At 39.9% G+C, this 144,179-nt stretch overlaps 1 protein-coding gene across 1 annotated transcript; it reads left to right on the top strand.

The window, feature by feature from the left end:
- The first annotated feature begins 44,457 nt into the window (after positions 1 to 44,457).
- Positions 44,458 to 140,447, top strand: ANKRD55 (ankyrin repeat domain 55). The gene is made up of 11 exons (XM_049649482.1): positions 44,458 to 44,695; positions 72,054 to 72,176; positions 84,028 to 84,158; positions 88,308 to 88,417; positions 98,184 to 98,244; positions 109,473 to 109,601; positions 121,670 to 121,854; positions 125,938 to 126,105; positions 129,184 to 129,845; positions 137,833 to 137,925; positions 139,871 to 140,447. The coding sequence occupies exons 1-11, from the start codon at positions 44,638 to 44,640 to the stop codon at positions 139,990 to 139,992; spliced, it is 1,842 nt and encodes a 613-aa protein (XP_049505439.1). The 5' UTR covers positions 44,458 to 44,637; the 3' UTR covers positions 139,993 to 140,447.
- Positions 140,448 to 144,179: the final 3,732 nt, after the last annotated feature.

The raw sequence follows: 144,179 nt of genomic DNA, 5'->3' as shown, positions 1-144,179 counted from the left end.
TAGTTTTCACCAACTGGATGCATGTGGACAAAATCTGAACAACAGGGGTGAGACAGAAGCTATCTCTCTGCTGCTGATGCTGCCAGGAAGCAGGTTGTGGCGATGCGTCAGAATAGTTGAGGCAGCTGGATTCAGCATTCTGTGATTTTGTCACCAGCTTCTAAGTACTCAGAGGCAGTTGTGGCTGTCATGCTAGGACCCAGAATCCAAGATCAGGAAATTGCTACTGGCCCTGGAGCAGAGAGATCTCAGCAGATAGCCACATCAGTGCCAAAAATGTAGGCTGGGAATATACCAGATGGGAGCTCCAGGATTCAAGAAAAGAAGTCACCAGAGGCAAATGACCAGTTTGCAGGACCATAAATAGGTCTTCTTTCATAAGTATATTTTCTGGCCATAAGGCAGATTTTATTCTGATTTTATATGCAAGAATATGTACACAAAATCATTTGTTTCTGACAAAGTTCTGACTATACGCCTCACCCTCAGTTTATTATTTTGTCTCACAACTGTATAGGTCTGGGGATGTCATATCACACCTTTGGGCCTCAGTTTCTTAATCTGTCAAATGACAGTATTTTAACTTCCTAAAGGCCTATCCTATTCTAAAATCCTGTATGCTATTTGTGTTTTTAAATCTTGTGAACTACATCCTTTTTTCTTTTTCTTCCCTATAGCTCTCAGCCAGCCACAGATTTGTCTTAGTGCTATTGGTGACTGTTGTGGGCTGAATTGTGTCCCTAACCCCCAAATTTATATGTGGAAGCCCTAGTATCCAATACCTTGGAATGTCGCTGTATTTGGAGATAGGACCTTTGGAGATGTGAGTAAGGTAAAGTAAGGTCATATGGGTGGCCGCAATTCCCTATAGTAGGTTTCCTTAGAGGAGGAGAAGAGATAGGAAACACACAAATACATAGACTGGAAGGATAAGGATGTATGGACACATTGAGAAGATGGCCATCTGCAAGCCAAGGTCAGAGGCCTCAGAAGAAACCAGTGTGTTTTTTTGTAATTTTTTAATGTTTATTTATTTTTTACAGAGACAGAGACAGAGCAAGATCAGGGGAGAGGCAGAGAGAGAGGGAGACACAGAATCCAAAGCAGGTCCAGGCTCCAAGCTGTCAGCACAGAGCCTGACGTGGGACTCAAACACACAAACCGCGAGATCATGACCTGAGCCAAAGTCAGACTCTTAACTGACTGAGCCACCCAGGTACCCCTTGGTCACAGAGGTCTAGCCTACAGAATCATAAGAAAATAAATGAATAAATAAATGTCTGTTGTTTAAGCCACACTATGTATGATACTTTGTTATGGCAGCCTTAGCAAACCAATATAGTTATATTTCCAGAAAGCTTTTGAGAACAAGATAGGAAAGCACTGAGTAATTTCATAAGCCACCCACATTGTAACCCAACAGGCCTTGGCCTCTGCCTTTGCAGCCAGCAAGGCCACAGCTGGAACCACTTGGCTTCCACCTGTAGACTCAGCAGTGCCCTCACTCAAGGGTGCAGCTTATTTTTGGCCTAGGTGCCCTGGTCTGACTATCAACTCCATATGTTGAAACCCAACACACCTATTTGTTGAAACCTAATGCCCAATCTGATGTTATTAGGAGGTGGGGCCTTTGGAAGGTGATTAAGTCATGAGGGTGGCGCCTTCATGAATGAGATTAGTGCTCTTCTAAAAAGACCCCACAGATCTCCCTAATTCCCTTCCCCTTTATGAGGTTACAGTGAAAAAAATCACTGTCTTTAAACCAAGAGCAAGAACCCAGGTCTGCCAGAAACCTTGATCTTGGTCTTCCAAGCCTCCAGAACTGTGAGAAGCAAGCTTTTGTTGTTTATAAGCCACTCATTTTATGGGTTTTTTTTTTTTAAGTTTATTTATTTATTTGAGAGAGAGAGAGAGTGAGCAGGGGAGGTTAAGAGAGAGGGGGAGAAAGAGAATCCCAAGCAGGCCCTGCACTGTCAACACATAATCTATTGCAGGACTTGATCCCTTGAACCGTGAGATAATGACCTGAACTGAAATCAAGTGTTGGGCACTTAACTGACCAAGCTACCCAGACACCCCTGGTATTTTTGTTACAATAGCCTGAACAGACTAAGACACCAATGAAATGTAAGGAACCTTATTAGTTTAGCATCGAGTAAACTTTGGTCCACCTGTCTCAGATATTGGGCTACCAAGAGAGGTTAGTGGGTAGTGGATACTGACCTGCCCAAGGCTGCTCACATGGCCTGGTGCTGTTAGTACGCATTTATCTAAATCTTAACTTGATTCCATGCAAACAAAGCATCCTTCTCATTTTAATTTTGTCTTCCATGTAAGTGTTTTTTAGGGGGTGGTGGGAAATGAACTTATTTTAGGGACTTCCCAATGTTGTGGTCCCTGAGATAGGGATGTCTTCTGATAAATCAGTGAGAGAACTTCTGATTATGACTTGGGTTCCCAGGAAGCTTCTTACAGGGAGAACTTTCTTTGGACCAAACCAGGGAGAGCTTTCTTGTCCATATGATGACTACATATTAATGTAAATTTATTTTTTTGACATCTTTGAATCTCCTGCAAAATAGTGTTTATTTTTATTGGCATGGATAACTTTTAAAAGCCTGATCACCAGGCACTGCCAATAATGAGATTCTGAGTCTTCGAGGAAACAGATGGACCCCTACATGAAGTGACCTAACTGAAGGCTGTACCATGAGGAAGTATCTAACTCCAGTGGGCCCTTCCTTAGACCATACCACTAGCTCTGTTATATCTCTCAATTTCTGTGTAACTCATGTTTCTTTTTGAAATAAGATACAATCTTGGGGCATCTGGCTGGCTCAGTCAGTGGAGCATGTGACCCTTGATCATGAGTTAGAGGCTCACGTTGGGTGTAAAGATTACTGAAAAATATATATATAATCTTGAAAGTGAGTTGTGCTGAATAGTTCTGATCTTCATTTTCAGATGACTTTAAAAGAATTATATTTATTTACTCAATAAATCTGGTCTACCCCAACTCTGTACTGCCAGATAAAAAGACAATATGAGAAATTTTCCTTGTAACATTGTGCCTTGCTAACTATTCATCTGATAGGAGAAGACTGAGCTTTTTATAACTCTAGCAATTCTGTCCTCTGGAGTGATGTGTTTCACACCTGAATGTATGTATGAATCACTTGGAGATCTTTGTTAAAATTAAGATTCTGACTGAGTAGGTTTGAGTCAGGGCATAATATTTTGCACTTTTCCAAGTCTTCAAGTGATACCAGTACTGTTGGTAGACCACATTTTGAGTTGCAAGCCTCTAAGAATAGCATAGGTAGACCAGGTGGCCACTTACACCCTGGGCTTGAAGAAGTAGAAATCAACACCACCAGTCCTCTGCAAAGTATTAATCCCACAACGTGTCATTCCACCATTGTGGTTTTTGCCTTTGTCTCAGGAAATTTTTCTCATCTCAGGAATTTTTTGTTAAAATGAAAATATCCTTTAATTAAATCATGCCTTAACTCCCACTAATACCATGATCTGCTGGAATACCTTAGCAGTGATCCCTTAGAAGCCATTTGGAAAAAAAAAGATGGCAGTTGGGCTATAAGGAAGGTTGCAGTATGACCCTTCCGAAAGGAATGCTGTTCAGAAGGAAGGAATATCAAATATGAATGTTTTCAGTTGCAAGTAGCAGAAAGCCCAATTAAGAGTGACTTAAGCAATAAAAACATTTATTCATATCACCTAATAAGAAGTTTACCAGTTCAAGACTCTATCGTATCATCGAGAACCCAGGTTTTTTTCTGTCCTCTATCCCCCAGACTCTCCATCTTTGGTTATTGGCATTTTATTCTTGTGCTTATTTCCTCATGGCCCCAAACTGGCTGCTGCAATTTCAGATATCATTTCCACGTTGAAAATTGAAGGAAAAGGAAGGAGCTTCACAAGCCTCATCTGTGTCTTTTACTAAGAAAGTGACATTCTTAGCAGTAGCTTCAAGAAGACCTCTCCTTGCATCTTATTGTTGGAACTTGTTAACTTGGCTTCCCCTAAACCAATCACTAGCAAAGGGGAGTGGGGTTACCCTAGGTTTAGAGTAACCATGACTCACTCTTCTGAGGTTAAGCGAGAGGTCTACCCTTCCCAATAACAAGGCAAATCCACCTACTAGAAAAGCCAGGGAGTGAAATTTGGGGCAAATGGCATTGAGTAGACTATTAACACCTTCCCTGGGAAGAAACAAGTTCATACTTGTAAGAGAGCCGGCAGAATGCCAAAGACCAGTTCCAGTTGTGCCTCAGTTTGAGTCAGGTACAGCCCTATTACCCATCTTCTGATAGCTTCCCATGACTTCTTCACTTTAGAACAGAAACACTGATTTGTTTGCCTTGAGTTCAGGAAGGCTGGGGGAAAGACTGTATGGTGGGTGCTTGGTCAATATTTACTGATTGATCAAAAAGGGAATGTTAGAAGAGTGATTTGAGGTGTTGAGAGAGATATGGAGAAAGATGTTCAGAAGTAATGGGTCTAATTCTTTGAATAAAGCAAAGATTCTAATAAAAACATTATTTTATTTGTATCTCAAAACAATCCTATAAAGTAAGGATTATTTTCCATATTTTACAGATCAGAATGAGAGAGACTAAGAATCTTGCCCAAATCCACATGGTTTGTCTTTGGAAGATTTGGGATTCTTGTGGGCTTTCTGATACCAAAGCTCTGGACTCTCTCACCACAACTTATACATTCAGGTGAGGGTCTCACTCAGGTGGCTTTTATACTCTTGTTCAAGAGCTCTGCTTTGCTGAAAAAGTCTTTACACCTGTGCTACATGTACAAACACACATTGGCCATGTATACAAACACTCATGGAGAAGAAACTGTGTTACTTTAACACAGTTACATCTCAAAACTATGAAGTTCCAGATCTACATTATTAAATGTACAGCTTTACCCTCTCAACCTCTGTCTCTGCTCCACCAGTCATTGTTATTGTTTTCCTGTTTCAGAATTATTACAGGTTTATTGAAGAAAACACAGAATTTTGGAACAGAAACAAAAATATTCACTCTCAGACTGCATTAAAATTTTCAGCATTTTATTTGCCTTCCTCAGTTTTCTAGTAATTTTCCTACATTGGAACCCTATTCACTCCAGATATAAAAAGCTTTCCACTCTCTTATTGGGTATCTTGTCTGATGGAAATCCAACTCAGGCAATTAAAGAATTCTGGTGGAGGGTGTCTCATTTGGGCCAGCTTGTCTACTGATTTGTTTCTGCCTCCATTGATTAAATTTCTTTTGAGTTGCCTCCAGCAATTAGGCATTCAGACCCTGAAGGCAAAGATCAGCACTGTGAACTCCAAGAGAAACAGATGTCTAGGAAACATACCCTGCTCTTTTAACTCAGGGCTGCTTGGTTCTGCCTGATGAGGAACTTATGTGGCTTCTGTTAGTGTCTTTGGTCTTCCTTGGACTGCATATACCTGAGTCTGGCTGTGTGTCTCCTTTTCTGAGCTGCAAGTGTTTGGATAGGAAGAGGCTGTCCTATTCCTTGGTACAGTTCTCATGAGCGTTTATCTCCTAAGCATTATCAAATTGAGATGCTAAATTTGCACAGCCTGTCTAGGAGAAATAAAAAGCAGATAATGTTTTTTTTTTGTTTGTTTGTTTGTTTGTTTTTTACAGTGCTAATATGAGCTATAGCAAAAGGGAAAAAAGAAGGAATGAGTATGAGGGGGGTAGAGAGAGGGGAAGGAAACCAACTCTCACCCTGTGCTAGGAACAAGCCTGGGCTTTGGCATACATTATATAATTTCATCCTCATGAGCCTGGGAAGGAGGCATTATTTTTCACATTTTACAAGATAAGGATGTCGAGACTCAGAGAGGCTGTGAGATTTGGCCAAGGTCAGATTGTAAATGGAAAATATGGGATTTGAATAGTCTTTCTGAGTCCTGAGCCTCTTGCCATAACAATTTGATATTTTGTTCACATAGGACACTGTTTTGGAAGAGGCATGGAAAATGGAGACTCCATCCTGTTATTTATGCTGTAGATTTCAAATTGTCCCAGTGTCTCTCCAGCAATAACATGTAGGTGATGATCACTGGGATAAAACCACTGCCCAAACATGCTGTAGAAAGCTAAGACATGGCATTTTAATCCTTTGGCTGCAAAAATTAGCACATAGGAATATAGTGTCCAGGAAGACACGGGCCTAAGATAAATGAAGATAGCCCTGGAGATACCTTTCATATACTAAAGTCTATCTAAATTAACTTCCCAGGCTCCAAAGCTCCAAACTCTAAGAATCCCTTTCCCTTAGCAGTTGAGAGGGGCAGTCTTTACTCTGGACAGACCTCTGGCTCAGCTTCAGGCTCCCTCCTCCCACATACAGGCCAAAAGCTGGAGCTCTGCTGAGCTGAGAGTCACAAAGCTGGGAACAGAGGCAGGCCTTTCTCTTCCAGTTGCCTCTTGCATACTTGGGAGCACCCTTCTCTTTTCTTATGTTACCTCCCTCTCAATTCCATCTTCTGACTCTATGTGGGTATAACCTGGAAATCACCAATAGCTGAAGCTATTCAGTAGACCTGGCTCTAAAAATGAGTTATTGGAGAAAAGCATTAGTGCTAGGAACAATTTTTACTGTGTTTCACCTTTTCTACCCTCATTCTATCATCTAGATTCATTAATATAAGATTTGTACCTATATTACATACCCATACCCACACACATTACATGCAAAGGTTTGTCTCATTTACTGAGCCCTCACCATGTGTTAAGCACTCTCCTGAATTTATACACACACACACACACACACACACACACACACACACACACATTGATTCCACCACACACACACCCACACACACACATACACATACACGTACACACACACACTCCCATTTAATATGAAGATATATATTTCTTTATATCTGTATCAACAGTGCTAGACCGAGTGAGTGCTCTGTTCTCTGAAGAAGCCCTTTGGCTGTAAAGTCTTACTTAATATAATTAGGTTGGAGGTAGTAAAGAGGTCAGCTACAGAAATTATAGAAAACTCGTTATGACCTTGAAGTCAGCAGAGCAAAGCTCCTTGAGGAAGTAATAGGGAGCAGTGATAGAAGCAGCTCCTTCCTCTTTTTTTAAATACTGCCAAATTGTTGGGTTTTTTAAAATTTTTTAAATTTATTCTTTGTTTTTAGAGAGAGAGCATGAGTTGGGGAGAGGGGCAGAAGCAGAGAGAGAGAGCAAGAGAGAATATTAATAAGCAGGTTCCATGCTCAGTGTGGAGCCCGATGCAGGGCTCAATCCCACCCTCCTGGGATCATGACTTGAGCCAAAATCCAGAGTCAGATGCTCAACCAACTGGGCCACCCAGGTGCCCCTGAAGCAGCTCCTTCTAAACTGAAGAAAACTTGGTCACATTCCTACCCCATCCTGACCATCTGAATCACTGTGGACAAGCTCCTTAACCTCTTTGAGCTTTAGTGCTGTCACATTCTTTATGAGAACTGCAGTCTTTACTTGACATTGTGTTGGGAGAACTTATTAGAATAACCCGCTATAATCATTATAATGATGAATATTTCATGCCAGGTCACTAGGGGTAGCAGGTCGCTATTGTCCTGCACCTATTGTTCTTTTCCATTTCCCCTATAAAACTCTGAAAAACATAAACAGTACAGATTTGCCTTTGGGCCCCATGGCAGGTATCCAGTTTTCTTTTCTGGGGAACAAAGCCCTACCTGCATAGCTGTCTGTCAAAGTCTGGCATGGGATGATAACTTGAGCGAGAGTGGATGGGAAGGTGGGATCTCCTAAGAATTCAAAACTGTTCAACTTTGATGCTACCAGAGGGCATTTTTTCCTATCCCAACCTCCCCCTTCCCATATTACTCCACTAAATGGCCTGAAAGGTGAGGTACAGTTCTGTGGACAAGAAACAAAGGGACTTGTAGTAGGTACTGAGCTTGAGGCACCATCTGCACTCTTCCAACCCAGCACCAGCAGTCTCCTTGGTGATGGGGACAGAGGGATCCGACAGCATCCACATCCATGGTAAAGAAAGGAAAGAGTCTGCTGTCATGGACACAGAGGCCCATGTGGAGATGACAGACCTTACCAGGCAGGGTGTGCCATGCTGCCCATCACTAATGCTGTTTTAGGGACTCCTAATTCACTATCTGCTGAGCAGCTCTAGGACATCTGGCCAGAAAATAACAGCAAGCTCCTCCATGGTTCATGCACACAAGCCATATGTAACTACCAGGGACCAGCACAAGCCAGTTTCCTTGGCTAGGGCAAGGTTTACACCAGACACCAGAGGACATGTGCAGAAATAGACAGCACTGCTGGCTGGAAGTCCATGCAGAATCGATGTGCCTTCTGTCCTCACATCGTGGGAAGTATGGAAAGCTCCAGGTTTCCAGGTGGGAGAGGCTAGGCTATGTTTCAAGGAGAGACAGTAACGTCTGGTGCCTACCTCCTGTCCTTTCTACACTGCAGTTAGGACACATTTCTGCTGTTCTGTGAATTGAAAAAAGAGAGAATCTCAAGAGGAAGACAAAAAATAAATGCTTCAGATACATCCTTAAGATCACGCAGAAGCCCCTAAAAATAAATTCCAGTCTTAATCCACTTAAGGACATGAAAATTACAAGACCTAAATGCTACTCTGAGGACAAACATTTCCCAAATCAAATAGTGAGTAGGGAATGCAAAATAGTAAGAGAACGAACAAAACTCAGCCTCAACATGTGAAAATTTTGCTCTAAATTAGAATGAAGTATGCTAGTTGTAGAGTTGTTTCATCAGTTCTTTTAAGAATTGAAAATAGGAACAATCAGGCAAGCCAAACTAAGAATCATTTTTCCCAATAATTAGCCAAAATGCCTAAAAATGTTAACATCATGAAAGACAGCTGAAGAGTACACTAGATTAAAGGAACCAAAGGGACATGACAACTAAATGCAATGCTTGATTCTGTACTCACTCCTAGATTTAAAAAAATAATAATAAGCTCCAATATTACTAGGGCAGTATTAGTACAGTATTAGGACAGGTGGAGAAATCTGAATATAGAATGAATAATAGATAATATTGTGTGGTGTTAAATTTCCTCCATGTGATATTTATAATGTAACTGTGTAGGAGAATGCCTTTGTTCTTAGGGGAAATGCATTGAAATATTTAAGGGTAAAATGTCATGATGTGTGCAACTAATTCTCTAATGGTTCAGCAAAAAAAAATTAACGATGATGCTAAGACACACAGAGAGAATTAAGCAAATGTATAAAACATGAAGGTAAATAAGTGCTCATTGTTTTTGTTTGCAACTTTTCTTTGTTTCAAATATTTCCAAATAGAATAAGCAGGGAGAGGAAAGGGGAATTGTTATAGATTAAACATACTTAAGAAACATAAACAAATGTAATGTCTGGCCTATATCTGAATCTTAATTAGAACAGACCAAATTTAAAAAAGGATATTTTAAAAATAATCTTGGCAAATTGAACATGGATTAGGCATCAGATAATATTAAGGAATTGTTAATTCTCTAGGAGTTGATAATGGTATGCTGTGGTAATGAGGGAAACAAAGCCTTTATCCGTTAACGAAAGTAAACCTATCATCTTTTACAAGTAAGATGATATGTTCTCTGGGATTTTCTCTCACATAGTCCAGAAAAGAAAAAAAAGAGAGAGAGAGATAAGTGAGATAAAACAACAATGACAGAATGTGGATAATGGTTGAGGCTGGGTAATGTATATATGAACGTTCTTTTACACTATTGGCATCTCAGCTTTGTGTCCCAAAATCTTCATAATAAAAAGTTGTTTTAAAAAATGAAAATACATGCAAAGTGGTCCTATAAAATAAAATAATTATTTCTAAAAGATAGGGACAAATGGTTTGTATAGATTGGTAAATTGTAGCTTTTATATCTTAGCTTTAAGAATTTGAGGGTTGGCATGCACATGCATGCACACACACACACACACACACACACATGCTTTTTTTAAATATCCAAGACACTGTTGCCCACATCCCAGCCCCAGAGATGATGCTGTGATATGTAGACACTTCCCATTTGCCAAGTTAGCTTTCCAAGTTCTTAAATTTACTTTATGTTAGAATCTCTCTCTCTCCCTCATTCCCAAATCTTCTATCTCACCCACTCCTAAAAACAAAATATAGACTATGACTCCCCACAGGACTCCAGCAAAGGTATTTTTCCTTTCTGCTTAGTTAAGGCAGGATTGTAGCACAGGGAGTGAGTTAGACAGGCTCACAGTAAGTCTGTGGTTGGGCTAAGACTAGGACCTTGGACCTTAGACCTCTGCTCTAACCATTAGTCAACATATCCTCTCTTGACCATCCATAATTAAGGTGGCTCTAGTCTCTATAGTAACCAATCTGCCTAAAATAGGAATTATGTGAGGAACAAAACATTTAAAGCCAGTTGGATCCATTCATACTCAAACAATGTCTATTTAGGGCTGTTACCCAAGTTTGTTGGCTTTTTTGAATGTTCTCCCACCATGGGCTCAACCAAAGGAGGTGGAGGGGGGCTCTGTATGGTCCATTCCATACAGAATCTCACATGCTGTTGTCCCCTTTCCTTCTTTAAACATTTCTTTATGTCCCCAAGTCATAAGCCCTTAAAACAAACTTTTTGTCAAGGCAGTTTTATGACCACAAGACTGAAACAAAAGTGGAAGTCTGAGAATCCTTTATGGGCAAAGAAAGCTTCCCAAAGAAGAAATGGGACTGAGTCCAAATCCCTCACAGAAACCTGGCAACTTCACACATTATTTTCCGTTTACAAGGTGGGGCTTTGAACACTTCTCCTACTGTGTCAGCTCCCCTGGGGGTCTTTGGGAAGGAAGCGGAATAGTGTTTGGAACCAGAGCTAACAGGGCACAAAACTGGAGAATCAAAGAGTCCAGCCCCTTGCAGTGAGCACCTGCCTCATAGGGTTTGTGAGGATTCAGTGGGAATGCCCTGAGAGTGTACTGGTGTGTGTTCCATATAACTAATATTGTTTCATCATCATCATCATCATCATCATCATCGTCATCATTATTACTACTACTTCTGTATGTATGTTAGGTACATCTTTTGGCTTTCACACTAGAAAGTATCTCTCCATCTTGTCCCTACTCATGCCTCATTTTGGAACAGGTTTTGACTTCGGAAACACTGCTAGGTACAGAAAGCACTATGACCTGTAGTAATTAAGTCACCCAAAGGTTTGTTATTGTTGTTAATGCTGTTGTTATTTTCTTAGTTTTCCCAAGTGGAAAAAGACAAGCAATGACGTTTCTTTTTTTTTTTTTTTACCTTTCTTCTTCTTATTTATTCAAGAAGCATTTATCGAATGGGAGTTTGATGCCAGGCCTGGAGTCTAGCTGCTCACTTAGATACAAGTGCCTTCAAAAAGCTCACAGGGCAAAGTAAGGAATAGACTTTTACACAGTTGAATTACAGTACAGCTAGTCTTCCCAGACTTTGCAAACCAACATCAGGATGCTCCATTGACTTTGAAATTGTGATAAGTAACAAATAATTGTTATGGAATATTGTATTGAACCTACATATAATAAAAATTATTCATTATTTATCTGAAATTCAAATGTAACTGGGCATCCTGTCATGTATCTGATAATCCCAGTATACACAACACAACAGTTGTTGTCAATGAATACAATCAGAAAAGGCTATGGGAACAAAAAGGCCTGTCCCCTTCATAAAAGAGGTGACGTAAAGGAGACTTTAAAATAAGGAAAAAATTTTTCAGGTACCAAAACCAGGGAGGACCTGAATCTACCAATGGCCTGAAGGATAAGGCAGGTCAAATGTATAGGAAAATATGAGAAGTTTATAAAAACTGGATCACAGGGGTCCATGTGGATAAGTGGCTTGAGGTCTGCTAGGTAGGCCATGGAGGCCCTCAGAAAATTTTGTGGTGGGGAGTGACAGGGTCAAACTTGATTTTAGGGTGGGAAAGGATGAACCGTAGGAAAAGAAAAAGGTTAAAATGAGCAGTAAGACGGCTGTTACAGTCATTCAAGGAGAGTTCCCAGTAAGGACTGAAACTAAGCCAGTGCTTCTGCACATAAGAGAAGAAGGCAAATTGGAGAGATGATTAATCAGTGAAGCTTGTCAGAATCTGTTGATGGGCAAGGCAGTTGGACGTGACAAGCATGCCTCTGTGGGGTCTAGCTTGGGAGGTGGGGAGAATAACAATGCTGTATTTGGCTACAGATTGATGTAAAAATGCAAGTTAATTCCAGTCTAGCAATTTAGTAGCAGTTGGTTAACATTCAAAGTATCTAATGAGAACTATGCCCTTCAGAGGTAGTTAACACATTTGAGAACACCAATCAGGAATCAATACCATCCAGAACTGATACCTAGCAGTTCCTGCAGTTTGTCTTAATCTACCCCAGTGGATTTGTTACTTAGCATAAGGGAGAGGAGATCAGTTAGGAGTAAGAATCTGGCATGCTCAGTGTCAGATATCAAGCCCTACTATCTTTTAACTTCGTGAAGAGCATGACCCTATTACAAGGCTGGCCCATTCTGCCTTTGAAATATCTCTGTATTTGTTTTTCATGCTTATGAATAAATATTAATATATCTGCCAAAATTTGATCCAAGACTTGCTATCATTTTAACATACTGTACTCTCTGGTAGTGTGGCTGTCAATAAGGGATTATATAATTTTCCCTATACCTACCTCTTGTTACTAGATGATATAATAGTATTAATGTATATCAAAAGAACATTAGATAATTTGCTGATGGCCAAACTGGCTTAAGTCCATTCAAAATAGATGCCATTGGAAATTGACTTTATGTAGAAGTGAGGAGTTTCCTTTAAAAATCATGGATCTACACTTGCACCCCACACTGCAGGTTTTAGACTCATCCAGAGCATACTGTTTACTTCACACCTTGTGTGAGGATGCCCCTTATCCAACTCTCATGGAGTCAGATTTAATTGATGAACTTCAGCTAAAGAAACATGATCACACATGATGACTTTCACAAAAGTCTGGAAAGACTTAAAAAATAGAATAAAATATACTCAGGCATCCCATCACAAATGTGGGCTCCAAATAGAAGATTTTATTGTAAACCTTCCAGACGTTCAGACTCCACTGTTATTTTTGAAAAAGCATTCCAATAACGTATGCCCCTTCAATTGGGGCATGGTTTGATACAAAGCAGCAGGCATTATTTAAAAGAAAAAAAATAGGTCTCTAGAGACGTCAAAACAAATTAGCTGTTATGCTAAAATTATTTCCTGTTGGGTTTAATAAAGTTAACAAGATAAGTAAAATGAAAAACAGCATTAGGAAGCAGGGAATAATTTCCTGCCAAGGATGGAGCTCTTGCAGACGTTGATAACAATAGATAAGAGACTTCATTTGTCTATTTTTATTTACCACAATGCCCTCATTCCATTTCTATTTTTCAAAATTTCCTTTAAGATTTCTTTTGAGATGAAGTTATTTGTGATGCCATGGCTATTTTTAAACCTAGTTAGAAACCCATGGTTCAAGAATATTGCTGGTTTTTTCATGTTCTGTTTCTACAATGAATGTAGTACTTCCAAAAAAACTGATAGACAATAATTGAGGAAAAGGTTGAAGCTGTTATTTAAATGGCCTTTGGGCATTATGTGTGCCTTTCCTTTAGCCAAGTCTCCTTGGTCCCAATTAGCATAAATAATTAAGATTTGACAGCAAGCTAAAGAGGGTGCCTTCCCCCAGTAATGATCTAAAAATAGGTTCCTCCAAAGACAGTTTTCTTACTGTTTCTAACCATTATTCCCTTTGACTTATGTGTAAAAGCCTTAAAATTTAGGAAGACACAAGGGTCTTGAAGTCATCAGACTGGTTTCTAGTCAACACTTTCACTATTATTTCATCACTTTATGTCTCTGGTCCTTAGCATTACCATCTGAGAAATTAACTGGTGGAATCCTTGATAATGTTTAGCATTCACTGAGCATTTAATAAGTGCTAAGCCCTTGACTAAGAACATTACACACATCATTTAATTGTTGCTGACAGTAACTTTTAAAAGTATTACCTCTATTTTATACATGTGAAACTAAGGCACAAAAAAGTTAAATAACTTCCCAAAGGTCACTCAGCAAGCAAGAGACTAAGCCAGTATTCACATCCAGTTCCACTCAAGTCCAAAGACCATATGCCTGTTCTTAGCCACAATGCCTCCAATTATGAGATACCACCTCTAGATCCATTCCTGATCAAATGCCCAAGGTCCTATGATTCTTTTAGTAAGGAAGAGAAAATACCTTTAGCAACATTGGGTATGATGGTCAAGTTGACAGAAATACAGAACATGATGGCATAAAAAGGAAAATTTTGCATTCTATATTGATGTGAATTTGATATGTTGGCAGATATGTCCAACAGGCCTTTGGAAATTTAGACTAGGGCAAAGGACAAAAGTCAGGGCTGAAGATAAAGAACTAAATCCCCTGCAAGAAGGTACTGATAGAAACTATGCAAAAGAAGGAGAGTACCAAGGGAGAAAGTGTGCAAAGAGAAAGGGAGGACTGCTAAGAGCAGATCCTTGGGGTTAACCACATGTGTGTGAAAAAGAAAGAGGGGGAGCCAGAGAAGGAAATATAGAGAAAGAGTAGGGGAACCTCAAAAGTAGTGTTTCTGAAGGCTAAGTCTGGAAGGGATGGCCCACCATACTGGGTGCCATCTTCCTGAAGTCAAGAAGGTTAAGAACAGGGGCATCTGGGTGGCTCAGTCATTTAAGCATCCAACTGCTGATCACAGCTCAGGCTTTGATCTCAGGGTTATGAGTTCAAGCCCATTTTGGGCTCTGTGCTGGGCAAGAAGCCTACTTAAAAAAAAAAAAAGAATAGATAAGAAGCCACTCAATTGGGCTGTTTAGTGATTCATTTGGTGGTGGAGAATCTAGAGTCAAGAAATACATGATTACATTAATTCTGGGCCCATACTTTTTTTCTACCACACTCAGTGCATATGAGTAAAACCTCTTTTCAACTTTTTTTCAAATAATTAACCCATTAGGGTTTGTGATAGGTATGGAGGAAGGGAGGACTTGTATTCGTCTGACTTTGTGAAACGAATATTTCCATTTTCCTCATACACATGCTGCTCATCATAATTTGCTTCATTATCACCTTGATAAGGCCTTAAAGCCACAGGTAAGAAGCTGATTCAGGAAACATCTTGCTAAAATAATACAAGATGAGCTGGATCACTGGTCTTACAATCCCTGGATCTCCTTAAGTTAAAGAAGGTCTACTGACCTTCAGCTGCAACACTGAGCAACACTATGGGCTTAGTCATAACCTAGAGCTTCCCTCCTGCACCTTTGACCTTGCTCACTCATATCCTTATCCTGCCATACTTGCTCTTCCGCTTCATGGGGACCACAAATCCTTCATCTTCTGTCTTTTTTCCCATCCATCAGCCTGCTCCAGTCTGAACTCTTTTTGCATAGGTTCCTAAGCTATCTTTCTCTGTAGTCCTTCCACTGCACTTGCCCACCAAAACCCAAGAGCTGACCAGAAACACAACAGCCTGCCTTGGCTGTTCTTTTTACCCTGACTACTAATGCCACTGCAGTATCATGGTCTCCAATGTTGCTCTATCCATCAGTCCTTGAATTTGTCTGGCATAAACTCCTTCACCATCTCTAAGCCCCAGCTCAGTCTTCAAATGCCTTCCCTCTCCTTCCCTGACATCCTACCTGGCCTCTTGCTGGACACAGAGAAATCAAGGTAATTAGGAAGGATCTCCTTTAACTTCCTGCCCCCTTCACTATGAATATATTCATATCCACACACATCCTTTTTCCCTTTTCCCAAGTTTGTAAGGCCAAGATCTCCCTCTTCTTATTCAGAGTTTGACCTCTACCATGAACCACATACTGTTCTTTCCACCTCATTCTGCTATACCCTCAACTGCCTCCTCTCTCTGGGCTACTTCCCCTGAGCTTCTAACTATGGGATCACTTCTCCAGTCCTGAAAGACCCACCCCTGCAGCAGAGGCTCCTCTAGCTTCTGTCGAATCTCTTTCTTCCCCTTTTCACCTGAACTTCTAAAAAATGTAGCCGACCCCCTTCTTCATGGCCAGTTATTCAGCCATTGAAATACGCCTTTTGTCCTCCTTCCACAACTGAAACAGGTCTCCCAGACCACGAATGACCTCCTTCCTGCCAACCCAATGGATACTTGCCCCTCTCTACCCCACCAAACCCTCTGCTTTGGCTACATGGATGATTACTCACTCCTCAAAACTCTTTTGTGATTCTACACTTTCGTGATTCTCTTCCTAAATTTCACTCAGCCGTTCATTCATTCCAGAAAGCATTTATTTGACACCTGCCATAGGAGGATTAATCCAGGGGATTTCAAGGATCTAGAAGTAAGGAAAACATGATATCTACATTAATGGAGTGTACTGTCTGGTGAGAGAGACAATACAAACAGGCAAAAAAAGCAAACATGGAGTCAGTTCTCATGATTCATGGTCATCGTGTTCTATAAAATCACTGTAAACACTGAACTAGCAACTATTAAGCCATTGCTCCTAGGGGAAATGCAGGGTCAGATTCCTATAAGCCTCTGGTCACATGTTTGCCAGCTGATCAATACATAGTCTTGTTTTATGTGTGTTTCTTTTTAAAGATGCCTTATTCAATAATTCAATGTATGTTTCTTACTAATAATAAATTCTATACTGTATTTCTTTAGACTAAAACACAAATTGAGAAGACTTTAAGGCTTTCTTGAGTTTAAGGCTTTCTTAATTCTGGGTATTCCCTCCAGGCCATAGTCTCTGTTCATTAAAATCATTTCCTAAGCTGCTCTCTCATTGTGCTCCAGCATTGAGGACACTGATGCTTTTATTAATGTGCTGAATTTGTTTATTTCTCTCTCTCTCTCTCTCTTTCTCTCTCTCTCTCTCTGTCTCATTCACACACACAAACACACACACACAGACTTAACATCTTTCAACTCAGGTCAAATTATCAGAGTTTATGTCTCATCCTACAAATCATCTTGACACATTTATTTCTGCTTCTCTAACTATAATTTATAGGATGTTGTGATTAAATTTGAACCTGACACATCAGATTTCCCTGAGCATCAAGATGACATTGCATCAGCCAGAGATGGTGGTGAAGATTACTCTGGAGTCAGTGAAGTGCTGAAGTGTGGAAACAAGAGAGAGCTCCAGACTCAGACAGACCTAGAGTAGGTTATGACTGTCATTTGCCAACTGAGACTTCAGCTTAGGTACTTAACTCCTCTGAGCCTCCGTTTGCTCATCCATAAAATAGGAGTAAAAGTATCTCAGGAGAAAACTGTGAGGGCTAAATATACATTACATGTAAGTATCCTGGCCCATACTCAGGGCTCAATTTATGCCATTTTTTATTTCTTGAGATTTGTTCAGTTTTCAGAACCATCTTGATGTCCACTCACCTGGGGTGATTCCCCGGGCTCACTGGAGTACAATCTGGTGTTAAGAACATCCTATGGCACTGCAGAGGAGGAAATACTCATGGCTTAACCATAGAGGAAGGCTTAGAAGAGGAGCCAATGATCTTGGGAAAGGATGATACAGGTGTAGAGGTGCAACAAAACTGTCTTTAGCATCTTAGAAAGGGCAAAAGGAGATGATGAAAAGCACAGTGATTGGGAAGAAGGGGCTGGGAAAAAAAGGAGTAGGCCTAGTAAGGCAATCAGCTACAGTGGAGTAAATAAATGGACTGTCAGCATGGGAATAACCATCCTTTGGCACCAGGAGAAGCCAAGTGCCCCTGAGATTCAACACCCAAGAAGATGAACACGGAGGGGGAAGGCCCAAGCAGGCCTTATCAGGAGGCCCCCGTCTATGTGGTTTATTACCATGGCTGGGCTGCTGAATCCCAAGTGTGGAGAGAGATGAGGCAAAAGAGAGTATCTGGAGAAATGGGGACTCCAGCTATCAGGCCTGGCTGCAGGGGTTCTGAATCCAAATAATTTGAATACAAGGACCCAGATATAAGTCAAATGGACATCTCTTCCAGGAAAGCACTTGAACTTATAGTTATTTGGTACACAAATAGTGCTTGGTTCAAATGTAGATTTTGAGGGCCCCTTTCAATGATGTCAGCAGTGTACCCAAGGATTTAGAGCCCCTGGTTCAGCATAAGGTGCAACTCCAAGAAAACCCCACACATCTTTTATAGCCCTCTCTTCTTCAGTTTTCCAGAGGGGGAATTGGGATCACATCAGCTCTTCTAAGGGTAAAGACCATCTCCTCCCCTCTTCCTCTGTGCCCCAAAATGGTGGAATCTGACCCTCATAATTACATTCTGGCATCACCCAGTTTCATCTCATTCATTCTCCACCCCCATTCTCCCTTTTGCCAAATTCCTCTTCCTGATGAGTCAGGGATTAAAAATGCTTGGCATCCTTGCTGAGTAAATAGTATTTGTCTACAGTGATACTGGTCAGTGGCAAACTGCCTTTGCTCTATGATAAGGAGGTATAAGCACGCAATTAGCAAGCTGGCTCTTTAGGACATGGCCAGGACAAGGAGCGGGATTGTGGTCTTCTATGAGCATCACACTCATTATGTCCTCGGCCTTGCTTGTACTCTGCTCTAACTAACTGGGCTGACTGGTACAGAAGAGAAGAAGGAAGGAAGGAGGACAGGGTACAAGGGGAAACAAATATACTGGTTTCATAAATCTTCTACCATTTGATCATACCTGCAACTTTGTTCTTATTATTCCCATTTTATAGGTCCAGAGAAATCAAGTCATTTGTTAAATTTGCAAGTGTCAGAAAAGCTAGAATTTGAACTCTTGTATTCTTAGTGGGAGCCTATTGTCCTTTCTACCACATCAGGCCACTGATGGAAGTGAGCAGGCAATTGACTGAAATTGATTCTGCCTGCCTCGGGGCCTTTCGGAGATGGTCTGCCCTAGATATAATGGAAGTTGCAGTGGACATCAGACAGCATTTGCCTCTTACCCCCTGGCCTGGCGTCAGGCTGCCCCAGAGTGGATTGTTTGTGTTTGGGGGCATCTGCTTTGTTTTAGGCAGCTGTGGAAGAGGCACTTCCCCTGGAGTGATGGACACAACAGCCCCCTGCTGCCCCAAGAGATCCCCCTGGGGTGGGGATGGGGTGGGAGGGGTAGCCATGGCAGGAATTATTTACTTCGTTCCTTTAGCAGGTTCTGAACATCTCAGGTGGTTAGCTCAGTGTTCTCTGCCAAATAGGTTTTTTGTATTTTTCTTCTTTTTACATCTTCAGGCACCTCTTTGAATGTTCCTTAAGACTTAGGAGCTAATGGGTCATTCACTCCTGAAGATTCCATTTGTATTCATGCCTAACAGTTAATGCACAAGGTGACCAAAGTTCAAAGAAGGAAGTTTCTCAGGGTCGCACAGCCAGTGAATGACAGAACCAGGGCCAGAACCAAGAAAACTGACTATGATTTAGTGACTCATTCAACAGAAATTCCTTCAGTGCTGATTATCCACTAGTATTAGGCACTGAGCTGGGTGCTGGGTACCCAGGGTTTTAGCACATGCTGTGCTACTGTCACTGGTGCTTCCCTGCTCCTCCCTTTGAGATGTTTTCCATTCCCAGCCCCAGTCTAACCCCAAGACTCCCAGGGCCACTCACCACAGGCATTCCTAAAGACTTAGAAAAGGTGCCTTTGTGTGCAGATTTTCCTCCAAGTCCCTGGAATGCACGTTACAGGACTTGCTGATTTATAGCCATGTTGCCTTTCAAAGAATTCCCTGGCCTGCGTTAAGTCAACAGATATGAGAAAAGGCTTGTTAAAAGTTCTGTCACGGGAGCCAGTTGCTCCTTGTATTAGCAGGATGCTTTCTTTAACCCTGGGCCCCTCGGGCCTGCAACAGCACACCCTGGTCCTACAATAAACTGCTCACAATCTAAGTGGAAGACTTGGAATCTCCTTGAAATATAAATGTACTCAATGCCATATCCAACCTTGCCACTGTTTCCAAAAGCCCCATGCCTCTCTTCTCTCATTTGCTGCTTTTTGATATTCGACTATCTTAAAGTTTCTCTGTTCACATTGACCTATTTTCTATTTTTACACTCTTGTCAATTTGCTTGTCAACTGAGACTCGTGGCCACATCCTGTCTGTGTGCATGCTGACCTTTTGGAAAAGGAATTCATTCATTCATTTGCTCATTCATTCATGTGCCCACACATCCAGTCAATAATTCTGACCCTCTTCTGGGAGCTGGGGACATATCAATAGACAAAGATCCTGCTCTAGTGGCTGCTGCTGGGGTGCACCACCCAGATCCCCCATTCAGGATCACTCTGCCCATTCCCCAGCTGCCAGGAGTGTTGCTGGCTGCTGACCCATGACTGACTCCTCCTGGGATCTGCCCTTGGCCACAAGGAGCTGTGTTACCCAAGGTAATGCCTCTTCCCTGGTGCACCCTGTGTCCAATGACTGGCTGCTGTGGGGATACAAAGGCCCAGCCCCTTTTGTCTCAATTCAGGACAGGCCGAGGCACTACCCTATCTTCAGAGCTCCCCTTGGGATCAGCTGAGACCTGTGTTCAGCTGCACTACACACTCTGCCCAGTCCTGTTTCCTCAGTCCCTTATGGCTGCTGTTCCTGGGAGCATTACCCACCCCAATAAGCATCCTGTGCACAAATCTCCACCTCAGAGTTTTTTCCCAGGGAACTTTTCCCACAACACCTGCCATTGTGAAGTTTATATACTGGATAAGGGAGGTAGAAAATAAACATGATAGTAACACAGTATGTGAAAAGTGACATTGCTATGGGAGAAAATAGAGTGGGGTCAGGGGATCAGGAATATGGAATAGAGCAATAATTAATTTTCATCTTTTAATGTTTATTTATTTACCTTGAGAAAGAGAGAGAGAGAGAACACAAGCAGGGAAGGGGTAGAGAGGGAGAGAGAGAATCCAAAGCAAGCTCCACACTGAGCACAGAGCCCAATGTGGGGCTTGAACCCACAAACTATGAGATCACGACCTGAGCCAAAACCAACAGTTGGACACTTAACCAACTGAGCAACCCACATGCCTCTAATTTTCATTTTTAATATGGTGATCAGAATAGGCCTCCTGAGAATGTGATATTTGAGCAAAGACTTAAAATTAGCAACCTGAATTATCAAAAGCTTCTGAATCCAAAATTGTTACTGTTATCAGACAGGATTTTCCAGAGAAACAGAACCAATAGAGTGTGTGTGTGTGTGTGTGTGTGTGTGTGTGTGTGTGCGCTCATGCTCCTGCATGCACAAATACCCTTTGAGGAGATTTGTTTCAAGGAAATGGCTCAATTTGGATTTGTTTTCTGCTTCCTCATGATTAAATTAAAGTGAGATTATGCATTTGGGGCAGGAATATCACAAATGTGATGATGTATTTTCATGGCATCCCATAATATGACACATGATCTTGGTTTATCCTATTAGTGGTGAAGTAAACTTTGAGCTCTTGAGTAGCATGGTGTCTACCAAGGTTCTCTACTATAAGATTACTCTTTTTTTCCTTTGCAATTAATAAGGGTTTTGTGGGAAATATTTTAAGGCTATGTAAATGCTCCATTCTTCACCCAACTTTTACCCAATAGTTTTAGAATCTTTCTGATAATTTTTGCCTAAAATAATGATCACTATGGGTCTCAAACTGTGCTTTTATAATTCCATAGTTTCTTGAACATTATTAGTTGGTATTGTACTACAGGGAAGATTATTCTTTTCCCCTTACATGTTCATTTACATATTAATATTAGGAAAAACTAATGGATGCCCATTTTAGTTAATGGGACTTAATCTGATGCTATGATTTCATTTATATCAAATCATCCCAAATTGGACCATTTGGCACCCCTTCTGTCTTCTGTGTCCCTTGGACATGTCTCCATTACTCTTTGATTATTTTCTGGAATTATGAGATGTTCTAAACATGTCATATTTTTCCTGTTCCAGCCCTGGCATCAAAGCTGTTCCCTTTTAGTGGAGGCTGGTGTTTAGAAACCAGGATCTGGGCTCTAGGTAGACTCTTCATTATTGGGGTTTTCCTACCCCCAAGCTCTCAGGGATAGAGCTAGGAAGTATATGTATTTATGTATGTGGTATACATGTGTATGCATATGCATACATATGGAGATATAGAGGTGTTTGCATACATACATAGAATGTACATCACTATTTCTTTCTACATCTAATTCTACATATTGAGAACTCTAAGTTTGCCCTGAACTTCCAATTCTAACTCTATGCAACGTGACTCATTCCAGCTTTCTCCCTTTCTATATTTATTACTCCCTTCTCTAGTGAGAAACTTCGTTTTCATCACTTTATTACATTCACTTATTTTCTAAAATCCTCGTTATCCCCTACTTTTAATTTATCTCCCAAACCCAGTGAGCTGCCACCCCTGTTAGGCCATCTTCATTAAGTTGCCAGGACCCTATCAGGCCAATACTCTCATTTAGACATTTGATTACAATGATAAAAATACAGACTATGAACTAATAGCCTGGACATATGTCTTTTGTAGAAAATGCTACAAAAATTATGGCACAACAGACGTTTTGAATGTGTTTCTTCAGGCAGTTTTGATGATCAGCAAAGGTGAAAGTTAGTCCATGCCTGTGAAAGAGTGTTTTCTCTAAGAAAAGCTGACTACTCTGTGGGTTTAAATTTTGTATTGTACAAATTAAGTTGTACAATACATGTATAACATGAGCCATTGTTCTATGGCTCCTCGTATGCCACAAAAGAGAAAGGTGACCCCTGTTTTCTTCCAGATTGAAACCATAAAATGTATGTTATAGACTTTCTAAGGAGGCTTACATTTTCCCCAAGGCCCAAAGTTAGAAAGGGAAGAAGCATACATGGGGTCATGGGTGGGCCTCTTAGTATTGCAATTCAACAGTTAAAAATTATTTAGGAATATGTTATTTAATTTCTTGCTAGTCCTCGAAAGGAATTCTTTATGGAATTGTTGACTGTAGTTTCAGGAATGGTTCAGACTGGAAGATCTTCTAGGCTAATCAGATATCGTTCCTTTTGCTCTTTACTAGATGCTTTCTGGTCTGTGCGTGATAGATGATAGTGCTAAATGATTTACTCTTAAACCTCCCCTGGAATCATTGGTGTGCTTACATGTTTAATAAAGTCAGCTTTCTAGGAGAAAGAGCCCTGATTTGCAGCATTTGCTCATTTCTGTAAATACTCTCACCATGACCAATGTTAAGCTACCAACACACACCACTCACCTAGGTGGTAGAGAGATGTACACAATTGGCTCTCCTGAGGTTGCATAAGCACCTCCATCATGGATGCCTGTGCAACCTACAAACCAGTTAGACCTACCCATCCACTTAAGCATTGTCTTCAAACTGCCACTGACTTCCAAGGAAAAGTTATTAGAAGGGAAGTCCTGTGCTCTGAAGAGATAGGGTGAGGGATGTAGAATAGAGTCCTTGCTTCAGTGTGTTTACATGCTTGACTCTGAGAACAATGACCACCCTGCATCTACTAAGCAGCAGGAGGGTTATTGCTGCAAGAAAATGTAAAATAAGCAAATTGCTTTGAAGTCAGAATTAATCTTTATGGTAAAGCATCTGAGATCAGCTGCCTCCTATGTTTTCATGGTCCTGCTCTTCCTGAAGAGAAGTGTGGCCTCACAGGGACTTCCTGCTGAGTTCCTATTAGCAGGATTTGTCCATCTTGAGGTTAAAGGTGCCAAGCAGTAGACAGACTCAGCCTGGGGCTCTCTCTCTTTCTCAGACATAGAGTACCTCTGACCCCCACTGGCTGCTGGCATGTGTTGCATCTTGGGGATGGCCAAGGCTCTTCCAAACACTGCCCTGTCCCTAAATGCACATGACTCTTCAGGGGTGGCCTGACCGATTTATTTTCTGCCGTGTTGTCAGTATTTCCTATATGGTGACATCTATCTCTCATTGGTTTTCTTTAAATTGTTCAAACTCTTCATCTATTTCTCCTCGGGAGTGGTAGATATGTCTACTATCATTATCCTGTATATGGATTTTATTTCATTTGATCAGAAAATGAGCTAAGAGAAGGTTTGAGGTTGTCACATTTGTGGTTGGTTTTGGTTTCTCTTGCTCTGGCCCTTTGGGTGACAAACACCAGGTGTTGCTTCTTTGTTTATGAGAAGCCCTTCAGCTGGGTTGGCACCTGGGCCCATGTTCTCCTATGGTGCCTGTGGTAGAGCAAAAGCACTGGCCACAGCAACAAAACAGGCACAGGCCAGGCTGTAAATCTCTGTAGGGAGCCAGGGCAAGGGCTGTTAATGAAAGCTTGGGCCAGTGGGCCACAAAGCCCATTCTGTAATCAGAAAGCCCTGCCTATTGAACGTATTTGAGTGTCTGATTCCGTCCATTCGTTTTGGTATTTCTATGGCATCTGTCACCATGATACCTTGGTAATCTGGTGCATGAGTTAAAATAAGCCCAGGGAAAAGCGTGTGTTACTGGGTAAGGAACATGCTTTCCAGTGGGTTTGCTCAAGCCAATTTAGCAATCTCTACTAATTACTGACCCTGCACTGAAAACAAAACATTTGTACATTACAGGTATTCCCTGTAGGAGATATTTTTTAGCACTGTGTATTAAATTAATTTCAACTTTTGAACTAAGACCCGAATCCAGTTGTTAATCCTCTTTTTAGAAGGAGATTCGTATTGCTATTTCTAGCTTACTCTTCTCCCACCATTTTATTTTCATAACCCAAGTTGTGATGGCCCTGATGAACAGGAAAATTCTTGGCTCTCTCTGTATTACTTTCAATACAAAATTCAGGGTTCCTTGTCCTAAAGAATTGCTGTTTGCTCTTGTTTATCATGGCCAGCAGAGGGCCCCAGGGTAAGGCTCACACCCAATGTGAGATTAGGCTTCTCTAAAGTGGTGAAAGATCCCCTAACTCTCCAGAGATGTGACATTTCACCCGAGGGTTTCCCAGCACACATACAAAAGGCTTGAGAAATAGAGCTAAATCTCCTGGGACCACAGGTAAAATAATCTTTATTTGGGACTGAGAAGAGCTTTGCAACTACATCCACCCCTGGCAAGGAAAGAGAAAGCAGGTTAGCCCTTCTTTTGAGAATCATAAAAACGAAAGGAGAAAGCAGCAGAATCCTGGACCTGGGCCATTACTCATCATCATCATCATCATCAAACAACACAGAGTTGGGGTGTGGAGCAGAGATATTTGGGAGATCAGAGACTGGCTCAAGCTCATTATAGTTGATAAACTTTATAAATGTCCTATCCTTTATGGGTATTATTTTGTCACCTGTCACGTTTCTCTGTTCTGTTTCTTCCTATCCTGTAGATAATCCCCAAACTGTATAAAAAGTAATCTTGGGGCGCCTGGGTGGCTTAGTTGGTTAAGAATCCCACTCTTGATTTTGGTTCAGGTCATGATCTCATGGTCATGGGATCAAGCCCACGTCAGGCTCCATACTGCATATGGAGTCTGCCTAAGATTCTCTTGGGGCAGCTGGGTGGCTCAGTCAGTTAAGCATCTGACTTTGGCTTGGTCATGATCTTGTGGTTTGTGGGTTCAAGCCCCGCATTGGGCTCTGTGCTGATAAGCCCAGAGCCTGCTTCAGATTCTGTGTCTTCCTCTCTCTCTGCCTCTCCCCTGCTCACCCTCTGTTTCTCTCTTTCAAAAATAAATGTTAAAAAAAATTATGAAAAAAAAAGATTCTCTCTCTCCCTCTGCCTCTGCTCATTCCCTGCATGCATGTGCACACATTGACTATCTTTCTCTTTCTCTCTCAAAAAAGTAATCTCTTTGACTTAATAAAATGTATGTTATAGTCATACATACTACTCTCTGAATTTTGAATGGCCAATGTCTAATGATCAGAAAACTTTGTAAAGATTCCTGGCATGTTTCAATGGCATCTTCAACCAGTGTCTATGTGGCTTTGCTAAAACTTAACTTGAGGGTAAGTTTTATTGCTTAATACTAGGGAAAACTGACCAATAAAAAGCTGTGGCATATTTATCATGTTCAGGGAGTTCACAAGGCAATGCAAGGGTTACAAATAAACACAAAATATGGTCCTTGAATAGAGGAGGCTGACTGACCTACTATGAAGAGGTGACATGATCCAAAAATGCAATAAGGAATATCAAGTAATCTATTTAATGGTAATAGTGGTAATAATAATAAAATACTATGTATTGAATGCTTACACTTTTCCAATCACTGCACTAAATGCTTTGTATACATTTTCTCATTAAATCCCCAAAACATCTTTATGAGGTAGATATTATTATTATTTTCATTTTGAGAATAAAGAAACTGAGGCACACAAAGTTTAAATAACTTGCCCGGATTTGATTGCAGGCTGTGTGACAACCAAGACTATGTCCTCCAATATCCAGTGATCTGTACTGTCTCATGAGAACATTCAGGGTTTTAAGGTAGGAGATCAGTGTGGGCTAGAGGAAACCTTCTTGGAAGAAGGGTCGAGGGATGAGTGTGGTTCAGGGGATAATGTGGAGAAGAAGAGGGAGTGAGAGCATTCACACAGGCAGAGAACTGAAGATGCTCAAGGTAGGGTGGGCTTCCAGGAATGAACTTGTTGCCTGCTGTGGACGCATTGTGCATGTACATGAATGAGTGGAAAATGGTCGCTTGGGAAAAGCAGATGGAAGGCAGGTCACGGAAGGACCTCCTTGAATAACACCTTTAGAAACTAGTGTTGGAAAAGGTAGAATTGGAATCAAGACAGACAATAAGTAAAGCACTTCAGTGATTCTCCATGTGAGGTGACAAAGGTGATACTGGAGCTGTGGGCAGGAAATGACAACTGGAGATAAGATGTCCCCAGTGGGATCTGTCTAAATTCTGGCCCTGGGCATTTTATATTCTAACCCCTATCAGGGAGTGACAACCACTAGTATATTGTGCAACTTTGGCACATTCACCTAAAAGCCAAAAACTATCTCTGTCAGGTACTTTATTAAGTCCTTTTCATAAACCTGTCACTGTCATACCAAGTGGGCTTAGGAATTATCATCATCACCACCAATATCATTGTCATCAACATCATCACCGTCTGTTACCAATGGGAAAACTGAGACTCAGAGAGCACATGACTTACTAAGGACATCCCAAATAACTCAAACCCAGATCACCCCACTCCAAGACATTCACAAACACTCTGCTAATGTTGACTGAGTAGTCACTATACACCTGTGTATCTGATGTTGGGTGTCCAAAGACAAGGAACTCTACCCACCACTTTAGGGAGCTCACAGCATTTAAGTGAATAAAACAATACAGTCGATAACGATAGGCGAAAAATCTGTTCTAAGCTTTTTCTAAGATTCTTCTAAGAAAAATCTGTTGGAAGTGGGATGAATGTGCATATAAAAATGAGAGCACTTTTTCAAAGTAAAAAGGTTGATTCCCATGCAGTTTATTTCATCTCTTGCTTCATGCCCAAGAGTAGCTGACAAGAGCCAGCTGTCCTTCCTAGGGAGTGGGACCAAAAAGTGATGAGTCTGATTTTTACAGTTTGCCAAGAAAGTCATTCTCACTTCAGTTGCTTGTGTAGAAGTAGAGGAGGCAAGTGTTGACTGATACCAACCTGCCACCTGCTGGAACCAAACAGAATTACCCGAAGCTCCAGGGGAGGGGCTGGTGTGGGATCTAACAAGACTGTGTTCTCTTCTTTGTACCTTAGAGTGTGAGTTGACAACCTGCAGTTAGTTGCTCCCAGCCACCCTTTTTTAATGGGTTAAACTTGGAGAAATGGGACCCTGAGGAGGCTTTCAGGAAAGGAAGTCATAAAGGATCTGCAAGCTGTGGAGTGAGACCTAAGCACGTATCTAACTTGGCCACTCGCTTGCTAGGTCACTTTAAAGATATTAGTCAGCCTCTCTAAACCTGTTTCATTGTCTGTAAAGTGAGATTACTGGCAATCAAATATATGTTGAATGAATGAAAAGAATGTATGAATACATTTTTGGTGGTTGGCATACATACACACACACACACACACACACACACATACATATGGCACCTATTGTAGCATATGACATCAAGATCAAAATAGGGGTGCCTGGGTGGCTCAGTCAGTTAAGCATCCAACTCTTGGTTTCAGCCCCCGTCATGATCTCATGGTTCATGGGATTGAGCCCCACATTGGGCTCTGTGCTGACAGTGAGAAGCCTGCTTGGGATTTTCTCTCCCTCTATCTCTGCCCTTCCCCTGCTCTCTCTGTCTCTGTCTCTGTCTCTCTCTCTCTCTCAAAAATAAATAAATAAAAACAGGGACACCTGGGTGGCTCAGTCAGTTAAGCATCCAGCTTCAGCTCAGGACGTGATCTCATAGCACATGGGTTTGGGCCCCATGTCAGACTCTGTGCTAACAGCTATATATATATTTTTTTATTTTATTTATAAATGAATTTATAATAAATTTATTTTATTTATTTCTTATTTATAAATAAATAAAAATGTTTTTTGAAAAAGACAAAAATAAATGGTAGCTGTGAGGAGTTATCAATAGAAGCGTAACCAAACCCAAGTTAGTATGCCTGACATGCAGCTAAGCCAATCACTGAGGCATGTATGCAGCAAGGAAAGGGTTTATCTGAGAGGCAGCTGAATGAGGAGATGGAAGGGCAGGCCTCAAATCCACCTCCCCTAAGATTAGAACAAGTTTTATAGTCATAGGGTTTGGGATTATATACAAAGGGTGTGGAAATTTAAGACTATTCATGAGGAAAGATAGAGCATCTGCGATGAGCAAACATATGTAACATACATCCCATGTTCACTTTGGGTTGGAGACTTAACATTAAAATGGGGCAAAATTTGGCCCCTAACATCAGGAGGTGATCTGTTAGGAGAAGACTATGTACATGTTAAAAAAAAAAAAAAAAAGTTGTTATAAACTGGATGGGGTCTGGGACTCCTTATCTTTGGGAAGGAATGCAGAGCCTAGCTTATTCATAGGCTAGAATCATATCAATGACCTTCATGTGTGTCAGTCCAGGTCTCTTTGGAGACAGCTAGTGGATTTGTTAGTGGGCTCCAAAAAGAAACAATAACTGATTAAGGAGAAACAAGTCTCTGAAAAACCATCTTTAAATTTTCTGTTAGTCTCAATCTTTAACCCTATGGCGCAGGGTTTCAGAAGTTATATGGGAATACAAGCCTAACAGGAATTTTTGGAGGAATAACCCATGGGTTTTTGCATTTAATCCTTTATAACAATCTTATAAGCCAAATACTATTGTTTCTTCATGTTGCAGATAAAGAAAATAAGGCTCAGCAAATTCAAGTGTAGTAGATATCAGTGGTTATCTACCTAATAACCTTCTTCCTTGTGGGCAGAATTCACTTTTATTCAAATGCTCATCTCTCCCCAGGTGGCTCTGGCTTATATACAGATTGAGGAGTTGGTCACAGGAATTCCACTTTCCTTACTGGAGATTGGCTTAGGCAGGAACAAGAGACCTAGTTATGTTCAATAAATCATGAGATGAGGTTTCTTCCTTCAGGTATTGTGTCTGGATATGACTCAGGGAACCAAAAGGCTAAAGACAATACCAGTACATAAGATGGCAGAGTGGCAATATGGAAATAACCTAGATTCTTGGTGATGTTATCAAGCTATTGAATCTACCAATCCTAAAGAAGTTCTACCTCAGACTCTAAGGTAGATTTGAGATAATGAATTCTTCTGAAGCCTTTGAGGCTTAGTTTCTATTACTTGGAATCAAAAGCTCTTTAACAGATGGATTAAGTAACTTGGTAAAATTCATACATCCAGCAAATAGCAGATCTACCTCTTAATTTCCTCACCCCCAGTTGAGGTCCTCTGGACACACATAGGAGTGCAGGGGCAGCCTCAGGACTCTGGTGCCTCTGAAGAGTCACTGACTAGAAGGGGAGGTGACAGAGAAAGCTGGACTGGATCATCCCTGGGATGACTCTTGTAGCCATTCCTGTTCCTTATACCAGTGCTCTTCCAGATCTGAGAAACCCACCTCCTTAGGAATATCCTATTTAGTCTTTTCCTCTCTGCTTCACCCTTCCTACATTGCTTTTAAAACTTCTTGCCATGAGGCACTTGGGTGGCTCAGTAGGTTAAGCGTCTGACTTCGGCTTAGGTCATGATCTCACCATTCCCCAGTTTGAGCCCTGTGTCAGGCTCTGTGCTAACAGCTCAGAGCCTGGAGCCTGTTCCGGATTCTGTGTCTCCCTCTGTCTCTGCCCCTCCCCCGTTCATGCTCTGTCTCTCTATGTCTCAAAAATAAATAAACGTTAAAAAATAAATAAATAAATAAATAAACATTAAAAAAACTTTGTTGCCATAAATTCTTAAGAGTTGGCTACTCTAAATTACTTTCATCACAAAGTTCTAGGACAATTATGGTTACAAATGCTTTTACTTTTGACCAGTGTTAAACACTGCAGATATGCCCAACTAAAAACATGACGAACTTATTTTTAAAAACAATTTTCAGAGGAAAGTTACAGAGCCATATATGGTTTCATCTTTTTTCCTTTGAAAATGAGTATGAAGCAGTATGAGTTTTGATTCATTAAGTTATCAAGGTTAATCTTTTAAATATAATTTTCACCATGTTTTCAAAAGTTAGGTAGTCATTTATGCATTGTCTAAGCCTCATTTTCCAGCACGGTTCATCCTGCATGAATAATGATTGATCTTTTCTTATTTCTCCTTACATCCCACCCTGACCTCCAATCTTAGATGAGTTGATGCTATCTGAGAAACGTAGTACAAGTTTTGTTTTATTTTACCACAAAAATAGTTCTGCCTGACCCAGACACCATGGAATATTGACATCATACTAACACCGTCTTTGAAAACAACCTAAACATTGCACAAAATACTTAAAGCAATTGTTTGAAGGCACAAAAACAGACCATACTTGAAGAAAAGCCCATGACATGAGTTCCACATTCTTCCCAGATACTTTTCTGAAGACATTTACAACTTGCAGAACAAGAATATACAACAGTAGTCTTATTGGGCTAAAGAGGCAGAAGTCAGAGTTTGGAGTAGCTTGAAGCTTGCTACTTGGGGAGCAAAGTCCTAGAGGAGGAAGGCCAGCAGAGAAGGAGACTGAAATTCTGCATACACATTTCCCTAAAGCTGGGTAGCTAAAGTGCTGATCAGAGAATTCAATACTATTGGGGAGGCAGAAGTCATAATTAAAGCCTTACTAAGATGGAAAAAGCTTGGTACAAATCCCAGGCTTCGAATTGAAACCTTAGGGTCATGCCTTAAGAATAAGAGCCATACCATAGGAATAAGGACCAATCCATAGGAATAGGAAAAAAACAAACTAGACTAGCCCCCCAAAAAGCATAAAATCAAGTTTTCTCAAGATCTTGACTACCAACCTGCAGAAGAAAACTTAAGCTTAGAAGAAGATAACATCATTTCAAGTCTTTATAATTGATGACATCTGGCATTTAACCAAAAATTATGGTGTTGGTGAAAATATAATAAAAATTAAAAGGATCAAAGTACTGAAATCCAAGTGAAAAATATGGGTAATAGGAAAAGATTTATAGGTGATTCAAATACTGACATTAACCCACAGGTAGTTTAAAATAATCATGATAAATATATTCAAGAAAATGTAGGAAGTGGTAGCCAGCATAGAAGATAAGCCAGAGAATTTCAACAAAGAAATAAATCTATTTTTAAAAAGAAGCAAACGATTAGAGAGTAAAATTTTAAAAGCACCAAAAACTTCAATTATGCAGAATAGATCTAATGAAAGATACACAGTACTTCTACACTTAAAACCACAGATATGGGGACGTCTGGGTGGCTCAGTCGGTTGACCATCCAACTTCAGCTCAGGTCATGATCTCATTGTGTGTAAGTTTGAGCCCCGTGTCAGGCTCTGTGCTGACAGCTCAGAGCCTGGAGCCTGCTTCGGATTCTGTGTCTCCATCTCTCTCTGCCCCTCCCCTGCTGGTGCTCTGTCTCTCTCTTTCTCAAAGATAAATGTTAAAAAGAAATTAAAAAAATATATACACTGAGAAAAGTAAAAGAAGACCTAAATAAATGAAAGACTATACTATGAACATGGGATTCAAGGATGTAACATTGTTAAGATATGAGTTCTCTCCATGTTCAACCCTAGACTCAGTGTAATCCCAATGAAAATCTTAGCATCATTTTTAATTGGTGGAAATTGACCAGCTATTTGTAATATGTACACAGAAATACAAAGGATCTAGAATAATCAAGGCAATCTTGAAGGAGAAAAATAAAACCAGATATCAAAGCTAGCGTAATTAAAAGTGTGGTATTAATATAAGAATAGACAGTAGATGATGGAATAGACTAGTAGAATAGAGTTTAACAGATCCACACCCATATGATGAATCAATTCATTCATGACAATGACACCACAGCAATTCAGTGGAAGAAGGATGGACAGTCTTTTCAATAAATAGTGCTGGCTCAAATGGAAAAAAAATACCTCAAACAATACACAAAAATTAATGCAAGATGGATCATATACCCAAAGGTGCAAAGTAAAACAACAAAACATGTAGGAGAAAACACAGGAAATATCTTCAGGACCTCAGGGGAGGTCACACTTTTTTAAACAGGACAAAGGCAATACTGATAATTTGGATTTAGTTAAATTCAGATATTTAAATTCAGAAATTTAATTTTAATTTAATTCAGATAGTTAAATTCAGAAATTCCATTTAATAAATGACACTATTAAGACAATGGAAAAGCAAACCTTAGACTGGCATGCACAGACATACAGACACACACACACACACACACACACACACACACACATCTAGAAAGGATTTATATCAAGAATATCTTTTTAAAAATTCTCTAAGTCTATGGAGCGCCTGGGTGGCTCAGTCGGTTAAGCGTCCGACTTCAGCTTAGGTCACGATCTCACAGACCATGAGTTCAAGCCCCGCATCAGGCTCTGGGCTGATGGCTCAGAGTCTGGAGCCTGCTTCTGGTTCTGTGTCTCCCTGTCTGTCTGCCCCTCCCCCGTTCATGCTCTGTCTCTCTCTGTCTCAAAAATAAACGTAAAAAAAAAAAAAATTAAAAAAAAAATTCTCTAAGTCTATAAGAAAACAATAGCGCAACTTTTAAAATTGGACAAGAATCCTGTGCAGGCACTTCGCAAAAGAGGTTATCAAAATGGTCAAATAGCAAATGAAAAGTGCTTGGCATCATTACTCATGGGAAAAATGCAAATTTAAACCACATCTTGATAACATATGTTGCTCATAGTCCAGAAACACCACTGTTTCTCCTTGAAAAGACAATTGCAAAACCACAGTTCTGAATACCATAAAGTGAATTAAAATAGGTGTCAATAATTATAAACAGCCTAGTTTAATTCAGAGTGAGGTTTCTGCTAAAAGTAAGTTGCAGTGAAATGAATTTTAATTCCCCATTGTAATTACATAATAAACTCTTGTCACCCTAGTACAAAAAGCACAAAAGCTGTAACAGAAACTTCACTCTTGGAATTAAATGTGACTGTTTGCAATTATTGAAATCTATCCAAATTCATTTCTTGATATTTAAAACTGTGGTTTTAAAATTGCTTTCTAAGGAAGAAATGTCAGAGAAATGTGGCTGCACTACCTTTTAAAATCCCTAAGGGGGGACCTGAGTGGCTCAGTTGGTTTAGCGTCCAACTTTGGCTCAGGTCATGATCTCATGGTTCATGGGTTCAAACCCTGCATTGAACTCAATGCTGACAGCTGGGGGCCTGGAGCCTGCTTCAGATTCTGTGTCACCACTCTCTGCCCCTCCCCCACTCATGCTATGTCTCTCTCTGTGTCTTAAAAATAAATAAATGTTAAAAAAATTTTTTTTAAATCCCTCTCTGAGATGCGGGAGTTTAGTGTCAATAGATGTGATAGCAGTGCAGGAATGTATCTATTCAGAGAGCTGTGAGCAAACCAATTTATTATGGAACAATGAGAAAAACCAGTACATGGAAATGCACAGCACGATGAAAATACATATACAGTTTACACTCTCTAGGAATGAAGCATGGGCTTGGGTGAGCTGGGAAGATATGAGAAGCAGTTTGAGCTCCACATCCACTTGGTTTCCCATCCCTCTGGCCCCTCAGTCCCCACTGCTTTTCCTCTCCATGTCACTGGTTCTCAAAATGGTGATGTTTATGATGTGTTAATATAAAAGCTTATATACCACTATATTACAACATTTAGAAACTTTTTTTAGTATGTTGCTATGTAATTGGCTTCCTTTGCAATTCCATGCTTTTTATTTTATGCACTTATCCTGATAAGGAGTCCATAGGTTTTATCACACTCCCAAAGAAGTCCCTGACACACACAAAAAGATTAAGCTCCCACCCTAGCCCATTATTAACTTATTATTTACCATGTGTTATTCCATAATGTGTTTCTAAACATGTCTTTGGATGTCCAGACACCTCATCTAGGCTAGAAGCCTTGCTGAATGGCTTGCATATGGTCAGTGCTCAGTGTTTTTGTTGGTTTATTGATAATATGAGTCAGTGCTTAGGACTGAAGTTAGACTACCTCTGTTAGAAAACCTAGCTCAGGGACCCTGGGCAAGTGACTTAACCTCTCCAAACCTTAATTTTCTTATCTGTAAGTAGAGCTATTAATACTGCCTATCTCATAGGGCTCCTGTGAGAATTAAATGAAAAAATATATACATAAAGAGCCTGGCAGAGATTGGCCCCATAATAAACTCTTAATGCACACATCTCTTAATTAGAGCATATTATTATCCATGAAAGTTCTGAGTGAAATACTGTTGCCAGATAGCAACTAGGGATCCTGGGAGTTAATGGGAATTGAAAAGATGGGGGAAGAGACAAGAATTCAGGTTAGCTCCTTCAGAGTGAATTCAGACTTAGCCATCCAATGGGGCAATCAAGGCTAATAGAGCTGACTCACAGCTAGTAGTAGACATATCTCTGTGTTGAAAAGTGTGATAAATTATTCCTACCCCTCACTTTGCCCAGTTCTCAAAGTTGCAGGTCCTGGACTAGGAGATCATCCCCAGAAGGCAATAGTAAAGATACTAAACCAATGTTAATTTCCGCTCACAGAGCAAGAGTCAGCATGGAACAGTGGAGAAAGTGCTGGCCTAGGTCAACACACATCTGTGGCCTTGGTTTTCTCCTTTGTAAAATCAGGGTGCTGGACTGGATGTCCTCCTGATGTCAGGATGTCTGAAGGAATCTGCTTATTTGAGAGGGTGATTATGTTGTAACCAAAGAGCTGGGTCTTAGAATAGCTCACCATTGGCACCTGACTCACAGACACTAGCCTTGAAGAGTAAGTGTAACTGACCAATGGGGAGGAAAGGTTCTCAACACAAAGGACTTGCTCTGGAAAGTGGGCTAGAGGGGTCATAATGTAAGAGTCATGAACCAGCAGAAGGGACAAGATGTATACTTAGTTTATACCTATCTGTGCAGAGAAAATTGGACTAAAACACACTTCTCCTTTCTGATTACTGGGGGAACAGTAGGTCTGAGAATAGGCAGCTGATTTATGAAGCATGTTGGGATAGTGAATAAGGGCACCAAATATTAGTCCAGTCATTCAATGAGTATGTTATACATACTTCTTCATCAGTAGTCAATAGTGATCTCCTCTAATACATCATTCTAACTCAACTATTTGGTTTTTCGCTCAGAAAAATTTAAGAATTCTGATTTGGATCTCTATTTGTGCATGGTAAGCATAGAATTTAATACACAGGAGTATGTTCCATGCAAACAGAATTACACGAATAGTATTTCAACAGGCTGATTTCGTCTTGTGGAGTCTATCATTGCCAGAAGGGGATTCAGAGATCACCATCTTTTTCCATCAATTATTAATTGCCTGATAATGAAAATCACTTCTCTCATATCTCAGTCTATCAAGCAAATAGCTAAAGCCTCTCCCTGTATGTTCTTTGTATCTTAAATTATAACAAAGAGAATATTAAAATAAAACGACAACTATATTCCTCTGCCCATAGAATTTCAGTTTGTTTGTTTAGCTGGATGAAGGAAAGCTTAAGCTTGTTATTGGAGATACAGAGATTAATTTAGGTTTTTGTTTCTTTAAACCTTATCATGCCTAAAGTCCCACGCTGCAAATTAATATCTCTTTTCCTCCTCTATTTCACAATTTGGATTGCAATAGAATTTCTTTCCCTGAGGGAAAGAAAGGGAAATGTCAGAATACATGCTTTGGAAGCTTAAATCCTGCAAATAGATGAAATGTTCCATCAAGCAAAAGTTGCCTAAAGGCTGGTATGTTGCTGCATGTATAACTTCTTCAGTACATCTCTTATTAACACATAGGATAAATTGGTCCAAAGAAGGACTCAGGCATTGTTTTACCCAGAAACATGCACCCTAGGTCTATATGATACCAAAAAGATGGTTACTTTAGGGACTCAAAGCCTACCATACCAGTTTAGTGTAATTTAGAGCTAACAAGATACATGACAGTTTGGTTAAAATTTTAATTTTCCACTTTGTAAGCTTAATATAAATCTGTTTGCTCCAACACCACTTTCAGTGGAGAAGAAAATAGAGATGTTTTAAATTGTGTCTTACAAAAAGATTGGGAAATCAAACAAGGGATTGCTGGATGTCACTCAGCATTTCAAAACCCTTATCTGGCACAAGCTCATATGAAAACATCCTTTTGGATGATGTGTAAAGGAAACCCTCAAACCCTTGATGTCATTAAATTGTTGATGCTGTATTCATGCAATGGGAGTGTCGCCTCAACCGGGTGAGCAATAATCCAAACTTCCTTATTTTTCTTCCTACAAATGAAAGAAAATTATTTTCTCTGATGATTATTGGTTTAGTTATCAACTCTCTGGGTCTGGTTGTAAGATGAAGGTAGGTAAGATAATTTTTTGTTCTAATATGTTTTATGATTCTCTTAACATTGGGAAGTTTTTTCAACACATATGACAGGAGGACTTGAGGGGTTAAGATTCTCTTGAGAGGAAAAAGAGATTAGAGGCAGAACTAGAAAGAGACACTATATATTATAGATGATACCAGAGAAAAACCAGACTGACTTCAAGCAGGAGAGGATTTCATCTGAGCCCCGTTTAAAGGGTCAGGTCTGAGTCCTGTGACCAATTTCATCTTCCTGCCTTCATCTTCCTCCAGAGAGAAAAATCCTTTCAAAGCCCTTGGGTTATTCAGTCTTGTGCCTAAGGGCCTGAGTTACAGGCTCAAACAAGTAACCTCCACTCAGACTCTGCCTTAGTCAGACTCAACCGGGATTACTGATACATTAGCATAAAAATAAGAAGGCAAGGGTCTTGAGTGATTTGCTGGGAAATAATTCACTGCAGTTAAACAAGTATTGGTGAAGCATCTACAATGATCTACAATGTGTAGAACAGAATGAGAACTTGAGCCCAGGTCTTGTGGTAACAAAGTTCACCATTTTTTTCCACCATACCACATTGCCTAGGCTCAACTGCCAAGGGTCTGCCTCTACCCCCCCCAAATAATACTGGATGCCCAAGTGGTAGAAGCCCTGAGATGTGTGGAAAATACTATTTGAGCCTGTATGTTTTTCAAAGCAGGCATTACCAATCAGTTCCACCAGCCAAATGTGCAGTGAATCCTAACATTTCCATCAGAACAGGTGTCCATTAGAGTATCTGCACAATAGTGCCCATACTGAGCTGAACTGAAATTGTAATGGACCAGGGAAAGATTGGGTGGTCAGGAAAGAAAGAGAAAATGTAGACTTTTTTCTCCCCCAAAAGCATGCTGGGAAAGAAAAGGCAAACCTGTCTGAAGAAACATCACAGTTTTGTCTTATATTATTTTGGTTTGTTTTTTAAGGATTGAAAGATGAGAGCATGCATGTAGGCTAAGGAAAAGGATCTTGAAGGAATAGGATGAAGTTGCAAAAGAGATAAAATAATTGATGGCATTAATAGTAAACGTATAGAAGAATTACTCTGTATAAGGCATTGCTTTTAAGAGCTTGACATATTTAAATCAATTTGATGCACTGAAAAACCTTATGGGAAGTCATTAATATGATTCTGACTTTACAGATGAGGGAAATAAGGCATAGCTTAAACAGCATCAAGTTGCAAGACTGGGGTTTGAACCTAGCTAGTCAGGCTTAGTCATTGCTCTTAATGGTTGTGCAAATCTGCCTCTCTGGGCAGATTTTGTGTAGAATGAGATGCACTAATGGTGGCCTAGCATTCTCAAGGAGAAAAGACACTTCTTTCTTTGCAGCAGAAGAGATCGGGGCTAGGGGAAGGAACAGAAAAATTTAGAAGAAAAGGAGAAGAGAGTTGAGGGCGTTCACATTAGATGGCTATACTCATTCTTAGATCTAGTTGTCAGCATAAGTACACAGAGGGACATTACCTCCCTACCTGCTGTGTCAGGTGCCATTTCCAAATTAATCTACCAACTACAGTTATTTTGACAAATGTGTGAAAGCTTATGACTGGGACACAGACCTATCTTATAGCACTTGTATATATTCTCTTTCTCCCTGTTCCAATGTTCACATTATCATTGAAAAAATTTTGGAGAGGCATTATTATCTTGGAATCTGTCCTGAGATTATTCAGGTTGGACTCTGATTCTTCCTGTGAAAGGAATCAAGGGCTTTTGGAGTAATGGACCCCAAAGATTTTGAAATTATGCTCAGTAGTCTCCTTGGAGAGTCAAAAAATAAGGCATGATCAATCATGGTATATGGCAGAATATGTAATACCTCCGCAGCCTCCAGTTTCAAGAGACCCACTCTTGAGAAGAACCCTATTATAGAATTTATTGAAAAGGAAGCTGCTATAAAATGTCTAGTGCTAAATGATGTGTTTCAAACCACAAGTGCTGGAATAATTCAGATAAGGTAGCTAAGGTAGTATTCACAAGGTCTTTAGTCACTAAGTACTTTATTTTTTTTTAATTTTTTTTTTAACATTTATTTTTGAGACAGAGAGAGAGCATTAACAAGGGAGGGTCAGAGAAAGAGGGAGACACAGAATCTGAAACAGGCTCCAGACTCTGAGCTGTCAGCACAGAGCCCGACGCGGGGCTCAAACCCACGGACTGCGAGATCATGACCTGAGCCAAAGTCGGACGCTTAACCGACTGAGCCACCCAGGCGCCCCGTGGCACTAAGTACTTTATAAAAACTGGTATGCTGGTAAAACAGCTCTCAGAAAAACAAGAAAGAGCCCTTACCAGTAGCATTTGCTGTTTTCCATAGGGTAAATATATTCCCACCATTGCTAATTTCAAACTACCAAGCACCTCACAAAATTCCTCAATATTTAACAGCTTCAGAGGGCCAGTAGGTGCTGGCTTCAGCACACCGCTGTTTTGTTATCCTTTTTCATCCTTACAGCTGCCTTTTAAGGCGGTTAATAGCACACCATTATCTCCAGTGTGCTAATTAGGAGAAAAAGAATTTGCCCAAATGCACAGAAGTAGAATGGGGGCAGAGCTTGAGGGAAGCTCAGGGTATATGACCCTAATAACATCCAACTATAGGCCTGTACTCCTTCTTTAACCTAAAAACAGCCACAGATATTCAAGGTGGTAATGTTGTCAATAACTATTCCCCACCTCTGGCTCACTTCTGTTACAAATACATTTTCTGTGGCCCCTTGGGGACTTAGTTAATATTTCTAGATCTTTACTATTCCATAGAGAACCTTGGGTGTAAAAGCCCAGTAAGTGTATATTTTACTTAGTATTTGAAAAATATTCTGTCTCCTTGCTACATAAAGAATGGACCAACTATCAGCATCATCTGAGAATGTGGTAGAAATCTAGAATCTTTCTTACCCAGAACTACTAAATCAGAATCTTCCCCATAAGATGATCCCAAGGTGATATGTATGTCCATTAAAATTTAAGAAGCATTGCTTTAGGGGCGCCTGGGTGGCTCAGTCGGTTAAGTGTCCAACTTCGGCTCAGGGCATGATCTCATGGTTTGTGAGTTCGAGCCCCACATTGGGCTCTGTGCTAACAGCTCAGAGCCTGGAGCCTGCTTCAGATTCTGTGTCTCCCTCTCTGTCTCTGCCCCTCCCCTGCTCATGCTCTGTCTCTCTCTGTCTCTCAATATAAATAAACGTTAAAAAAAATTTTTTTTTAAAGAAGCATTGCTTTAGCCTACAACAATCATATTGGGGCTTTCATGTGTCACGCTGTATGTTGTTTTTGCAGTTGGCAGTGACTGGCACTGATACAATATAGTCTATCATATCCCATCCTCTTTGTAGCTGATAGTGGTACAGTCTGTGGTCACAAAACACAGCAGCTTTACAGAGTGAGACTTGGCCTCGTTAGCAACTATTCTGAGCAAAGAACCACAGGCTTCTCTTCCATTAACCTGCTTCATAACCTCAAATTTTGTTTTTCTAATTCTACAAGAAACTTTGGAGAGCCAAGTCCAACTAGATTCCTCACAAGGATTTCCTCTCAGAAAAATTAATGCAAAGAAAAGTAAGTTTTAAACATTTGAGAGTCTGTCAGGAAGTGGTGGGGAGGAGTGAGCTTGCTGGAGCCAGACCTCTCTGACATGCTAACTTAATTCAAACCACAGGACTTCATTTGAACTTGGCCAATCATTCCTGAGTTGAAAATAGAAAGAAAGGATCTGTGGCCAAAGTTAGAACTTTTAAAAAGAGTTTTGAGGTGTTCAGTAAATTTACCATCCACACAGACATTTAAAAAGCATCGTGGATTGAGTTTCTATTATGTTTTGTTTTCTGTGTTTTCCCAAACCATCAGATTACTGAGGAAATGGCCACAACCCAGATGCATTTAAAGGTAAATCCCCACAGTTTCCAGTTGATATGGAAGTCTAGAAATGAAACAAATACAATTCGGAGAAAGAACATTTCAAAAAATATCTATTTGGGATTTTAAAATAAAGGCAAAAATTATTCTAATCTGTGGATATCTATTGTAATATTAGTGCTCATGGTGAGAGGCAGGGTGAAAAACCCTTAGCATTTTTCATCTGGCCAAAGTAGGGTAGCAAACCTGCCTATTAGAGAGCCGAAGAGCAGCATTATTCATCAGCATAGGATAGAAGGAAGAACATTCTGTCTGCCCAGATATGGGGAGGGTTACTGTGTTCTTACAGAAGGTGGTCATTCAGAGATATTTCTTCAGGCTTCTAGTGATCCAAGGACTCTGAGGTGCCGGGAGACCACCAAAGGTAGTCTCCTAAATCATCCCTAAACTGAAAGCTTCTTATGAATGGGGACCACATACCTAGTTTGGTCAGCACCATGCCCCCAGCACCAACACTATTGCCTGGAACATAAATAGTATTCATTAAATATGTATCATGTGATGGATGGATGGATGAATGAATAAAGCCATTGCTCCAGATTAAAGTCAGCATGTTAGAAATGCCTGATAAATACTCACCAAGTTGCTATCATGATATGCATGAAGGTAAAAGTTTACAGTAGCCTGGAAAACTAAGATAAAAGGAAAACATAGGGCAAAGTCAGAAATGGGGATGTCTGCACTAAGTAGGAATGGGACTATGCAGACTGGGAAGGGGACAGGAGGAGCACCCACTGTTGGAAGTCTCCATTGTCTAATTCACCATTTTACCAAAGGTTGGATTTGTCCATTTGGGCGTTTAACATTTAACATTTAACAAAAATCAGTATCTGTTACTGGCAGCTCTGAGTGTAGCACTCTTTTGGCACTGCGGGAGACAAAAGACCTATCCTTCAGCTCAAACCTTCTGGGAACTTAGAATTGAGTTGTGAATGTAAGTCTAACATGATCATATAACAAATTTTTAAAAACACATTGCAAAATATCAGTAATTTATGATTAAGTTCCAGATAAGGTAATGAATGTTAAATGGTCAGACATCTTTGTGAAAGGAGATCTATTTCAAGTTCAAAGAGTCCCTGGTACACACTAATCACTAAATGTTTATGTAAGTGAATGAGTGTTAAAACGTACCAGTTATAAGATCAAAGCAACATGAAAACTGTTTTAAGAATAATGTGTATGGGGGTGTCTGGGTGGCTCAGTCGGTTAGGTGTCCAACTTTGGCTCAGGTCATGATCTTACAGTCTGTGGGTTCGAGCCCCACATTGGGCTCTGTGCTGACAGCTCTGAACCTGGAGCCTGCTTTGGATTCTGTGTCCCCCTCTCTTTCTGCCCCTTCCCCACTCATTCTCTGTCTCAAAAATAAATAAACATTAAAAAAATTGTTTTTAAGAATAATGTGTATATATATACAAAGTATATACCATATTTTATATGGAGAAAGTTCATATTGCTGCTTCATGAAATGAGTGGATACAATATAATGCACCCAAGAGTGTTAAGTTGTTTGAGTGTGGAGACCTTGCTCATGCCTGCATCATCAGAACCTACAGAGATGACCGGAGTGCGCTAATCCTTCCATAGGAATTGATGAATCAATGAGCAAATGAATGAAAAGGAAGTTAATCTAAATTCGAGGTAGGTCATTTAGGCAAGCTTGAGCCAGCTTTCCTTAGCTAGTATGAGTCACTTTCTTCACCAGTCCACTGAGCCTTCTCACTTTGGCTTTCATGGCTAATGCAAAAAAAAAAAAACAAACAAACAAAAAACAACCAACAAAAACAAACAAAAAAAAACCCCACAGCATTGGGAAATTTGAGAGACTTATCTATAGAGCACATTTTGCATAATGATTTATAAGAAGTAGTTCCTGCCTGTGTTTTAAATAAAAAGAACATAGGGCATCTTGGGGAGAGGGACTGACATAGGAAAGGTAAATGAGTAGCAATATTGTCACAGGGAATTGAGACCAGACAATGTGTTTAATGGAAAATGAATGATGAGGCAGTGAGAAAATATAAGAAGGAAGAGATAAGAAAGAACCTTTTCTATCGGGGCACTTGGGTGGCTCAGTCAGTTAAGCATCCAACTCTTGATTTTAGCTCAGGTCATGATCTCACAGTTCGCGGGATCGAGCCTTGTGTAACGGCCCCTTGCCTGCTTGGGATTCTCACTCCCTCTCTCTGCCTCTCCCCCATCCCCTTGCTCTCTCTCAAAAACAAACAAACAAACAAACAAACAAACAAAATTTTTAAAAACAAAGTAGTTTTTCTATGAAAGAACACATATCATAAATTATATGTCCTTATCAAAACAAGTTGTGGTCATATATGAAGAAAAATGGCTTCTATTTTCATTTCCACATTCACACAAAGTTAAAAAGAAAACAGTTATTACCATTTTCAACAGCCTTGATGACAGCATTTGCTATATGGCTGGTTAACTTGAGTGTAGAGCTTTGTTAGTTTGCTTTGAATTATATCCAATTTATAATGACAAATATAAAATAATAGACATTAATTATAATATGACTAAAAATACAAAGATAGATGGAGTTAGAAACCTACTACTTTAATTGCAATCCCCTGAGGTAACCAGTATTAATAGTTTGTTGTGTATCTTTCTACATCTTCCTTGATGTTTCCTAGAATATATATATATATATATTTACATACACAATGGGTAGTTATTGTATTTATAAAAATGTAAACAAATGAAATATATAAGCTTTTTCTTCATTTAACAATAGATTAGAGACCTCCTACCAGATGAATATATAGAGAGATTTTCTCACGTTTTTAAATGTAGCGTATGAATTTACTACCATTTGTTCAACTATTCCTCAATGGTGTACATTCTGGTATTTTCAGGGTTTTTTCAACCACATATAATACTGCACTGAACGCCCTTGTGATTGCAGACTGTTTTAATTTCATTGTCATGGGTGTCTGAGCCTTGAAATCTCACCTTTCAAACGCCACTTGCTTCCCCTCATCCTCCCTGTCATTTGGAGCATGAAGCCGAAGAGAGACTGCAGATGAGCTATGAAAGCCGATAACCACTCCATACAGCACATGGCCAGCAGCTTCCTGCTACACTGTTTACGTCCTATTCCATTGAGATGGCACTCTCCGCTCACATGACCCAAATGCAGCTCTCACTCCACCAAGAACACAGCTGAATCCAACTGCATTGGCAGCTCTGCACATGCTCCGTCTGGCCCTGTGAATCCTCACTCACCCATTGAGATTTCTTTTGGTTTAAAGCAACATTCCAGCTGCTGAAGCTCCGTTGACCTCCAGTGTTTTCCTGGCTCAGATCCAAGGCAGGTAGCCCCCTGCAAATTGTATTTTTTTTAGAGTTTGAGCTTTTTCGTTTTTTTTGTTGGGGGTTGGAAGGTGTATAATAATTACCCACAAGCATAGCTGATGAATGAAGCCACAAGAAGTAACTCTTTTCCTGGCAGGTATCACAGGAATAACATTTGCCTATTGCCATCATTTGCTTCGACAACAACCTGCAGCTCTAATGCACGTTTAATTCTCAAACAGGAGTTTTGGCAAGTGATGCTGTATCTGACTGATGTGTTGACTGTAACATGTGAGATGGTGGTTTTTTTTTTTTTTCTCTCTCTAGAAACCTGGATGCTTTTTGCCATTCTGTTGGTAAATGATGAGACAGGCAACCATGGATTTCAGCACTCCATCTGTGTTTGACCAGCAAAAAGGTAAAAATGCTGCTTTAATACCTCCTTTGGTTCTTCATATCTTTAGTTCACTGGTAGAGATTCTGCAATTCTGAGGGGGAAAAGAGTAGTGTGTGTGTGTGTGTGTGTGTGTGTGTGTAATATGAAAGAGGATTTCACATAGAAAACAAATCTGTTTTACATGTTCACTTCTTATTTGATAAGCATTTGGAAAAGAAAAATAAGCTTATGGTCTGTTTGTCTTGTTAAAGTATTCCTATGTACAAATTTTAAAAATTGGGTTTCAAACACAACCAGCTATTTCAGATACGATCATCTTTATTCTCATTAGTTTATTTTCAAATCTTTAAAAACTATACTATAGTAACTAATATAAAAAGAACAAATCACATGTCTCTTTTCATTCTATTAACTCAATATCTCATTGCCACAGTTCCATAGATACTTCTTGATTTCCTTTTAGGAATAGATGTTACCTAGATTTGTACTATAGTTGATAGAATATCTCATCCGTGGTTGTGGTGTGATTTAACACTATGTTATTTGTAATGACAGGATATATCTTTCCTACTCATAATTTGCCGAGTGGAGGTCATTTTCCACATGAAAAGATTGCTATGGAATCAGCCCCATCCTCATAAAAAGCATGTATTCAGCAGTACAGTTTATGTGTATACATTTTGCATATGAACTGTGTACATATACATAATACCTTTGTGTAATTATGCATCTTTTCTATATATGCATAGGAAATTTCCACTCTGTAAATGTAATAAATATTTTTTAGAATATTTTTTAAAAAAATCTGACATCTAAACCATTTTTTGTAGCCTGTGAATATTCTTCAGAACCCTAAAGTTCTTTGGTCATTTGCTCCTAGTTTTGGCTCCAACATGAAAAAGATGATTTGTAAAAGCTCATTAAGAAAATCCATTGCTTCTTTCTTTTTCCCTTGTCCTGCTCTAGGCCATAGTGTGTTTATTACCCTTCAAGCTGTATCTGTTTCATGGGTGAATTATTTTAGCTCAGTGCTTTCTCAAATATTAGATTTACTTTTAGATCTCTGAGTGACTATATGTACAGATGTATATATAAAGAGAGATAGTTCTCTACTTCTTAACTCATTTTGAATTGCATGTGTGTGTCCCTTCAGAATATGCTGGTTCACATGGTGTTTGATGATGAACACCATAGGGAAAATGATTGTTAAAGCTGTGCCTACCACCATCCCCTCCCCTTGGTACATTTTGTATCACTGAAGACAATCAGCAAAAATGAAAGTCTGCCTAAATCCAAAGACCTCATACTAGCTAAATAATGACATTGTTGAACTATGCAATCCAAAGAGGAACACAACGAGTTTATTTTTTTTGAGACTAATCTGAGGAAGCTGGAATTGACTGTGAAGAGGTGGCCCTTCATAATGAATTCATCTGTTCCAGTGTTGTGTTCCCTTACAGGCTTGAGCCCAAAATGTAGTTAACTAGTTAACATATTAATTTGTCATATTTATTTTCTTACAGCACCTTTCATTTGAGCAATTCATAGCATTTCGTCCACCCCACACCTGACTCCCTCATGAAAGTTCACCTTCTCCCTGCCATCTCTATTTCTATTTCTCAATCCTTTCTAGAGGTGCTGAAGTATGGTTGAAATAGCGTAGGTTGGAACAGCAGATCTACTTCTTAGCTGTGTGACCTTAGAAAGTTACCTAACCTCTCTGGCCCTTACTTTCCTCAGCAATAAAATGGAGGAAATAATGTTTGCCTCGCAAGGCTGTTGTGAGAATATAAAATAATACATAAAAAGCACCAATCACATTGCCTAATCTGCCATAAGTACTTTAAAATTGTGGCTGCCTTTGTTATTCCTGTTTTAATTGCTACCTTGGACTATGAGTTCCTCAAATGTGAAAGGCTCTTCCCTTCTCTACCTCCAGCTTGAATTTAGCAGTCCTCAGAACAAACAAGAGCTTAGTTAATACTAGTCGACTAGAAAACATTAATTTTTTTTTCAGTATTCCAGGGTACTATTTAGAGCAATCCCCTAAAATAAAAATTAATTAGATGATACCTGAGTAGTTCTATTATCACATTAACCCTTCCATCCTCTTAAAAGCATGAAAGGCCATAATGGTTTAGACCATTACATAGCTTTTAAATGCCATTATGGTATATTGTTGGGCAAACCACAGCAGAGTGATTTTCTCCCCAAATGTGGGCTTTATTCAAGGGCTTTCCATGAATTCTGAATATTTGGGGAATCAAAATTCTAGTAGCCCTGGATTTCTATGGAAATTTTGAGAAAAGAAATGATCTGGAAGGATCTCAGAAGTCATGTAATCTATTGGTTCTCACACTCAACCACACATAAGAATCACATGGACAGGTTTGGAAAATGCTGATGCCTAGTTCTCCAGTATAATTAGTGTTGGGGGGAGGCCTGGAAGCTCCCCAGGAAGATCTCACGTACAACAAGGCTTGAGAATCATTCATCCAACCCATTGGCCTAACATCTCAGATGGGAAGAGGGAAGCACAGAGAGGTGAAAAGGTGGGGCCTGTTTGTACTAATAACACCCAGCTAGTGAGTCATAGAAGGGCCTGAGACCCAGGTATTCTCTATCCAGACATCAGAACATTGAGAAACTTCTTTTCATGGGTAGTCTGTGGCCCCAGTAGCTGCTATGGAATGGTTGTAGGGCTCAGACAGCTCTGGTTTATGGTTTCATAGGGAATGGTTAGCATTATGCACTTGAAAAAAATATGACACAGAATGACCTTCAGGGGTCAAATGATGTGGATGTGTTAAGTCTGAATCCCTTCAGTGGCATTTTTCTAGATTTCTCTTTAGTAGAGGTAACAAGGCATCCTTATGCTAAGGGCTCGGGGACATATATATGGCCCTTACTCATGTTATGTCTCAGTTTTCTTCTCATTTGCATGAACCTGGGCAAATCAATCTCCTAGTCTGTGAAATGTGCAGGGTTGCTGGGAGGCTTAAACACCCAGTTATCTGGCTACGGGAACGAGAGTCGTTTCTGGCTTGCTTTCTGAAATTGTGACGCAGGAAGCCTGGGTCTTCAGAGCTCTCCACTCCTGCTTTGTGCTTTTTGCTTTCACCATAGCAACAGTGTTTCTGGTCCCACGTGTTCCTCCTGGCTGTCTTCCCTGTCAGAGCCCACATGCAGGAAAGGACCTGTAGTAAAATCATTTACTACGGAACACAAAGCTTCCTATTACAGTGGAGATGTTATATAACAGAAGATATTTGCATTTTAAGCTTTGTCTCTAATTGTGGAAAGAAAAGGTTTGCTATGCCCAAAGGAGGAACCTAAGGCCTCAGAGAGGATGGGAGCTGGATGAGTGGTCCCAAGGGTCTCTCCACACCCTGCCCTGCCCAGGGTCCAGACGAAATTGTGTTTCATGAGCATTGTGTTTGTGGGCACCTGAGGGGGCATGGCCCACCCTGCAGGCTCTTTACTGATAGAGTTGCTGAGAGAACAAGAGGAGGGCCAAACTCTCCAGTGCAGATTGAATCACTGCAGTAGTGTCCTAGGGCTGCATGACAAAGCACCACAAGCTGGGTGGCTTAAAACAACACAAGTGTATTGTCTCACAGTTCTGGAGGCCAGTGTATGAGATCAAAATGTCAGCACCTGCTCCTTCTGGACTCTCCAGGGAAGAATCCTTCCTCGCCTCTTCCAGCTTCTGGCTGCTTGTGGCCTCCACTCCAGTCTACACCCCTGTCTTCACATCACCTTGTCCTCTGTGTGTGTCTGTCTCAGAAATGCCTCTGCCTCTCTCTCATAGTTACAATGCATGGATTACCCACATAATCTAGGATAAATCTCTACTCTCAACGTCTTTTAACTTGATCACATCTTTTGACATACGAGGTGATATCCACCCTTTTGTCATACACGGTAAAATTCACAGGTTTCAGGGATTTACGATATGGATGTATCTTCAGGGCCACCATTCAGCCTGTTACATGGCATGAACAGATATAAAATCTCAAGTCCCTTGTCAGAAAGTATTATGACTAGGGTTTTGGGAAAACCCATTCTTATTGAAACTAGAGAGAAATTTGACATTTGGAAGGGAAGATAGAAAGGGCATCTATTTGGAGCAGACTCTGTGCAGGCATTTTACATGGATTACATTTGATGAGAACAAATGTCAATTGAGCACTTAGCAAAGCCAGGCTCTGTGCCATGGATTGTACATAGACTAGCTTGTTTAATCCTCACATCTATCCCACTCTTATGTTCCCGCCTTTTACCAATGAGGGAATTTTAAAAGGTTATGACTGACCCAAGGTTACCACATATAAAATGGCAATGCTGAGATTCAAGCTGCTTGACTTCAAAACCCATGTTCTATCTACAACTGTAATCTTCCTTCATCAACCACAAATTTTAATGAAGAAGTAAGAGATTAATGAAAATTCAAATTAATGAGGCACCTAGGTGGCTCAGTCAGTTGAGCATCTGGCTCTTAACTTCGGCTCAAGCCATGATCTTGCAGTTTGTGGGTTCCAGCCCCACATCGGGGTCTGCGCTGACAGTGTAGATCCTACTTAGGATTCTTTCTCTCTCCCACTCTCTCTGCCCCTCCCTGGCTCACGTGCTCTATCTCCCTCTCTCAAAATAAATAAATAAACTTTAAAAAATTAAAATTAATGAAGCGTGTATTTTCACAATCAAGCTGTTCTTCCATTGTGTTGTGGATTTTTAAAGCTCCCACACACAGATGTGAGGGTTTTAATTTCCAACATTTCATCCAAAATGGAAGCAGTAAACAAAAAGAATTTAGAGTGTAACAAATTTGCACTTTGCTGAAAAAGCAAAAGTGAAAATTCTGCATGACAACCAGATGCCTCCAAAGGAAGAATAAGCACATTTTTAAAGAGGTTTGGGAAGAGAGCAGAGAGAGGCAGGCAAAGGAGACAAGACAGAGAGGGAATGATTTCGGCCCAATTGATGATTTTAGGGTAAAAAACCTAAATGCGTACCTAGAATGAAACCCAGGAACACTGAGGGGGAATTCTGTGATTAATTTTCAGATTAATTGTCCAGATAAAGTAAGATTAGCTGGCAACTCACCAATCCACAGGCTTAGAAGCAGACTGCTGTTGCCTCTGGGAAATGTTTAGCCTTCTCCCTCATTTGGTGAAGAAAGAGGAGCAGAGGGAAACAGAGATGAAAGACTTTTTTCTGCTCTTGTGGCCCACTCAAGACCAAGGTTTCTGGAAGCCTGTCCCTCACCCTTCTCTGCTTCACTGCTGTCAATTTGGCACAGGAACCTCCCTCCCATCAACCAACTCCTGGGAAAGATTGAGACAAACCCATCCACTCCTGGCTCCTGTTGTGAACCTAGCTAGAGGAAAGCCCTTGACTAATCTTACCCAAACAATTACCATTCACAGCCTTTGACAGCCATGAAAATGCAAGTGATTCAGTGGGTTGGGGATTAGGAGAGTGGTGTCCTCAGTATTCTCCACCACAGGACAGCCCTACTGTCCTAGGGAATGGGGCCTTTTTCCCTAGTATGCATCCCAAGAGGGAGCATCCAGGAGTGGTAGCCACAGAGAATGAAGGTACACTGGTCCCTTAGGTCTCCTGCATCAACCCTAATGTTATGTCCACAGCTTAGCCAGATCAACTTCAGGAGGCAAACCCTCTTTTCATCCCCTTGTCCAAAAGTCAGCTGGGTCACTACAGTGAGCTTTTCCTACCATCTCTATCCATTAACTCATTTCCTTAGCAACTATTAAGCAATTGTGTTGGGTAATGATATTCATGTATTTTCTCTTTGATGCAATTATTTGGATGCAAAGATATTTTAATGGAATCTGAAAGAAAATTTACTAAGCATGTAGCTATTTTTATTACCAAACAAGTATGAAACAAACATCTTACCCATCCCCAAATATGAGACAAGGTGAGAAGAAGAGGGTCTAGAGGCACTTACATACAAGATTGGTGTAAAAGATGTGTAGAGATATATACCATCTTGCAGAAAGACCCCATCCTACCAGAAGTCATGTTTAGCACTTGTAACTATCAGGAAGGAAGCCTGTCAGTCAGTGCAAAATGCTTGCTGATTCTGAGAATCCACTTATATCAAGAATGATCTACATCTCAGCTTTTCTGATTTATCTCTGAAAATCATGGTGGTTTTAACGAACACTAACTTTGAACTAATATATAGATTTGTGTGCTTAATAAGGGTCTTTAGTTTGTTTTCTCTTTGTAAAATTTTAAAAATGTAATTTGTGCATTGATAATCTAGTTTTATTGGCTCTATTGGGGAGGAAGAAAAGGGAAGATTCCTTTCACACAGGAAGTATTTCTATCTCTAAATGTTCCTCAGAATTTTAAAATACACATGTAAAATATTTAATAGCATGCTAATCCTTTTTAAACTTTTTGTTTGAAAATAATTTCAAACTTAAATCTTGTAAAAATGGCATAAAAGAACACTTGACTATCTTTTACTCAGATTCATCTGACATTAATATTTTGCCCCTTTTGCCTTTTTGTTGGCTTTCTTCTGTCTGTGTCTCTATGTCCCACATCGCTCTCTCTGCCTCTCTCTATGTATATGTTTATATATGCATGTGTGTGTGTGTATGTACTTTTATCTAATCTGTCTGCATTCCAATTTTGTCTAGTGAACTAGTAACATCTTTCATAGCATTTCTTCCAGTACTTGATCCAGTCTAGGATGACGTATTATATTTAGTTGTCATGTGTCTTTATTCACTTTTCTTTTGGAACATTTCTGCACAGTTTTTTTGTCTTTTATGGCATCAACACTTTGAAATTATAGCCTCTCTCTGTCTCTTTTAATACTGAGTTCCTCCTTTGGGGTTTGTCTGTTGCTCCCTCATGACTAGATTTAGATATATACATTCCCAGACAGAGTACCACATGGGTGATGTCTTCATCTCAGGTTATCACAATATCATTTAAATCTTTTCAAATTCATTTCAAATCTTTCAAATCATTTCAAATCTTTTCAAATTTGAGATGAATGGTGTTGACTTATTAGTTATCAACCTGTCCTTACAATGTTTTTTTTAACGTACTGTTTTCTTTCTTATTGTGAAATCAATACCACCTTTTTCAAAATAGTCAAACAATACAAAAAGGATTTGAGCATAAAAAATGTATTCTAGCAATACGCATGTTGTATAACTAGCAAATGGCTCTGTTCTTCAGTCTATGAGCCCAGCCTGTCTCCAGCTTCTCAGCCACCAAGATGGACTCATTGTAACTCACCCCCCATGCCAGGGCTGGGAAGTAGATTTCAAAGGGAAATAGAGGAGATCAGGCAAGAATATTAACCAGTATCATTAACTGGTCACAAGAAGAGCAGTAACTGGTTTATTAAGCAGCTCCCACATGCCAGGCACTGTGCTAAACTCTTCACTCCTATTATGTCACTTGATCCTCAACACAGCCTATGAGATATGTTCCATCTCTAGACTGTCTGAGGTTACATGACTTGCCCAAGGCCACATAGAGCAAGGGCAAAACTGTCATTTTAACTCCAGCTTCTGACACCCAAGCCCCCTCACACTCCTTTTTACCAAAAGTTATACTTTGCAGGTTCTGATAGCCCACCCACCTACCCCTTCATGACTCCTAGCACGAGAAGGAAAAGAAAGGCAATGGCACCTCAAGCAGGACTGGTGGGAGCTGACAGCCACTGAGGTGGTTCCCCAGGCTGAACTTCCAGTTGCAGTGAACTGTGCCCAGTGGGCTCTACTCACTGTGACAGCCTGACCTCTTCCAAGGTAGTGATGGATTCAGTCTCCATGGCAGACTTCCTTTGTAGGAGAGAAGAGCACCAGCATCCTAGAAGGAGGGGTCAGTGGCTAAAAGGTTTGGGTTACACTGGAATGTGACCTGTGAAGCTGATGTGATAGAAGCTGAGCATTTGCAAAGTCAGGGCTTGGGTTCCATCACAGAAGCTTTAGAAGCCAGATTCTTTATCATATTCCTATTCAGCACGTTTGTTCTGGGCAGCAACCTGATGTTTCTCCAAAAGACAGTTCAGGGAGGCCAGCCCTATAAACAAGGTCACACATAAACAGCATTTGATAAAAAGAAAAAAAAATTATTTTAACATTGATATCCTATGCTGTGATAATAACCTTGACACCATTTCTTTGTTCTCTAACTCACCACAGTAAATCAAAACACAGTCTGCGGTTTTATTTTTTTACGTTTATTATTTATTTTGAGAGAGAGTGCAAGCAGGGGAGGGGGAGCAAGAGAGGTAGAGATAGAGAGACTCCCAAGCAGGCTCAATACCATCAGTGCAGAGCTCAGATCTCAGGAACCATGAGATCATGACCTGAGCCAAAATCAATAATCGGATGCTTAACTGACTGAGCTACCCAGGTACCCCAAGTCTGCTGTTAAAAAAAAAAAAATCTTATTTTTAAGAACTGTGAGAGGGACACCTGAAATTCATCTGAATTGACACTTTTATCCTTCTGATTACTTAGTGCCATCCAAAAATGGTGTTCTAGAGTTTTGGCCATAACTTGGCTGACTCAGCATGACCACTGAATATAGAGAGGAGCAGAGATAGGCTCACAGGCATCTGGTTTCAGGAAGTCAGAGCAGAAACCAATTTCAGGATGGATCCTGGAGTGTTATGACTGAGAATAGTAGTACTTTTTGGAATTGGAAGGAACGTCAGTGAGTGTTTAATCCAACTCCCTTTTTATATGTGAAAACTGAGACATCGAGGTATTGATGGGGATACAGTATGATGTTGTAATGGCCACTGGAGCCAAACTGAATGGTTCAAGGCCAGTGCCACCACTTAGTGTGTGACCCAGCTAACATCTCTACAGCTCGCTTTCCTTGTAAAGCCTTGTAAACTAAGATGAGGCTACTACAAAGGATTGCTTATATAGATTGACTTAATACATACAAAGCACCTGCAACCATGCCTGGCTCATAGTAATCATTCAGTGAGCGCTAGTGTTGGTTATAGGACTGTTTTAAAGATGATTGCAACAAGGATTGTTATAAATATTTAACGAAGTAATACATACAAAGCAGTTGGAACTACTAATGGCCCAGAGTAATCACTCAGTGAGTGCTAATGGTTCTTACAAATGACTCACCTAAGGTTACACGGACAACTGGTCTTCCCAGGTCAAGAGAACCTCTTACCCTTCAAGTTGACTCCTCCTTGGTAATGAATATGTGGCAGAGCACCACTGTTTTTTGTGGAAATTGAAATGGACAAGATTTTCTTGGGCAGGAAAACCAAGAAGGAAATGAATTCTCCAGGAAAGCTCACATAGCTTGGAATACTTCTACTTTACCTGTCCTCTGTTTCTGGTGTTCTATCCTCTAAGACTTGCCTTCCAGATAAAACTCTTCTCTTTGCTCAAAAGCCACTCTGTCAGATTCACTCTCTATGCTGGTGCCAGGCAGGTTTCTGGGCTCTCTACCCGGTTCTAGAAAATCTATCTGGGTTTGAGGCAGAGCCTCATTTGTTTAATAGTTTCATAATGTTTTACTCTTTGATAGAGCAAAACTCCCTCAGTACTCTTCTTTTTTTTCAGTTTTATTGGATAATCTTACTCATTTTTGTTGACTTTTTAAAAAAAAATGTTTATTTGTTGAGAGAGTGAGAGAGAGTGGGGGAGCAGAGACAGAGAGAGAGGGATAGAGAGAATCCCAAGCAGGCTCCATGTTGTCAGCACACAGCCAGATGCAGGGCTGGATTCATGAACTGTGCAATCATGACATGAGCCAAAATCAAGAGTCAGACACTTAACTGACTGAGCCACCTTTTTTTTGTTTGTTTTTGCTTTTGGAAGATATTACACTCATACATGTTCAAGGTATAAAACAATATCCAATGAAAAATCTCCCACCCCTGCCAAACTCTCTAGCCATCCAATTCCCCTTGCTGGAAGCAAATCAATTTAAGCAGTTTCTTAAGTATTTTTCCAGAGAGATTCTATGTATAGGTAAGCAAATAGTTAAATATATTCTCTTTTTCTTCTTTAAAGCATAAACTTATCCATTTGTTTTCACAAATGAAAAGTAGTAGTATTTCCCTGAACCCCATCCCCTAAAAACCTATTGAAACTTAAAAAAAAATTTTTTTAAGGGGTGCCTGGGCAACTCAGTTGGTTGAGTGTCCGACTTGGGCTCAGGTCATGTTCTCATGGTTCATGGGTTCAAGCCCTGCGATGGGCTCTGTGCTGACAGCTCAGAGCCTGGAGCCTGCTTCAGATTCTGTGTCTCCCTCTCTCTCTGCCCCTCCCCTGCTTGTGTGCTCTCTCTCTCTGTCTCTCAAAAACAAATAAATGTAAAAAAAAATTTTTTTTTAATTTTTTTAAGTTTATTTATTTATTTTGAGAGAGATAAAGACAGTACAAATGGAGGAGGGGCTGATAGAGAGAGGGAGAGAGACAGAATCCCGAGCAGGTTGCCATACTGCCAGCACAGAGCCTGATGCGGTGCTCGAACCCACAAAGCCCTAATATCATGACCTGAACCAAAACTAAGAGTCAGATGCTTAACTGACTGAGACACCCAGTGCCCCAAAAAACTATTGAAACTTTTACTGAAATGACTTTAAATTTACAAATGAATCTGTGTAATAATTAAAATTTATTATACTATTTAGTTGTCCTATCTGAGAATATGGCATGTATCTCTATCAATTCAATTCTTCTGTTACATCATTCAGAAAAATTCTGTAAGTTCTCCTCAACTGGATTCTGAATATTTACTCCTGGGAATTTTTTTGTTTTCAGTGTAAGGAGGAGTCATTTCCTGCTTATATTATTTTATTATAAATTTTTATTTGTAAAATATTTGTAAATTATTATAAATTATTTTATTATAAATTTATTACAAATTTATATTTATTTTTAAACCTCACTAACTTAATCAAATCTTATTACTTCTGTTGTTTTGTCACTAATTTTCTTGTGCCATCCTTGTGCAGAGGTTGAAACTAGATGGACTGTTTTCAAATCCTGCTCTGCCACTTAACAGCTTTGCAACTGTGGGGAAATTATTAACCTCTTCTCTATGCTTCAATTTCTTCATCTGTAAATTGGGATAAATATACTGTGTACTTCATGGAATTGTTGAAGCAAATAAATAGCTGAATTCAAATGAAACTCTTAGGACAGTAAGGGTGGCTGTGTGGTTCAGTCGGTTAAGCTCTGACTTCAGCTCAGGTCATGATGTCACAGTTCATGGGTTCAAGCACCGCGTGGCACTCTGTGCTGACAGCTCAGAGCCTGGAGCCTGCTTCGGATTCCGTGTCTCTCTCTCTCTCCCTGGCCTTTCTCCACTCGTGCTATCTCTCTCTCTCTCTCTCAAAATTAAATAAACATTAAAAAATTTAAAAAAAAAAGAAAGTCTTAGAACAGTATATGGAACATTAGTCATCTGTAAAAGTTAGCTGTTATTAAAATTATGATAATTTTGCTCTCCCTTTGTGATTATTGTATCTTTTTTTTTTGTTTCATACTTACTGCATTAGGTAAAATTTGTCTTCTTTCTTTCTCTATTGTTTTGCTATTATATATGATGTTTGGAGTTGATTAGAAATAAATGTACTTAATTTAGAATGTAAACTTTTACTCTTAGATATTAAGCATTTTTTAAGTAACAGATATATCAAATTTTATTAAATGCCTGTCTATTCTTTACTTGCATTATCATGTATTTCCCCTTTGTTCTAGTGGTGTGATATATTTTACTAATTGAAAACAAAAATCAAAACATCTTTATAAATGATAAACTGCTTGATTATGGTGTATTATTCTTTAAATATCCAATTGAATTTGATTTGGTAGAATTTAAAACCTAGAATTTTATACTCACAAATTAAATTATTCTGTAGGTGCTTCTCTGTGTGTGTGTGTGTGTGTGTGTGTCTGTGTGTCTGTGTGTTTTACCAGTTTATGCTGGCCTTAAAAAATAAATTAGGGGGGTGCCTGACTGATCCAGTCGATAGAGCATCCAACTCTTGATCTTGGGTTTGTAAGTTCGAGCCCCACGTTGAGTGTAGAGACTACCTAAAAAATAAATGCTGCTAAAAAAGAAAAGCGATTAGAAAACTTTCAATTACTTTTCTGTGCATCAGTATGAGAATTACTTGTTCCTTTGTCATATTTATCTTAATATATTAAAAGAATTCAGTCAACCTCACTTTAGAATCTTTATACTATTACCGCTAACTTTAATTGTCTCCCTGGTGTACAAACAGCTCTTCATAGATAACATTTCCAATTTTCAGCAAATGTGTAAATTGTACTTTTGCTACAAATGAGTATAAACTGCAGAATGGTGGCATCTGTCAGGCACAATGCTGAGGCACACAGCTTGTGCAGCAGAGTGGAGAGCCAGGCACAGGCTCTGTTAGAAAGAATGGAATGTGGAATGACCATCCAGCACCAGAGAAAGGTCACAAGTTCACTGGAATATGTGAGAGCTCTGCCTCCTGAGTGAAAGGGCAGTTATATATAATAGTCATAATAGTCCACATGGGTCACAGGGTGGAATCTGAGGCCTGATAGCCTGCAGCCTTTTCTGAGTTTCACCAGCTACCTAGGTGCCTTTGGGTAAGTCACTTTCCTGCCCTAAGCCTCGGTTTCCCCATCTGTAAATGGGAATAATTTTTAGTATCTAGTTCATAAGGTGAAAATTAAATGAGTTGATTTACAGAAAGGGTTTAGTGCAGTGCCTCGTGCATAATAAGCATAATGTTACTGTTAACCATCATTATGATTGTTCTTCAGAGGGTGACAGAGATATGAAGAGCACAATAACAGTGGATAGTATCATAGTGACTGGAGACATTGTTATGCTGTAGAAGTGGTCGTATAATAGTTTTCACTAACTCTAGGGGTGTTCTGAGTTTTTCAGTTCCTCCGAATAAGCTACCAAAATTTCTAGAATTCAAAACTCTGCTAGAAACATAAAAAAGCTAAGAACTTTGACTGCAGACTGACCACAGGACTCTTTGGAATGTGCCTGAGGTGCACCTTGGCTATCTCCCCAAGTTCATGTGTGCACCACTGCAGAGAGGGCAGTTCTAGGGTTCTGCTTTCCAAGCCACAGTTGCAGTGAACGGAAGGTAGGAAGAGCCTCCTGTAAGGAGTTAATAATGATTTAGTATATGATAAGGTTGCCATTACAAATTAGGAAGGAAACGGAAAATTATCCAATAATTGACTCTTTGGGAAAACATTGTAGTATACAAAAATAAAGTTTAGAAATTCCATATTAATTATAGTTAAGTGTTAACTGTTAACATACATATAAGTCTAAGGTCCCACAACTTCTGACCTCTCTAATCATAAAAGCAATGAAATAAATTTTTAAAATGCAATATCCATGAATTTTGAAGATGTATTTTTCAAGAACCAACAAAGCACCTGAGAACTTAAGTGGCAAACAGGGAAAATAACTGAAGCATAGGTAACAGGTGAAAAGCTAGTGTACTTACTGTATATAAAAGTATTGCAAATTAATTAGATAAAGATAAATGCCTTGAAATAATAAGATATAAGGACACCATTAAATGATAAAATGGCCATAAACATATGAAAAAACTTCCTCTCAGGAAGAGTAAATAAATGGCCATTGAAAATTATATATTATTTTCCATCTTTCACATCAACATTCATTTTTTTTAAATAATAATGTACACTATCATTAAGAAAGATGAAGTGGGGCGCCTGGCTGGCTCAGTTGGTTAAGCATCTGACTTCAACTCAGGTCACCATCTCGCAGTCCGTGAGTTCGAGCCCCGCGTCGGGCTCTGGGCTGATGGCTCAGAGCCTGGAGCCTGCTTCCGATTCTGTGTCTCCCTCTCTCTCTGCCCCTCCCTCGTTCATGCTCTGTCTCTCTCTGTCTCAAAAAATAAATAAACGTTAAAAGAAAATTTTTTAAAAAGAAAGATGAAGTGGTGTGCTGTCAAAGCCTGCTTGGGGAGGCCAATTTAACAAAGAGTCAATGAATTGACTCCCACGTTCACTTCTAGGAATATGTCCACAGCAAATAATCAAAGACGTGGAAAAAGATATATAAGCAAGAATATCATGGCATTATTTGGAATAGCTACAGAACCTTTGATTCTCCAAAAAGAAAAAATTTAAATGTCCTATGATAATAAAAGGATCAAATCAATTATGGCTAAGTTGAGTCAATGGGATTTATGCCACATTTTATAAATAACATTTTAAAATCTTGCCTTAGGACATGGGAAAACATTTATGATCAAATATTAAATGAAAAGGGGCAAAAATAAAAATTACATGTATAGCATAATCTCATTTAATAATGAATAAATAGATATGTGTAAGTGCAGGACTATGCTCAGGACTGTTAGTCATTGATTTTGTTACAATATTAAAATACCTCTGTGCCCTCTGATCAATAGGGACCATCCATCCTTCTGTACCAATCATTCCCTAGGAACACAAACACATTACCCACAATTTAGCAGCTAAAAAGTTATAGATCCCACTCCAGCTGTTAGGCTTGCTTCCATTCTGATGGAGGCTCTGATAAACCAGTTGTTAGATATTCTTAATACAGACCTCTTAAAATAGACCCTTGACCTGGTGTCTTATTGCGGAAGGGGAATTGGGGTGGGGAAGGGGAGACAGAGATTCACTTAGTAAATAAGTAACAAAATGCCCTTATTGTTAGCCAAACTCACACTGTCTTAGAAAATCTTTTAGTCATTTTTTTTCAGGTTCTATCATTGTATTCCAACCATGGAAAGATCACAGTGTGAGAGATTAAAGAGTTGTATGGCTAGCTTGGCCAGCTAGTCCTGTCCCACCAGCAGCCACAGGCATGAAAGTCACTGTCCTTATCCCTGAGGCTTAGTACCTCAGGGTGCTATAGCACCTTCTAGGACTTTGTCCCTCCTGGTTTTTTTGCCTCCTGGCCTCACAATTTTTGGATCTTTTATCCCCTTTGCTTGCTCCTCAGGAGTCTGCCCTCTCATTTATATAGCCTGTGAGTTGGGTTACCACTCATTTTCAGTCATACCCATTTTGAGTGCAGAATGGGGAGCAAGAGACGGTTGAGATTTTGAAGGAGAAGATGGAAAGGGCAGAGGCTCTCACAATTTCTCATTCTGAAGCAACCAGATCCTTCAGGCTCACAGGCTTCTGCTCTTGCTAGCATTTCTCCATACCCCCTCATTACATTATACAGGCAGGTAGAGGAACAGAGGTTCCAGGAAGGAAGAGGTGGGAAGGAAGCCCATTGTGTCGCATAAATTAACTACATACAACACATCAACATCTTAATGGTGATTATCTTTGAGGATGTATTTTCTTCTTTTCATCTGTATTTTGTAGTTTTTACAAAGCAAGAGAATATTATAAATAAAATAACATAAAATGATAGATCAATTGAATCAAAATATCTGGGGATAGCATTTGAACATCAGTTTTTTTTTTAAGCTCCCGAGGTGACTCTAATGTTTAGCCAGTGTTGAGATCCAAGGATATAGTCAACCTCTAATTTCACAAAATAGGCAGCTGAACCCAAATAGGTTCACAGTAACACACTTGGATAATATGCTCATTGTTCAAAAAGAGGATTCTTTATGAGATTCAGATTTAAGTGAGAATTCACATCTCTTAGTTACTGAGAGGTCATTTCTGTTGCCACTGTTTTAGATCTCATAATATTAAATGTATAAAGTTCTGATAATACAGTATAAACCAGCCTTACTTTAACCATACATCTATAATATTTGATAGTTGACAGAAGCTGTTCATTTAACTCCACTTAAAATCCTAGTGATAAGCCTTACAAAATTATTTAAAGGAGAAGACTCCTTCTTTCACTACTTTTCATAACTCTCTTCCCAAGGATTATGAAAAATGAGACTTCAGTTCTTATATGCACTCTGTTCAACTTGCCAAATGGAAAAGAATATGCTGATGCAATCATATAAACACATAATTATCAAGTATCTACAATACATCCAACACTACTCTAGCTTCTACTATCTAATGTTAGAGATTTTTTTCTCCTGTAATAAAGGTAAAACTATACTACCAAAATTCTAGTACAGACATATAAAGAGTGATTATTCACTAGGTTTGGTTTTATGCTCTGCCTTTTATTACACAACAACGAAACCATGGCAGGAACAGACATCTTTAAAAACACATGAGACAGCCATTCAGGAACTTATTGTCAATTTGTGACTGTGGACAGAAAGCAAGTGTAGAAATTTTCAGGGTCAGTTCAAATTTAAAGAAAATTTAAATAAGTAAGAGATCATGTCCAATCTGAATTAACTATTGATAAAGAGGGAGAAAGAGAAGTCAGGACAACAAGGACATCCATGGAAGACCAGCTGACAGAATGTGTCTGCAACAAGGCTTCAGGAACAATGCAAAGCAAAGGGACTACAGAGTGACAGACTTGTTCAATCTCTGACGCTGGAACAGACAAACTAAATTTGTTTTCTTAAACTGTTTTCAGGAAATCAAGGCACTAGGAGCATTTTTTAAGTGGCTACAGTAGAGGGCCACTTGAAAAATGTCTTTTAGAGGACCCAAGGAAGACCTCCTTCTCCAAACCCCTTCCAGCCCAATAGTCATTATTCATCAACAGTAGGTGATTTGTTATTTGGTTCTCCACAGAAGTGAGAAAGACATGTAGAACCTCAATCATGAAAGGAACCTTAGCGGCCAACATTCTATTCAGCACAGGTATCTAATTAACAGCATCCCAAGCTTTGTTGGTCAGAACCCACTTAAACTTGGGTAGTGATGAGAAGCACACTAGCTCACAAGATAAGCTCTTCTAGTTTTGAATAGCTCTAATTATTTGAAGTCTCAATTAGGTCAATTTCTACTCACCAGAAACTACCCACCACTAGTTCTCCCTGCGCATCCACAGAAAACAAATCGAAATCCTCTTCCAGTTTTCCAGTATTTGAAAATGGTGCTCATGTCTTCCCTCAGCTAACACACTCTGACTTTTCACCAATTCCTCACCTCCCAGAGTCCCCAGGTAAAATGACAAATACTTGATGTATACACCTCCCATTTTTGGAAAGTGAAAAAGATAGGTTGAGGGATGTATTTGATCTACAAAAGAGTTAGGGGTATTGAAGGAAGGGTGGTTGAATAACAACACTTGGCTTCCTTTGCAATTTCCAAAGGCCAACTAAGCTAGCACAGTCCTTCATAAAATTCATTTAAAATTTATACCTGCCTAATTGCCAGAGAACTTACTGGCACAGTATTTTAACATCAAGATGTCCACAAGACTCCAGTGGCTGAGAAACCCCATTGAAAATGCATGCTAAATCACTCAATCAATCCATTCATTAAATGGATACTCAAAGCCCTATGCATTGAAAATTCAGTTCTTCTTAAGAATTAGTATTATTAAAATGAAAGTTCATTCTACGAAAATACATTCTAGAGAGGCATCACTATTGAAGTTCAACACAGACATGCTCCTTAAAATAGCAAATTCCATTTTCCAGTGCCCCCAGACCCCACCTCACCACCACCCCAGGTTCAATAGAGATGCCAACTGTGGAATGACATTCACAGGTCAGAAGAAGCACCCCGAGGAACACAGTGCAGCTGAGATTCAAAGAAACACAACATGTGCTACATCACAAATCTAGTTATTAAGAAAGGTCTGATGGTGGCCAGATATTTACCCTAGAGATAATATTGTTGCAAGACTTCCTCCCCACAGAATGAAATCTCCTTTTCTACTCCCAGGGCATGAAAGTTGCTTTGAGTACTTGTTCTCTCAGCTGGCATATGCAGAAAATTTGGAGCTATTTTTCTCTTTAAAATGTTAGAAAGAGGGGCGCCTGGGTGGCTCAGTCAGTTGGGCGGCCGACTTCGGCTCAGGTCATGATCTCGCGGATGGTGAGTTTGAGCCCCGTGTCAGGCTCTGTGCTGGCAGCCTGGAGCCTGTTTTGGATTCTGTGTCTCCCTCTCTCTGACCCTCCCCTGTTCATGCTCTGTCTCTCCCTGTCTCAAAAATAAATAAACGTTAAAAAAAAAATTAAAAAAAAATAAATAAAATGTTAGAAAGAAACTTTTTCCTCCTTTCATATGACTGGTACTTTATAAAACACTCTTAAAGCTTCAGCCAATACACCCTGAGGGACTGGAGGAAAAAACAGGAGAAATACCAAAATGTTTCAGCTCACAAGATCTCTGTACCCTGCCCAGCAATGCAAAGGGTGTCATTAAGGACATAGAAGACAGAGAGTACTAGCTACACTAAAGAATTAATATTAATAATTGACATGGTTTCAGTGCTTACTCTGTGCAGGCATTACTATAAGCACCTTACATGGATTAAATTATTTAGCTCTCCAGACAGCCTTACCAGGTAATTACTTTCTCACCCATTTGACAAGTGAAGAATATGAATAGAGAGGTTTAGCACTGCACCCAAGGTCACACAGCCAGCAGGTAAGTGGCAGTGCTAGGGTTCAAACTCTGGAGGTTGGGTCTATGACCTTATGGTTTTTCTATGTTGCCTCCAAGTAAATATGCAGTGTGTCACATGACATATATAATGAGTTGTATGAAACTACTTCTGTTTCAATTCCATGTATCAATGATTTTAAACTTGTTTCTGTACTTCCAAAGACTTCCAGACTGACTTTTAATTCTGTCCAGCAGGACTGACACCATTCTAGTTCAGGGACCAGGTCAAGGCCCACAGAGGCTCTTCATCACCAGTGGGTGGCAACATTGTCACATGGAGCCATCAGGGTACAGTGTAGGCCTGGCATCCTTCCTAAAATTAGAAAGGCCTCACCACTTTATGGATAAGTCATTCCAGGCAGCTCCCAAAATGCAATTTCTCTACTATCCCTAAAACACCCAGGATAATCCTGCAGGAGGAGAGAGGGATCTGAATTAGGAGAATGCCCAAGAAACTATTCATTTAAGTGATTCTTCATCCTGCCATAGCACTGGTATATTTCTGTTGTCAATTGCACATTTGTATTCCCACTAGGGTGTGTGTTTCTTAAACACAGAGACTCTACAGCCTTTGTCCCAGCAATTTCACTAGCCTAAGGGTAGATGTTGAGTAAATGGATGAGTGATTACACTTCAATTCCTCACAGGCAATCGATTCCACTGCAAGGAACAGTTTAAGAAAGATCTACAAAGTCCTCTGTTGGATCTAGACTTCATGGTGATTCTAGAGTGGGTGATCCACCCAAGCATCCTCAGGATAGAATGAAGTGAAGAAAACCTCTCAAGACCATTCTTTAGACTCTTGAAACTGCAATAGCTAATCTATTTTCACATTGACCTGACTCTTCCACAAAACGGTCACAGCTTAAGCAGATCAAGTGTCAAACTGACCTCTAGGTAAATTTCAATAAAATAAGCCAGTAACTGATGCAGGCAATGGCTTTCCCAAGAAACTCCTCCATAATAACTCAAGGACAGAACTAGAAAAGGGGCCTACATTTGTGTAAATCTGAGAAATTCTGAGGAAGTTCCTCTAATCCCAAACATTTCTAGTAGCCTGTCATATGTCTGAGATTCAAAGAAACACAACAAGTGCCACTATTAAAAAGGTAGGCACTTAAGATTAGGTAGACAATTTGTGATACCTCCAGAAAACTTTCAGCGTTTTTAACCATGAAAAATAAGGGAAATAGATGATTATAAGAATGCCTATCCTTCCAGTTTTTAGGTAAAAATTGATACAATTTTAAAATATGTATCTGGTTTCATTTATTTATTTATTTATTTATTTATTTATTTATTTATTTATTTTGAGAGAGAGAGAGATTGAGCACAGGCAGGGGAGGGACCGAGAAAGAGGAGAGAGCAAGAATCCCAAGCATGCTCCGCACTGCCAGTGCGGAGTCCCATGTGGGGCTCAAACTCACAAACTATGAGATCATGACCTGAGCCGAATTCAGATGCTTAACCAACTGCACCCAGGTGCCCCTGTACCTGTTTTTTAAATCTAGGGTATTTGTAAAGGGCAGAATTAGAAAAAGACATATATATTTTTTTCTTTTTCAGTACTTTGTCGAATATCCAGGACTTGTTTTCTCAGTTATATACATAACTAGACTCTGTTTACCCATTTAGTAATATCATGTTATTAAAGTATTTTTTTAATGTTTGTTTATATTTGAGAGAGAGAGAACACATGAGCAAGTGAGTGGGGAGAGGCAGAGATACAGAATCCAAAGCGGGCTCAGAGCTGCAAGCTGTAAGCACAGAGCCCAACACGGAGCTCGAACTCATGAGCAGTGAGATCCTGACCTAAGCCAAAGTCAGATGCTTAATTGACTGAGCCACCCAGGTGCCCCAGTAGTAGCACGTGTAAAGCTTATAAGACATACCCCTCAGCAGTTAAGGAAAAGACTTGACTTACTTCAATAATTTTTAAAAACATAAACTCATCTAGAGAATTTGGAAAATATAGAAATTACTAAAGAACATCCAAGACATGATCTCTGTTGTCTTTTTGATGCATATTCTTCCAATCTTCCGTATTTCATGTTTATACATATACAACAATATCCTTTTTATAAAACATAATCTACATCTATTCACACGCTTCTTTCTTCCTATTTGTCTCTTTTCCATTTTATCTACTTTCAGTCTCTCCCCCTCTGTGTGAATTCTGGAATTTCTCTTTATGCACCCATACATAAGTCTGTCTGTTTTACTTTCACACAATTAGAGATGCAAGACCCATTCAAACCATGTGCTGGATGTAGTTAGATGATACTAGGTAGAAAAATAGGTAGATGATAGATACATCGATAAACAGGTAAGCCAAGAAGGAAGGAAAGAAGAAAGAGTTCATGTATTGCTGGTTTATTTAGATCTTCTGCATATAAATGGTTTTGTGGCCTTCAGTAGAAAAAAAATTTCTTCTCTTTTAGATTCATTAAGGACCATCATTCATCCTTCTCCTTATACTTACTATTTCTACATCACCCTTTCTCATTTTCACAGGATTTCTTTGTATAGTCTTAAGTTTACAGCTAATTATTTTCATTGACCACAACTTAAATTGGCTATTTCTACACATCCTCTGCATAAACCCCTTCATTTCCTGTTTCTTAATGGCTCAGTGGTTGAGTATGACAACTCAAGGCTAGAAGGAACTCTGAAGTAGGTTTTCTTCTGCCTCATACATCTTCCTGTTCCCTTGTGCTATGCCTCATGCTGCTGAATTCCTTCTACAGTACACTTCTTTGGTGGCTATCCAGCCAGCATTGGCCATCTTCAGTGTCAGGAAACTCACTACCTCTTGAGGTGGCCCATAATATTTTTACGGTGCTTTAACATTTAAAATACCCTTTTCTCTGTCATTGTCACTCACTGCTATTTCTAACTGCTGGGGTTCCATGAAACAATTTAACCATAAAATTCTTTGCTTAAAAACTTGTTTGATGGGAATGCAAGCTGGTGCAGCCACTCTGGAAAACAGTATGGAGGTTCCTCAAAAAATTAAAAATAGAACTACCCTACGACCTAGCAATTGCACTATGAGATATTTATCCAGGGGATACGGGTGTGCTGTTTTGAAGGGGCAAATGCACCCCAATGTTTATAGCAGCACTATCAACCATAGCCAAAGTATGGAAAGAGCCCAAATGTCCATCGATGGATGAATGGATAAAGAAGATGTGGTATATATATATGTGTGTGTATATATATATATATATATATATATATATATATATATAGAATGGAGTGTTAGTCGGCAATCAAAAAGAATGAAATCTCACCATTTGCAACTATGTGGATGGAACTGGAGGGTATTATGCTAAGTGAAATTAGTCAGAGAAAGATAAATATCATATGACTTCACTCATATGAGGACTTTAAGAGACAAAACAGATGAACATAAGGGAAGGGAAACAAAAATAATATAAGAACAGGGAGGGGGACAAATCATAAGAGACTCATAAATATGGAGAACAAACAGAGGGTTACTGGAGGGGTTGTGGGAGGGGGGAAGGGCTAAATGGATAAGGGGCATTAAGGAATCTACTCCTGAAATCATTGCTGCACTATATGCTAACTAATTTGGATGCAAATTAAAAAAAAAAAAACAACTTGTTTGAAAAACAACTCTATTTACAACAGCATCAAAAAATAAAATAAAATATTTAGGAATACACTTAACCAAGGATGCTAAAGACTTACACACTGAAAACTACAAAACATTGCTGAAAGGAATTAAAGAAGACACTAATAAATGGGAAGACATCCTGCATTTCATGGATTAGAAGATAATATTGTTGAGATGTCAGTGCTACCCAAAGAAATCCACAGATTCAATGCAATCTTGATCAAAATTCCAATTATACTAGATAGAAAAATATTAGATAAGGAAAGAAGAGAAAGAAGAATTTATTGTTTACGTAGATCTTCTGCATATAAATGGTTTTGTGACCTTCAGTCAAAAATTTTTTTCTATTTTTGTAGAAACAGAAAAATCAATCCTAAAAAGCCATGTGGAATCTCAAGGAGTCCCAAACAGCCAAAATAATCTTACAAAAGAAAAATAAAGTTGGAGGTTTCAACACTTCCAGATTTCAAAATATACTACAAAGCTACAGTAATCAAAACTTTGTAGTACTAACATAAAGTCAGGCATATAGATCCATGTAACAGAACTGTGAGCCTAAAAATAATCCCAGACATATAAATCAACTGATTTTCAACAAGGGTGCCATGACCATTCAATGGGGAAGAATAGTGCTGGAATAATTGGATAGTCATATGTAAAAGAAGAAAAATCAGACCCTTACCTTAACACCATATACAAAAATTAACTCAAAATCGATGAAAGATACAAACATAAGACCTAAAACTATAAAAATCTTAGAAAAAATTATAGGGGAAAAGCTCTGTGACATTAAATTTGACAGTGATTTCTTGGATATGATGACAAATGTATAGACAACAAAAGAAAAAGTAGACAAGTTGAACTACATCAGAGTTAAAAGCTTTTGCGTATCAAGGGACATGATCGGCAGAATGAAAAGGCAATCCACAGAATGAGAGAAGATATATGTAAATCATAAATTGATAAGGGGTTAATATCCAGAATGTATAAAGAATTTTTATAACTTAACGCCAAAACACAAACAACCTGATTAAAAAATGGACAAAGGACTTAAGGAGATATTTCTCCAAGGAAGATATACAGATAGCCAATAAGTACATGAAAACATATTCAAAGTGACTAATAATTGGGACATGCAAATCAAAATCATGAGATATCACCTCACAACCATTAGACTATGTACTATTAAAACAAACACATCAAACGATAACAGGAAATAACAAGTGTCAGTAAGATCATAGGAATATTAGAAACCTTCTGTGGTGCTGGCAGGAATATAAAATGGTGCAGCCACTGTGGGAAACATTATGACGGTTCTTAAAAATTGTTTAATAAAATTATCATATGATCCAGCAACTCCACTTTTAAGTTTATACCCAAAAGAATTGAAATCAGGGTTTCAAAGAGATATTTGAATAAGCATATTCATGATAACATTATTTGCAATAGCCAAAAGGTAGAAACAGCCCAAATATCCATCAGTGGATAAATTAATAAACTACATGTGGTCTAAACATATAATAGAATATTATTCAACCTTGAAAAAGAAGGAAATTATGACACATGCTACAACATGGATCAACCTTGGGACATTATGCTAAGTAAAATAAGCGAGTCACAAAAGCACAAACACTGTCAATTCCACTTGTATGAGATTCCTAGAGTAGTCACATTCACAGAAAGTGAATGGTAAAAGTGGAATGGTAGTACAGGGGCTGGTATGAGAGATGAGTCAGGAGTTACTATTTTAATGGGTACAGAGTTTGAATTCTGGAAGATGAAAAGAGTTCTGGAAATGATTGATGGTGATGGTTGCACAACACTGTGAATGTACATAATGACCCTGAACTGCACACTTAAAAAGGGTTGAAATGGAGGGTCCCTGGGTGGCTCCGTCAGTTGAGCATCTGATTTTGACTCAGTCATGATTTCACTGTTCTGAGTTCGAGTCCCACATCAGGTGAGTTCCGCTTCTCTCCTTCTCTCTCTCTGTCCCTCTCTCGCTCTCTCTCTCTCTCTCTCTCTCTCAAAACAAACAAACAAAAAACATTGAAATGGTAAATTCTTTGTTACATATTTTTCACCACAATTTTTTAATTAAAAAAATCTTCAAATATCTGAAGGCTGCTATCATGACCCATTGGAATAATCTCTGGTGTAAAGACATCTATTTCTTCAATTGTTCCTCAAGTGACATGAATGAAATCCATACATACCCCATTCTGGTCACTCTGAACGTTCTCCAACCACTAATAGCCCATTTAATCCACACACAGGCCATAGATCTCAACATGACACTGACCAGTTAAGAACAGAAAAGCCTATCACCTCCTTCAATCTGTTTGCTAAACGATTAATAATACAGCCAAAGCTCCTACTAGTTCATCACACTGTTCATTCCTACAAAGCAAACTATGAAGCTAAACCCCTAAGTTCTTAACTGATGTGCCACTGCTAAAACCTTTTTAGCTCTTAGAATTCTTTCAGTGATTAAAAGGAAAAAGCAAATACACAAACTATGCAAACTGACAAACAAAAAAAGAATTTATTGGCACATTTAAATTTAATGGTGGGGACTTGAAGTGTGGCTTGATTCAGGAGTTCAAATGATGTCACCAGGTCTCAATTATTTCCTTCTTTTTGTAGAACTCTGCTTTGCTCCTTGTGTTTTCTTTATTCTTAGATAGTCTCTACACCCATAAGATGCCTCCCAGTCTCTCACAAGTTCATGGGTGGTGGAATAAAGTAACAGTATTGCTCCCAGCAATTCTGATCAAAGCATATTGCCATCCATGGCCTCTGATTGGGTCACGTTCCTGAACCAACAATCTCTGTGGCCAGATAATGCCGGTGCTGAGTTACTTATTTCCAGGTCATGTGTTCTGCCCCTGATCAGGGATGTTGTCAACTCCACTGAATCAGCCCATGGTCCAAAAGTGGAGAAGAGCTGATCCCTAGAGAATGCTCAGGTTAAGGTCACCTGTATGCTGAGGAGGTTTTGAGCAACAATAACTGTAAAGTCAGCCACCCTTTAATAAGTCCAACTGAGTGTTTTAAAACTAGGATACATTGCCCTGTGTTTATTCCTATTAAATACAATCTTATTAGAATCCTCTTGGAAAGTTATTTTGGGGATTCTAATTCTATCAAGCAGTGAATTCCTTGTTTCTCTCAACTGTATATGCTCAACAGTATGATGAATGTGCCTTACAGATTTGATTGCACTCAATATTGAACAGATTATAATCATGTGTTATATATGTATTATAAACATGTTATATAAGATATAAACATGCTGTTAACACAGAGCTTCATAGCCCAACACCAAGATCTTCTTTCTGAGGTGACATTACCAGCATCTTTGGATGTGGTCATATAACCAGATACCAGGCCCATCATTGTCCTCAAGTGTGAGCCCTATTTTGGGGCCCAAAGACATCATTATCAACCTTTAAAAAATTCCTAGACTCCTAGGAGGGCTTCCAGCAGAGTAAATGTTCTGTGCAAAGTATGAATTCTTTATCTAGCCATCATCAAAAAGAGGCCTTCTTCTCTATTTGTTCCAGATTTCTCATATTTCCTAAACACAAACACACACATGCACAAAACAAAAGTAGTAGTAGCAAAGTATATATAGTGTCTACTACATGCTATTCTCTGTTCTAAAAGCACATAGGATTAAGTATTAATTCACTTATTCCTGACAACAACTTTATGACATAGGTGGTTGTCGTCATCATCATCATCATCATCTCCATTTTAGAAACAAGGAAACAGGCCCAGAGCGGGTAATTTCCCAAATTCACAGAGCTAGTTAGTAAAAACCAGGACTTGAACCTAAGCTGTGTGGCTGCAGAGTTCTTATGGCAGAGGGGACATTTGACCCTGACATCTCTCATCTCCTATTTCCAGCCCCCAGGCAAATGCGCAGGTGAGCCTGCTTTAAAAACACCACCACCTACAACAGATTTACTGTGGATAAATTAGGGAACCACTCACTTTACAAAGCAGCTTGTTGTCGTAAGTGAACCATTTGCAATAACAAGCTCCATCTGGGACAGGTCAACTGGTTAAAAAATCACTAATCACTTCCCAGAGGTACTGGGGCAGAGAAACCCAGCCAATAGGTTAGGATCACTGCCAACTAAAGATATATTAGAACTGTAAAGTATTTCTGGTGCAATGTCCACATTCATAGAAAAAACACAATTTAAAAAACTTTTCTTACATATATTTTCCCTGAATAATGGCTATGTATGGGGGGAAATTGTAAAAGTAGAAGGACTCTGCATAGCACCTCACTAAAGCTCCCAGCCCTTACGGTGCTCCCCTAGGGTCACTTGACTCACAGTTCTGTTGTCACTTTTGGCAGTACTATTAGTTGGTTCAATTGGTTTAGTCTTGCACAAAGGTATAGTACAGGTGGCTACCAAATTCAAAGCAATTGCATACAGGTCTCTTCTTTCTGGAAACGGCATGTCATGTAACCCCAGCTGATTCAAATGAAGAAGTTTGCGGCAGAGATGCGGCAGGGTGGCGAGAATGGTGTTTGTTACCAAAGGGAGCTCACCAGGAGCTGGTTCTGGGGAGGAGGAACATCCTGGTGGGAGAGCAGCAGCTACTATTAGACACTACACCAGGGAAAGGCAGAAAGAAATTCCCTACCTCTTTCCCTTCTCCCTACCAGTCTCTTGCCAGTGTCTCCTATGGGCAAGCCAAAGAGGGAGGGTACCTGGGTGAAGTAGTCAGCAAGCATCAGCCCTCAGGGAACACAGCTGAGGGGAATAGAGTGGAGAGGATGTCAGAAGAACAGAAAATAATGCAATATCTCTATCAGAGGTAGGTAAACTGATTCACTGAGTTTAACAAATTTATCATGTTTCAGATCAGAGGGGAGCCTAGAACCGACATGAGGGTCCCATTTTCCTTTCTAGTCTCACTGATTTTGAGAAGCCTGAAGGCCTGGAAAGAGTCAGAAAATCTCAGAGGACATCTAATCCCTCACACTCCTTCCCAATATATGGTAATGTTACAACATGACTCACAGGGGTCTACCTTTCTTCAGAACCTCAATAGGTTGCTTATAAGAGGATGACTCAGCCTCCTGCTCAGATTCATTAAAGAAGTTTTCATGAGTCACTTGTATGTGCGATGTTGTGGGTGTTGTTATTCTTTCAGTGAATTTGCTACACACACTAAGTGTATCTCTTTTTGATTCATGAAGGTGACTCATCTGAGGAAGTTGACCTGACCATGGTTTATCAGGCAGCTTCTAATGGAGATGTCAATGCTCTGACCTCAGTAATTCGTGAAGACCCTTCCATCCTAGAATGCTGTGACAGTGAAGGTGAGCTATTTATGCATTTTTGAAGCCTGCAGAATGTTCTTCTCTATTCTTTTAGAGATGGTCTTCAGAGGTGAGCACTGTTAAAATTACATCTAACAGGCCATTTGGTACTGGAGGGACAAGGAGTGGCTTGTCTTTAAATGATGGTCTTGGACACAAATCTTCCAATTTTTTTTACACCACTTCATATAATGAATCTAGTTGATTTAGATTTATTTTCAACTTATTTGTATGAATGACTAAAGTAGACACACCAAGTAGTTAAAAAAGGAATATAGAAAGAGGGCTATTTTTGGTAGCAGTGGACGTTGGGAAAGTATGACTATTAAAGCCAGAAGCAAAGACCTGCTTCTCAGAAGATGGAGTAGATGTACTTGTTTCTCTATTCCTCCTGCTAAATATAACTAAAAATCCTGGATGTTGTATATAATATAAACATAAGAACACTCCCGAAGGTGGAGAGAAAATGACAGACCAGCTGGGACCATGTGACCCAAGGAATAACACTGTGGTAAGTTTCTTAGGTTTTCTTTTTTGCCTCTTATATCCCAACTTGGAGTTGAAGAATCCAACAGCTCAGAAGGGCCAACAGTCACAGACCAAAAAAAAAAAACAAAAACAAAAAAAAAACAACAAAGCCCCAACAAAAGCCTGCCCTCTAGCCAAAGAACCAGGAAAGGTACCACATAGCAACACAGAAAACTTGTAGACAGTAATGAGTCTACTCCAACCAAACATCACACAAAAAACAGACAAATGAGAACCTGTGGCTTTAGGCTCATTATTCCAGCAAAGACCTAGTAGAGATCTTGGACCTCCACCCCAACTAGTGAGTCTCCCTCCCCCTAGTTGCCAGTACTCCCATCCAGTAATAAAGAATCTTCTCCCTCAAATGTCAATGGAAGCTAAATAGGGAACTTGGACCTGGCAATAATGAGGTCACAATTACATACCTTCTCCCCCTTTGGAGCATTGTCAGGGAAAGCCAGCTAAAATAGAGGGTTTAAGTAAGATTAAGCAACTCAACACAATATTCCAAATGTCCAGATTTCAATAAAAAACAATTTGTTATATCAAGAAACAGGAAGATCTCAAACTGAATGAAAAAAGATAATCAATGGATACAAAACTGAGATAATAGATGTTAGAATTACCTGACAGATTTTGAAGAGGTCATGAAAAAAAAAAATACTTCAATGAACAATTACAAACATGCTTGAAACAAATGAAGAAATAGGAAGCTTAAACAAAGAAATAGATGATATAAAGAAGAACTAAATGGAAAATATTTAAACTGAAAAATACAATAATCACAATTAAAAACTCCATAAATAAACTCAGCAGCAGAGTGAGGAAGCAGAGGGAAAGGATCAACAAACTTAAAAATAGAATGATAGAAATGAGCCAATCTGAACAACTGAAAGAAAATAGGCTAAAAAAAAAAAAAAAAAAAAAAAGAGCATCGGGGATTTGGGGGACTAAAAAAAAAGTGTTTGGTTTTTTTTTTAATGTTTATTTATTTTTGAGAGAGAGTGCAAGTGGGGAAGGAGCAGAGAGAGAGGGAGACAGAAGATCTAAAGTGGGCTCTGTGCTGACAGCAGAGAGCCCAGTGCAGGTCTCCAACTCATAAACCGTGAGATCATGACCTGAGCCAAAGACAGATGCTCAACCGACTGCCACCCAGGCACCCCATAATAAAAAGTTCTATCATTGTTATTTCTGTCTTAGTACTTGTGTCATTAATGACTTTTAACCAGTGTACCTGTCCCATGAAGAGCTTGAGAATCCCTTATCATGACAGCAAAATGTTTTGTAAAGTGAGTAGTTGTCCCTAACTTATCAATAGTAGTTTTTTTGTTTATTTGTTTGCTTGTTTCTTTTTAAAGGAGATTTACTTGTACATCTGCTTCATGGCTAATAATGGGAAATGAGGAGAGACAAATGTTTGATACTACTTGTGTGATAAGTGCAAGAGCCAGACCGTTTGGGTTCAATCCTAGCTTGTCCTGCCTATGAGTGGAAGTGAAAATATATCTTAGAATTTGTGTGACACAGGCAAAGCAATGCTGAAGGAAATGTATGACACTAAATACATTCATTAGAAAAGAGGAAAAATATCAGTCAATAATGTAAGTTCTTACCCCAAAAACTTAAAAAAAGAACAAAATAAACCCAAAGGAAAGAACTAATAAAGAAAGAATAGAAATAAGGGTAATTGAAAATAGACAACAGTAAAGAAAATCACTGAAGCAAGGAACTGATTCTTTGAAAAGATCAATAAAATTGACAAAATTCTAGCAATAAAAAAACAGACAAAAAATGAAAGAAGTCACAAATGACCACTGTCAGGAGTGAAACCAAAGATATCACTATAGACCCTGCAGACATCTAACCAATAAAAAGGAATTACAAAAAACAAACAAACAAACAAAACCTCTACACCCATATATTTAACTATTTGGATTAAATGGGTCGATTCTTCCATAAAGATAAACTACCACAACTTATCCAATAGGAAATAGACTATTTGAATGCCTCTACAAATATTAAGGAAAGTACATTCATTATTTTTAAATTCCCAGAAAAAGAAATGTTTGGGCCTAGATAGTTTCCCTAGAAACTCCTACAAAGTTTTAAATAATAGTTAACACCAGTTGTAAATAATCTCTCCCAGAACATATGGGAAGGAAACTCTTTTCAGTTATATTTATAAAGCTAGTATTACCCTGATATTAAAACCAGATGATATAAAAGATGATGTAAAAAATTAACCTACAGACTGATCCTCCTCATGAATGTAGATAAAGAAAGCCTTAGTAAAATATTAGCAAATATAATTCAGTAATATATAACAAGATTTATATACCATGACCAAGTGGGATTTGTTGTAGGGATGTGAGGTTCAATATTTCAAAATCAATCAATGTAATCCACCATATTAACCAGCTAAAGAAGAAAAATCACACAATTATACCCATGAATGCAGAAAAGTATTTGACAAAATTTTACATACATTTATGATTAAAAACTCTCAGAAAAATAGGAATAGAGGGGAAATTCCTCAATTTGATAGAGTATCTATAAAACAAAAACAAAAAAAACCAAAAAGCTAGAGCTAACATTTTACCTAATGGTAAAAAAGTCTGAATGCTTTACACCTAAGATCAGGAACAAAGTAAAAATGTCCACTCTTATATTCAGCATAGTGGTGAAAGTTCTAGCCAGTACAAAAAGGCAAGAAAAGATAATAAAGGCATATCTATTTAAAATGAAAAACTAATAATGTCTCTTTTTGCACAGCTTGATTTTACACATAGAAAATACTAAGGAGGCTACCAAGAAAAACTTCTACAACTGAGTTCAGGATACAGGTCACAGGATATAAAATCAATCCAGAAAAACAAATTATATTCCTGTATACCAGAAATGAACACATGGAATCCACAATTAAAATTAAAATGCTATTTAAAATCACTCAACAAAGAATAGTTAGGTGTGAATATAACAAAATACATGTAAGACTTGTATACTGGAAATTATAAAATGCCAGTGAAAGAAATCAAAGGAGATCTAAATAAATGGAGAGATATGCCATGCTCATGGATTAAAAGACTGAAGATAGCAAATATGCAGTGCTTTTCAAATTCATGTGCAGATTTAATGCAATTTCTATCAAATCCCAGCAAGATTTTTTGTAGATATATACAAAATTATCTAAAATTTATATAAAAAGGCAAAGGAAGTAGTATAGTTAAATCAATTTTGAAAAAGAATAAAGCAAGCAGGAGATCTTGGGAAGATGGAGGAGTATGAGGAAACTGAGCTCACCCCATCCCACATTTACAACTAGATATCATCCATATCCAAGTCAATAAACTGGAGAATGATCCAAAGACTGGCAGAACAAATTTAAAAACTAAATATAGAGAAGAAACTGCACCTGAAAGTTTAGGAAGATCAGAAAGGGGGAAGGAAGCTCCCTGCAGGAGGGAGGGAGTTGTGCACTGCAGGGAGAGGGCAGAGAAACAGGCCCTTGCACCAAGGTGATCACATGAGGAAGACTGATACCCATAATGTTTTTTCTTCAAAAACTAGAAGGGCTGAATTCTGTGAGTTTTTAAAAACAGTGGGACTTGGAGCCTGGAGCTTTATTTTTTTTTTTTTGCTCTTTTTTTTTTTTTTATTTTTTTTAATTTTTTAATATATGAAATTTACTGTCAAATTGGTTTCCATACAACACAAGCCTGGAGCTTTAAAAGTCAGCTGACTCAGCTCTGGGTGAGCTGGGAGAGTGAATGATAGCTGGGTTTCTGCCCTTAAAGAGATAGTGGACTACATGGAGAGACAACAAAAAAACTGGAATTTACATAACACCAGGACACATGGGAGACAGATCTGTTCATACTGATTTCTGAGCACACTGGGGGACTTCTCTGAAAATAAGGGACTTGCAGGCACCATTTTCCTCCCCTGCTCCCCAGCATAAACACAGAGCCACCTGGGGGAGGTGGGGCTGCACCGACATTTATAGCCTTGGCCCAGGCTCAAGGCAAATTTTGTTAAAAGTACACACATGCCCCACCCAGCCACCAGGTGAACAACTGCTATCTAGAGCCCTGCCCAGCAACAGCACAGCACCCAGCCACATGCCCCCTGCCATGTAGTGCAGAGCTTGCAGCCACCACAGCAGTTGAGGTGATCCAGCATAGGCCTAGTGGCCCAACACAAATTTTGCTAATACTGCCACCCTGCTCCCAAGTTCCCCAGGGAGCATGCACCCTCAGAGCTGCTCTGCCTGGGTCCACTAACATCACAGAGAGCTAGCACAGTCCACAGCCGGCAGAGTCAGTGTAGACAACTGTACTGAAAGGAAAAGTGACTCAGATGCAATAGCAAGGCATAAGCAGCACACATAGGATACTCTCCTGAAGTGCCAGGTCTTGATGAACAGGGGACACTACACTGCAGGGCACTCCAGGACCTCCTTTTCATAAAGTTACTACTTTCAATAACAAAAGACATAGCTGACATTCTTAAGACACAGAAACAGACACAGAGAGGTAGACAAAATGAGGAGACAGAGAAATTCATCCCAACTGAAAGAACAGAACAGGGCCGAAGCCAGAGATCTAAATGAAACATTTTTAAGTAAAATGCCTGATAGAGAATTTAAAGCAATAATCATAAGAATACTCAGTGACTCCATTGAACATAGTAACATTTGTATTACAGGAACCCCAGAAGAAGAAGAGAGAAAAGGGGGCAGAAATTTTCTTTGAAGAAATAATAGCTGAAAACTTTCCTTATCAGTGAAGAAAGGAGATATTTATATCTAGGAAGCATAGAGAATTCCCATCAAAATCAACAAACTAAGATGTATGATAACATTTACAAAATATAGTGATAAAGAAAAAATCTTAAAAGCAGCAAGACAGAAGAAGTCAGTAACCTACATGGAAAAGCCCAAAAGGCTCATGGGAGATTTCTCAACAGAAACTTTGCAAGACAGAAGGGAATGGCATAATATGTTCAAAGTGCTGAATCTGCAGCCAACAATACTCTATCCAGCAAGGCTATCATTGAGAACAGAAGAAGAGGAGGAGGATAGGAAGATGGCGGCGTAGGAGGACGCTGGGCTCACCGCGCGTCCTGCTGATCACTTAGATTCCACCTACACCTGCCTAAATAACCCAGAAAACCGCCAGAGGATTAGCAGAACGGAGTCTCCGGAGCCAAGCGCAGACGAGAGGCCCATGGAAGAGGGTAGGAAGGGTGGCGAGGCGATGCGCGCTCCACGGACTGGCGGGAGGGAGCGGGGCGGAGGGGCAGCCTGCCAGCCAAGCAGAGCCCCCGAGTCTGGCTGGCAAAAGCGGAGGGGCCGGATGGAGTGTGTTCCGACAGCAAGCACGATTTAGCGTCTGGGAGGTCATAAGTTAACAGCTCTGCTCAGAAAGCGCGAAGGCTGGAGGACAAATGGAGGGAGAGCTGCTGAGCCCCCGGACGACAGAGCTCAGTTTGGTGGGGAACAAAGGCGCTCGCCAGCGCCAGCTCCCTCGCCCATCCCCCAGCCAAAATCCCAAAGGGAACCAGTTCCTGCCAGGGAACTTGCTCGCTCCGCGCAAACACCCAACTCTGTGCTTCTGCGGAGCCAAACCTCCGGCAGCGGATCTGACTCCCTCCCGCTGCCACAGGGCTCCTCCTGGAGTGGATCACCTAAGGAGAAGCGAGCTAAGCCTGCCCCTCCACCCCCCGTGCACCTTGCCTACCCACCCCAGCTAATACGCCAGATCCCCAGCAACACAAGCCTGGCAGTGTGCAAGTAGCCCAGACGGGACACGCCACCCCACAGTGAATCCCGCCCCTAGGAGAGGGGAAGAGAAGGCACACACCAGTCTGACTGTGGCCCCAGCAGTGGGCTGGGGGCAGACATCGGGTCGACTGCGGCCCCGCCCACCAACTCCAGTTATACACCACAGCACAGGGGAAGTGCCCTGCAGGTCCTCACCACTCCAGGGACTATCCAAAATGACCAAACGGAAGAATTCCCCTCAGAAGAATCTCCAGGAAATAACAACAGCGAATGAACTGATCAAAAAGGATTTAAATAATATAACAGAAAGTGAATTTAGAATAATAGTCATAAAATTAATCGCTGGGCTTGAAAACAGTATAGAGGACAGCAGAGAATCTCTTGCTACAGAGATCAAGGGACTAAGGAACAGTCACGAGGAGCTGAAAAACGCTTTAAACGAAATGCAAAACAAAATGGAAACGACGACAGCTCGGCTTGAAGAGGCAGAGGAGAGAATAGGTGAACTAGAAGATAAAGTTATGGAAAAAGAGGAAGCTGAGAGAAAGAGAGATAAAAAAATCCAGGAGTATGAGGGCAAAATTAGAGAACTAAGTGATACACTAAAAAGAAATAATATACGCATAATTGGTATCCCAGAGGAGGAAGAGAGAGGGAAAGGTGCTGAAGGGGTACTTGAAGAAATCATAGCTGAGAACTTCCCTGAACTGGGGAAGGAAAAAGGCATTGAAATCCAAGAGGCACAGAGAACTCCCTTCAGACGTAACTTGAATCGATCTTCTGCACAACATATCATAGTGAAACTGGCAAAATACAAGGATAAAGAGAAAATTCTGAAAGCAGCAAGAGAACAGAAGAAGAGATAAAGCATTTCCGAGACAAAACCTTTCATGATCACTAAACCAGCCCTGCAAGAAATATTAAAGGTGACTCTAAATGAAAAAGAGACCAAAAGTGACAGTATAAAGGCAGGAAACACAAAAGCAGTAAGTGAATATTTCTGTAAAAAAAAAAAGTCAAAAAACTCACAAAAACAAAGGATGTAAAATATAGTAACATATATCTAAAAGGGGGAGGAGAAGGGAAAAGAATGGATTTAAACTTAAATGACCATCAAATTAATATAGACTGCTATATGATATGCATAAGAGGTTATAAACAAACCTATATATCAAACCATATATCAAAAGCCACTAATAAACATACAAAGTATAAAAAGAAACAAATCCAAATATATCACTAAAGAAAATCAGCAAAACATGAGAGAAAGACAAGAAAAGATCAGAGAAAATCTTCAGAAACAACTACAAAACAAGAAATAAAAAGGCAATAAATACATATCTATCAATAATTACTTTGAATGTAAATGGACTAAACACTGCAATCAAAAGACATAGGGCAATAGAATGGATAAAAAAAACACACAAGACCCATCTGTATCTTGCCTACAAGAGACTCTTTTCAGACCTAAAGACACCTGCAGAGTGAAAAATGAGGGGATGGAGAAACATCTATCATGCAAATAGATGTGAAAAGAAAGCCAAAGTAGCAGTACATATATCAGACAAACTAGACCTTAAAACAACGATTGGGGGCACCTGAGTGTCTCAGTCAGTTAAGCGTCCAACTTCAGCTCAGGACATGATCTCACAATTCATGGGTTCAAACCCCAGATTGGGCTCTGTGCTGACAGCTCAGGGCCTAGAGCCTGCTTCAGATTCTGTGTCTCCTTCTCTCTCTACCGCTCCCCCACTCACACACTGTCTCTCTCTGTCTCTCAAAAATAAATATTAAATAAATAAATAAATAAATAACTGTAACAACAGATAAAGGACACTATATAATAATAAAAGGGACAAGCCAACAAGAAGATGAAACAATTATAAGTAAGTATTTACACACCCAACATAGGAGCAACCAAATACATAAGACAGTTACTAACAAACAGAAAGGAACTGATTGATAATAATACAATAATACTAGGGGATGTTAACCCCACTTACATCAATGGACAGATCATCTAAACAGAAAATAGGAAATAACGGTTTTGAATGACACACTGGACCAGATGGATTTAACAGATATATTTAGAACATTACATTCTAAAACAGCAGAATACCCATTCTTTTCAAGTGCACATGTAACATTCTCCAGAAAAGATCACATATTAGGCCAAAAAACAAGTCTTAACAAATTCAAGAAAAAGTCATACCATATGTCTTTTCTGACCCCAATGCTATGAAACTAGAAATCAACCACTAGAAAAAATCTGGAAGGACCAGAAATACATGGCAGTTAAATAACATACTATTTTTTTTTAATAACATGCTATTAAACAATGAATGGGTCAACCAGGAAATATAAGAAGAAATTAAACAGTACATGGAAACAAATGAAAATTAAAACACAGTGGTCCAAAGCCTTTGGGATGCAGCAAAAATGGTTGCTATAAGTAGCAACACAGGTCTACCTCAAGAAGCAAGAAAAATCTCAAATAAACAACCTAACCCTACATCTAAGGGAGCTAGAAAAATAATAATAAACAAAACCTAAAGCCACTAGAAGGAAGGAGAGGATAATAATAAAGATTAGAGAAGAAATAAATGATATAGAAACTAAAAAAAAAAAAAAGACAATAGAACAAATCAATAAAACCAGGAACTGATTCTTTGAAAAATAAATAAATAAATTGATAAACCTCTAACCAGACTTACCAAGAAAGAATGTGAAAATAGTCAAGTAAAATAATAAATGAGAGAGGAGAATAACAACAAACACCTCAGAAATACAAACAATTGTAAGAGAATATTATGAAAAACTACATGCCGACAATTTGAACAACACAGAAGAAATAGATAAATTCCTAGAAACATATAAACTACCAAAACTATAACAGAAAGAAACAGAAAATTTGAACAAACCAATAACCAGCAAAGAAATGGAATCAGTAATCAAAAAACTCCCAACAAACAAATATCTAGGACCAGAGGGCTTCACAGGCAAATTCTACCAAACATTTAAAGAAAAGTTAATACCTATTCTTCTCAAACTGTTCCCAAAAATAGTAAAGGAAAGAAAACTTCCAAATTAATTCTATGAAGCCAGCATTATACTGATACCAAAACTGGATAAAGACACCATTAAAAAAAAGAGAACTACAGGCCAGTATCCCTCATGAACATAGATGCAAAAATCTTTAATAAAATACTAGCAAACCTAATTCAATAACATGTTAAAAAAAATCATCCACAATCAAGTAGATTTAGTCCTGGGTTGCAAGGATGGTTCAATATGCACAAATCAATCAACATGACACATCACATCCAATAAGAGAAAGAATAAGAACCGTATGATCATTTCAGTAAGATTCAGGAAAAGCATTTGACAAAGTACAATACCCATTCATGATAAAAACCCTCAACAAAGTAGGTTTAGAGGGAACATACTTCAACATAATGAAGGCCATCTGTGAAAAACCCACAGCTAACATTGTCCTCAATGGGGGAAAACTGAGACCTTTTCCCCTAAGGTTAGGAATAAGACAAGGATGTCCATTCTCACCATTTCTATTCAACATACTACTGGAAGTCCCAGCTACAATGATCAGAAGAGTAAAAGAAGTAAGGTATCCAAATCAGTAAGGAAGAAGTAAAACTTTTATTATTTGCAGATGACGCAATACTATATATAGAGAGAAAACCCAATAGACTCCACCAAAAAACTTCTAGAACTGATACATGATTCACTAAAGTCACAGGATACAAAATCAATGTGCAGAAGTCTATTGAATTTCTCTACGACAATAATGAACAGCAGAAAGAGAAATTAAGATAGCAATCCCACTTACAATTGCATCAAAAACCATAAAATACCTAAGAATAAACCTAACCAAAGAGGTGAAAGACCTATACTCTGAAAATTATAAAACACTGATGAAAGAAATTAAAGATGACACAAAGAAATGGAAAGACATTCCATGCTCATGGACTAGAAGAACAAACATTGTCAAATGTCCATACTATCCAATGTAATTGATACATTTAATGCAATCCCTATCAAAACACCAACAGCATTTTTCAGAGAACTAGAACAAACAACTGTAAAATTTGTATGGAACCACAAAAGACCCTAAATAACCAAAGCAATCTTGAAAAAGAAAAGCATAGTTGGGGCATCACAATTCTGGAGATGGAGATTAAAGAGTACACTCCTCATGATGAGCACTAGGTCATATACAGAAGTGTTGAATCACTGTATCGTACACCTGAAACTAATATTATACTGTATGTTAACTAACTGGAATTAAAAATGTTAAAAAAAAAAAAGAATAAACTGAGAGGAATCAGTCTTGCAAAATTCAAGACCTATTATGTGGCTACAGAAATCAAGACTATGTGGTAACGGCTGAGGGAAGACATAGATTAATGGAAAAGAACAAAGAATTCAGAAATAGACTCACACAAATATACTCAACTGATCTCTGACAAAGGTGCAAATGTAATTCAGTGGAAGAAAGCCTCTTCAACAAACGGTGCTAGAGCAATTCAACACCCTCGAAAACAAAGAAAGAAAGAGGGAGGGAGGGAGGGAGAGATGGAAGAGGGAAGGAAGGAGAGAAGAGAGAGAGGAAGAAATAAAGAAGGAACTGTTGCCACTATTCAAGACATAGTGCTTCATTGCTGCTTTTACCCAAAGAGTATTAGAAAGGAGAGATTTGTAGAGAACCTGGGTTGCCAGCTGTAATCTTGCAATGAGAACAGCAGCCCCACAATTTGTCCATTTCGAGTACCTTGTAGCGCACTCTAAGAATATGTTATCAATGAAAAGCATGTAAACAAGTCTCGGCTTGGCAAAGGATTGTGTCCGAGGTTTGGTTTCTTCACCTGAAGAGTGTGAAGCACCTGGATTCTGCCTCACCAGGCTGGCTTGTTCCAACAGGTCTATGAGTTAATCAGAATGTGTAATTTCATCTGTTTTTCTTCAGAAAGAAAACCCACAAAGAACCAGATGCCTTGGCCTATATTACTAACCAAAACAGAGAAGTGTTTCAATAAAGATGGACCCTTTTCCAAAGAATGTGTGCAACCCAAGGCTAGGCAACCATCCCTGCCCTTTATCATCCACCATCTCTAATAAAAATATGCTGCACCTGTCTGCCTGGCTGGAGTTGCCTTCCAGACACTTCCAGATTCTACATTGTTCAAACCAGGTTAGGAAAAACCTGTCATGTCCTAAACGGTGCTGATTCTCATCGTAGTAATGAGGATTTTTTAATCATTGGCACAAATTGTTTTAATCAATGAATTACTGCAAAATTACAGAAGATTTAATACAGCCAGAAAGAAAATACATAGTTTACATAAACGTAGCAACAATCATCTTCATTTCTCTTCAGTCTCATATAGTTCAACAGCTGGATTTGTGTTGTGGGCAGTTCCTTTATTTGCAAAGAGCATAATAAGTGAACAGGCAAATAAAGCCTGCTAATAAATTTCAGAAGTCAAATATTTTTATAAAGACTGTTGAAATGTCTCATTCCAGGATGTACACCCTTGATGCATGCAGTTTCTGGACGTCAAGTGGACACAGTGAAGCTGTTGTTGAAGATGGGGGCCAATATTAACATGCAGGATGCTTATGGCCGCACAAGTCTATGCCTGGCAACCTATCTGGTACTGATTATATCTGTGGTGTCTGTCAAGGAGTGGGGAGGGCTTAGTGTGTTGTCATGGTGTCCCCTTGCAGAAAAGTATTCTTGGACTTATGCTAATGGAAATAAAACTTGAAGCTTTGCTCCAATCATCTCTGACACTTATAGCACTACTAAGAGCTAGTTTTGTGGATCTAAGACATTTTGGATCTTCCTAACAATCTTCTAAGATAGAGGTGATTTTGCCATTAGAAAAATATTATTGAGGTACCTGGATGGCCCAGTCAGTTAGGCATCTGACTCTTGATTTTAGCTCAGGTCAAGATCTCACAGTTCGTGGGATCAAGCCCCACATCTGGCTTCACGCTGACAGTGCAGAGTCTGCTTAGGATTCTCTCTCCCCTCTCTCTCTGCCCCTTCCCCCATTCTTTCTCCCCCCATCTCTCTCAAAATAAGTAAATAAAAATTTTTTTTAAAGAAAAATATTATTTTCCATTTTAACATCAGAATTTGCCTTGCAGCATTTCTGGACTTACTTGGTACTCTTTTTAAGAACCCACTCCACTAATACCCTGAGTGGGTGGTAGCATTTGAAGCTGCAGGTAACATTGTGGGGTAGGATCAGCTAAGTGGAAGCTACAGGATGAGAAATATAGGGAATGCTGGAAAATATCGGGGGTAGGAGTAGGGGAGAAATACCAGACTATTCAGGGGCAATACCAAGCATAGGACTCAACCCACAATCAGTACTCAATTTAAAAATTGTTGGGGCACCTGGGTGGCTCAGTCGGTTAAGCGTCTGACTCTTGATTTCAGCTCAGGTCATGTTCTCATGGTTTGTGAGTTAAAGCCCTGTGTCAGACTCTGTGCTGACAGCATTGAGCCTGCTTGGGATCCTCTCTCTCCCTCTCTCTGTGCCCCTCCCCCTACCTCCTCTCTGTCTCTCAAAATAAATAAATAAACAAACAAATAAACAAACAAATAAATAAATAAAAATTGTATAGAGCCAGTCCTCATCAAGAGATTTCAGTTTAGCATTTCCCAACATTGGGTAAGCTTGGTAAGCCTTACTGAAAACGTTCAAGCCCCTCTCTTTTCAAATCCTCCCTGCATTCCTTCTAGGAAACCCCAGAGCTACTTTGAGTCTATGTCAAGCAAGTTCTTTTTAGTGCCACACGTGGGTCATCATTCTCCTTCACCTCTAATGAGGCTCCCAGAAATCTTCACCATAACTACTGTTGCAGCCAAAGCAGATTCTTGGATTTGCTCTTGCTGCCCACTGACAGTGGTGGATTCATCCTGGGCAAGCCCCACGGTGTCCTGAAACTGCCTTGCTGAAATAGGACTCTTCCCTTTCCCAAATACCACACCTTCCTGCCACAATCTAACATAGATTGCATGAGGTATTGCCCAATTATCACAGAGATTTTTTTTTTAGCAACTACTTTTCCTTTTTCTATTTGCATACCCTCTTTCTCTAGGACTTAGATTTAAACTGGAAAGAATTTTTTTGAAGTGTTGGAATACTTGTTTCAAATGTACTTTCCAGGAGTATACACTAGCCCTCCTGAGTCACACACTGGGAGCAGACAGGGTAGTGGATGGGAAGGAGATGTCTATGCAGACAAACCTCCTGGGCAATTTTTATACCCACCCAAGTTTGAAAACCATTGGTCTATGACTAGTAGGTGAAGTGTCATATCTCGGAGAGACACAGGAATGCCCTCCCAGGCCCCTTCCCTTTTGCACATGTCTTAATAATTGCTCCTGCTGTGGCTTTTTACAGCAAGTATCCTGTAGATCACAGTGAATAGTGAGCCTAGAGAGGTGCCACCTTTGCAGACAAGTCTTTCTAGGAATGCATTCAAAGGAGCTACATGAAGGAAGTATGCTTGCATGACAGCATGTGGCATCACCCTCTTATTGATGCCCCCACTTCTTTGTGGCAACCCAAGCAAGGACCCCTCCCTATTCCTTCTGAGGTTCCCTGAGAAGGGGGTGGGTGGTCCTGGGGATTGCACTGTGGAGCCCACCAACCCCTTCTGGCAATGTTTGAATTCAAGTATTGAAGAGAAACTTGGCAAAGGGCGTACTTAGCAATTTAGTGTCCATCACAGCTCCAAACTCAGTATACACATACACTTAGCATGGATGTGTAACCTTAGACACATCACCTCACCGTTTTGTGTCTCCTTCCTCATTTGTAAAATTTAGTGAAAATAATATCCTACACTTATCACAATTGAAGGAGAAACACATGCGGAATCATCCAGCACATAGTAAATAAAAAAATGTACTTGTTGATTCTGAATAGTGACCCCTGGTTTCAAGTGTATTCAGTGACTTTTCTGATTTCTTTTCTGAAGAAAAAAAGAAAACCACATACACATAGTTCCAGGAAATGTTGCAAGATGATAAAAATGTTTCAAACCCTCCCCCATCAGGAGATTTGTTTTCCAATAAGTGTAAAACTTAGGCAACTCTAAAATTTGTCCAGCATGCCTTTCTTTTGGGTTTCTTTGTCATATTTTTTCCTTTTAATCAGAGATCTTGATGACTTGGACATTAGAAACTAAAACCAGATTTAATACATTAGTAAATTATAACTTAAGACTGAAAAACATTTGCTTCTACTTAAGGCTTATATATTATTGGTCAATTCAAAACCATATTCAATATTATAACCTATGAATGTGCTTTTATTAAAATATTTTTTCCAGACTTTCCAGAACCAAAAAGTTCTTTTCTTATTATCTTTCTTCTCCATTCATTTAGTAACATTTTGATTTTCATTGCTTTCAGTATTTTTTTATTTTTTATTTTTTAATGTGTATTCATTTTTGAGAGAAAGAGACAGAGTGTGATTGAGGGAGGGGCAAACAGAGAAGGGAGACACAGAATCCAAAGCAGTCTTCAGGCTCTGAGCTGTCAGCACAGAGCCCAACACAGGGCTTGAATTCACAAACGGTGAGATCATGACCTGAGCTGAAGCTGGACACTTAACTGAGCCACCCAGGAGCCCCCCATTGCTTCCAGTATTGTGAGAGAAAATCTTCAGTCATTTTTCTCTTCTGATGGGGTAGTTTTGAAGTTTAGCTATAAAGGAATGAAGGCAGGACAGAGAGTTATATATATTATTTTTTGTAATAATTGTTTCATCTACTTATATATCTAATTATAACTGAAGGAGTAACCCCAATGGTTCTGGATGAATGTAGGAAGCATTCTGCTTGGCCAAACTTGGTTATCAGTAGGGCTGGGTCAGTTACTTAAAGGAGCAGAGAACAGAAAGGGAGGGAGGACTAGCCTGTGATTATATCTGCCCTTTGAAATGAGAGATAGTGGGGAAATGACCCAGCTGTAAGTGCTAACCAAGAAGGGGACAAGCATGAGATGTAGCAATACCACTCTCAATCTGGAGAATTAGTCGACAGCAGGGAGTTCACACAAAGTTTCTTAGGGAATTCATAGTGGGTGAAGCCCAGCAACAGGGAACCCTTAGAGGGTCCTGGTGATACCCCCATATTCAGCATCAGACATATCAGTCAACAAGATGGGTCCCAGAAGGGTCCCAGCCATTGGATTATGGCTTAGACTAGGATTCTAGACATTGGGAGGGAGACTGACTAGAATAAGAAAAATATTATCCTTGTGGTTCCTAGAAAGAGAACTTGGAAAAGAGGACCAAAGCCTGTTTATCAGATATAGATAAACTGAGGCACAGAGTGGAGGCTGGGACTCAAGAATGATATAGGAGTACAGTTTTTGGAATTGGACCATGGCACCCAGGTCAGACCACTGACAAGCATGATTTGAAGCTAAGCCTACAGAATGCGAGGTTAGAACTACCACATGCCATATTGATCCCTAGGAACTGCGTATAAAAGTGGAATATCAGCAAGTAAGAAATGGGGAATGGGAGACGGAAGAGAGAGTCTAGGAATCCATCTATACCTTACAGGGTAAAGGTCCTCCAGAATACTCAGGAACCCATATATCAAGGTCTGCAGCTTTCCGCTGAAGTTGAGGTTGTGATCCTTAACCACTTCAAATCAAAAAAAACATATTTTTAGCCGCACCAAAGAAAAAAGAGAAAGAAAACTGGAGAGAGTTTGTTGGTCTGTTATACCAGGCTGTGTTATATAATGACACAGTTGCTCTTATATTTCAGGGCTGGCTAGAAGGTTGTGTGAGTCTGCTCAGGAATGGTGCCAAGCACAATATCCCGGATAAAAATGGCCGTCTGCCACTGCATGCTGCCACTGCTGAGCCCGATGTGAGGTAAGTAGCCAGGTTCACACAATCCTCACACTTGGAGAGACTTAACTTGGATTAGAAGGTCACCTAATCAACCCTCTGAGGTGAATAAAGAAAAAGCCCATCCATTTTTTTTTTACGTTGCAGCAGATAGGACCTCATCTCAGTGAATCAAAATATCCTGGAAGAATCTTAAACTCTAATCTCATTCCTCTCCTGTTTAATAAATTAAAAAGAAAAACCCTTTCTCCTACACTCTGATTTAAGAAATGCTATTTTTCATCATCTGAATTCACATATTCATCCAATCAGTCATTTATTGATTCAGTCACTGTCTAGTGCTTATCATGGACCAAGTGCTCCTCTAGGCCCCAGTGGTTGCCAGTAAGCACAACAGCGTCTCTGACCTCACAGAGGTTACATTCTAGTGAAGCAGCTAAGCAGCACTCTAGTAAACAAATAAATAGGGTAATTTTAAAATAAATAGGATAATTTCAAATAGTGGGGAGGGGAGTGGAAGAGCACTGACTGGGCAGACAGATTAATGTCTCAAGTCAGAGTCACGCCAACATTTATGGGTTGGAAGGAGGCAAGGGACTCAGCAAAGGAGAGAGACAGGGGAACCAGTGGGTTAGAAGGAAAACCAGGCCTGTGAGCTTCTGGGAGCTGTGTGAAGAAATATACACAAATAAGTTGGATGATCAAGAAGGTCACATTTTTGTAAGACAATTGAGCAACAAAGGAAAAAGTTTTGTCCAGACCAAGTGTAGCTTCCCCAATCCTCTGTGTCTAAAAGTCCTTGGTGTCCAATCTTTTGAAAGCCCCTTGGAGCAGCCAATAATAGCATTTCCCAGTGTGGTATCAGCAACATTCTGGGCACTTCCTTAACCTCCATAGCACAGAACATGCCTCTGACAGGAATTTAGCATTCCCCAGAGCTAGGCACAGGCCAGCACCACAGTGGGTGCCTCATTATCTGGGAGCCTCATCCTCTAGACCCTGAATTCAGAACTAACATGAGGGGCTCTGTGGGGGTTCATGAGACCAAGGCCTCTTCCAAGTTGAGAGGTATCAGGATTTCTTCATTTCATTCTGTTTTACACCAAAAGGGTTTGGGAAATTCCAGAACTATTCCCAACCAAGCATTGCCTCTTATTATCATTGGATTATATCCAGGAATAATAGAAAACTAGGATTTACTCAAAGCCCAACAAAACAAGGAAGTTTAGAGAAGAAACAGCAAGCTCAGAGCTAACAATCAATAGACATCATAAAGAGATGACTCCCTTTTGATGAATTGGGATAAAGAAAGAATGACTTTTCTAGACAATCCACAAAAATATTTAGTCACAAAATCATACTGTTATCCCAAGAATAACCTTTCAAATATATGTTTAAAATGTACCTTTAAGACTATTCTACCTTGATTTACTCTACTTGGTTTACCAGCCTCACTGAGTGGTCATTTCAAAATCTGCCTGATTCTGGAAGGTAAATACCGGCTTTTGTTATGGTGACTATAACTTTTGTAACAAATAAAACCCAAAGCTTCAGTTTTTTAACACAATAAAAGCTTTGTCCCAGTTAGGTGTTCCTGGATTGGAGGGTGGCTCCCCTCCATATGGTAACTCAGAGACCTAAGTTTCTTCCATCTTGTGGCTTCTCTTTGTTCAGTCTGGGGATGGGGAAAGAGTAGTATGAAGAAGTCTCCCCACCTTATTTCTTTAAAATCTCAGCTTTTGATTCATTTCACTTCTGCTCACGTTCTTTTAATAAGGACTAGTCATTTACCACACTGGTCATGTACCACCCTGTGTTTAAGGAGTACTTGGGAATATAGAATCCACCTCCCAACCATGACTCCAACCTAAGAAAAGGGTTCATGAATTTTGCTGAAAAGCTGTCTCTGTCATCAGGCCATTGCACCTGAGGGGTGAACTAAGACTTCTCAGTCAAAAGCATGCTTGATGTTAATTTGGCCAATTGATTAGGCTCATCATTTCAAATCACTACAGTGATAAATTAAAAACCAATCCAACTGTATTTCCTCTTTTGTGGACATATTAGTCTATTTCATATTATGCCCAGCAGTGCCCCTAGACTCTCTAGGATCTACATTACATCACTATAACTGAGATAACACAGAGTTGTGGTTTCCCCTTTTCTTGAAATTATACCTAATGACCCAGCCACCACCTTCAGAAAAGCTAAAGCCAGAAAAATAAACATCCTTCTGTGTGCTGATGATATGGTTTTATTGTCCTAAATGGACATTTAGCTGATTCTGGAAGATAAAATCCTCCTTTATTTATGATAATACTAGCTGTGGCAACTAGGAAAACCCAAAGATTAAGATTAACTATTCCAAAACCAAAATCATCATTTCTGGTAAATGTTCTCCAAAAATGAATCGTGTGAAACCTTAACAACCCATATAGCAAAGCAACTGGCTTTGTTACCTAGAGAACATTTAGAAACTAGCTTGCCTTAAAAAATTCCCTATGGCATTACATTGCTTAAAATTAGATATTTTATCATTGGCTTATGAGAAATTTTATGACCATGGCAGTGTTTGATAGCATCTGCATTCAGTGTTTCAAGCAGAAAGTAGCCAAGCGATGTCCTATGGCCCAAAAGTTGGCCTTCTATCATCCATTTGTTTATATATCAGCATGAACTCATAATTGTTTTCTGAAAAAAAAAAATATATATATATATATAGTCTGGCTTGTGGGTACTTCCTAATCCTACAACCATAATGCAGGAGCGACCTTCCATTAGGCCATGCAAACCTGTTTGCTTAATTTTCCTAAGTGGACACAACTGTAAGTGGATTTGGCTAACCACTGAAGCCTATAGGTCTGCATTTACAATGATGAGGAAAAGAAAGACAAATAGCACTGATTATTTACCATGTTCTGAGCAAAGTTCTGAGTGCTTTCCATGTACTATCTCATCTAATCTTGACCACACCTTTATGTGATAGGTAATATTTCTCTCCCCATTTTATGGATAAGAAAGCTGAGGCACTAAGAAGATAATTAATTGCCTAGTGCATGTGTGAGGCTAAGTAACCTGCCCGTGTGCCTACTCTGTTCCTAGGATCCACTACTGTGGACCCTGTAGGATGTACTTTAATGGCCATAGTCTGTCATTAAGCCCTACCCTAAGAAGCTTTACCAAACTCCTTATTGTTTCATTGTCAGGAAATACTTTGTTAAAGCATCTAAAAAATGAGAAACCCCACACAAAAAAATTCTACTAAAGGAAGAATTGCTGTGTTTCTCCTGATAAATTATTTATTTTTACTCTGTGGACCCTGTGACCTATGATTTCTCTCTGTATGTTTAAAACACCCAAACCCCAGTTTTTGTCCCACCTCTGGGACACGTGTAGGACCATAACTGCATCTTATTTACCCTGCCCTTATTTTCTCTTGGACTAGTTTCTTCACTTGTAATCTTGTTTTACTATATGTATCTAAAAACCACCTAACATCCCTTTTGGATTGAGGTAAAGGATGGTCAGGACTGCCAGCTCTGGAGTCAGACTGACCAGGTTTGAATCTGGTCCATCTCTTAGTAACCATATTATCTTGGACAAAGTTAACTTCTCAAGACTCAGCTAGCTTTCTTTCATAGAAAGCAGGAATAATACAGTATTTATTTCATGGTAAATTGGCAGAAATAAATGAGAAAATATGTAAAAAAACACTGACCACTGTCCATTGTCAGTGTTCGGTAAGTGTTGATGATGGTGATGATGGGGTGATAATCACGATAGGAGATAGACAGAAATAAAGAAATACCATAGATCAGTGCTAAAGAATGAATCCCCGCTGCTGCCACCCCACCAGCTCTCACTCCAGCCTTCTTCACCTTAGCACACACAGGTCCACAAAACATATGTTCACATACAGGTGTGTTGGGGAGGAAGAATTTCTTCCATCCTTCAAGATCCTTCTAACTGGACTAAGAATCAAACTGACATGAGACAGGTTAACAGAAAAAAAAAAATCAAATTTAGTAGCCTATGTACAGGGAATCCACACAGACATGGAAATTCCAGAGACAGGCAACTAAGGGAATATAGAAGAGCTAAGGAAAGGTGTTGGGGTCTGAGGATACAAAGGGGAGAATTCCATTAGGAGGAAGTTAAGAGGAAATGTTTGGAAAACAAAGATTGCCCTATTAGGCAGGTAAGTTTGTTAAGTAAAAGGGAATCTCTATTAATAGCTCTCTTTCTGGTACAGGCAAGCAGTTGAGGGGGAGCTAAAGAGTGTTCTCTGAATCTACTGGCTTTTTTTTTTTAATTTTTTTTTTTAATGTTTATGTTTGAGAGAGACAGAGCATGAACAGGGGAGGGGCAGAGAGAGAGAGAGACAGGATCTGAAGCAGGCTCAGATGTGGGGCTCAAACCCACAAATATTGAGATAATGACCTGAGCTGAAGTCAGATGCTTAACCAAATGAGCCACCCAGGCGCCCCTGAATCAACTGGGTTTTGATTGCTTTTAACTCAAAGTAATGTCCGTGCCAAAGTGGCCCATCTTAAGGTGGCCTGCCCTTGGCCCCTATAAGAGCAATACTAGGCTTTAGAATCCAATGAGCATCAAATTCAACCATTCAGCTTCCCTGAAACTCCCTTCCTTACCTTTGTTAGTGTACATTCATCTCTATTTGTCCCCTAATCCTAAACATATATATGGGCCACATTATGTCCTTGTACTCAGGTATTCATACTCACTTTAAAATCTACTAATACTTAGATTTCCAAATCTAAGCATGCTCCTTCCACTCAGTGCTCAACTAGAGGTTATTTAGAATGAAGCCTCAAATTGTAGCTGCTTGTAAACAAGCCAAGGGGACACCTCAATTAACCCTCCAGCAAGGTTCTGTGATGCAAACAACTCATGAACAAACCAGCCAGTTCCAATGTACAGCCTTAGCTAAGCTGCAGCTCAGTGGGGATTTAAGCTGATGCAAGAATAAGGGATTTATAATCATGAACACGATAGCAAGTTGGATGGACAAAAGCAAAGAAACGCAGGTTTCATCTCACGAGTCCCTTTCCTGCTTTGAACCCTGAGCTTCTCAGCAGGTCCAAGTTTTCTCCCTTTCAGCTCCCTAGGGCTTTTCTTGCTTCTAGGACATTCAGAGGGCGCCAGTGTGAAAGAGGGGGCATGATCATTAAGAGGAAGCTCCAAAGAGAAAGAAGTTGTGTTTGTACAACGCTACACATGCAAGCATTGGAAGGCAAACAGCGATTTCCTCTGAAAGCAGCCACAGGGCTCTCTGGAGGTCTTTTTCATGGTCTCCATGGTTACTGGCAGATTCTTTTTTTTTTTCCCTGCCAGAGTGCCAGCAGCTCTGCCTCTTTTCATGACTCTTGATGACAGATAGAGGGAGGAAGGAAATTATTTCTTTGGGGTCTGTTCTCACATTACCAGGTGATGCATTCTAACCTGTGGGGGGATGATATACTTCAGGATACTCTCACATCAGCAGCTTCAGGAACAGGAGGGCAGACAGGTGGCTTAGGGACCCTTTTCCCCAACCATCACTGTGCTGGACAGATACAGGGCTGTGAGTCCAAGGGGTCAGCAAAATAAAGCCCACAGAAACAAGGTACCCCCCAGTATACATCTAGCTGATCTCTCCCTGATCTTTGAGATCAGGGGATCCCAAAATATAAAGAGCAAGAGCTTTTAAAAACTTTATTAAATTATACAGAATATTCATTGGCATGTAAATGTCATTCTAAGTGTTTCATATGCACTGAGTCATTTAAAATCACAACAGATCTTTAAGAAGGAGGTGTTAATATCATTTCTATTTCACAGATAAGAAAATATGGGTACTGAGAGTTTTATAGCCTGTGTAGGGTTACTGGCTGGTTGGTAATGGAGCAGGGATTCTAATGGAGGCAGTCTGGTCCCAGCACCTGTTTTCTTACCACTCATCATGCTGCCTATCTGAGAATGTTCCTGCTGGGCCTCTGTGCCTGGTATCCTGCTACCTGGGATAAGGTGGGCTTTGTGTGGCTTCTTAGAGAGCTGAGAACAGGACAGAGCTGGTGCTAATAAGAGACTGGGCTGGGGATCTTGGGAAGAATACTTCTAAGCTACCTTAGCACAGAAAGAGGGCTCTGAGAAAACAAAACTAAGGGGTCTTCAAATCCTCTGGTAATTAAGACAGATGTGAGACAAGCACCTGGCAGATTCCCCTGTACCATGGAACAGCATGGAAGCCCCAGGCTTGAAACCAAACACCTGCTCTCTAGTCCAGTCTGAATTACCACCAAGGCAATGTATGATGGCCCTGAAAGCAAGATCGTTTGCTCTCACAAAGGTAGAGAGAGAGAGAGAGAGAGAGAGAGAATACTTATCTATAAATTTGTTTCCATCTTTGGAGATTATTGAATCTGAGACACTTAGGAATCAAATGGAATCAAGCAATATAGGTTGGCATGTATCAATCAGGGTCACAATAAGGAGGTCACAGAATATTAAAAGGTAACTGAACAAAGTTTAATGGAAGACTATTTAAAATTAACTAGCAAGAGATGGTGACATAATTCCCCACCTCCACTTTCCCCAAAAAAGCAGGAAAGTATTCCACCACTAGGCCAAAAGGATCAAGGAATGGAGCTGTTACTGGAACCTCTTGAGAGTTCTGGCTGTAGAAGAGGACACACCGAGCAGGAGCTGTGGCCTTTGGTAAGGGGGAAAAGTCATTGACAGAAAGGGAAGTGGCTTCTCTCCTTTCTCCTGCCAGTTCTCCTGGCCAAACCCAGAAAGCAGTCAGAGGGCAAGGGAAGTTGGATGATAAAGTTATTGCAGGTCAACCTCAGAGCAGGACATTGCAGGGCAGCAAATGGATTTGAGGGGCAAATAGAAAAATATCCAGAGACAGGATTCATCCCATGACCTTTGGAATACCCCCACCACCAGGATGTGACAGGAGGTCATGCTCTCCCCTCCCTCATTCCCATCAAGTCAAAACCTGACTTCCTTCAGTGTGATCACTGCTCTGGAGCAGTCCCAGAAGATCCTGTCTGGCTATGTATGATCTCAGTCTCCTTAGGCTTGGCCGAGGATAACCAGATTGGACCACAGCTGACCTCTTGCCTTTCTTTCCCACTCTCTCCCCACAACTCAGACCAAATGAACCCTAGAGACTAAGCAATGGCCAGTAAAGAGAAAAGAAAGTCACCAGTTGCCCTCCAGCCTTCTAAAGCAATTATAAGGGGAAAATCCAGTAGTGAAATATAGTTACAAAGATAAAAAGTGTTATACAAAAATGCAATTATTATAGCCTCTTCCCACTAGGTGGAGAAATTTTAGAATTCAGAAAGCTTGCATTCAGTGCCACTGTTCTTTTAAAGTCTGTGTACTAGGAGCTTTATACCTACTATGTTATTCAGTCTTTTTTTTTTAATTTTTTTTTTAACATTTTATTTATTTTTGAGACAGAGAGAGACAGAGCATGAACAGGGGAGGGTCAGAGAGAGGGAGACACAGAATCTGAAACAGGCTCCAGGCTCTGAGCTGTCAGCACAGAGCCCGACACGGGCTCGAACTCACGGACCGCGAGATCATGACCTGAGCTGAAGTCGGCCGCTTAACCGACTGAGCCACCCAGGTGCCCCTGTTATTCAGTCTTTACACCACCACTGTTATTATCCCGATGATAAATGTGAGGATACAGAAGCTCAGAGAGGTCATGCAGCAGGGAGGGCAGAATTAAATCACAGCATTATCCTGGCTCCCCAAAAGAGGTAAAACTAGATTTAAACCTTAGGCTTCCTGGCTATTTCATCTCCACAGTAAACAACCAGAAATGCATCCCTATTTAAGCTCTCTCTGTGTTACATTTACCACTAATGCAACATGATCAGTCCCACTTTCTTTTATTCGATTGTAGGTAGCAATTTAAGACTCAAGACTAAATGTCATCTAAAATAAAAGACAATGAAAATCTGACTGGGGAAAAGGCTAAACCATTTGATTTTTTTCAAGTCATTCTTCCAAAAATAGTTTCTGAATTTCCTTCAGAAATTGTCTGAATTATCTGAATGGTCTCCCCATAGACAATCCTTTATCATCTTCATGACTGTATTAGTTTGCTAGGGCTGCTGTAACAAAATACCCACATAATGGATGGCTTAAGCAACAGAAATTTATTTTTTTGAATTTCTGAAGGGTAGAAGTTCACAAGCAAGGTGGCAGCAGGTGGTTTCTTCTGAGGCTTCTGTCCTTGGTTGGCAGATGGCCAGCCACTTGCTGCCTTTTTACGTGGTCTCTCCTCTGCAATCCATGCTGCTGGTGGGCCCTAATCTCTTCTTCTGAGAACATCAGTCAGATTGGATTAGGGCCTGCCCTAAAGGCTTCATTTTAACTTAATTACCTCTTTAAAGACTCAATCTCCAAATATAGTCACGTTCTGAGGAACTGGAGGTTAGAACCGAATGAATTTGCGGGTGGGAGGAACACAGTCAGTTCACAGCAATGAGTATCAATTGGTTAATTTATTCAGTACCTGTCTCAGTGGTTTTCAGACCTGTTTGCCAGAATTTCCCGAGCAACCCTTTTAAACTGTGAAAGCTGAGCTTCTCTACAGACCTACGAAGTCAGAAATACTGAATACAGAATCCAGGTATTTGTGGTTTTAAAAAATTTCCCCTGGGGATTCTGAGATTGAGCCAGGTTTAAAACTTCTAGCGTTAAGTGTTCTAGAAATAACACTTGGCTGTGTTCCAGTCATGCTATAAGTGCTGTATGCATTAATTCATTTAATCCTCACACTGAGCTGTAAGGTAGGCACTTTTTTTACCCCCATTTTATAGATGAGGAAGCTTAGGCACAGAGAGGTTGTTACTTGCCTTCAGTCATAAAGCTGGCGAGTAGCTGGGCTGGGATGTGAACCCAGGTGGTCTGGCTCCAGATTCTGGGTCCCTACCAACTACAATCAACTGCTTCTCTCCCACAATGTAGACCTCAGTCAACCAAGTGTGGGACCCAAGTGAGATAAAAACTTGAGCTTGAGAATCACTGATAGTTTTTTCACACTGATTACTGTCATTTCATGCCTAGACATTTGCATGTTTTCGAAAAAATAAGCAAAGTCGTAAATGCTGTCTCCTAGCATAATCTATACATTTACAAGGTGTGACACATGTACCAAGTGGTGAAGCAATTTGAAACCACTGCATATGTTTATGTAAAAGAATGAAGAATAAGTGCTAGAGGAATTTAGTTCTTTTTTTTTTTTTAACGTTTACTCATTTTTGAGAGATAGAGACTGAGTGTGAGTGGGGGAGTGGCAGAGAGAGAGGGAAACACAGAATCTGAAGCAGGCTCCAGGCTCTGAGCTGTCAGTACAGAGCCCGACGCGGGGCTCAAACCCACAAACTGTGAGATCATGACCTGAGCCGGAGGCAGACTGAGCCACCCAGGCACCCCTAGAGGAATTTAGTTCTTAAAGTGCACACATAAGAACACAGGTCTGGTGAAGAAGATGAGCCTACAGATTCACTTTCTCCATTCCCTTTATCCCTGTCCTCATCTCCAGAGCCCCAAGATGGAGAGGAGGTGGGGTGAGAAGAGACAGAGGAATCCCCTCAGGTGCCTTCTTACCAATCACACTGTCTTCTTTTCTATGGATCTTTCCCCCTCGATAAACAGAAAGGGCTCATCTTCACTTGGAGGCCTTCAGTGGACTGTACTTATAATGTTATGTTCTCATACACATTCTGTTCTTTTGAGCCTCTTCTTCTATTTTTCTTCACAGGCTCCTAACAGTGTTGGTGCAACAGTCAAATCTCAGCGAGATTAATCACCAGGACAATGAGGTGAGCCTTCTTTAAACATCTCAAGGAACAGTTGGCCATTGTGCGTTTTAGGAGGGCAGGAAGGGCTTTTCTGAACCAGTGCTTCCTATCATAAAGGTCAAGGAGGGGATGGAGCACATTTTGGGGATCCTACCCTGAGAGGGTAGCCTGTGTCTTTACTATTAACCCTCAGACAGAAATTTATCCCCACCATGGGTATGGGTATCTTCTACTAGAGAAGAATTTCTTGCATTAAGTACTTAAGCTTTTATCATACCACTGAAATTTTGTAATTTCCCTCTGGACATTGAGAAATAAATATTGCTCTTTCCTGTCTTCTTGAGTCCCAGAAACTTCAATGGCAAGCTGTGGCTGCCAGTTTTCTCCCTTTGAGTGAAAGATGACAGATAGATGATAATTACAGGCTCTGGAGGCCACATTATTAATGCCGGTGATCACAATTGCTGTTTCCTTTATGTTGCAGAAAGAGTATAAGGCTTCCAAGAAGGCAGTATAGCACTCTCAAGCAAAATTCCTGCTGGAGTATTATCGGATACCAGGCAGAGCTGCTCCAGAGTAGCTTAGGATCTTATTCTAACTGCTTAAATCTTTGAAAAAGCAGGACTGATTTTTCATTACCCAGCCTGTTTTCTTTAACAAGCTTCTTTAAACTGATTTAAATACCTGGTTTCCATTTTATTTTTCTTTAATATAATATGTGCTTGGTTTGGCTGTGCTTTACTAAGAATGTCTGATAACTTTAAGAAAGTCTGATAGCATTGAAAGTGCATATGCCTCCAAATACCAAATTACACTGTTTGCAAGGAAGCCAGGTGGCCAGCAACAGCAGTGTGGGAGGAAGTGCCCTAACAGAGGCTGGGCCCCTTGTCTTTCTTGAACTTTCTGATTACAGGCTTCTTCCCTGCTGGGTTGGCATTAATGACCACACCAGAAACCCCCTGCTTCACAGCCTAGTTCTGAGTTTGGACACCACCCTGACTCAGTGGTCACACGCCACTTTTACCCTCTGTGTCTTAGGGGTTTAAAGCAAAACCCTAAGAGAGGATTTCATTGTTTTAAACTTCTGCTTTAAAAATGAGAACCAGAGATGAGAAAGCACACTTTGATCACTCTGCCTATGGTATGAAAGCAGGGAACTTGAGTGGTGCAGTTTATGTCGGCTGATCTAGAGTTTGGGAAAGTTGATGACCACTTCCCCCACCTCCAGCTCTTACCCTCACTCACCAAAACTGGGGCGTCTTAAAAAGGAGGGAAATTCAGTCATTCATACCCTAAAGTTTAACTCCTCTTATAGACCTCCCCCTCTGTCCAGCCTTCAGCTGAAAGAACATCCTGAAAGAACAGCTGAAAGCAAAGTGTTATTTCTGTACTCTTCCCCACCCTGGGAGGCCCCTGCCTGGTGGGGACAGTTAAAGTAGACCCAGCTCCTTCTAACAGTGGTAATTGTTATACTTTCTGAATAATGTGTACTAAATATTAAAATGCCTCCAGTTCCTTCTCACACAAAGTGACCTCTCAGAGGAGATTTCTCCCACTGTTACACCAGCGTTGTGACTCAGTGGCTTTTGTGTGTAGGGAGAAGGGACCTTATAAAGGACACTTACATCCAGTGTTGCAGCTTTCTCTTTGGACCATGTCACAGCATGTCTGAAACCTATGTAAGCCAACTGCTAATGCTTGCCTGTGTTTTGTTGCCCGTATGGTCAATCCATATAAATTTATAAGGGCTAGAAGCTCTTTAGCACTGGGAAGTAAGGACAGCTGTGAAATGGAAGGAACATTACCTTGGTAGATTTCCTGCATTTGGTTTCTCAGTGTTCTGAACAAGTAGTGTTCCCTCCTTTTTAAGAGTAGTGGCCTACTCGTCCTCTCCCTAAATCACTTTGCCAGTGAGCTCCAAGCATAATCAGTCTCCATTAGGTTTGAGGGGATAACAAAGTGTAAGTGCACACATACCATATATCTGCTAAATAACAGGAATGAAAAAAGATGGAAGGCAAAAAAAAAAAAAAATGAGGGAAAAGGTAAGTTAATGCTGCTACTGAAGTATTATGGTTTTCTAATACAAGAGGAAAGAGCAAGGCATACCTCTACAGACTCCAAATGAAATTATATTCCAAGAATAACTGTAGGATTAACAAGCTTATCACAATAAATTATTAAAGATTGAAGAATCAATTAGTAGAAATTTAACTTCATTAAGAGATGATTTAGATTATAAACTGAAACTAAAGAACTGAGAGAGGAAGAAAGAAAACCTCTCCTATAACTGTTCAAGTAAAACAAAATATGATAGTACTTTATATCAGGGAAGTGATTATCGCCCTAGCGGCTGTCCTGATCTGAGCTCAATGACTTAAAACAGTTTTTTATATTATTAGTTTTTACTTGCATAAGTAATATAGGAACACATTTGCTTTTGAAAAATTTAAATATTACAAGTAACGGTAGGAAGTCCTTGATTACTTCCACCCTACCATCTTAGCCTCCAGGTAATCTTTTCCAATGTCTTCTATATATTCACAAATGTGGACTGTAACATAAAAAGTATCACACTCTGTATATTGTTCTACAACTTTATTGTCTTTCTTTCTTTTTTTTTAATGTTTATTTATTTTTGAGAGAGAGACAGAGTGTGAGTGGGGTAGGAGCAGAGGGAGAGGGAGACACAGAATCAGAAACAGGCTCCAGGCTCTGAGCTGTCAGCACAGAGCCTGATGCAGGGCTTGAACTGAAGAACCATGAGATCATGACCTGAGCTGAAGTCCTACCGACAGGGCCACCCAGGTGCCCCTACAGCTTTATTTTCTTCATGTAACAATATCTTAGAGCTCTATCCATGTTGATACATATAGATCTGTCTCTTTCCTTTTAATGGCTTCATGATGTTCCACACTAGGAAAATACTTCTTTTATTTTACTATTTCCCTATGAATGTATATTTAGGCTGTCTCCAATTTTTCGCCATAAGAAACACTCTTCCAGAGTATTCTTGTACAAGCCTCCTTGAGTATTTTACACAATCATTTCTCTGGGAGAATAATTGTTGGTCACTAGGGTGTACATTTTTATTTTTAATACACATGACTGGTGCTTCTCCAAGATGGCTGTGTCAACGTATCGTTCCACCTGCAGTTTAATAGCGTGCTTGTCACGTTTTCTTGTTGTCTTAATTTTCATTTCCCTGATAAGTAATGAGATTGAGTACTATTTCATAGGTATAATGGTCATTTTTATATCTTCTTTTGTGACTTGCCTGTTTAGATCTTTTGTCCATTCATCTGTTGAGTTACTTTGTCATTTTTATATGGATTCATAGTTTATTTTCTATTCTGAACAGTAATCCTTTCCTGTTGGACTGCAAATAGTTTTTCATAGTCTGTTGCTCATTTTAGAACTGCTTGTGATGTCTTTTCTAGTACAGAAATTTTAAAATATGATATAATCAAAGTGATCATTCTTGTTCATTACTGCTTTTGCTTTTGATGTCTTTTTAAAGAAGGCCCTCCCTAACCCCACAAGACATAACTACATTATGCTAACTTTGCGTTTAATTGTTCTGTGCTAATGATCTATTTGTTTTTCATGTTTCATTAACCACAGAGCTTAATTGTAAAGTGACTTATTTAGAAGCTATCCACACTGTAGAGTTTCACACTGTAGGAAAGGTGAAATGGGCCAGATTGTCCTTTGTGCCTTTGTCTTTTTGTACCTCAGAGGAATCTTTGCATAGAAGGAGGCTGTCTAATGTAGTTACGGGAGCTAACAAGTTGCTAAACTCCTGGAATCTAACCTCTCTTGCTCGCATTTTAGCTTTGACAAGAGCACCCCATTAAAAGGGGCTGTGAACTAATGGCATCTGGGTTAGAACTGAAATGCATTTATCCAGAGAAGGACTGTTTTGCATTGTATTTAGGATACATTGTGGATCCTACATTGCATGCAAATTCGGGTCTGAGTAGATTTTTGTGAGGGGCCTGACAATCCAAACTTCCATTATAGCCATACTCTGAAAAAATAAATCCAAGTTGCAAAAACAGATGTGAACCTTTGGATATAATTCTTAGTCCTAAATTCACTTACAGCTTTCCTAAGGCATAATCATAAGCAGAAACTGTGCATTATAATGGCAAAATAAAACAAAAACAAAAACAAAACAGTGCCTGACTCTAGAAATCACTTTACTTTACAGTTAGCAAAAGGTAAAATAATAACGTAAATTTTTTAAATGCTCTAGAATTTTTATTCTGAAAATGAACTGCTTATAAAAATAAGAGTAGAGTCACTGCTACCTACAAACCCTCACTTGCCCCTTCCCCGTAAGAGTCTAAAGGCAGGCCATGTCTTTTTTATTTTTGGATCCCTAGATCTAGCTCAGTAACTTGTACATAGTAGAGCCCCCACCCCAAATATATATTTATGTATAGATGTATGTATATATTATAGATAGAGAATTATTCACTTTAAGGGAAAGTCATATTTTATTTTATTGGCCCTTTCTCTTTGTTTTGTTGACCCAACTTGGTTACCAATTTTATTTACCACACTTAACTCTCCAGGTGACTTTTAATTATTTCCAAAATCTACTCTCAGAAAAATAAGATTTTATTTCATTTAGGATCTTCAAAAAATGTACTCTAGACTCTAGGCCAGGAGTCCTTGTTCATGTATGCCGGTGTGCTGGTGAAGCCTATGGATCCCTCCTCAGAAAAATGTTTGAAATTATATAAAATAAAATATAGAGGATTACAAAAGAAACCAATTATATTGAAAAAGTTGCCAAAATATTATAAAGATCAAATTTGTAATGGTAATATGTAAGCTTGCTTGTTAATGCATTTATTAAGATTTAGTGGTAGGACCAATAACTACTGTATTAGGGATACATACAAAACATATTTTGAGATATCTGCACTAACTAATGCAATACAAAAGTATCTGTGATTTGTATTTTTGGCCAAGTCACAGGTATTGTGTTAACAGTACTGTGGCTTGTTGCCTATATTCATATTTAAATAAGATGGTGAATTTCAATTTGAAGTTAATGCCAGTAAAGATGTAATTTATTTCTCTGATCTAAGCCTGATTCCTATCCATGGATAGAACCCCTGTTATGGTGGTAATTCCAAAAAAAAAAAAATCTCCCAAAAACATTTTGATCAACAAGTGGAATAATTATAGGCCTCCCAAGGTGATCTGCTTAGAATGGGAAAATAGTCATTTTATTCGCTCAAAAATATTTAAGTACCTACCTCGTCTCATATAAGCTTGATTCCTGCTCTAATAGGCCACAATTTAGTGCAGAATGTAGATGCTCTGTTTATTTGAAAAAATAAATATAACAACTTAGGTCTCTGTTCTCAAGGCTTTGTTTTGTTTTGTTTTGCTTTTGAAAAATTTTTTTAATGTTTAATTTTGGAGACAGAGAGACAGAGTGCAAGCAGGGGAGGGGCAGAGAGGAAGACACAGAATCTGAAGCAGGCTCCAGGCTCTGAGCTGTCAGCACAGAGCCCGATATGGGGCTCGAACCCACAAAGCACAAGATCATGACCTTGGCTGAAGTCGGAAGCCCAACCGACTGAGCCACCCAGGCACCCCTAAAGGCTTTGTTTTATAAGTTTGCTCTTGTTGGAATTTGCTCTTTATTTCCATGACTTAAATTAATCTATGTTGCTTCTCTTGTGTTAATGCCTCATTTAAATTATAAAAACTTCCATCCTGAAGGTTTTTGTATTTTTGTTGGAAACATTTTGTCATTATTAAAGCGAAAAAGTGACTGTTTTTGAAGAATATCGCTAGTAGCCATTCCTACTGTCCTGAAACCCAACATCTAATTATTTTTAGTTATCAGTTATAATCTGTGGCTATTATGATGTGCACTACTTATCCAGATTAGAAAACTCTAGAGGCACCTTGGTGGCTCAGTGGTTAATTGTCTGACTTTGGCTCAGGTAACCATCTCACAGTTTTGAGTTTGAGCCCAGCATTGGGCTCTGTGCTGACAGCTTGGAGCCTGAATCCTGCCTCAGATTCTGTGTCTCCTTCTCTCTCTGCACCTCCCTCCCACTCATGCTCTCTCTCTCAAAAATAAATAAACATTTAAAAAATTAAAAAAAAAAGAAAACTCTAAAACAAAGACAATGAAATAATTTACTAATCTTTGTGAACTATAATTATAAAGTGTTTTCAAAATAAAAATTGAAGAAAATGACTTTCATTCCTGTACTTACAACCATCTATTTTTTTTTAATCTTTTAAAGTACACAAAAGTTATTGTTGTCTCCTATAGACGAAAAGTAGGAATGATTGATACATTTATTCCTATTTTTTTGTCTACAGGAAACAACTTTTGTGAGGAGTAGTCATATGTGATTGGGAAATTAATAGTACGTGAATTTCAAAATGTCAGCCCGAGCCAAGCTGGACTTCTGTGAAATTCTAGATCCTTTGGAAGATCTAGATCCCCTGAAGGATCTAGAATTGTTTGGTTGACTCCTCAGCACTTGCTATAATTTTACCCCCCCAGGGCACCAAGATGAGGGATATGGCAAGCACCTGGTCACATCACACATTTCTCTCTCTGTGCCTTTCAATGTCTGCTAGAGTCAGTCTAAAGGTGCAATCCTGAGCACTTAATCAGATTTCTGGTTCAGAAAACACAGAAGTTATGGTGGTTTTGGGGAAAAAAAAAGTTCTGAGACACTGTTAGGACTTGTAAGCCCTTAAATAAAATTTCAGTGATACAGGCTCAAGGCACAGAATTACTCATCTTCATAACAGCACTGCTCCAAAGCAACCCTGCTACCATCCAACAGTTAGGACATTCATTCAATCCTATCAGCAGTCTCAGAATGGATTCTAAGCCAACTAAAACTTAACATTTCCCTTCAAAGCATTCTGGAGAGCTGTGCTCATAACTGAATATGAGTTACTTTTCAGCCATTGAGCCAATACTTTCTGTTTTCCAAGAAAGTGGGGTTCTCCTGTCGCCAGGGCCATCTGGGCATTTGTTGCAACATGTCTACAAGTGACTCCTAGCTTTTCAGCTCCTAGATTCTTCCAAGGCCCCATTGAGTCCTCAGTGAAATTCCAGAAAGCAGCTGGTTGAAAAGGTCTCCATAGTTTGGACACAGATGGCTGGCTTGCATTCAACAGACCCTGGTGTTTTATGCTTTCCATGAGTCCAAGGGAGCCTTGATAACCAGTAATCCACTAATTCTTCCTGTGGATATTTCTTGAACACTTACTGTGTTCTTGGTGCTATGGGCATACCACATCAAATAAGCCACGGCCTCTGCCTTTAAGTGCATTACAGCTGAACCATGACCTGTCACCACTCAGTGCAGACACCAACCTCTGAGACTGAAGTCAACCCCTTAACATAACACAACTCTGATGCCTGCTGGCTCAACAGAAGCTGGAGGAAAGAGAAGGAGGCAGTTTTAAGAAAAAAGTATACTTTCCTAAACGAAGTATGTTGTGCAATACCAGCGGCTGCACTGAAGCTGATTTTGAAAGTTTTGGTTTTCTTATTACTATGAGAGGATTTACTTTTATTTCTCATTAGCCCAGTTGAAAAAAAATAGCAACAGAAAAGTTCCCTTGACTTAACCGAATGTTATATACTGTGATATAAACAGTGTGTGTGTGTGTGTGTGTGTGTGTGTGTGTGTGTAATTGTTATTTCAAGAAGGAATGGAATGATTAAAGTCTTGATTTAGAGTCATTCAGATGATCACCAAATTCTAGGGTGGGGGAAGGGGGTGGGAGAAAATACATAGTTCAATACCTTACAAAAATAAATACTTGCCAGCTGTGTATTTAGTAAGAGCCTAGGGGCAATGCCAAATGAAACAAATAATATAGGATGGCAACATGTACTCTAATGAAAACCACCATTCCAGAAAATTAGAAGACCCTGAATGGTGTTAAAATCACAAAGAAAAGAATTTCCAACATTTGACCTCATTTCCAAAATGAAAGCCTACCTGCATGATGTGTGTAAAGAATGTTATTCTCCAGTGTTGGAGAGACCTGGATTTGAATCCCAACTATGGCACGTGCCCATGGCCTTAGGCAAATTACTTAACCTGTGTTTTGCGTTCCTCAAATGTAAAATGGGCCTAAAAATACCTACCTCTTAGGATTATATATGTATATAAATATTCAATGAGGTAATATATATATAAATTTCTTGACAAGAAGTAGGTATATAAAAAATGGTAATGCTCCTCCCCACCCCATTCACTCTACCAAAACATGCAGAAGTTGGGCTTTTAAGGGTTTTTTGGCAGGGGGGTGGTGTTGTTTTAAGGAAATAACTCTTGAAGCTTAGCAGTTCTGTTTAGGAGATAATGATTAGCAGTGCATGATCACCATTTAATTCATAACCACATTTCACACAGAGTTCTCATATACACACAGTGATTGCCATCTACCTTTTGGAGAACTCATCAAAAATTCTACCAGGTTTCAGTCGAAGAGTTAGTAACAATGACCATATCAGAAAAGTTCATTTTCTGTAAAGGAGAAGTGTTTTGCCTTTTTAAAAATGTATATAATTTTTAAAAGCAAAGCTAGATATTACAAAAGCAAAAAATTCGATCAAGGACCATTAAGACATCCATTTTAAGTAACTACTGACTACTTACGATCTACACTATTCCTGACACTGTTCTAAGCTCCAGGTATTGAGACATTGGATAAGGACCTACCCTAATGAAGTTTACACTCGAGTGACTTAAAATTTCCTTTGATGTCTTTTAACACTGGATACTGATAGCCCTTTATGATGAAGCCAATGACTCTGAAGCAAAAAGGAATCAGCACTGGGAAGGGGAAATCCATGCATAATAAGAATAATCTGATTCCCTTGAGCCCAGATTTCTAGTTCCAGTGGGTCAATTTTATAATGAAGAGGGCTTTTTGAAATGCATTGAGTTATTCTAAATCCCAAGCAAATATTCAGCTGTCAGAATAATAACAAGAAGTTCCACTGCTTTAGTATCAGCATTCTTTTCCATATGGAACCAATTTCTTAAAATATCCTCAAGAATATACTGGGAGACTCACTTGTATGTCACCTATAGCTTGAAAGCAAACTGTAATATAATGATTTAGAATTTTCAACCTGGTCAAGGAGATTAGCATTCTTTTTTTTTTAATTTTTTTTAACTTTTATTCATTTTTGAGAGACAGAGCATGAGCAGAGAAGGGGCAGAGAGAGGGAGGCACAGAATCTGAAGCAGGCTCCAGGCTCTGAGCGGTCAGAACAGAGCCCAACACGGGGCTCGAACTCATGAACTGTGAGATCATGACCTGAGCCGAAGTCAGACGCTCAACCAACTGAGCCACCCAGGCGCCCCAAGGGGATTAACATTCTAATCCCAGCTCCCCACAAACCTCAAACCCTAGATTCAGTTCCGTGTTCATTCACAGACTTGGGAACTTCTCTAGAGCTGGGCTTCCTCTTCTATAAAATGAGAAGGACAGTGGTACCTGTTAACGTTGGTCAACTGCTATAGCAATTAACTCAAAAATTCAGTGGCCTAATACAGTAAAATCTTACTTCTTTTTTTTTTTAAGTTTACTTATTTATTTTGAGAGGGAGAGAGAGAGAGAATGAGTGGACGGGCAGAGAGAGAGGGGAACAGAGGATACGAAGCATGCTCTGTGCTGACAGCAGAGAGGCCCTACCTGGGGCTCATGTGAGATCATGACCTGAGCCGAAGATGGGCGCTTAACCAACTGAGCCACTCAGTTGCCACAAAAGCTTATTTATTTAGAATCATAGTCCAATACTGGTCAGCAAGGTAGGCTTATTCCCCCTCAACAGTCAGGGTCCTGGGCTTCATAATTAAATGTGGTTCTAGCATCTTTTTTAGCCTTGTCCTCTGCATTCGTTGAATGAGGAAAGAGAGAAGGTGTGGAAGACCACGTGGGTTTTGTTTTCTATGCAGGCCACCCCTTTTGTCCACATTGCAGTGATCAGGACTCAGTCTTATGGCCATATCCATCTGCTGGAAGGCTGGGGAATGTACCCAGTGTGGTGGCTTGGAGGGAGAGGAAATAGAGTTTGGTGAACACATAGCAGATTTCCCCATAGTACTTAGTTCAGAATGTTGTTTGGAGAATTAAGTGAAATAATATACATAAGAATTCATAAACGTCTTTGGATCAATAAATATTAGACTCATATCTTTATTTATCTGCAGAGATGACTATAAAAAGAACTTTAAAGATGCCCATACCCTTTATCTCCTTTACCAGTCATCTTAATCTAGAGTCATTTTAGATATATTTTGTGTAATTGAGAGGTGTGGAGGAGAAGAGGCCATCTTTTCACAGTACACTCCCAAATAATACTGGTTCCTCTTGGTTACCATTTCCAAGCATAAGCTCATTTTATTATTAAATGATAACTAAAGTGTGCGACCTTAAACTCTAAAAGAAGTTGGGATTCACCATATAGGTTCATCCAAGCTACCAGAGTGGTTTCTTCTAAACAATGTAGGTCAGATCATGTCAACATTGGTTTAAAACCCTTCAGTGTCTTTGCAGTGACTTTAGAATAAACTGTGAATGCTTTATTCAGAGTTGGTATCCCCAACCCATATTCCCAGGATCAGCCTTGCCTCCCCCTCCAGACTCATCTCACATGGATATCTCTCCCACTCCATTCCTTCTTTTATTCAACAGCTATTTATCTAGTCTCTGTTGTAGCCACTGGAGATATTGCAGTAAAATTCCTTGTAGTGGGATATGGCAGGTTAGCGTGACCCCAGTTACAAGTGGTTGCCTCTGTGGCTTGGTGCTTGCTGTTCTGTTTTCCCCAGCCTAGCTCATAGAGGCCCATGTAGAATAGTCAATAACTCCACAATTACTCTCTCACAGTACCCCATTTGCAGTCTTGATAGCATTGCACAATCTGGAAAATCCTTTTGCTCATTTACATTTGTTATCTGTCTTCCTCTACCACACTGCAATTCCCATGAGGGCAAGGATCTTCTTTATCTAATTCACTACAGTATCTTCAACACTTATTTTCCTGGCAAAAAGCAGAAACTCAGTAAATATCTGTTGATTGAATGGCTTAAGGAATGAATGAACTGACAGGCAGCAACCAACTTATGTGGTGATGGCCCTTGGCCTGAGGAGATAATGTGAGTTCCATTTTCCTTCCTGATAGCCTCTGCTCACCTCTCCCCTTTCTGACTGTGGTTTTATAGGGAATGACACCACTTCACTGGGCAGCTTTCCACAACCGGCCTCAACACACCCAAATGCTGCTGAAGAAAGGAGCAGACCCCACTCTTGTGGATAAAGACTTTAAAACAGCTTTGCACTGGGCAGTCCAGGTGAGAAATTGGCCAGCAAACTTGTCTCAAGTTTAGATGGTGTGAAGCAATGTTAACAGTTCTCTGAGTATGTCAGAACTGAAAGATGGAATTATCAAAGGCACAGCCACTGCAGTGATATGGAGGTTATTAGTGTGCTAGAGCAAGTAAGATTTTCTGCACTCCTCCCATCCCTCATATCCAGAGGGGCAACAGCAAACCTGTCCATTTGGAAGATGTGAGTGCATCACTTGTGGAGAAGAAACCACGCCAAGATACAGAGGAGGAAGACAGCCTGCTTTGGATGTTATATACAGACACACACACACACACACACACACACGCACACACACGCACACACACATGCACACATACATGTAAACAGACACATAACACTTCTCTCCCTTGCTCTCTTGCTCTCTCCATCCACATGCTTGCTTAGTAGCTCACAGCACACCAGGAAAAACCTTCAAAGATATACTAGGAAAATCTCTTCAAAGTCTTTGAACCATAACTCTCTTCTTCCTTCCAAATCCTCCAAAGCAGAGTTATTCCAGATGACCCCGAATTCTGTCCTGAGCAATGAAAATCATGCCTTATAATGCTACCTCATGATCACAAAAGGCAGTCTATATCAGTACACATGACTGAAGAAATCAGAATAGGCCCAAGAAATCTATAGCCCAATGAGGGGGAAAGTGAGACTAAGGTGAAAGAATGATCATGGCTAACATTTATTGGCGGGCTTTCTATTTGCAAGAGGAATGATCAACTAAGAGTCATTTCCTCCATCCTTCAGAGGAGAGCAGTAGTATGCATCATTTCAACAAACTTGCTAGCCTTTTCTGTCTTATGATACCCAAGCATAGACACCTCCACTGTTTATCTTCACCAGCTCAATAAGGCACTCTTGCCATACTGCTGCCAGGATCCTTGTAAGAGGAGTTTCTGCCTGTTTTGATGGCGGTTACATTCAGTTGTTTCACATGCCAAGCATACCAGAGATGGGCACCTGGCACTTTCAGGCCTGAGGGAAGAGGCAAACAGAAGTGATTTGGAAACTGCTCTGGTTTTGTCCCTCCAACTCTGGCTTCAGTTACTCTGTACCAGCACCAGCCCTGGGCAAAACTGTGAAGTGAGCAAAACTTATTTTGTCATCCCCACCTGCCTGTAGCATCCACCTACATACTTTCAGTATCTAATCTCCCACCCTGACCCCCGGGGTGCTGTCCTCTGGTTGGGCAACCATGTGTGCTGATGCTCAGCTGATGTGAAAGTGGTATCCAAATCAAGCATTTCCTGTATTCATCCTCATCATACTTGAGTTTTAATCCCACAGATTTCTGATGGGGTTCACATCTCTGCTCCCACTTCCTCCACCCCACCCCCAATTTAGAGTTGCTGCTCTAGTCCTGCACGTGCAATGGAATCATCAGCAATGCTTGTAAAATTATAGGTCCCCAGACCCCCCCTCCACATCTTCTAATTTGGACTCTTCAGGGGTGGGAACCCTTGCTCTCACCCTCTAAGAGGCAGTTTGGCAAAATGAAAAGTCAGAAAATCTGTTTGTATTGACAGACATGGTTTTGATCTGAGGAAAATCACCAATACCTTCTTGGTTTAACTATCAGTGTATCTTTGGGGTATGAATGAGATTGTGCATATGACAGCACTATGTAATGTGCTAGGTAATTGGAATAGATAACCATTTTTATTATGGTTCCTGATTTCTTCCACAACAGCTTAGTTATCATACCCACATCATCATATTCTTTCTCCCTACTAGATGATATAGCTTTTAACCTGCTACATTGATTGCAGTCCTGTCTGCACTTTAAAATCATCTGAAGAGCTTTTAAGCAATATTGGATACCCAAGCCCCACATCCTTAGATTTTCAGTCAGTTTTTCTGGAGTAGAGCCCAGGCATACATATTTTTTAAAGCTTTGCTTCATCCCAGCAGACTGCAATATGCACATAGGGTTGAAAACTGATGAGGGAGCATAAGGTAAGCTGACACCTCACAAACCCCCTCTCCTCCCCCCACCCCCACAGGTGGAATATGTGTGATATTCCTCAGGCACTGCTGGCTGACCAAGAACAAAGGAAAGGACTGAGAACAAATGGTTGAACTGATAGAGATCAAAGGACCTGAGTCTCCATCAGTTTACAAATATCTTAGTAAATTACAAGAAGAAAGGCAATCTTATCAGTAGCCTAATCTCCAGGAACTCCCTATTATTATTGATAATGATTTGCTAGAGGGAAAACAACCTTAGCCTGACAATAGCTAAGGCTTCAGTAATCTGTGAGTCTTCTTTAGCACATGGAAATCCCTTTAAGAAACTTCCTCTTGACTTTATCTCCCCCAACTCCAGAGCATATAACCAGTCACTCTTCACAACCCCAGTGCAGCTCTTTATGCCCACAGGTCCTGTCCCTGTGCTTTAATAACTTTTTTGCACCAAAGACATCTCAGGAATTCTGGTCAGCTCCAGACCCCCATCACTCCAAAACCCCATCAAAAACACTATGATAAATGAATTCATATTAATGGGTACTAAAACCTTAGCTACTCCTACATAAGATATTTGCATTTTTGACCATGATTTTGTATAAGCATAACGTGTCACTCATTTATTGACTCAACTGCTTAATATATATTTCTTGACCACATACCGTGTATCTGGCATTGGGTGTAAAAAGATTAACAAGGCAGGTTCCTTCTAAAACCCTTACAATTGTATGAAATATGCTATGTGTGAGTGTGAGCGTATGTTAGCACACTTTTTTCTGAGGAAGGCATCCATGACTTTCTTCACTTCCTCAGTGAGGATCAGTAACTACCCCCCAAAAGGTTAAGAATCACAGTTGTGGGAAAACCGTGCACCCTCTGTCTCCTTGTGGTTAGCAGTGGAATTCAGAAGTGGTGCGTCCTGGCCTTTACTCTGCAAAGAAGGCTAAGGGTAATTCCAAATGTCAGCTGAAACCACGATGACACTTGCCTGCTTTAGACTTCTTGTTAATTTATAGTACAGGACCAGCATTGTGCTCCATTTACAGTTTTTCCACATGAATGAGTCTATTTCCCTTTGTCATTTATTCCTTTCCCTGAACTTCCTGCTCTTCTCTTGGACCACATGAGACCACATTTAAAGCTATAGCACTCTGAAATAATAAAGCCTCTGTATTCGACCCAGATTAACCAAGGCAGGAAAGATTGGAAACATTAGGTCCGTGAAGTGATCTGGAATTGGGCTTCTGCCCCATCTCTAAGGTCTCTTGGTAACTGGTGGTGCCCTCCTGGGGGCCAATGCCCTCATTCGCCCCTCCTGTCTTCCCAGGAGACCCTGGTGCTTGCCTCTGTCTTGGTTAGCACTGAGCAGAGCCCTGACCCCATCCAGTCTCTCTTGATGGCATCTCAGTCCCTTCAGAGCATGTGAGGACACCGATTTATCAGGAGTCCACACGGGTGTCTCTCCTCCACAAGGCAGAAATTCAGTTCCCAGTCTTTTTCTCACTCTGTTCCTCAGAAAGCCTGTCGCTTCAGCTATCATTCCCATAAGAACATTCTCACCAGTTTCAGTATTTGTATTTCTACTTTCAGCCCTTTTTTTCTCCATTCTGTTCTCACAGTGCCACCAAGTGCTCTTTCTACAAATCCCAAAGGAATGTATGAATACAATTGTTATCCCACCAAAACAGTTATGGCCCCTGTTGGTCCTTGGCTTAAAAACCTTCAGTGAGTTCCATCTGACATCTCTCTTGAACTCTAGACTCATATTTCTAGCTCTCCTGGGCCTCTCTACATCATTTCCCAGACACTTCAAACTGGTCATGTCCAAACTTAACCCGTGATCTCTCCTTCCTGCCACACTCCCATCTTCCTGGTAGTCCAAGCCAAAAGGCCTCTGCATGGTCCATGAACCCTCCTTTCTTATCTCCCTTCACTGTCCCTTCATTATCAAGACTCCTCAATTCTACCTCCTCCGTTCCCACATCTCTGTTACCTACTTTCTATCCCCACTGTATAGGTCATGGTTGTACCAGGAAACAGCCCATTTGCATGGGATAAATCTGGTAGGGAGTCATGAAGAGGCTATTTCCATACCACAGTACGTTGCCATTAGGGCATCTGGGCCTAAGAGGGCATGGAAGGGAGCGGTTACTAAGACAGAAAAAGCTAGAGCTGTAGGAGAGGTCCCAGGACAGTACAGGTAGCCTTTGATGGAATGAACAAACTGTGGCCTGGCAGGGAGAGAACTGAATGATAAACACCTCAGTCTCTGTCCTCCTACACCCATCTCCTGTCAGTGCCACTCATTGGCCAAACCCAACAGGAAAACAAAGGAGTCCATTTGATGCAATTCATACAGGCTAAAAAGTAAAGAGCAGGATGGAAAAAGTTTGGAGGGTAAGCCTGGAAGAGCAAGTAGAGACAATTTTGTACACCTGCCATCACTTCCTTAGCTCAGGTTTCTACCATGTTTCACCTGAACAGTTTCAGTATTTGTATTCCTACTTTCAGCCCTTTTCTTCTCCATTCTGTTCTCACATTGCCACCAACTGCTCTTTCAACAAATCCCAAAGGAATGTATGAATACAACTGTTATCCCACCAAAACAGTTATGGTCACTGTTGGTCTTTGGCTTAAAAACCTTCAAAGAGTTCCATTTTTTGGTGCAGAACAAACTCCCTGGGCTAACACCTACTGTTGTGAGCAACCACTCCCCACCCCCTACCCACTCCCAGAGATTCATTCTGTCTCCACCTTAATCACGTTCTTCTCTTTTGGTGAAATCCTTCTTGCACTCCCCACATCATCCCTTCCACTTGAAGAATTTCTACATATTCTTTCTTATTCCTGAAGGCCTAACTAAATGCCACCTTCTTTATTAAGCTCCCTTCCAGAATTGTTCCCTCCAAGTTGCACATCTAGTGCTTTCTTAAACATCTAGGACTGGTGGCATAGGCAATGGGATGCCTGATTCTTTCCTTCTAGACTGTGAGCTTAAAGGTATTGTGCCTTATTCAGGTAGATGTGTCTCAAGACCCAGAACAGATCTTTGTGAATCTTAGGTCCTCCAAGAGGTTTCACTGAATTCTGTCCAATAAACTTACCCATCTCAAATCAATGAGATTAATGGCTTATTGGGTTCTTTCTTTAGAATACCATTTGTTACCTTAACTGAATCTTGCAGGAATGTACAAGTCTTAATACCAGGGAGGTTTTTCTAATCGTAGGATTTCTAGCATAGATATGATGGCTGGTCAGTGAAGGTGGCAAGTATCTACTGTCCCTCAAATCTTGCCACTAGCTCCCTCCTCTGCTTACTAGAAAATGTGTTTATTTGGAATCTTCCTCAGAATTACTTTTCTTTCAGTGCATTTTTCAAGGGAGGGTAGAAAGAAAAGAATTATGATAATAAAAAACAACTATTTCATGTTTGTTCATTCAGTCTGTAGTTATGTGGTTAAGGAAATTAAATACACACACACACACACACACACACACCCTAATAGCTCTTTAATATAACCTTTAAGCCTCTAGTGCTTGAGACTGGTTTGGTCCAGTTGGTCCAATATGGAATCCTCCTCCTTCCTGTAGTGAAGACCTGTGGTCAGCCTTCTGGATTGAATCAAAGTCTTATAAATATACTTTTACCCTAAATATATTCAGAATAACAATGGATAAGTGTCATATACCAGTGGGGTCTAATTCCTAAGGTGAGAGAATCTCAGCGCTGCAAGGGACCAAAGAAAATCATATAATCCCACTATTCAATTCATGAGTAAAGAAACTAGTGCACAAGGAGGTTGTCATTTGACCAGATACACCCAGTGCCCACGTAGGCACCCAGGCCATATGACTCCCGGGAAGACTACAAAGCCACTAAGCCCAAAGTAAGCAAAGAAAATATTTGCAAAATCCATCATTCTGGGAGCAAAGGCCAACCTGCTTAGGAAACTGAAGTCTTGAAGGGCAACCTAAGTTTAAGTGGCCACATGTGTCAGCTCCCCAGTGCTTGGTTATAGTGAGGAAGGGATGCAGTAAAAGGAGAAAATAACAGGGACTCACCTAGGAGTGAACACAAGTGAAATAGTAAAAGAAAGAAGACAATGAGGAGAAGACAGAGAAGCTAAAAAGGATGGGTATTCTGTTTGGCTTTGCTTGTAGCTTGTAAGGCTTGTTTTACTCATTTATTTATTTGTTGCTCAGTAAATATTTATTGAGTATTACTCTCTGCTAGGCTTCATTTCAGCAGAAAGATCCCTAGTCATAACATTTAGCAAGGACAGGGTAGAGATATCCTGGAGGCCTTCATCTTATCAGACAAAAGTGGGATTTAACCCCTTTCTACACACTAACAGAGCAAGAAAGGAGTTTTGTTTTTTGTTTTTTGTTTGTTTCTTTACTTCCTATACTATAGTAGTTTGTTTTCCTATATTTTTTTGGTGTGTGTGTTTTGTGTTTTGTGTTTGTTTGTTTGTTTTCCAAAGTATCAGAAAACCTATGAAATGAAGTAGTTCAGCAGCTGAGGGTCACCATGCCTCATGCCCCATCCCTCCAATTTCTGTCTTGTACTAGCTCTCCAGGAGAGTCAGCCCCAGGCTTTGGGGTATAGTGGCCTCTGGAGTCAGGCCAAGCAGTAAAGCCTGGGTCCAAAGGGCTAACCATGAAGATAGTTCCAGACTTTGAGCTAGGCTGTTAGGCACCTTTTTTTTTTTTTTTTTTTTTAATCTGGTTAGCCCTAGACTCTCAACTCTCAAATGTTCACCTCATGTAGATGAGTAGATCTTTCCTTGGAGCTTCATTCTCAGCCTGACATATCTGGCTCTAGCTTAACTGATGGGCTAGTTCTTCTCACCTTTAAGAGGGCTGTATGATCTACAACCCTAGCGATGATTTATCTAATCACCATCATGGGATAAGTGATGCAAATATTCCACTGCTTCCAAAAGAAGGAAGGTAGTTGGAGTGCCCTCCAAGAAGAAGCCACCATAGAGCTTATTCCCCAGACATGTGGTAATAAAAACTAGTCCAAAATCTTCCACAAAGACTCTTTGGAAGGTCACCTAGAATAAAAAGGGTCTACAGTAAGAATATTGTAATGTTTTTTAGCAATCTGCCTATAGCAAAATTCTTTTTTTAATGTTTATTTATTTTTGAGAGAGAGAGAGACAGACAGACAGACAGACAGATATCTCTGGATATAGCATCAGACTCCAAAGGTTAAGTGTTCAGTCCCACAAGGCTGCCCCTCAGATGCCAATCTCAAGCCCCAGACTGTTACCTGTGCCTCTGATCTACCAGCTAAAGACTGGAAGTTCCACTGACCTCCTCAGATTTGATTAATTTTCTAGAGCAGCTCACAGAACTCAGGGAAACACTAACATTTACCATTTTATTAAAGGATGTGATAAAGCATAGGAGTCAATAGCCAGTTGAAGGGATACATAGGGTAAGGGCCAAAAGAAAGGAACTTCTATCCTCATGGACCTTGAGGCCTGGCTTGGTAGCACATGGAAGCCTTCTGGTTCCCCAAGCATGGAAGCTCTGAAAAAGAACTAAAAAAGTTTCTGAGGCATTATTACATTGTCATGATTTAACTAAGTCGCGGGCCGTCAGCTGATTCTACTTCTAGCCCCTCTCCCCTCTCTGGAGGTTTTAGGGTGGGGATAATGGCAGTTCCAACCCTCTAATCACATGGTTGGTCCTCTTGGCTATCAGCCCCACCCTTGGGTGGGGTCAAAAAGTCACCTTCATTAATAACAAGACACTCATTTCACCTTTATGGTTCTGAAGCATTTTCAGGAATCTGAGAAATATATTTTGGTTATCTGAATGACTATATATACATTTCTTATAAATAATTATATCACACAAAGCCTCTTATGAACCCTCCCTCACGAGGTGTAAAGTGAAAATGACTAGCACTTGGTAGTTCCCAGCAGTTTTCAGAGCACATGAAGGCAACTGTATGGATTATCCATGGACAGAAACAAAACAAATACAACAGAAAACAAATAAATCCACAGTCCACATCTGGCCACTCAATGCAGAATTCCAGAGCTCCGTAAGAATAGGATCTGTACAGTTTGTTACTTCCCCTGTTTAATGAAAGGAATCCCACTCTCCATTCTTCCTGAGGGCTCTTCTAAGCACCACCCCATTCCTTCTATCCTGGTGCTCCTTGGTCATTGTAACCCTCTCTGGCCTCCCAGGCCTGGAGCCTACCATTGGCTGACATGGCCAGCTTGCCAAGAAGGAAATGCTGTCACCAGGAAACCACTGAGCCTGAGGCCCCAGCTCATAGACTAGTGCTCTCTTGAGCCCCTCAAATTCCTGTGGGGGTGCACCATGGCAACCCTCTGAGCAAAGGCTTTTAAAGCACCTCATGTTTCACTTTGTAAAAGGTCTCATTTGGCCAGGCACACATCTTTGCTTCTGACATTGCAGTCTAAGCAGGCATTTTTACTTCTGTTTCCCCAGTATGAACATGCAGGATCAAATAAACAGACCCGTTCCTTTTCTCAGGGACAGAATGGTGTAGTGGTGAAGTGCAAGGGCTCTGCAGACAGGCTGTCCATCCTGACCATGTCCCTTCTTGACTGTCACCCTGGCCAAGTTACTTGATTCCCACATGCCTCCATATTCTGCTCTACAATATGGGGATCATAGGAGTACCTACTTCACAGGGTTCTTACCAGGATTAAATGAGCTGGCATGTGACAATGCTTAGAACAGTGCCAGGCACACAAAGTCTACACAAAGTAAAGGTAGCTATCGCCCTTATTCCTGGGAGCACCTTCTTCTTAAAGAAAAGGAAATACTGGGGTGCCTGGGTGGCTCAGTCGGTTAAGCATCCGACTTCAGCTCAGGTCACGATCTCACGGTCCGTGAGTTCGAGCCCCGTGTCGGGCTCTGGGCTGATGGCTCAGAGCCTGGAGCCTGCTTCAGATTCTGTGTCTCCCTCTGTCTCTGCCCCTCCCCCGTTCATGCTCTGTCTCTCTCTGTCTCAAAAAAAAAAAAAAAAAAAACGTTAAGAAAAGGAAATACAGTGACAATGTTGTAGAAGTGAGATCTAGGTATAGAGGCAAAGGCCTTGCCTGGAAAATTCAGGATAGAAGATACTTTGGAGGAAAAGGATAAGGTTGGAGTTCTCATCTAGAGAAGCTGTGTGACACTTCAGTTCTCAGGGGCACTGCTGACTGGGCCTGCCTGGTCAGGGTCCAGAATAGGCTGGTGCAGAGTCCTGGGAAGCAACACAATTTCAGTGTGACTTCCAAAAATGACTGCTCTGAGGATCAGGTGAGGAGGGAGGAAGACACAGGGTGAGGAGATGGGTATTGTTTTTTCTATCTGTGCTTGACACTCCCCCTTTCACACAAAGAGAGAATTGTGACAGGGCACTTTGCCCTTTGAATCACCTTGGCAACCTGAATTCTTTTGCTGTTCCAGGAAATTATAAACAAAATAAATACATTGAACTGACGCTCTTTGCTTCTGTTTTCTCCCTCAAATGGTACTTTTTTAAAAGGTGTGCATGTTGGGGGGTGGGGTGCTCTTGATTGTTTTAAATGTATTTTAGACTCCTTCAAAATATGTTTAAGTAACATCAGGTGAAGGAATCTTAGAAAAGTTGATAAAGCAGGCACAGAAGCTTGGATGTGTTCAGTATAAACAACTTCTGGTAACAGGCATGCCATAGAACTTCATCAATTGATCCAAATAATGTAAAAGTTGTTGTAGACAAAGGAAGGATGGAAGGAGCAAGAGGATATAAGAGGGAAGATGAGAGGAAGAGAAGGAAAAAGCTTAAGGGTAGGAACCACTTTATGGGCCTGTGACCAGTATAGCCAAAGTGGGTCCCATGCTCAAAAGGGATCCCTGAGCTTGGGGTATAATGCTCTGTGGCCGCCATCTGAAAATTTTCATTAATTTTATCTTTGAATTTTTATTTTGTAAGTGAAGTCAGAAAGGACAGTGGTACCATGGCTCACACAGTACTGCTTCCCCACCTCTCTAGGACAAACTCTCAGCCTCCTGGCAAGGGATCTGGACACAGACCTGAGGAGGGTCAGGATCAAGCATGTGCCAGGTTACAAGAGGAAGGCCCAGGCACCTGTGAGGGTTTGCTCTAGTAGTAAGACTCTCCAGCCCAAAGGAGCACAATAATAAATAGCAAATAAAAATCACTGTGCCATGTCAAGAAAGACACCAAGAAGAAAGGACTGAGCTTCTTTCCTGCCATATCAACAGGGGACTCCACATTTTCATTTTGCCCTGAGCCTCACACATTATGTATCTGGCCCTGGTTGCAGCATTTAATTCCCACTCAGCTCTCTTCCTGCACCTCAGAGTTGAGAGTTGTGAGGGCCCCTGGCCCTTGTCCTGCAAGAGGTTGTAGAACTCATGTCAGCTGCCCTCTCTCATACAGTGGAAGCACATTTCCAGGGTTCACAGTGTAATTGCCCATTGTGAGCCAGCAACAAGCTGAGTAATGGGAAATCCGGAGAGCCGAGAATGCAGAGACAAGGGAGGGAAAGGAAGAGGAAAGGTGAAATGAATGAGTGCTGTTCCATGGAATTGTGAAAACTGACTCCAGCCGTGGGGTCAAATAAACAGGATAACACAGCGCGAAGAAGGCCAACAGGAAATTTTACACGGAAAAATGTATCAGGAGGTAGCCGTTGAACAGCATTTGAAGTATATCAAAACTGCAGCTTTTTAAAAATCCAACTCTGTTTCTTGCCCAGGTCTCTGACCCTAGCTTGTGGTCCAGCTCTGGGCTTCCAGAACTATACCTTGCTCCTCTATTTCCTTAACCTGCTCTTAATCCTCCTAGGGACCTCCATTCTACCCATAAGTCCTAGTGCATGGAGTTACAGGGTCTTTCTGTGGACTCAATCAGAAAATTAAAATGCTAATGAATTATTTGGATTGTTTTATAATCTTTCCAGAGATATCAGGAGAATCTGAAGGATTAGAGTTTCTATTGTATGATATAAAATGAGAATCTCTTTCATTGGCCAATGAAAATTTATTGTCATTTGAAACTGTAAACGCTCATGCAGTTTTTTTTTTTCAGGTCAATGAAAGGTATTCAACACCAGTAATATGCACAGATTTTACTTACCTATTTGTGCAAGCTGAAGAGATATAGGACACTATCAAGGAAGAATTGGTAACTTTTAAGACTTGAACGGGCTACTTAAAAAAGTGTAGAATAGCCTCCTTTCAAAGATAGGATGAAAAGTTTATTATAGATCTACACAGAGATGGACCCAATTTAGATGGTTGCCTGAAGTTCTTTCTTTCTCATATTTGTTGATTTCTTATTGACTAACTACTTAATTATGATCCATTTACTTTCACCAAGGATTTTTGGATATTAAATTTCATGCAGTTTGTACCAATCTGATCATTACTGGATCATCTTGGTCATCATTTTGCCACCAGCGAGTACTCATCCTGGTCATTTTGTTAACATTAAAATTCACTCTGGGGTACCTGGGTGGTTCAGTCAGTTAAGGTCCAGTCTCGGCCCAGGTCATGATCTCAGGGTTCGTGGGTTTGAGCCCCTCATTGGGCTCTGTGCTGACAACGTGGAGTCTGCTTCGGATTCTCTGCCTCCCTCTCTGCCTCTCTTTTTCTCTCTCTCTCAAAAATAAATAAACATTAAAAAAATCATTGTTTAAAAATTTTTTTCACTTTTCTGGTTTCTCAGGGGCCAACCTCTGCCCTAGTTGGGGAAAAAAAAACAAAAAATAGATTTGATGAACCAGTTGTTGTCTAGGTAGCCCCCCCCCCATGTCAGTCACACCTGTATTTAATTTAAGTCCTTGTTAGTTGGCTAATGATGGAAGACAATTTAGCTCTTATGGGAAACAAAAATCCTTCCAGTGACAAGAGGCAAGTGGGAGTTTGTTGGAGGGTTTGTTAAAATGTGTTTACTCCCCTTTTTAGTTTTCCTTTCCTTTCTTTTTCTTTTTGCATTTTTTTCTTTGCATTTTATCTTAACATTCATAGACCGGGAAGAGCACTGGATGATACATAATTAGCTTCCTTTGACTCTCTCCTCCAGAGTGGAAATAGAATTCTGTGTTCCATCATCCTGAGCCACCACCAGGGTCCATCCATAATCAACTATGATGACGAGAGTGGGAAGACATGTGTGCACATTGCCGCAGCAGCAGGCTTCAGCGACATTATTAACGAACTGGCGAGAGTGCCTGAGTGCAACCTGCAGGCTCTGGATGTGGACGACAGGTATTGGTAGCAACTCAAAGTGTTGGGAACTAACAGCCATCTTCTCTTTATCTTAAAATAAAGAACATGGTTAAGGGGTTATCCTATATGACTATATCCTTGACTGCCGGTAATATTCACACATGTGCTTGTGACAATAAAAACTGCTCTATTTTAGTCAGGGCAGGAAAAATCATTGTTATGGAAAGAAATGCTGTGACTGTACAGTATTGTCAGACTTTCCACTTTTTGCTAAATGTTCTCAGAAGGCTTTCTGTATGTCAGCTTCCTGCTATATATGCACTTTTTATTTCTTAACAGTAAGTCTTATTTTTTTCATCATTCCTGGATTATGTCATAAAGTCTATAAGTTCTTGTTATCCAGACAAGAGCGTAAGACAAGTTTTGTATTCAGAACTAGATGTGACATTTTTCAGGTTTTTCTTTTTTTCCCAACCATTAAAAATACATTGGCAAGGAAAAAGAAGCTGGATCCAGAAAGGGGAAGAGACTTATCCCAGAGGTAGTCAGCAATGAAAGAAGACTTGTACCCTCCTTGTACCCCCCTCTTCTAAACAAAGAACTTTTCGTACATCATCAACTATTAGAGCTTTTCAATTACACTGCTTATCTAATCTTTGTTTTGGTTAGGCATTGATTCAATGGAAATACAAGAATAATATAACAACAAACAAGACTATTGAAAATAAGTAAAAGGCTTACATGCTATGTATGGGTTTTTTGCCCTCTTCTGTTGAAGTGCAAAATTAGCCACTTACTTATCTTAACTTCAGGTAAATCCCAAGAAGCACCTCCTACTCTCCTATACCTGAAATTCTTGTAACACCTGGGAAAAATTCTTGAGTTGCACATGAGTCTCAGGACTTGGAGATGGTTAACATGATGACTTTAATTAAAATTGAAGTGTAGATCATTGAAAGTAGACCTTTTCCCAAGGTCAGATATTGATCTTGAGCAGGTAAGACAGTAACAGGACTGAAGTTACATGAAGAGAAAAGGTGAATGAACCAAAAAAAAGAAGAAAGCAACACATTTAAGAAAGGAGGGCTGGAGAAAAGTTTACCGACTTTAAAATACTTTCACAACCAGTTCCAAATAGGGTATTTCCCAGTTTGCATTATCATACACTTAGCAAAGGAAATCCAGTTCCTCAAGCCTCAGGGAAGAAAGTAAAACCAAGGTAGGAAAAAAAAGTACAAAAGATAAGATCCTACAAGAGTTCAAAGTGAAGTAAAATCTCCAGGAGAATCTAGTTCCTGCTCCAAAGCTCAACTCACTTGTTGCCTCAATTGGCCAAATCCTGCCCTCTGTTTTGTTTTGTTTTCTGCAGCCTGCAGCTGTACCTTCACACTGAAACTGTGAGCTTGTCTTAGTAGAATTTTTCAGAAGTTTCATAGGTATAAATGCTTTAACCATTTGTAGGAATTGTGACTTCCTTATGCTTCTTCTCCTAGTGGAGAGAAAGTGTTTGAAGCAAAGGGAAGAAAAATAAGGCAGTGATTTAAAAAAAGAGAGAGAGGGAAAATATGCAGGCACTAGTCCTCCTAGATATTAAAGTACTTTCTAGATCTGTGATATTTATTTATTTTTTAAAAGTTTACTTATTTATTTTAAGAGAGAGAGAGAAAGAGAAAGAGAGAGCAGGGGAGGAGGAGAGAGAGAGAGGTGAGAGATAGAGAATCTCAAGCAGGCTCTGTGCTGTCAGCATGGAGCCTGTTTTGGGGCTGGATCTCAGGAACTGTGAGATTATGACTGAAGCCAAATTCAAGAGTGGGAAGCTTAACCATCTGAGCCCCCAGGTGCCCCAGATGTATGATATTTAAAACATGGTGTAATTAGCCTAAGATCCATGGCACAGAACACATAACTCAGAAGTAGCTCATGTAGCATAAATGTCTCAAGTTTCATCAACCTGTGAGGTCATACTTTACTTTAATACCCAACCCATTTATCTTCAGGAAAGACAGTCTTTTATCAAGTTCTCCTTACATGCTTCTGGGAATTCTCTCAGGAATGTTTACATGTCCTATAAATCATCCCTTACTGACATCTCAACCAATGCTGCATGCTTATATCAATCATTTCCTGCTCTTCAGACACTACCTCATCAACCACCTCTAATGAATTTTTTCTGAGTCATGGGCCCTGGCCCTCCACCTTCACATTTTGATAGTTTCAGCTATCACAGTGTAAAGGTGTGTTTGTGTGCTGTGTTTGTCGGAAATTTAGAGATAAGAAAGGAATTACAGGTTAGATAACCTGAAATTGGATACTGCAGATTGCCCACAAAGGCTCTGTGTGTATTAGTTAGGAGTTTTCTATATACTCCGTTTCTCTGCAAAATAATTTATGTTTTCCCCGTTCTTCCGGATCTCTTTTTCCATGTTGGCCGTCAGAAGAAGTAAAACACTTGGTCTTCACAATTGTTGTAAAGAAGTATTTCACACTGCTCCAAAGTGAGTTGTCATGTGTCCATGAACCTGATGAGATTGATGCCCAACCCTTCATCTATTGAATTTATTGGCAATATATTCTCTAAACAGGATGGCATAATCTGGCTGGAGCCTCATCCTGTTTCATAATAGATATTGTGTGGAGACCTCTCTCAAGTAGGATGGAATCAGTCACATCTGCCACATATTCAAATAAGCAGGGTGATTGATCACTGTATTGAAAAGAAACACAGTCCTATGAAGTGTTCTCAAATTTCGGGAAGTAGTATAACCTGAGGAGGAGGATGCTTGATTGACAGAAGACACAATCCACGCATGGGGATCCTGACCACACTGAGGACAAGACTACTCTCCCAAGTACTAAGGCCCATGCACCTTAACAGATAGCTCCAACTGAGCCCTTTTCTGTCTAGCCCCTTGGCTGCCTCCATGTCTGAGAGACTGCTTGGCCACCCTTCTGCCCAGGGTTCAGGCCCCACCAGAAAGCCTAGAAGTTTTCCATGCCTTCCTTCCCTGCCTCAGGATTGAGCCTTTCCCAGGGCAGTTTAAAAATGACAATATTTTCTCCTAGCCTCCTGCTTTTTTTTTTTTTACCTAAGAGAATACTGCTTTTACAATTAAATAAAGGCTTAAATATTGAGGAATATGTATCTACCTTCTGGCTGATGAAGGACTTTCTAAGTATAAAATGCTGAAAGAAACAAAAGCAAAGAGATAATTAAGTGTGGTTATTTTTAACTTTTATGGAAAATCACTATAAAAATTAAAAGTCAAGTAACAAATTAGAGAAAATGTTTGCAAAAGTATTGATATCTTTAATATATAAGGAGCCTACATAAATTAGTAAGAAAAACTAACAATATAACAGAAAAAAAATGGCCAAAAGGCATTAAGAGTCATTTCAGTCAGAAGACTCAAGTGACAAATAAAAATGTATTTCAAAACTTCCACCTCACTATTAAAGAAATGCAAAAGAAAATAACACTGTGGTATCATTTTGCCTACCAAATTGGCAAAGATTTTTAAAGGTGATGATAACACTCAGTTTAGGGAAGGAATAGGGACACAGCTGGTAGGGGGAGAAATTGAGTCAATGTTCTTAGAAGACAGTTTGCACTATGTATAAAGAGCCTTAAAATTGCCCATAACTTGGGGTCGCCTGGGTGGCTCAGTAGGTTAAGCAGCTGGCTTTGGCTCAGGTTATGATCTCACAATTTGTGAGTTCAAGGCCTGCATCGGACTCTGTGCTGACAGCTTGGAGCCTGTTTTGGATTTTGTGTCTCCCTCTCTCTCTGCTCTTCCCCTGCTTGTGCTCTGTCTCTCTCTCTCTCTCTCAAAAATAAATAAATAAACTTAAAAAAAAATTGCCCATAGCTTTTGACTCACTACTTCCTCTTCTAGGACATCGTCAAGAAAGCCAGAGAAGGGTACAAGGCTCCAGAATGCTTATAGCTGGAGGACAGTTTGTAGCATCCTGAAGCCCCATCTGATACTTAACTTACCATTTCCACACTGCAAATAGCCACACATTTTTCGTGCCACATCCAGACTTTAAACAACTGTTGCCAGCTGAGCACGCTGTGCCATTTCTGTGCTCTGACCCTTGTGCCATTCCCATGTGGTCCCCCAGGACACCGCTGCACTGGGCTGCAGCTGCAGGGAAGGCAGACTGTGTGCAGTCACTGCTGGAGCTGGGCATGGACAGCAACCTGCGAGACACCAAGGAGAGCACACCCCTGGCCTACGCCCTGTACTGTGGCCACACAGCCTGTGTCCAACTCCTCTCCCAAGAGAGTAGGTGAGTGCACTGGAGAGGAGAGGCACTCATTGTTTTCTTCCTCTCAAACATTTATAAAATTGGATGAAACTTTTTCGCTTGCCGATGCCCAAATCCAGCTCTAACTTAATATTGTGCTTGCCACTGTCTAATATATCGTGACATGTTCTCTACTCTGTGGAGCAAAATTATAGTAGTGAGCCCAAATCCATCACCCTAACATCCACTGGACTTTCATTTCTTCTTTCCTTTTTCTCCCTTTCTTCTTCCCTGTACATGCCATGTTCTCTTAATCTTCTTTTTTTCCGTAATCAACAATTCTCAAACTTTTTGCTCTCAGCACCCTTTTCCACTTTCAAAAATTGGGAACCCCAAGGGGTTTTCTTTATGGGAGTTACACCTTTCTGTATTTATAGCACTAAAAACTAAAACTAATTTTTAATAAAATATGTAGTTATTCATTTAAAGCAATAATAACCTCATTACATTTACATGTTGACATAAATACCATATTTGTAGCTAAAAATAACCTTTTTGTCCAAAACCAAAAAAAAGTTGTAATGAGAAGAACAGCAGAGCTTTGCAATGTTTTGCAAATCTCTTCGATATCTTAATAGAAGCATAGTAGAATACAGCTATATTCCCACATCTGTTCCTGTATTCAATCTCTTGCAATATGTTATTTTGATTGCAGTGTCTGAAAAAAATCTGGCTTTGCATAAATATGCAGTTGGAGAAGGGAATATTTCAGTAGCATTTTCAGATATTGTGGATACTTTTCCTTTGCTATTACATCCAAACTTGACAAACGTTAGTTACAACGTGAACTATTGGCATATCGATGAACTTTTTATACTCTGTTGTGTTAAAATCCATTAGTTTGTCTTGCACTTTAAATGGGTCTTATACCCATACAGGATTTTATAGTATCTTGCTTTGGTCATTTGGAAAATATTGGTTCACTTAATTAGGAATATCATCCAGATGACACATTGCATTATACAATATTAAAAAATCACATTTGTTAATATCACCACTGATCTTATTGGAAGAGCCTTTATGTATCAGGAATCTGTCAAGCTTACAGTATGCACACAAGTTTTTCAAAATTCTAATTTTTGCTTGAAAACCGGACTTTTGTCATTGGCAGCAATTGCTGTCAATTGTTTACCTTGAAATTACAGGCTTATTTTATTCGTTTTTGAGAAGCTTTCTGAAAATACCCAATTGCAAATAACCATAGTTTGTTTGTAGGTCATAAAAATGGTGTTCTGTGAAAAAACAGTATCTAGGTTAGCTGGCAACTCAAACAATTATACAAGTGCTTTACCTCAAGACAACCGTCATATTTTGTTATATAGTTGAATTGCTTATGGGTACTTCCTGTTTTGTCAAAAAGTGTATACTGAAAGGTAATTTTTTTAAATTTTTTTAATGTTTATTTTATTTTTGAGAGAGAGAGAGAGAGAAAGAGTGAGTGGGGGAGGGACAGAGAGAGGGAGACACAGAATCCGAAGCAGGCTCCAGGCTGTGAGCTGTCAACACAGAGTCCAACCTGGGGCTTGAACTCACGAACCGTGAGATCATGACCTGAGCTGAAGCCAGGACTTAACCTACTGATCCATCCAGACACCCCACAAAGGTCAATATTTAATAAAATTAATAACTTTTACCAGACATTAATAAGTTAAATGACAATTTTTTAACATAAGTCCATTGATGATACTGTCTTGATTTGTATCAAGGAGCCCATACTTTGACCCACTATCTCTATTGTACAAAAGCACATGAATATTGTACAAAAGCAACTGAAGACTGTTGGGGACCCCACCCACAGTGTTTAGGGGACCACACTTTGAGACCCCACTGGCCTAAATCACAATCTATAACCGAAGGAGGAAAGATTATAGAAGATACTAAAGTAGCATTAATTTGCACAGGGCTATATTCTATTGAGGTCAACTTGGAAGAATGTTAGAGATCCCCTGGGGTAATATTAGGGGTCTAGAAGGGGTATTCAATAGTTCACAAAGCCTATTGGAAGGTGAAAGAATGAAGATAAAAATACATCGTGGAAATAAAGATTCAATTACACACTGTGTGACCTGTAAAGAAAAACACTAATTATATACAGTCAAGTGGTGATGTTTTTCAAATTACAAATTACAGTATCTCACTCTGAAGAGTAATGTTGCAATCTGGCTTTTAGGGCACACACATGGGTCAGATTTCATCATTAACTCATACCACAGAAAGCACTAAGTCAGTTGTGGCCTCAAAAGAGAGTAACAGAATTTTCCAAGCAAGAAAAACAGAATCGTGCCTCAGGGAAACTGTCCACATAAGAGGAGCCCGTCGGACAACTGCTGACCTTTTTTTCTTTAGAATTTGCCTGCCCATTGGGCATTGCTCACTTTTCTTCTGCTGCCACACCCGATCTCTGGGACAAACACTTCCTCGTGGGCAGCTAAAGCCCAGACTAAAGCTTCTTCCCTCGGTTTCCTTTTTTAAAAAGTATTTTCCAATAGGAAATTTAGTAAAAACTGAAAGGGAAACAAAGAACATTCAAAAAGCATAAAACGGGCAGGCTTCCTGAGGTAGATAATGTCTGAGCTATGCCTAGATCTTATGAGATCTCTTTCAGAGAAAACCTGAAACCACATTTCCCCTGTCTCTACAAGCTCCCCTTGCCTCTACCACTTGAAGCCTGAACTCACCCTTAGCCTTCATCTCTGTGACTTAAAACTTATACCCCTACTGACTGTGCTTGAGAAGTGAGAACAGTAATGCTTTAAGCTGTTTTCAACTTAGTTTATCCCTTGGTGAAAATGTATGATCTAGAGGTAGATTTTGAAAGGACAGTTCCTGAGGGACTAAGAGGAATCTAAGAAATAGTCTAACTATGGCAAGGAGTGGAGTAACAAAGGGTTTTGCAAGTTCTTCCACCTGACCTTTGACTTGAAAGTGCTTTGGGGTGTCTTTGGATTACCTAAGACAACCTTCTCAAGCAGATGAAATAGAGGGAGGCAGTGTTTGGTTGGGGGATTGTGACCACTTCCTAGCTTCTTACAGAGTCCTTGTTATTTTACATTCCCATAGAACAGAGCCTACTCGACCCTTTCCTTCCCAGAGCAGTAGACCCCAGAAGAAGGAGGGACGATTCAGCATGCTCAACCAAATCTTCTGCAAAAACAAAAAAGAAGAGCAGAGAGCCTATCAGAAGGATCACAGCAGGGATCGACACAGGGGGGAGCACACCTCGGAAGTCGATGACATCATCACCACCTTTGACGGCATCGTGGATACCAACTGCCAAGAAGGGCCAGGCGATCAGGTGGCTATGATTGACCTTAAGAAGCGGACCTCAGAGAATTCAAAACATCTCTTGCTAGAAAAGAAGCCTCTGGGCCCCAAGGGGCTTCCACCAATCAGAACGCAGAGTCTCCCACCCATCACCGTGGGCAGTCACTTCCTGACAGCTTCCCAGGGGACCACTTCCCATACTGGTCTGAGCTCCGGTAGTCATCATATGGCCCAGCGATCTCAGAAAAGCCGCAGTGAGCAGGACTTACTGCATAACAGAACTGGTTGCCAAGCGTTGCTAGATAACCCCTGGAGAGGCGATTCTAACCAGGTGTTCTGTAAGGCTGGGACTGTGTCTTCTTCTGATAAACTGCTGGACAGATTGCTCACCAGTGGCTCTGGTCACCAGGAGGTCTTTGGGCTGCCACATCTTCCTCATCTACATAATCCTTCATCAGGTATTACCCTTGCTTCCCTCTTCCTCATTCCTGGCAGGCTCTCTCCAAGAAATGTTTCCTATAGTTCTGGGCTAGGAACTTGGGGTGACAGTAGCCTAGAAGGCAGGGCCAGAGCAAAATGGATGATTAGGACCAACATTTTTCCTTGAGTCTACTGGACTCAAGATCTCTAGGCTATTGAAACATTCTGCTTTTCCACCCTGAGGGCAATCATCAAGTTAAAGTATGTGCCTTCTTATATTCCCAACAGATATGTGTAGTGATTGGAAGATAAAAGCAGAAATATTACTATTTCCAGTAGCTAAGATTCTTAACCAGGGATAGTGGCAATATCAATTATGAGGGGTTGACTTGTTTGTGTGATGGCTTGCTTTTAAATCAGGTGTTCAATCCCTACTTCAGACCTACAGAAGCAAAATTTTGGTGAGGGAGGAGAGGAAATGGCAATACCTTCTAGGTAACATTCACACATTAATGGTTCAAGTTTCCACACATACCAAAGGCTTACATTGTAATTCTCCCTGCTGTCTCTTCCCCAAGCCAACCAATGCCACTCATCCAAAGCTACTAATATTTTTTGTTGTTTATTCTTCCAGAGATATTTTATACACGGGTATACACACATACACACACACACACACACACACACACACACAAAATAGGTATAAGTAAGTATATATCCCCCTTTAAATAAGTATATCACACTAAAGAATTTGTTTTTATACACATATAAACAATATATATATATATATTTTTTTAAATGGTCCGCAGGTGATTTTGATGCACACTAGAGAAAGGGAAACATTGTTTTAAAGCAGAGGCTGCAAAACAGCTTCCAAAATTAGTTCATTGCCACAGAATCTTGTTTTGTTTTCAAGTGAATTAATTGCCAATATTTAAAAATCATCAAGTATTACATAAAAAAATAGAAAATTCTAGCCGTTTCTGAAAAATTAAAAAGCCTGGCAACACTGAACCCAAATTCCACTTGGTAATAATAGGCCAGGTATGAATACCCACTGTCCCCTTGAACACCAGCTAGACATCACTGTCCCCAGTTCAACCCAGTCCAAGTCTCTAGTATCTCTCCAAGGAGTGTCAGTTTTTCTTCATTAATGTGTCTCTGTTGTTTTTCTCATAGTAGGGTTAAGAGAAAAAAATGATGTATCTTGAACCCACATTTCTGTCAAACATAGAAGAATGAAAGACTGAGAGGGCTATGTGTATTGTAAGAAGTGGAGGAGGGATGAGGCACCTGGGTGGCTCAGTCAGTTGAACATCCGACTCTTGGTTTCGGCTCAGGTCATGATCTCACAGTTTGTGGGTTTGAACTCTGTGTCGGGCTCTAAGCTGACAGCTTGGGATTCTCCCTCTCTCTCTCTCTCTCTGCCTCTCCCCCACTCACACTCACTCTTCACTTTCCTTCTCTCTCTGAAAATAAAGAAATAAAATCTTTTAAAAAAAGAAATGGAGGAATATATATATTTGGAAATAAGAAATATTCCTTCCTAAAAAAAAAAAGAAAGAAATGTTCCTTCCTGTTTAATATGCAGCATGAGCCTAGCTCTCTTCCCTCATTTATGTGTGCCTGGTCTGGTGTCTGAAACAGGTAGAGGTAGAGTATGACTCCCCTCATACATATTTACATGTATGTGTGAGAAACAGACATCCTGGTGTCTGAGAAAAACTCCACCCAACATTTTACTTCCTCCACAAAGCGCTAAAGTATGTGGTTAGTGCCATAGGTAATGTTTTTGCCTTTGTTCTACAGAAGGATCAGGAAGGAAAGATATTAGTCTTCTTCTTCTGATACTTTAGTGGTCTCCAGGGCCTCAACCCGTCCTCCTTTCTGGAGTTGGTCCTGTCCTGGCTAATATCTCCTCCTTTGAAAATCTTTTGAAATTTGTGAAAATCTTGTTCTTTTTCTGTTCCCAAGAGAGCCTGTCTTTTTCTGTCAGTTAGGAATGGGCTCAGCCTCCTGTAAAAGAAACCAAAGTAACAATGGCTTAAACAACATAGAAATTTATTGCTCTCATAGGAAAGAAGTCTGAAGTAGGTAGTTCCCAGGTGTTTGGTAGCTCCATGATCACCAAAAACCTAGGCTCCTTCCTCCTGTGTGCTCCACAGCTTACCATATGACTTCCATTCTTCAGGTTATTTCACGGTCCATTAAGGCTAACAGAGAAGGAGGAAAGAAACAGAGAGAGGGGGAACATGGATTTTCCCAGCTGAATCAGCTCCCGTTAAGACATCATTGCCCTTAAGTCCACATATCTGTTTACATCTCATTGGCCAGAACTTTAATCATATGGTCACGCCTATTGGCATGGGAGAGTGGGAATTGCAGTCTTTTATCTCAGCATGAGGCTGTCCCTCAAAAGTTGGATTTTTGTTTCTAAGAGAGAAGAGAGATTTTATAGTGGATAAAGAACTAGTAGATTATGGCATTTGTACTATCTAAAACTTTCTGTATTATTGGAAATAAAATGAAATTCAATAAACTCGGTTTGAAAATTAGCTTCATTTGCCAGTGAAGTGACTTGAAAAGTCCTGGAGTGGCAGAATAGTAGAAAAGAAGCAAAATTCTCCAAGAGAATCTTAAATAATTAGCTGTGGCTACATCAAAGCATTTATTTTTTAACCAATGTTTTTAAGTTTATTTATTTTTGAGACAGAGGGAGACAGAGTGCAATCAGGGGAGGGGCAGAGAGAGAGAGGGAGACACAGAATCTGAAGCAGACACCAGGCTCTGAGTTGTCAGCATAGAGCCCAACGCAGGGCTCAAACTCACAAACCGGGAGATCATGACCTGAGCCGAAGTCAGATGCTTCACTGACTGAGCCACCCAGGTGCCCCTTCAACCAATGTTTTTAAGCACTGATAATAGCTAGGAGCCATTCTAGGCAACTGAGTTGTGGTAAGATAAATCTCCCAAGAATCTTCAGCCTATAAATGAGTTTTAAAAGATATGGATTTGCTAAAATGATTATGCAACTGACTTCAAGGTACTTTTCTTATCATGTTTAGTTACAAGATCATAGGGTTTTGAAATGGAAAGGACCTTATTCATTAAATGGTTAGAGGGTCTGCCATTCTAATTTGTCAAGAGGCGGACTACTACAAGGGCTAAGACATCTGGGTTCAAATTCTGGCTCTGTCACTTAGGTGCTGTTACTTAATCTCTCTGGGCTTTTGTTTCTTCACCTGAAAAGAATGGGAGGAAATACCTAACCATACCTAACTATAGTGTTGTGAGTTGCTGTTAAATTAAAAGAGGTGATACAGGTAAAGTATTTAGAACAGTGATTTGAACAAAGTGTTATACCCACACAAACGTATTTGGTTTTTTAAAACTATGTGCCAAGCCCCATACTAAGCACTATGGTTTAGTTACAAGCTAGGAATCACCTTGTTTTAAAGATGATGAAACTTAAGTAAATGTGCTAGTCAACTGCCTGATTGCCCTCACGTCTAGTTTTTTCCTCCAGCCCTATTCTGTCTCTCAGGGAATGACACTTCCCAAGCTCCCTTGCAGCTGCTCCCAGGTACTTTTGGCCAAGTATCAGGAGGCACTGGCAGATGAGGAAGAGCAGGAGAAGGAGGGAAAACAGTGTAGTTGTCCACAATGGCCCTGTGCTTTTTCTGGAAGCTCCCACAGTGGTTCCATCTCCTTCATGCTCCCTCCACACAGCTGCTCACTCTGTAGCTCTGGCCCCCACTAGCTTAACACCATCCTTTCCCCTTATCTCTCCAGCCTAGAGATGGTTGCTTTTTTTTTTTTTTTTTTTTTTTCAGTGGTTGATCTCTGGATTGTCCTCTACCCTCTCTTCTGTTTGGCTTCTTAGTTTTTCTAACACCAATAGAAACAAGTTTCTGTATGAAATTCCCTCTGTTTCAAAAACCAAGAGAGGTCCCTTTTTTCCTGGGTGAGCCCCAACTGATAAAACAAGACATATCTCTCTGAGCCACAGTTTCTTACTCACCCAGAGGCTGGGACCATTATACCTCATCAGGCTCTTTTCAGTTATAATTCACATGGCCTAGAAGAGTTAAAACAGTTTGCTCCAAGTTTTACAACTAATTGATGATGTATTCTGTACTTGAACCCAGATCTCCAAAATAGGAAGGTATCACCATGGCAATGTATTTCTCTGAAAGTCCAGTTTGGTAGTAAGCTTACCAATTACCCACAGTGTAATTGTCTGAGAAATGACATTGTCCTCCCCAAAACAAAAAAGATTTTCCTGCCTTACGGATTTTATTTTTGCGGACATTTTTAACTCAGTTTGAAATGTTTTGGCAACTACCGAGGCTCTGGACTACGATTAGGAGGCTCACTTGGGTGGTTTTAGTGTTAGTCTAGGCAGGTTGAAACAGTAGATTTCTACACTGAGCTGCCATATTTGATATGAAAGCCTATCGCTTCTCAGCCTTTTGGCTAAGATCATGTGTGATATGAAAGCCTAATACAGTAAAGTAGTTGGATAATCTAAGTCATACCATTGCACCACTGATTTGAACTTGGATAGTAGCTTTAGCATAGGATTTTCTCTTTTCCTGCCCTGGATTTAGTAGAAATAATAAGGGCTAGCTAGCACTGCCACTGTTTGAATTCCTGGCAGCCATTAACCTGTGCTTGCATCAGCAACCCTGAACATTGAGCTGTAATGATTATTGCTTAACATTCATTGAGACCTGTCAGTGGGCTAGATGGAGAAAGATGGGGGGTGAGGCACTTAGCCTAATGAGGAAATTTGGAGCACATCAGCTTAATTCATTGCAAACAGCTTTCAGAGAAAATGGAACAGAAAGCTCTGAGGTGTTTGCTACCAGCCTGGTTATTTACAAGCCATCACACAGAAAGCAAGAAAGCTCTCGCTTCCCTTCTCCCTTAAGAGAGAACTTCCTTCTCCCTAATTTTCTAACATATCCTAGCAACAATGCAGCCTCCTCCCTGTGTATGGCTGATCTAGTGATCCCTCTGTTGAAACCCATCACAGGTGCTACATCTTTTCCAGGACAAAAGCCAGATTCTTGAGCCGGTAAACAAAATCCTCCCAGCATGGCAGGGCCTCACTTTCTGTTGTCAGCTTCTGTGCCTCACATCTCTAATCCTTTCCCCCATCCCCCTGAACAGTTCCTTGAATATCTCTCAGTTCCCTGACAACCCATACCTTTCACTCTATGACGTCAGTGCCCATGTTATTTTTAGCTTCTGTCCACTATGGGCTTAACAGACTTGTACAGATTTTTAAGAACCACCTCAAAACTTCTCTGCAAGTCACCCTGACCTCTATAGGAGGTGTGGCTCTTTCTTACTGTGAATCATAGAAGAATAGCTCTATCTTGTTGAGCCTCCTGGGGGCAGATGGCAAACTGAACTGCGTACTTCCCCTTCAATAATACTGCAGAAGAGGAGTCTTTAATCCCTATTCTGGAAATGAGGAAATTGAGGCATAGAGAGGTTAGCCCACCGCTCGGTAGGGCACAGAGCTAGGTAGGAAGTGACAGAGCAGACATTCAAGTGAGCTCTGTGGGAGTTAAGACACCTCCACCTGTCTGGAGCCCTCTTTTCTGTGTGATGCCCTCACGGCACTGCTCATGGGCTCCAAAAGTATCCGTTAACCTGTTTTTCTTCCAACGTACACTGTAATCACCTCCTGAGCATCTTGCCTTCTCCTCTTTGTACTCTAGCTCAGGAATATGGTGAGCACACAACAGAGGAGTGCTGAATTTATTTAGTTGTTAAACAAAGGGATTTAGTTGAAAACCTTTTCTGCCTTTGAAGTCTAGGACAGTGGTCCTCAACCCTGTCCCCACAGGCTGGAGGTCCCTTTCAGTGCCTGCAGCACAGATGGACTGCACACAGCTCCACCTCCTCCTTCAAAACTGAGCCAAATGCCAGTGCAGAATGAAGTTGAGCTCTGCTTTCACTTCCCAAATCACTGCCACACCCTGTTTCTGCCCACTTCTCTCATCCTGCCAAAATTGCTTTGGCTGCTAGGGAGGCAGGATAGGTTCTAGGTCAGACAGACCTAAATTGGAGCCCAGTCACTTTCCATTATATGACCTTGCGCACTTTTGAGAACTCCTCCAAGCCACAGTATCCTCAGGGATGATAATAGTATCTATCTCACAAGGGAAAGTGATTGTTAGGATTAAATGAGATTATGCATATAGGATTGAGCCCAGTCCCCGACAATAGCCCAATAGACATTATCCATAATTACCATTATCTCATTTCTTGGTTTTGCAAATTTCTGCTCAATTCATGGATAAATAAGGTATGAGTTAATAAGGGTGCTTACTTACTGTAATTACTCACTATTATTCTACTGAGGAATGTTTTCTTTTTAAATAATAGTTTGTGAAGTTATTTGACCTTTAGGATACAAAGGAATGAAAATATAATATCCACCAGAGAGACTGGAAGTTTTGCTCAGTCTTCATCAAATGGCAGTGCTCAGATTACTGCTCCTATAATACGCCTTTGGACTCACCTAAGCAGATAGACAGTGGATCTTGGCTAATGCTTTTTCTGTTTCCCCTTATCTAAGGACGACTTGGTCCAAACAGAAGAATTAAACCTATGAGCAGTACTGTAGTTGTTCTGATTCTTTCAAGACTACGAGGCGACAAATTAAATGAATACATTCCCTACTCTCCCAGAGATCGTGTTAAACACGCTACAGAATAAAAATGTAATAATTGCTAATGCTTATTGAGTGTTAACCTTGTAAGCTACATGTTTTACATTTGTTCTCCTACCTAATTTTTAGGACAAGTGAAAAAGACAGACACAATTATTTTCACCATTTTGTACATAAGGAAATTTTAGAGAGGGAGAATCTCTTGTCCAAGTTGGCAAAAAGTCTAATCCTGTCCCATTTAGTCAACTATGTATAAGGACCTGAATAACTTGGGTATTTTTTATATTTTCAGATATTTAGATCTATCTCCTGTAATGAGTAGTCTGTTGATAAATGTTTAACAGCTGGCTCTCTGGAAGAAAAATCAGTGCTTGCTGATTTTCATGGTATAAATACTTCCACTATGGCCAATGTTGAGCCACCACTGTGATGTCAACCAGCTCACTAAATTCCTAAAATTTTAACCATTGGTTCCCAAGAGCCAGTATACATGGTTCCAGCACAGCACTACTTATGGCCTAAATTAGAGAATAGCAATCTCCCAGGTGACTTCACCCAGATCCATCTTCTAGGTCAGTGACGCTCAATCCTACCACACAATAGAATCCTTTGGGAACCAGTAAAAATCTGATGCCCTATCCCAGTCCCAGAGATTCTTTTTTAATTGATCTGGGATTTGGCTAGGGCAGCAAAACTCCTCAGACAATTCTTATGTGCAGCCAGCATTGAGAAACCCTGGTCTGGAAGAATATCCCCTACTTATCTGTATCATTTAGCACGGATTTGACTGATGGGTTGTACTTTATGCCCTATTTTTTTTTTTTCAAGCTTTTAAGTTTTATAGAGTGGGTGGCCAACTGTGCTTGTTTATGAAGTTATATTTAAACTGATTTATTCAAGAAATGATTTCTGATGTTCTTTTCTTTCATTTAACTAGTGATTGGCATATAATAAAAACCAGTAAGGTGTAGCTACTATTATTTTTGTTGTTATTAGCATCTGTTTTTTAATTTTTTTAAATGTTTATTTATTTTTGAGAGATAGACAAAGCACAAGCAGGGGAGGGGCAGAGAGACAGGGCACAGAATCTGAAGCAGGTTCCAGGCTCTGAGCTGTCAGTGCAGAGCTCAATGCAGGGCTCGAACTCACGAACCTTGAGATCATGACCTGATCCGAAGTCAGATGCTTAACCGACTAAGCTACCCAGGTACCCCTGTTGTTATTAGTATCTTAACTTTAGTGATCACTAACAATTTTATGATTATCTTATCCATTGGATTTTACAATTTGCACTTGGTTGCATCTCAAATTATTGATACAATTATGTTTGTCCCCAGGACAAAATTTTCAGCATCTGTCCCCAAACAGACCCCAAATCAGGGATCATCCTTTCACCCGGAACAACCTAGCTCCCTTACCAGACCAAAAATGTAAGTATTATGAATCTTCTTCAGCTTCCTTTGCAAGTGTTAACATGTCTAAACACAACTAACTGTTATTTCAGTTTACTTTCATTTTTCAAGGGAACATCAGGTGCCAAAACTTGTAAATTACAGGAAAATAGAATAGAGACAGTTCTTTAAAGCTTCATCCAACTTGGTAATGCTTATTAAAAAAAAAAAAAGAATACTTCCCTCCCTTGAGGAATTTTTATGTTTGGATTATAAAAACAACAACAGAAGTTTATTTTGCTATGTACTATTTAATGTGTTTAAGAAGGTGCTTTAAAAATTCTTAAGATTGGTCTCTTGACATTGGTTTCCCTATTACAATGAACAGATGGAAATATGTATCATCTTTGTACTCAGAGGCTACACATCCCTAAACAGAAAGGAATAATCAAGTAGATGTTGTTCACCTATATTACTCCTGACATTGTTGATCTATTTTATAATATTTTGTACAAAAATTTCTCACAATATAAAATACTAAAAATATTCTATTCAGCCAGTGATCTTCAAGTTTGAGTGTACTTAAGTATTACCTAGGGTACTTGTTATAGAGTAGATTTCTGATCCCCACACCCAGAAATTCTGAATTTGTATATTTTCATATCTGTATTATGAGGCAGGTTCTATTATTATTCCCATTGTACAGATGAGAAAACTTGAGTTCAGAAAGGTTGCATGATTTTCCCAACATTATTTAGGTAGTAAGTAGCAGAGCCGGGAGCAAAACTATAGGACTATGAGTCAGCTGCCTCATGAAAACAAGCAATACTTACTGGATTCTAATTTCCTTCCTTCCTTTTCTTTCTATCCCAGCCCACTCATTTATAACATGTATGCAGACACGCAATGTATTATCTTCCCCATCCCTCGCCATAACCTCTTAATTACAGAGGTTGAAAGATTTAGGAACTGCCCTGTTCAAACAAGTTTCTTAACCTTCAATTTCCTTCCTTGGCCTGTAAGAGTAGTGCCAGCCTGATAAGGTTGTTGGGAGGGTTACACAAGATAACATATGGAAAATACTGGCAACTATTTGCAAAGAATTAATATCCAATACGTCTTTTCCTGCCCCAAGCTGTAGTTTGGATGGTACCAATCGAGAGCTCTAGGATTCCTTAGGTAAAATCAGTAATCCACGGGGTCTTAGTATTACCCTGTCTTTATGCAGATAAGGAAAGGGAGAGGTGGAGATACATGTCCAAATTCACACAGAGTTAGTAGCAGAAACCAAAATGCATTCCTCAGCTTTTTCTGATTTATGTAAAGTGAGAGTTTTGGATGGTGCGAATTCAATCACTGGATGAAATTCAAGCCTGACCTTGTATTTAAACAGAAATGTACTCACAAAGACATCTAATTAAGTAGCCGGTCAGCCTTGAATCCTGGTGAGGCTTGGAGAAGCCAGAGAGGGGATTTTCTTTGGCAGAGCCCAGGAGCTTTGGTCTGCACAATTAAATTTAAGGAGGGAAGAGAAGATAAAGACTTTGATCAAGTTTAGCTCTGCGAAAAAGAAATGGAAAGCTACACAGTGTTTTTCCTAAAAGAAACCGAGAACCTTTTGAGGCTTGCATAGAAGTGCAGTACAAATGTCTTGGGGCTCATTTAGAGCATTGTGCTGACTTGGCCATCAACAGCTGCTCCACCCCAGGAAAAGAGAGCTCTGCCAGGAACGTACAGCCCAATCATGTTTTGATCAAACTTGGCTCTGTCCTGTATTTGTACATATTTGACATCCCTGATGACACGTGGTGAGCCTGAATAGATACAGATATACAGCTTTCTCCTGCAGCCAGGCTCTCACCAGATAAGCTTCTTAGAAATGCCTCCACTCCTTAAGACATAACATTGTTTCCCCCCACCATTTCTCCTGAGACTCTCACAGAAGCAAACCTTGAAAGTCTCTCCTTCTATTCTTTCTCCTCAGTTCTATCTGGAGAATCTCTGAGGACAAACCGAGTGCTACCTGCTATTCCAAGCCAACGGGGACACAGCACAGCAGGCAAAGAAAGTGAAAACTTTGTCAATCCCACCAATGATGAGAATTAGCTGTGGCTCACTGACTGTAAAAATAGGGATTATATATATTTTCAACTGTCAAGGGATAAGATTACTCTAGTTTGTGAGAACAAAGACTGATTCAGTAAATTGCATTCTAGAAGCCATTCACAGTTTTACAACTCCTTCCTAATGACATTTCCCAAACAAGCACTTGGAATCTTTGATTATATATATATTTTAAGTCTGTGAGTTGCTCTGACCTCTACATGCCAAAACTAAAAGTCAGAATATGTTATCAGCAGGGAAACAGCTATGTTTGGCTTGCACTGTGGTATCAGCAGAGATTTTTTTTTCCTGAACGATTTTATGTTCTAAAAATGTATGCTTTGCTGAATAAAAAAAAAAAACAACAAAAAGCATATTCCATAGTTTTCTTCACATTCATTGTAATTCTACCCTTGGTTGATGAAACTTAATTAAAATGAAAGTAGCAAATTCCTTTAATCACAGTTTAGTCACAGTTTTTGGCTTTTAAATGTACAAGCTTCTGTAAAATATTTTCTAACATCTGATCCTGGTAACAGCCCAAATCATTTGCCAATGTTTATGTATCTTCTTTGTTATTTGATTATTTCCACCTATTGTCACTTTCAGATGTGATTAATAGTGAGAAGATCATGTGAGTTGGAAGGGTCTACATCCTGGCCTAACAGAATGAAATCGGCACTTCTCATACATTCCTCAAATACTCTATGTATTTAATCATTCTTTTTTATGTTTCAAAATAATGGTCTCTGCCCACTCAAAATGTTTCCAAAGTTATGACTTAGTAAAGTTTGAAAGGCTACTACTAACTGTAGATCTTACTTAAGATGTTTATGTGTTGTTGAGACTGATTTAAATGTCAAGGCCCAGCCATATAAGATTATAGTCATTCCATGTTATTTCTAAGCCCACATGTTATCTGTAAATATCTCAAGTACAATGCTTACCATTTGATATTAGCATTATTTGTTTAGAGAGGTCAGACTATGCCATTAACTAAATAGAAGCTCCTCTGAAGCCAAAACATAGTTCTTTGGCTTTTTGCTTATAGAAGTGTGTACAGTGCCTGGCACATAGTAGGCACTCAGTTTTGTTTTGTTTTTTTTTTCCATAAAAGAAGGAAGGGAAGGAAGTCAGGATGTAGAGGGGGAGGTGGCAAGATCGAGAGATGTAGAAATGATAAAAAAGAGGTCATTATTTCCACAATCTCGTTTTGACAATGATAGTAGTCTGAATTAGGGATTATATAAGAAAAAGCCTGTGACCAATCACCCAAGCTAGACAGTAGTTGATAGGGAGGGCAAATCCTGGTGCAAATGGAAGAGCTCCCAGGACATCGATACTGAAGGGTTTTCTATTCTGTTTTGTTTTGTTTGTGGGCTGCATCTTTGAAGAATCATTCTCTGTTAACTCTCAGTTAGGTAGTTCTATTGTGTCACCTGGTTACTTCAGAATCTGTGTTCATCCACAGTAGACATAGTAGACACCTGGCCCTGTCCTGCTTAGCTTAGTCAGCATAGGCTCACCTCTTCTTCAATAATAACACCAAAATCTCATTGGCTGACAATTTTGTTTTCTTATTCACAACACATGCTCCATACCAGCTGGCAGAGTTGGCTCACGTAGATTCCACTTCAACATGCACCTCCTTGGTGACAAAAACAGCAGAAATGCGATGTGAGTCTTATCACCACCTATCCTATATCATTTACCAAATCAAGCATATGGACATGTCTAACTCCAAATGGGGTAAGGAAATAAAGTCCTCCCATGGGTCAGAAAAGGGGAGAATTGGAATATTTATGAACTATCCAAAAGATTACCACACTAACCAAAGTTCGGTCCCTAAGTGATCATTTAAGTTCTCTTTACCACATGGATAGCTAAGAGGCCAAAACAACTTAAAAAACAAAAACAAAAACAAAACAATACCTGTGTACAGCTATGGAATAAGCCACCACCTCCCAACACATATATACACACATAGCATTCTCTAAAGCTAGGCCTTTCTATCAAAGTTGATTTAAGGATCTTTTGCTAGCTATGAAGAAGTAATATGCTGCCCAATACCACCTTTTTAAATAGAGCAGATATCCTTGAGGTTCCTGGGTGTTTCAGTCAGTTAAGCATTGGACTTAGGCTCAGGTCATGATCTTGCAGTTCATGAATTAGAGGTCCACATCAGGCTTTCTGCTGTCAGCGCAGAACCTACTTCAGATCCTCTCTCTCTCTCTCTCTCTCTCTCTCTCTCAAAAATAAATAAAAAATATAAATAAATCAGTAGAGGAGCTATCGTTTTGCCACCAAGTAAAGTTGCTTGTTTGAGGTAGATTTATCCTCAGCCAATATTTTACTGACCAAATCAGATATTAGGTAGGTATTCACCAACTTGTGCCCAACTTTAAAAATGTCAAGAAAATTTTTTTTTTCTGAAATGACTATTTTCTTATTTTGCACTTATATTTCCCTTCATTGCTAAGGACTCATTCATTTACACACATAAACATCATAACTTTGCATACATTATTTCATTGGAATCATTATATCAAATCAACCTATATTGTCCAAGTACAGACAAGGAATCCAAGGCAAAGAAAGAACTAATTTTCCCAAAGTCACACAACTAATGGCAGAACAGGCCTTAGCAGTGAAGTCTTTCTAGTCCCATAGTCCACATACATAATTCCCAAATCATCATTTTCCTGTTCCAGAAATTTCATTGGTGTGATACATCTTTGGCAAAGCTTCCCTTTCTGAATTTACTTATTTAGCTTATACTCTGTACAGGCATAGTGTAGCTAAGGTTAATATTTGTGGAAAGAGCAGACCAATTCAGTAATTTGTGCTAACCAATTACAGTTGTTGGAAGCCAGGGTTTCCCCCAATTTTTCCTCTTCTCCTTCAGTAATCACTTGGTTTAACACAGGTGTCCTTTCTCCCAGTAAACACTAAATTCTAATGCTCTTATCTTCATAGAATTCAGCCAATATAAATAGCTTTCTGTGACTCCAGATTATTATCCTAAGTCTGTTAAATCACAGCTTGATACACAATTTTAGAAAATCTCACCAAGTGACTGATTAGAAATATTGTGCCTCCTTCCGACAAAGGCAAACATAACCATTGATTTTGCTTTGGCCCTTACTCTGAAATTTTCCAATGCATGTCTCTAAGCATCCTGGCATTTTAAAAGTGGTTTTTTAAAAGGACCATTTGGAATCCACCCTAGGGATTAAATGGGGTAATTAGGAAGGGGCATATTTGACCCTAGCATGATATATAACACTCAAGTTAAAAACTAAATAAGGGGTGCCTGGGTGGCTCAGTCCGTTGAGCGTCTGACTTTAGCTCAGGTCATGATTTCACAGTTTGTGAGTTCAAGCCCCACATCAGGCTCGCTGCTGTCAGCACAGAGCCTACCTTGGATCTTCTGTCCCCAACCTCTCTCTGTCCCTCCCCTGCTCATGCTCTGTCTCTCAAACACACACACAAAATAACAAAACAAAAAAAACCCAAATTAATTAAAAAAAACAAACAAACATGGTAGCAGCTCTCACATGTAGTAGCTAGCCTTTCTTATTGCCTTCAGGGAAAATGATGTATTTTTTAAAATGCTTACTATTTGAAAATGATCTTTGGAATCAGGAAATTCCATCAGATTCAATTCCCTAGACATTGGCATAGAAACATTAATACTGGTAGATGAAGACTATCAATAAATGGTATGTTTCTATCAAACTATTATGTTTTCAAAGAAAATGCCTTCTGATTCTGACCTCTATTTAGTCCAATCTTGGTCTTTTAAGCAGCTAAGTTCCAAGAAATCCCCAAAGGCCAAATATGAAAAGTCAATGAACGAATTGTATCAAAATCTCAATAGGCGTCTGGTGGCTCAGTTGGCTAAGCATCTGACTCTTGATTTCAGCTCAGGTCATGATCTCACAGTGTGTGAGTTTGAGCCCCATATTGGGCTCTGTTATGACAGTGTGGAGCTTGCTTGGGATTCTCTCTCTCCCTCTCTCTCTCAAAGTAAATAAACAAACTTTAAAAAAAGCTCAAAAGTTTTCAGTCAGCGTGCACAACTGTCATCAGAAGGACAAAGGTAGTTTTCACACTAATGTGTGAAAAATAGGAAATAGCTTGTTAATTATTAAGTCCCTAGTAAAAATTGTATTTACAGTGAATGTACA

The sequence above is a fragment of the Panthera uncia genome (assembly GCF_023721935.1).
Source record: "Panthera uncia isolate 11264 chromosome A1 unlocalized genomic scaffold, Puncia_PCG_1.0 HiC_scaffold_17, whole genome shotgun sequence".
Classification (NCBI taxonomy): Eukaryota; Metazoa; Chordata; class Mammalia; order Carnivora; family Felidae; genus Panthera; species Panthera uncia.
This window is presented reverse-complemented; position numbering and strand designations above follow the sequence as displayed.

What these genes read in the sequence shown, in the direction of transcription:
- ANKRD55 (XM_049649482.1), top strand. Translation starts at nt 44,638, where the DNA reads ATGATGAGACAGGCAACCATGGATTTCAGCACTCCATCTGTGTTTGAC. An exon ending in TGTGTTTGACCAGCAAAAAG is followed by an intron (nt 44,696 to 72,053) that starts GTAAAAATGCTG and finishes TGATTCATGAAG; the next exon opens with GTGACTCATCTGAGGAAGTT. An exon ending in CTCCTCTCCCAAGAGAGTAG is followed by an intron (nt 126,106 to 129,183) that starts GTGAGTGCACTG and finishes ACATTCCCATAG; the next exon opens with AACAGAGCCTACTCGACCCT.